Here is a 126,678-nt window from a genome sequence, read left to right on the forward strand (position 1 = left end):
CGTAGCTTTATTTTTAACAGGGGCTTTTATACCCTAAGTTACACATAGAGGATAATAGGGGATGCAAAGTCAGCAGTCTTTGATTCTTATCAAAAACCAGGGTTTCTTTCCTGCAAATTTATCGTATACAAATGGTTTAGGTGATTTACATCATCTTCTGGCCAGAAGGCCTACTAACATTTTATGACTTTTGACAAGAACTTATCAACAAAGACTTATTTTCTCTAAGAGGAATTATTTTAAGGTTTGGCGCCATCTTCCAAAGATAAAATTGCATTCCTATAGGGCGGATGTGTAATGGGTTTACAACAAAGGAAAGAATTTATTACCTTAAGTGTCTAAAGTTACTAACACCAAGGCCACTACTTATTTTTTCTATATACCAACTATTAATTAATACATATTCAAGGATACAATTCAGGGGATGTGAAAACTTGGCAACAAGCATTGACTCATCAATGAAATCCTTTACTAGTTTATTCTGACAGTTTTTAACTCTCTGAGAGGCTCTAAGCTATTTGAATATCTTAAGCTTCCCGTGCCTCTGGAGGCTAGGAGACTGTAAACAATCGTATGCATAGCTGCAGGAGTCCGGGTAAACTTGTCAGGCGAGTTAGAGAGCCATCTGAGGGGTTTGGATTTAAACACTCCTAATTGCCCAGGAACTTTATTAATTGGAGCTGTAAGTTAACTCTTTGACAGAGAGAGAGAGAGATGGTGGTAGGGGACAGCCCCCAGTAAAGTCAGAGGTGAGAGCACAAAGCAATAAAGTAGGCAGACTCTGGTTTTTGGGGGGAAAATGCTCGAGAATATCCGGGCGGACTCCTGAGGCTCGATCCCGCCTTTGCGTATGCCGAGCCTCCTTCCTCATGACCTTTGTCACGAGTGGAATGCCTCACCGACTCCCGGCATCTTATTTTCTCAGCAGATTGTAACCTGTCAGCTATGTCTAGGATGCTGCATCAGTATGTTCGCCAATTTAGTCAGAAGCTGGTCCACAGGCGGCCGCTGGAGGTCGGAGCAGAGTCTGAGAGTCCCGAAGCTCATCTGAACACCCTTGACCTGGTGGCCTTGGGTGTGGGCAGAACCCTGGGAGCTGGCGTGTACATCCTGGTTGGTGCAGTGGCCAAAGTGAGAGCTGGACCAGCGACTGTCATCTGCTTCCTGATGGCTGGCCTGTCCTGTGTGTTGTCTGGGCTCTGCTATGCAGAGTTTGGGGCCCGGGTACCAGGCTCCAGTTCTGCATATCTCTACAGCTACATTACCATGGGACAACTCTGTGCCTTCATCACTGGCTGGAACCTCATCCTGTCCTTGGTCATCGGTGAGTGGATGGATTGGAGGACAGTGTGGGGCTTAAGATCAGGTTCTAGGAGGTGGGGTTTAGGTCTTCACTCTTTCATGAGAATTTGATTATCCACCTTTAGGGGGAAGTGGATAATTGTGGCAGGAAAACTCCACAACTTCATTGTTCTCAGCTCTCCCCTGCTTTCCTTAACTGATGGACCAAGAGCCCACAAGGAAAGGGGACTCTAGGCAGTGGCCAAGAGGGAGGCATGACCCACGGGCTCATCCCCTCACCATACTGAAGTCTCTGCTCAACTGTTTCTTTCATGGAATTTTCCTTTACATCTGATTTAATATTTCAATCCACACCTTCCAGCCCTCCTGGTTCCAACTTCCTATTATGTTTTCTTACATAACATTAATCTCCTCCTAGCATATTAAATAGTTGATTTATTTTGTGAATCATCTGGGTCTTCCCATGCCAACTCATGAAAAGAAACTCTTTGAGGTCACGTATTTTGTTTGAGTTCCTCCAAAACAAAATATAGCCCATGGCCCATACTAGGAATTGGTTTATGTTTGTCAGTGAATGTTCCTTCTTCTGCCACTGCAGGCACCGCCTGTATAGCCCGGGGCTGGAGCTCCACCTTGGACAGCCTGACTGGGAACCACATCTCTCAGGGGTTACAGGGAACTCTCTCTCTGCATGTGCCTTACTTCCTGCCCACCTATGCAGACTTTGTCGCCCTGGGCCTGGTGTTGCTGCTCACAGGTGAGAGGGGATGATGGGATGGGAAAAGTCGGGTGCAGAGCAGAAGCTGAGGTGAGAAAGGCTTGGGGTGGCAAAATGATGGAGAATGAGGACTGGAAAATAGGGTCTGTGATATGAGAGACAAGAAGGCAAGACATTCCCATTGTTGGTACCTCTGACAGTTGGGGCTTGATCATTCATAGGTGTGGGGGTGTGCAATTTGGGTTTTTTAGAAAAACTCATCATTCATTGGATGTTGAGTAGCAACTCTGAACTTTACTCACTAGATACCAGTGACACACACCTCCTAAACTGTGAAAATCATGATGTCCCCAGACATTGTCAAATGTCACTTGGCATACAAAGTCAACCCCAGCTGAAAATCATTTATTGAGATCTTATTGAGAGTGGAACTATAAAGAAGGCTAAGTGCTGAAGAATTGATGCTTTTGAACTGTGGTGTTGGAGAAGACACTTGAGAGTCCCTTGGACTGCAAGGAGATCTAACCAGTCCATCCTAAAGGAGATAAGTCCTGGGTGTTCATTGGAAGGACTGATGTTGAAGCTGAAACTCCAATACTTTGGCCACCTGATGTGAAGAGCTGACTCATTTGAAAAGACCCTGATGCTGGGAAAGATTGAAGGTGGGAGGAGAAGGGGACGACAGAGGATGAGATGGTTGGATAGCATCACCGACTCAATGGACATGAGTTTGGGTAAACTCTGGGAGTTGGTGATGGACAGGGAGGCCTGGCATGCTGCGGTTCATGGGGTCGCAAAGAGTTGGACACGACTGAGTGACTGAACTGAACTGATTGAGACCTTACAAAGATGTATTTTTAATTGAGAAGACAATAACATAGCATAAATTAAACAAACTATTTTCCCCAGCTTTATTTAGCTATAAATGCAACACTGTACAAATTTAAGCTGATGTTTGGTAGATTTGGATTTAACATGACAATTTGGTAGAGGTATATGTTGTGAGATGATTGTCACAGTAAGAAATTAATGACCTTAAAATGTACAGGTCAGTGGGACTTAGTACACTCACAATGTTAGGTAACAGTCACCTTCACCTGGTTCCAAATATGTTTGTCACCCGGAAAGGAAACACCGTACCCACTGAGCAGTCACTGTCCATTCGCCCACCACCACCACTAACTCCATAACCCCTGACAACCACTAGTCTGCTTTCGGTGACTATGGATTTAGCTGTTTTGGATGTCTCGTATTCCATCTTTCCCACAGGAGTACTGGTCCTGGGAGCTCGTGAGTCGACCCTGGTTAACAAAGTGTTCACAGTCATCAACATTTTGGTTCTCAGCTTTATCATCCTCTCTGGCTTCATTAAAGGAGACCTGCACAATTGGGAGCTCACAGAACAGGACTACAAACTGAACGCATCTGGATCCACTGACATTTATAGTTTGGAACGGTGCTCTTGGCCATAGCAATGCTTGGGGGAGGTGGTGCAGAGCCAGAAATATGAAGACTAAAAGACCAGGGCTTCCCTGGCGGCTCAGTGGTAAAGAATCTGCCTGCCAAGGCCAGAGACCTGAGTTCGATCCCTGGGTTGGGAAGATCCCCTAGAGAAGGAAATGGCAACCCACTCTGGTATTCTGGCCTGGGATATCCTATGGACAGAAGAGCTTAGAGGGCTACAGTCCAGGAGGGTGCAAAAGAGTAGGACATGACTTAGTGACAAAACAACAGCAACAAAGAGACCTGGGCTGATGGATCCAAGTGATGAGGGTCCAGGATTCGTGGTATTAAGGGAGGAGTCCAGTAGAGATGGCTCAACACATCTCACCCATGTCCTTCCTCATTCCTTCTCTCATCACAGCTTGGACCCTCTGGGTTCTGGAGGGTTCATGCCCTTTGGCTTTGAAGGAATTCTCCATGGGGCAGCAACATGTTTCTACGCATTTCTTGGTTTTGATTCCATTGCCATGAGAGGTAACGTGGTCACGGTGTGTCCCATCAGAGGGTTGGGCACAGTTTGGGCTTCTCTTGGGTGTAGGGGTTGGTAGTAGGTTAGCCTGTTCTTGAAGATTCAAGAGGGAATTTGATTTTGTGCTTTCATCCCAGTATGTTTTCCTGACTCAGCATTTCCGCCCTTCCTGCAGGGGAAGAAGCCCTAAATCCTCAGCATTCCATCCCCTTCAGCATCATGATTTCTCTCTTCATCTGCTTTTTGGCATATTTTGGAGTCTCAGCGGCACTCACCCTCATGGTACCCTACTACCAGATTCAGCCCAAGAGTCCTTTGCCGCAGGCTTTTCTCCATGTAGGGTGGGGCCCTGCCAGATATGTGGTGGCTGTTGGCACCCTCTGTGCTCTTACATCCAGGTCAGTGTTGTGGTTTTCTACCCATCTACTGTCAGATGCTCAGGTATCCCAGCCCTTGGGATTGAGAGACAAGAGAGAAAGACATCTTACCCCATGTAGACCAGGGAGAGGATGCCCTGGCCTCTCCTGCTTCTCCATGTCCTCTCACATGTCCCCATTTCCTCTCCCAGCCTCCTGGGTACCATGTTCACCATGCCTCGGTTGATCTACGCAATGGCAAAGGATGGGCTCCTTTTCCAGGGACTTGCCTGGATCTATGATCGCACAGGCACCCCCGTCATGGCCATCATGGCTTCTGGAAACATTGCAGGTGAATAAAAAGAATCTACTCCTTCTCTGAATCAACTTCCCAAACTTGCAGCAGTTACTCACTCTCTCCCTTCCCCACTTTGTCTATGCCGTCACTCCAGGGGTCATGGCATTACTCTTCGAGTTCATGGATCTTGTGGATCTTGTATCTGTTGGGACCCTGCTTGCTTATTCCCTGGTGATTTTTTCTATGCTTGTCCTCAGGTGAGACCCCACTACACCTTGACTGGGGGCTTTGGGCTCTTGGAGATTGATGGGGAGGTAATTATCTTCTGCCTTCCTGCTGCTTTTTAAATGTCCTGGTCCACTTAGCTGGGAATAGATAGATTAGATTGTCCAATGTTGGATGAGTAGGAGCTGCTGTTATTATTGCTGTAATACCTCTAATTCAGATACCAGCCATATCAGATCTTAAGCAAGAAGGAGAAAACAGAAGACAAAATTGAGATGAAGTCTGAAATTGAAGGAAGTCCTTTGGACTCTGGACCTGAAGCAGGAACCTCAAACATTCTAAAGAGTCTGTGGTTCCCTCCCAGCACCATCCCCACCCGGAAATCTGGGCAGATTGTCTATGGATGTGCCTCCCTGATTGGTGAGCAGTGGGATTTCTTTATGATGGCATTCTCATATTGGCAGGGTAGGGTGGAAATGTATCTTTTTCATTGATGAGGACACTTATCATGGCCCTTCCTGCTGTGGGCAGCCGGGGGAGGGGTGTGACCCCAGGTCCTGACATCTTTGTCTTCTGAGTCCAGCCTGTTCTCCTCCTCCTTGACCCTTGCAGTTCTCCTGCTGACCATCCTGAGCCTGCTCCTGGCCCAGTGGTCCAGCCAGGTGTTCTCTGGAGACCCCGGGCTCACAACAGTGGCTGTGCTGCTGCTGCTGCTCATCACTGGGGTCACGGTCATCATCTGGAGGCAGCCCCAGGACCCCACTTATCTTTATTTTAAGGTAGGTGATCTTATGTGCCCAAAATGTCCACCTTTAGTTTATGAAGTCTGCATGCTTTGAGGTCTAAACATCCTTCGCTGGACCAGGGAAGAAGGGGAGTTACTGAAACCACTGGACTCTTCCCTGATCCACACTCAGTGCTTTACAAATCCAATCTAAGAGGCACTGAACACATCCCCAGTAATAATGGAATCTCCCATCCACATGGAGTAGTGTCTCCCTTTCAGATGTCTGGGGTGTGTTCAGGGATGAACTGACTCTGCCCCACAGGTCCCTGCTCTGCCTGTCCTCCCACTGGTCAGCATCTTCGTGAACATTTACCTGATGATGCAGATGACCTCTGGGACCTGGGCCTTATTTGGCATCTGGGCAGCAATTGGTAAGAGGCTTCCTTGGAAAATAGGACCCCTTGAGTGACTGAACCTAATCCTTTTCCTACCACCTCTCCCTAAACTGTCAGATGCTATGACAGGAGGCCTATTGGGCACTTATAAGGGGGGAGAGCACCTAAATTCCCTTCCTATCATCTCATTTCCCTACTAGGATCTGTCATATACTTTGGATATGGGATCCGACACAGCCTGGAGGAGAACAATGAGCAACAGCCACCAGCCTCCACCTCCCAGACTCTTGACAAAAACATCCTTGGTGCTGGGTCATCTTAACCGCAGGAAGTAGATGCTGTATGGAATCCCTCCATGCACTGAAGGATCTGCTGGTTCAAGGACACTCTGAGCCTCTACGGAGTATGAGTGTGGGATGCATTTACAGCCATGAATTTTTTGCCAACAGACAAAGCAACTTTAAATACTGCACATTTTTTGGCTGCAGAGCATAGCTTGTGGGCGCTTAGTTCCCCGACCAGAGAATGAACCCCAGGGCCACAGGACTGATATCACCAAGTCCTAACCACTAGACCTCTAGGGAATTCCTAAAGTCTTACAATTTTTATGTAAGTTTTTTAAAATATCATATGTATACAGAAAAATGCATGCTTCATAAGTGTGCAGCAAGATACATTTTCACCAGGAAATTATCACAATGTAATCAGCAACCAGAGGAAGAAATAAAAATACTAACCTGCACATAGGAAACAACTACTCAGCCGTTAAAAAAGACCTAAAGTCTCCACCACAGCGTAGGCCACTCCATTACATCTTGTGTGGTTGGCTTTAAAAAAATTTTTTTAAGTATTTTACATCAACTATTTCAATTTTTTATATGTTAATCTAACAGTCCACCACTTCATCTAAGCTCCATTATGAAGGTGTATGCCCAGTGTTTCAGCATGTGGGTCACTTGATGCAGGTCAGAATCTAGTCAGCCCTTCAGCAGTACCCCCATCCCTGCTTCACCCTCCACTTCCTGTTCCAGGTTTTCTTTCATGAGGAGCAGAGCTCCTGACCTCCTAGATCAAGTGTCATTTCTCTGCCTATGTCCTCAGCTCTCCCAGCAAACGGAGCTCCTTGAAGAAGGGGACCAAGTCATATCCCTTTTATCCTCTTTGTGCAAGGCTGGATGCAGGCATGACGCTTGTTAAATGCTTTTGTTGCTTGAATTCACATCGGAGATGGTAAGCTCCCCTTCCCCTTGTTGGGGTCCAGCTGGGGTTGGGGTCCCCCCACACTGGAGTGTCTCAGATCATGTGAAGACTGTGGGGAGTCAAGTAGTATAAAAGAGACTAGGTGAGATCAGGGTTTAAGTGGGTTCCCCAGATTTATAGCCCTATTTTCCCAGAGTCCCTGATGATCATATGAATTCAAGTGTTTGTGAAAATAATCAATATAACGGGAATAAGCAAGAGTTTTATTTGAGCCAAAATGAGGACTATAGTCTGGGAGACAGACTCTCAGATAGCTCTGGGGAATTGTTCCACTGAAGCACAGTTTCCAGCATCATCTTATACTTCATCCAAACAAAGAACACACATCAACCTGACAGGGTGTATTCCATCAAGATTTCCAAAGAGACAGACTGAGTACATAGACAGTGAGGCAACGAACTGTATGCTGATGGCTGGGAAGGGAACCTTATCTTCCAGGGAGTGTTAACGTGGACGCCATGAGAAGGGAGTTATTCATTCTTATCTTCAAAACAGATGTTCTTTACCTCAGTGGTTAAAGAAGATGAGCTGTGAGGGTCTGACAGGCTGTTTTAATTCACACAAAGTTCCAGCTGAACCATGCATAAGTCAAATTGACTTCCTCGTATTTCAATATGTCAAAATTTTCTCCATCACAAGCAGGTAAAAATCTTAGATCCACATGATCCAGCAATTCTACCTTGGAGGGTGTACTCAGAAAAATTGAAACCACACTCTGGAAGAGGCATTTGTGCATCCATGTTCATAGCAGCATTTCTCACAATAAAACATGGAAGAAAACAAAGTGCCCATTGATCAAAGCATGGCTAAGCCCATGTGGTACGTGCCCATAATAGAGTGTTATTAGCGTTAAAAAGGAAGGGGATTCTAACACATGCTACAACGTGGATCCTAGCGGACATTCTTCTAAGTAAAATAAGCCTGTCCAGAAAGGACATATACTGTCTCATTCCACTGAAATGAAGAACCTGGAGCTGTCAGAGTCATAGTGACAGAAAGTAGAAGAGTGACTGCCAGAAACTGGGAATGGAGAAAGGAGGGAATTTTGTTGAATCGGTACAGAGTTTCAATTTTGCTGAATGGAAAAAGTCCTGGAGTTCCGTTGCACAAAAAGTGAATGTATTTAATGTGACTGAACTGCACACTTAAAATGATTAAACTAGTCAGTTTTATGTTATGTGTATTTTACCACACACACAAAATTTTGGAACCTCCCCTGAGTGTAACCACAGAGGAGTCAAGCTGATAGCAACTCTGCAGATGCTCCCCACCCATCCAGCCCCATCTCCACCCCAACAACCCAGGGGTTCAGGACTGTCTTCTGTGCTCAGGACTCCCCATTTTGGTTCTTGGAGGTGCCTCAGCTCCTACCCTGCATGGCTAAACTCGGCCTCCCTGATTGACCCAGTGCTCCAGGCTCTGCTCCAAGGATCCAATAAGTCTTGGGTCATGCTCTCCTGGAGGAGACTGGACGCTGAGTTCACATCCTCCCAAAGAGACCTCTGCAACCCCAGAGTGCAGGGGGTCAGCCCGGCCCCTGACTGAGGGTGGAGAGACCCGTTTTCCAGATGAAAGCAGGAGCTGGGAGCTGTGTATGTTTGTGTTGAGGGGAAACAGGTTAGGTGTGGGAGATGGGATCAAATCTGGATGCTCTTTTTTTGTCTGGAGTTCAAACAATATCAAAGATTGCCCACATAGAGGATTTATGATATGCGGGCCACTTCATTTCAGTCTCCTGTCAGCACCCCATAATTGGAGGCTCCTCCTCCTTGAATATGGAAGAGACCATCAGGGACTTGAGAACCTGTGGGTTTTGGTACCCATGGAGGAGGCCGTCATGGTGATTTATATTAAACCACCTTGCAATACATTATACCCAGCAACTCTGTGAAGCTCGCTCTATTATTTATCATTGGCAGCAATTTTGTTAAATGGTTGTTAAAATACACATGACAAAATTTACTACCTTAACCGTTTCAGAGTTTTCAGTAAATCGTATTTACATTGTCGAGCAACCAACCTCTAGAAAACTTTTCATCTTATAAAACTGAAACTGTGTCCCCATTTGGCAATTACTTCCCATTCTCCTCTTCACCAAAGCCCCAGACCAACTACCACTCTACTTTCTGTCTCTACGAATTTGACTACTCTGGGTACTTCATAGAAGTGGTATCATATAATATTTGTGTGTGTGTGTGTGTGTGACTGTCTTATGTCACTTACCATAATGTTCTCAAGACTCCTCAGTGTTATAGCTTGAGTCAGAATTCCCAATCATTTCTTTTAAGGCTGCACAATATTCCGCTATACATACAGACCACACTCCTTCGTGGATGAACACTTGGTTTGCTTCCGTCTTTCAGCTATGGGGAACAATGCTGCTATGAACATATGTGTACAAATATTGTACACTGTTTTGAAATACTATTTCCATTTGTTTTGGGTATACATCCATAGAGGGAATGCTCGATAATTGCTGTGTCCAGCACAACGGGTGAGAAAGACTCGAGTAATGAAAAGACAGACACGTATAATTTGGCAAGCGGGGAGTCAGGGGCCCTGCTGCTCTCCATGGCAGGAAGACAAAATGACTCCTTTCAGCCCGCACTTTTATTGGCAGAAGTCCCGTGAGAGCACTTGGAAACAGCTATACTGGGGAGTTTGATCAGTGCACCATAAAGGGGGAGGCAAGTTAAGGCCCTGCTGTTGATCAGGAACATCTTGGTTTGTTTCCATGGAGACGGAGGCAGGGGCAGGCAGTGAAGCGGAGCAGAGAGTATGTCCCTTCGGCTCGCTCACTAGGACAATCACAGGGTGCGATATGCTGCACCCTCCAGTCATGGGGCAGGTTCTGGTCTCTGCTCCGCCAGGCTGCAACATCACCCCCTTTTTGTCTTGACTGCAGGGCCATCGTGGTCAATAACGATGAGTCTCAGGGGACTATCTCCTTGATCTGAGGCTGAATCTGCAGACTATGAGAAGGAGTAAAGCACAAGCATTAGTACTCAGGTTCCCCGTAGACCTCCTCCGAAGCCTTTGATTACATTTAGTGGGTTATGTTTTTGGAAAGAATCTTCAATTTTAGTCAGAACTTCTGAGGCTGGGGTGGCCTGAAGGTGGGCTTGACTGGTTATGGTAACCTGTTCCTGGAGATGGGCGATGTCTAGTGACACATTGCTCCAAGCTCCTTGGAGGTGATTTTTTTTTTTAACCAAATCCCAGGTATGTGTAGTCATTATATTTAACATTCCAGTGGGAAACAAACTGTTGCTGGTTAAGTGTAGGCTCCGTATCTGTTCTCCCATCCCATCTCCCATAGCAGTGTGTTCTTAGTAGCAGCTAACTCAGATTCAAATCGGGTGTCAATTCTTAACTGAGTATTCCATACGTGGGAAGCATTTTGTACCTAGTCATTGACAAGGTGCTGTGTCTGCACGGTCGATACCAGGGCAGTGGTTGCAACAGCAGTAGCAGTCACTAGAACGACAAGGATATAATTCCTGCAATCAACATCCCCAAAAAGCATTTAAATGCAATGCACCAGGGAATCAAGTGTCTGGATAATTAAATGCACGCCGGGTATTGCCTCCCAAGGTTCGGTTAAGTTAACCGGAAGCCAGGCAGCGGGCATGCATTGAAGGACAAGCACAGAATTGCGCTGTATTACAGCATGATTTATGCAGTGATACAGTCTGCAAGATGTACGTGCCACATTCCATATATTATTTTCATTTTTAATGTAAGGATTCCCTACTAAGAACACTTGTGTGAAAGCCACATACAGTGACTCCTAAGGTCGTAAGAGTGTAGTTATCCTTGTTTTTAGACTAATTGCTAGCAGAAATATGGACTGGATAGAAGGGGAGAGCTACCTTTCAAATATGCGTGTGTAAAGGACTCGATTTTTTTAGTAGGCTAATGCTAAGTCACTTCAGTCGTGTCCGACTCTGTGCGACCCCATAGACGGCAGCCCACCAGGCTCCCCTGTCCCTGGGATTCTCCAGGCAAGAACACTGGAGTGGGCTGCCATTTCCTTCTCCAATGCATGAAAGTGAAAAGGGAAAGTGAAGTCGCTCAGTCCTGTCCGACTCTTAGCGACCCCATGGATTGCAGCCTACCAGGCTCCTCCATCCATGGGATTTTCCAAGCAAGAGTACTGGAATGGGGTGCCATTGCCTTCTCCATTTTTAGTATCAATATATTATATCTTAGGAGCAGCCTTCATGCCGAACAATGGGACCGGAATTTTGAATAAATGCTTATGTTTTACTTTGCACAGGCACAGACTGCCGTTTCAGGGCTATGCAGTTGCGTCCAAGGGCTCGACTGTGAGGTCCTCAATCATAAAATGTAAGATTGGCAGCACGAATCTGATGAGGACGAGGGACCACACTGTCCTCCCAATGCAGCCCCTGTTCAGACGCATCCCATACTTTGTCTTCTAATGGGTGGATCCCAGGACAGAGGCTACAGGTCATGTGGTCCTGCCCTTTATAATACTTCCAGCCAATATCGTGTATATTTGAGCTGTTTGATTATCATGTGTGGGCACAATATTTATCCAAGTTTGAGTATGGATATTAAGGCAATTGGAGCCACTGCCTACACAAAGTGGCAAGGAGGAGGTCAATCCAGAATAATTATACAAGGCTCCTTCTTGTACTAAATCTGGAGGTGCCCCATTAGGATCAGGGAACCAGTGGGAATCATTGGCCCAAATTGGGGGGGAAGGGTAAATCCAGGTTAAGGGTCTAGCTGATGGAGGGTTTGGAACACAAGTCCAAAACAAATCAGCATCTGTCCTAGTTACTGCCCGGGAGACCAATGCCACCATAGCCAGCAGCACGGTCTCGGGGGTCTTAAGTGTTTGTGCAGGAGCATCTATTCGCTCTTCTGACTGAGTCTCTTCAGTTGTCCCCAGGTCACAGGAGGTGCCTGATGAGTGCGTAGCCTCTGGACTTTCTGGGTCACCCATTGCCATGCTCACTGTGGGATCCCACATCTCCTGTGGTGCAAATGGGGGGTTCGTGCACATGCTTGGTATCCAACAAGGGCCTTGATATGGTTGAGACACAAGCATATCCTCACCCCAGGTTGGTAGAGGGGGTCGGCCCTTCGCATGGACCACCTTCTGGCGCCTTCCACCAGACCTGTGGGTGTTGCACTGAAGGGGTATGTGAATGGTGTTTCTCACACAGGGTGGATTTTTGATCATCTGTTGTGAAAAATTTTAAGGTTAGGAGAGCCAGATGCAGACGTCCAGGTGGAGATTTCCCTGCTATTCCCCCTTTATGTTTTAAAAGTTGATTTTTAAGAAAATAATGTGCTCATTCAACAGTAGCCTGGTCAGTCAAGTTATATGGGATGCCTGTAGAGTAACTAATAGACTGCTGCTACTGCTGCTAAGTCGCTTCAGTCGTGTCCGACTCTGTGTGACCCCATAGACGGCAGCCCACCAGGCTCCCCCGTCCCTGGGATTCTCCAGGCAAGAACACTGGAGTGGGTTGCCATTTCCTTCTCCAATGCATGAAAGTGAAAAGGGAAAGTGAAGTCGCTCAGTCCTGTCCGACTCTTAGCAACCCCATGGATTTCAGCCTACCAGGCTCCTCAGTCCATGGGATTTTCCAGGCAAGAGTACTGGAGTGGGGTGCCTTTGCCTTCTCCGACTAATAGACTAGAGAGAGCAAAAGGTTTTAAGAGCTTTATTTATATAAGCAAGCCTGTTGTTGGTTTTAAGTTTCTTTGGAATGCCCATATGAGCAAAAGCGGCTAATAAATGGCATTGGGCATGAATGGTGGTTTCACCAGGATGAGCAGAAGCCCAAAGCATGTGAGAATAAGTATCGCTAGAAATATGGAGGTAGCTAAGGCATCCAAACTCAGGAAAATGGGTCACATCCATCTGCCAGATTTTATCTGGAGTAAGCCCTCCGGGGTGAACTCCAGGCGGTGGAGGTTGATAAGCACTGACTTGCTGACAGGAAGGATAGGCTTGAATAATTTGTGTTGCTTGGGGTTTAGTAATGTTAAACTGATGTCTAAGGGACCGGGCAGATTGCTGAAGAAGTTGATGAGACTGGTAAACCTGCTTAAAAATGGGCATTGTTAAAAGATCAGCCTGAGAATTGCCAAGGGAGGGGAGAGTGAGCTTGACTACGTGTAATAAAGAAAGAAAGGAAAGGAAAGAAATGGGAACTAATGGCTTTTTGAGGTTGGAGAAAAAGGAATAATTCCTCAGAATTAACTTGTTTAATTTTTGTAGTCTCAATAGACTTGGTCATTCCAACAACATAGGCAGAGTCACTAACAATATTAATAGGGGTCTTATCTTTAGATACTGCTGCTGCTGCTAAGTCACTTCAGTCATGTCCAACTCTGTGCGACCCCATAGACGGCAGCCCACCAGGCTCCCCCGTCCCTGGGATTCTCCAGGCAAGAACACTGGAGTGGGTTGCCATTTCCTTCTCCAATGCATGAAAGTGAAAAGTGAAAGTGAAGTCACTCAGTCGTGTCTGACTCTTCGAGACCCCATGGGCTGCAGCCCACCAGGCTCCTCCGTCCATGGGATTTTCCAGGCAAGAGTACTGGAGTGGGGTGCCATTGCCTTCTCCTCTTAAATACAAGTATTGTAATTACTGCTACTAGCTCCACCCGCTAAGCCGAGGTATGGGAAGTAACTAGAGTTTCTCGTTCGTCAGGACCAGTAATGTCTCCTTTGCCATTTTTGCCTGGAGAATCCCAGGGACGGGGAAGACTGGTGGGCTACCATCTATGGGGTCGCAGAGTTGGACATGACTGAAGTGACTTAGCAGCAGCCATTGTTAGAGCCATCTGTAGAGTAAGTAGGAGCACCTGGGATAGGTGTGGCCTTGGTGACTCTGGGCCACACAAAGGAAGTTAGGGAAATAAATTGTAATAATTTATGTGCAGGAGGGTGATTGTCTAAAATGCCCACAGAATCAGCAAGGGCAATCTGCCATGATAAGCAAGTTTACCCAAGTTGCTGTTGTTGAATTTTGTCAAATGGAACATGGAGAGTTTGAGGATTAAAGCCAGTCAACTGGTGAGTACATTTCCTTCCTTGCATAATTAAATTAGACCTGAGGGTAATGTATGTCAACAGGGTTTTGCCCTCCTGAGCATGTGGGAACAACCATTCTATGATGTCAAATGTGGGCTGTTCTTGGAATAGAACTCCTATAGGGGCTTCTGGAGAAGCTATAGCAATGAAGAGAATGGGATAATCATAGTGAATATGATTAAGATGAGCATTTTGAATGGCAATATTTACTATATCAAGTTCCTTTTTAGTTTGTGGAGTCACAGTTTGAAGGGAAGAAAGGGCTGAGTCCCCTTTAAGAGTCTCAAAGAGGTGTTCAAGTGAGGCTGGTAGAAATGTCCAAGGCAGGGCACAACCAATTAATATCTCCTAAAAGCTTTTGAAAATCATTTAATGTTTTGTACTTTCTGGGGTTTAATGGTGGCATTCTGAAACCCGATAACCTAAATAGCAAAAGGGAGCTGTTTTTTGAATTTTTTCAGGGGCTACATGTAGTCCCCATCATATAAGGTCATGTTGAACTTGGTGAAAAAGTGGGTTTAGGAGAGACTCCTCTGGGGCAGCTAAGAGTATGTCATCCACATAGTGAATGATGTTGGCTTGAGGATAGAGGGCTCAAGCTCACTCCAGAGTGCTAGCCACATACAGTTGGCAGAGCATAGAACTATTCATCACCCCGAGGCAACATTTTCCACTGGTACCATTTCATGGGAGCTTGTTGGTTAATACTGGGTACTGAAAATGCAAATTTCTCTCTGTCTTGTGGAGCTAAGGAGATTGTATAAAAACAATCTTTAAGATCCAGAATTACAGTGGGAATCTCAGATACACAGATGACACCACCCTTGTGGCAGAAAGTGAAAAAGAACTAAAGAGTAATGAAAGTGAAAGAGGAGAGTGAAAAAATTGGCTTAAAGCTCAACATTCAGAAAAATAAGATCATGGCATCTAGTCCCACCACTTCATGGCAAATAGGTGGGGAAACAGTGGCAGACTATATTTTTGGGGGCTCCAAAATCACTGCAGGTAGTGACTGCAGCCATGAAACTAAAAGACGCTTACTCCTTGGAAGGAAAGTTATGACCAACCTAGACAGCATATTAAAAAGCAGAGACATTACTTTGTCAACAAAGGTCCATCTAGTCAAGGCTATGGTTTTTCCAGTGGTCATGTATGGATGTGAGTTGGACTATAAAGAAAGCTGAGCACTGAAGAATTGATGCTTTTGAACTGTGGTGTTGGAGAGGACTCTTGAGAGTCCAGTGGACTGTGAGGAGCTCCAACCAGTCCATCCTAAAGGATATCAGTCCTGAAAGTTCATTGGAAGGACTGATGTTGAAGCTGAAACTCCAATACTTTGGCCACCTGATGCAAAGAGCTGACTCATTTGAAAAGACCCTGATGCTGGGAAAGATTGAAGGTGGGAGGAGAAGGGGACGACAGAGGATGAGATGGTTAGATGGCATCACCAACTCAATGGATGTGAGTTTGAGTAGACTCCAGGAGTTAGTGATGGTCAGGGAAGCCTGGCATGCTGCAGTCCATGGGGTCGAAAAGAGTTGGATACGACTGAGCAACTAAACTGAACTGAACTGATCCTGAGGTATGGCCGAAGGGGATGGGAGTCCAGGCTGCAAGGCCCCCATGGGTTTCATTTCTGCATGAATAGCTCAAAGATCATGAAGCAATCTCCATTTGCCTGATTTTTTAGGGATTGTGAATACTGGAGTATTCCAAAGACTAGTACTCTCCTCTATATGTCCTGCTTGAAACTGTTCTTCTACTAAGGCTTGTAAAAGCATAAGTTTCTCCTTTGTTAGAGGCCATTGATCCACCCAAACAGATTTAGATGTAAGCCACATTAGAGGTATGGTGTGTGGTGGCAGACAAACTTCAATGGCCCTCATTAAAAATTTTTATAGCCTAGCCCTTTTCTGTCCAATTTGGGCTGAATAGGTAAAAGAGAAGGGTGTCCCTGTAAATTCTTTCCTAGCCCTTTTCCTGCTTGATGCCCCATTCTCACTGCCATATGATTTGTCTTTCCCTTGTTGGAGAGAACTAGGTGCCATCGGGTAAGCAGATCTCTGCCCCATAAATTACAGGGAATGTCTGCAATAAAAGGTTGGAAATGAGCGAGTTGTTTATCCAGCCCTAGGCAAGAAAGAACTGCTGCACTTTGAGCAAGTTGTTGGGGTTCTCCCAAGCCTGAGATTTTTCCCTGGGGTTCAGTCAAGGACCAATCATCTGGCCATTAATGAGAAGTAATGATGCAAATATCAGCCTCCAGTATCTGAGAGGTTTTTCCTTGAATTTTAACCTTACAGGTGGGGCCCATCTGAGAGTATTTGTTGAGTAAAGCACACTACTTGATCATCTGTGATTCCCAATCCTTGTTCTCCTCTGGTGACAGGATTAGAATTGTTAGGGGCATGGCAAGGCAAGAGAAGGGAGTGAGCAATTCCCTGACCTTGAGGAATGACATGGAAGGAATGAGAGAGACCTTACTTTAATTTCTCCTCAATAGCCTGGGTCAATACGGCCAGGAAGGATTTGGAGGCCCTTAAGAGTAAGGCCGCTTCTGCCCAGAATGAGTCCTGCAGTCCCCGGTGGAAGGGGGCCTCTAATCCCAGTAGGGATTGCTACAGGGGCGATCCGATTCAATAATCTGAAGTTACTCGGATTGGGAGGTCCAGCCCAGCACTTCCTCTGGCAGTGGCTGAGAGGCTGGAGACGGGCGGAAGGGTGCGCTGGAGGTCCTCACCGCGTACGTCCCCATTGTTTGTGGGGCCTGGGGTGGCCCAGCTGGCTGGTTCCCGGCTGTAAAGAGGAACCGTTTCTATGGACTTTTGATCTGCATTGATTGGCCCAGTGATTGCCTTTCTGGCACCCAAGGACAGTCTTGGTGTTCTACTGTCACCGGTAGGCGGAGGCATTGTACACCCGTTTCGGGCCGGGAACCGCAATCGTTTTTCATATGTCCGGACTTCCCACCTTGAAAGCATTTGGCAGGGGAAGAGCTTAAATTATTTTTAAAGGCAGCACAGATTGCGTGAGCTAGCATGGTTTGTTTGTGAGCCTGTGTACCCATATTTGACACGCTCGGACAAAATCAGCAAGGCTGCCATTTTGACGAACAGGGTGAAAGGCGGCCTTGCAATCTTCACTGGCATTTTCATGGGCTAATTGTTTTAACAACTCGTCCTCTGCTGTAGGACTAGGAATTTGAAGGCGGAGAGCAGATGAGAGCCGGTCTACAAATTCAGTGACGTCTTCCCCGGGTCTCTGTAATATTTTAACAAATGAGCCGGTAGGCTCGCCGGGGTCTGATCCTGTCCGCCACGCCCTTCGGCAGCGTTTGGCAATCTGTTCATAAGCTCCCACCAGTGTACCGTCATAAGTCAACTGGGCTGCTGGACTGCTATATTGCCCTGTGCCTGTGAGCATTTCAAAAGGAAGATTACGTCCATTGGCCAAATTAATGCCGGCTTGCTCTTAACACAACTCAGTATAAGAGGCAAAAAATTGTAAATATCAGGGACCACTGAACGCAGCTCTGGCTAACATTTTAACATCCTAAGGAGAGCGTCTCCCACGCAAATTTCCAATAGTTTCTGTGTATGCGGGGAATTAGCCCCATTCAACCTAACACTAGATTTTAGTTTCTTTAAAACCTTGATGTCCAAAGTTTCGTCGGTTGCAGTAACCTGAGTGGGATTACTAGGGTCCGGCCTGTAATTGATAGGGAAAGCAAGATGGTCCTCATGACCAAAGCACCCATAGGAAGGGCAGAGGCCGTGGCCTGCTGAAACCGAGTCAGCGGCTAATGCTCCCGAGACATTTCTGGACCCAGTGGAGGCGGCGGTGGTGGAAAATCGCCCTCAGGCTTGGATGGTGAAGGGGCGGAAGGGTTAACGCGAGCCGCCGCCCGAGCACACTGCCTTTTCACGTGGTTTCTCAGTCTGTAAAGGGTATAGAGTCATTCGCACTAACCCCAGGTCGCAAATACCGTCACGGGTATGCGGTCCCCCCTCCTGTGTGCTGTTTTTAAATTTTCTCCCACTCGATCCCAATTTTCAATGTCTAGAGTGCCTTCTTCCGGAAACCAAAATTTATATTTAACTACCTCTCAGCAACTGTGTCAACTGCTCCTCTTGCACCTGCGCTCCAGCAGTCCGGAGGAGGTGCCTGAAAAGCTGGAGATAAGGTTTCTCAGCTTTAGTCAAATCCTTCCCCATTGTTACCCTGACTTTCTTAGACGGCAAGGGACTTCCCACCCTTAGGAGTCTGAGGGCCTGGTCGCAATCCAGGCATCTCACTTACCGCTCGCTGTCTTCACGTTCAGTGTTTCCCTCGGGAGGAATCCTTCCCGACTTCAAGTCCCTGTTCCAGCGCCACCTGCCGCGTCCAGCACAGCGGGTGGGAAAGACACGTCTAATTAAAGGACAGACACGTATAATTTGGCAAGCAGAAGTCAGGGGGCCCTCCTGCTCTCCATGCAGGAAGACAAAATAACTCCTTTCAGCCCGCACTGAATAATGCCAATGATGGCAGAAGTCCTGTGAGATCATAAGGGAATAGCTATACTGGGGGGAGAAGGCAATGGCACCCCACTCCAGTACTCTTGCCTGGAAAATCCCATGGACGGAGGAGCCTGGTGGGCTGCGGTCCATGGGGTCGCTAAGAGTCGGGCACGACTGAGCGACTTGACTTTCACTTTCCACTTTCATGCATTGGAGAAGGAAATGGCAACCCACTCCAGTGTTCTTGCCTGGAGAATCCCAGTGACGGGGGAGCCTGGTGGGCTGCCCTCTATGGGGTCGCACAGAGTCGGACACGACTGAAGTGACTTAGCAGCAGCAGCATACTGGGGAGTTTGATCAGCGGCACCATAAAGAGGGAGGCAAGTTAAGACTCTGCTGTTGATCAGGAACATCTTGTTTCCATGGAGACGGAGACAAGGGCAGGCAGTGAAGCGGAGCAGAGAGGTATCCTGCCCCCAAGAATGTCCCTTCAGCTTGCTTACTAGGATAATCAGGAGGGCGCAGTTTGCTGCAACCTCCAGTCATGGGGGCAGGTTCACAATATGATAGCTCTCGTTATCTTAGACCTAGTTTAATACAAACCTAACTGTTCTCTCTGCTTTTTCATCTTGTCATTTCTGTTTTTTTAAGCTTCTTATTTTATATAGGGGTATAGCCTGTTAACGATGTGGTGATAGTTTCAGGAAAATGGCAAAGGGACTCAGCCACACATATACACATATCTGTTCTCCCCAAAACTCCCCTTCACTGCCTGCCCCCGCCTCCATCTCCATGGAAACAAAACAAGATGTTCCTGATCAACAGCAGGGCCTTAACTTGCCTCCCTCTTTATGGTGCGCTGATCAAACTCCCCAGTATAGCTGTTTCCAAGTGATTTCTACCAATAAAAGTGCGGGCTGAAAGGAGTCAATTTAACCTCCTGCCATGGAGAGCAGCAGGGCCCCCTGACTCCCTCCCATCCAGGCTCCCACATAACATGGAGCAGAGTTCCCTGTGCTATACAGTAGGCCCCACTGGATATCCATTTTAAAATATAGCCGTGTGTACATGTCCAGCCCAAACTCCCTGGCCATCCCTTCTCCCCCTAAGTTCATTCTCTAAGTCTGGGAGTTTCTTTGTTTTGTGAGTTCATGTGCATCACCATTTCTTTTTAGATTTCACGTATATGGGATATTATCGGAGAAGGCAATGGCACCCCACTGCAGTACTCTTGCCTGGAAAATCCCATGGACTGAGGAGCCTGGTAGGCTGCAGTCCATGGGGTCACTAAGAGTCGGACACGACTGAGTGACTTCACTTTCACTTTTCACTTTCATGCATTGGAGGAGGAAATGGCAACCCACTCCAGTGTTCTTGCCTGGAGAATCCCAGGGACAGGGGAGCCTGGTGGGCTGCCGTCTATGGAGTCGCACAGAGTTGGACACGACTGAAGTGACTTAGCAGCAGCAGCAGCATATGGGATATTATATGGTATTTCTCCTTCTCTGTCTGACTTACTTCACTCAGTATGATCACCTCTAGGCCCATCTATGTTGCTGCAAATGACATTATTTCATTCTCTCTAATGGCTGAGTAGTATTCCATCGTATACATGTACCACAGCCTCTTTATCCATTCCTCTGTCGATGGACATGTCGGTTGCTTCCAGGCTTTGGCTTTTGCAAACAGTGCTGAAACAAACACTGAGGTGTATGTATCCTTTCAGACCACTTTTTTCTCTGGATGTACTCCCAGGAGTGGGATTGCTGGGTCATATGGTAGCTCTGATTTCAGTTGTTTAAGGAATTTCCATACTGTTCTCCATAGAGGCTGAACCTATTTACATTCCCACCAGCAGTGTAGGAGGGTTCCCTTCTCTCCACACCCTCTCCAGCATTTATTATTTCTGGGGTAAATCTATTTTTAATTTTTGGAAGAACACACAATACTTTATCCGCAGCAGCTGTAACAGTTCACATTCCTACTCACGATGCACAAAGCTTCATCAGCAGTACTTGAACAAGAAGGAAGCACAGGTGCAGAGAAGTAAATGACTTGTTCAAAGACACGGGGGTGTTTGAGGAGCCAAGATCCGAATCAGAGTTTCTTGGCTGTTTGAATGCTTGCTCTGAACAAAAATGTTAAACTTGGACTTTGGAGTATCATGGGTGGAAGCCCCCTGATGGTGACTTGTGGTCCCTGGGTCAGCCTAGCCCTGCAGAGCAGTGTAGTGAGGGGACATCTCATGCCCCACAGCAGCAAGAAAGAAAGTCTTGTCGTTTCTGATTCAGAGTAAAGGTTAGTCCCCCCTCCCTTCAGGCAGTTGGGAGGCCACTCTGGTTAGACTGAACTGGGCTTGAGTCTGTGCCTCCCTACAAATTCCATCTCCTTCTGCCCCAAAGCAGAGTTCCTATTCCATTTTCCTCTGCAAGCAATGAAACAGAAAGCTGGGAGATTGCAGGATCCTTGGTGAAGAAATACACGTAGTCTGAGCTCTCTGATCAGCAAGCTCCTATAAGAGTCACTTCACACATATCAAGGAAGGAAGGAAATCATGATGATAATAATTTCCCTCATTTTATACAGGAAAGGAGGACAAAGACTGTATGTAGTTTGTGCAAAACCAGACTGGCAGAACTGGATATGAACCAGCAGAGCTGGTCAATTTCAATTAAAAAATCAGCATTCTTCTCCACTCAAATCACCCTGTAAAATAAGCATGTAATTAACAGTGTGCCAGGCACCATTAGAAGCTTTTCATTCGCTAGGGGCACAAAGCTTTTCCCTCTAGGCTCTTTGCTCAGTCTAACAAGTTGACATAAGTCAGATGAACGAGTTTAATTTGCTATGTATTCGAGTCTGATAAAAACTCTAAGGCCCAAAGACATTCAAGCAATTGAAGCTCATATCTAAGGAGAAGGGGGTCAGGGCCTGGGGGTTCAAAGGGGAGGAAGACAAGTCACAGGATGATGGGAAGAGCAAGTGCTTGGTGAACAAATGTTGGCTGCTCCAGGTCTTTTTGAGATAAAAATTCTCTCTGGGAATAGCTCTCTTCCTGGCATAGGTCCCCTAATCTATACCTCTTTTGAGCAGTTGAGAGAGAGGCAAGGAGCTTCTCCTGAGTCTTCTGGGTCTAAATTGCCTTCAGTCCAAAACAATACCCATGTCAAAGTGGGACATTTTGGGGAGTCGTGTTCCCCTTGCCCTCACTTCTCTTGAAACATACTAAAGGTCTTCTTTACGTTTGACGAAACCAGAGCTCAGAGGCAGAGAACTTGTCTCCTATGTCCGATTACCACCAGCTCCCCATCACTCCATTGCTTCATAGAACTCAACTCCCAGGTCCAAGAGTGGATGGACATTCCTGACGGCTTCGTGTCTTGTTTCCTCAGCAGACCGGAGCCTCCTCAGCTGTGTCTAGATGCTGCGTCGGTACGTTCACCAGTTCGGTTGGAAGCTGGTCCGCAGGCGGCCACTGGAGCCCCAGGAGAAGTCTGAGAGCCGCAGAACTCCTCTGAACACCCTTGACCTGGTGATCTTGGATGTAGGCAAGATCCTGAGAGCTGCCATCTACATCCTGATTGGTAAAACGGTCAAGTACATAACTGGACCAGCGATCGTCATCTGCTTCTTGGTGGCCGCCTTGTTTTCTCTCCTGTCAGAGTTCTGCTATGCCAAGTTATGGGCCCGGGTACCACGGTCCGGTTCTGTGTATCTGTACTGCTATGTCACGTGGGTCAGCTGTATGCCTTTATCACTGGCTGGAACCTCATCCTGTCCTTAGTCCTTGGTGAGATAATGAGATAAGCATGGTGTGCGGCTTGAGATTAGGTAACTAGAAGTGGGGATTGGGGTGTTTGCTCATTCATGAGCACTTTTTTACTGACCTTGCAGGGGGAGGTAACAGTGGCAAGAAAACCCCACAGTTTCATTCTACTCAGCTCTCTCCTTCTTTCCTTAAACAATTGGACCAAGAATCCAGAAAGAAAGGGACCTGTAGGGAGCGCGTGAGGGGGAGGCATGGCCCGCAGGCTCATCCCTTCGCCATATTGAAGTCTTTGCTCTGTTGTTGCCTTCACAGGATGTTCTCTTACACCTCAATTTAAAAATTCAACCCTCATCTTCCAGCCCTCCGTTTCTTACTGCCCTGTTTTCTTTTCTAACATAACATTGATTTCCTCTTCACATAGTAAATAGTTGACCTAAATTGTGAATCATCTGGGTATTCTCTCCCTATCCCATGGGCAGGAGGGAGTGGAAAACATTTTCAGATTAGGTGTTTTGTCTGTTTCCCAAAAATTCATCTCATGGTGCATATTAGGAGTTCAATTAATGTCTGTTCCTTCTGCCACTGCAGGCACCACCATTTTGGCCAGGGCCTGGAGCTACATCTTTGACAGCCTCATTGGGAACCACATCTCTCAGGCGTTACAAGGAACTTTCTCTGTACACGTGCCCCACTTCCTGGCCAAGTACCCAGACTTTCTGGCCTTGGCCCTGGTGCTGCTGTTCATGGGTAAGACCGGGCCCAGTGACCAGAGGGGAAGATTGCAGGGTGGAGGGATGGGAAAGGGCAGGGGGCTGGGGAGCAAAATGGAAGGGGATTAGAACTGAAAAGCAGTGTCTAGGATTCGAGAGACAGGAAGGCAAGTCATCGGCCAGTGTTTCCCACCCTTGGTGACACTGACATTTTGGGCTGGATCATTCTTGGTGTGGGGAGATGTCCTGTACATTTTAGGCTTGTTTTAAATATCATCATCAGGTGTTGAGTAGCACCCCTGGCCTTTATTCTCGAGATACAGGTGATTCCCACCCTCCAGACTGTCTCCAGACATTGCCAAGAGTCCCCTGGGGAATTATTTCTTAGTGTGAATTATTATAAAGTCATCCCCTCGTGAGAATTATTTACTTAGACTGACATGTTTCTTCCTCTTTACTGAGACCAAAGACGTGTTTTTAACTGAAAGGAAATTCATATAACATAAAGTTATCCATCTATGATTCTTTACCAACTTTACTGAAACATAATTGATGTGCAACATTGATTAAGATGTGTACGGCGTCATGATTTGGTAGACCTGCGTATCATGAGATAATGGCCACAGTTAGAGATGAACCACCTTAAAGCGTACAAGTCAGGGGCAATTCAGTCTAGTATATTCACAGTGCTGTATGACAATCACCTCCATCTAGTTTCAAATATTTTCATCACAACGAAAAAGAAACCCGGTATCCACTGAGCAGTCACTGTCCATCTCCCCCGTCTCAATCCCCAGCTAGTCTGGCAACCCCTGGTCTACTTTCCATGTCTGTGGACTTAGTTACCTAGGATGTCTCATTTCCCATCTTTTCCACAGGACTACAGGTGCTGGGGGTTCGTGACTCAGCTCTGTTTAACAAAGTGCTCACAGGCATCAACATTTTGGTTCAAAGCCTCATCATCCTCTCGGGCTTCATTAAGGGAGGCCTGCACAATTGGCAGCTCATGTAACAGGACTACACACGGAACACGTCTGAATCCAGTGGCACCGCGAGGTTAGGAGGGTACCTTGGGCCATTCTAATGCTCGGTGTGGGGGATGGTTTATGCAGAGCTGCGACTCTGGTGGGGACTACAGAGATCTGCACTGACAGACTCAGTTAATGGCATGTTGGAGCCCAGGACTCATGATATTAACCAAGGAGCTCAGAGATGGCTGAACAACCTCCCCCACGTTCTTCCTCATTCCTTCTCTCACCATAGGTTGGGCCCTCTGGGTTCTGGAGGGTTTGTGCCTTTTGGCTTTGATGGGGTTCTCCACGGAGCGGTTCTATGCTTCTACGCATTTGTTGGCTTTGACGCCGTTGTCTCTAGAGGTAACCTGGGCCCTGTGTGTCCCCATCTGGGCCACAGCCTAGGCTGCCCTTGGACACAGGTATCACTTGGAGGTTACAGAGGAAAGGGGATTTTGCACTTTCACCCCAGTGCGTATCCCTGACCCAGTACTTCCTCCCAACCTGCAGGTGAAGAAGCCCTGAATCCTCAGTGGTCCATCCCCGTGGGCATCACGTTCTCCATCTTCGTCTGTTTTTTGGCCTATTTCGGTGTCTCAGCATCCCTCACCCTCATCCTGCCCTACTACCAGATTCAGCCTGACAACCCCTTATCACAGACATTTCTGCACGGTGGGCGGATTTCTGCCAGATACGTCCTGAGTGTCGGCATCATTTGTGCTGTTACGTACAGGTCAGTATCTTGGCTTTCTCCCCATCTCCTGTCAGATGCCAGTCCCATCCCTTGGGATTGAGAAACCAGATGGAAAGGCACCTTACCCCGTGTAGACCAAGGAGCAGACGCCCTGGTCTCTCCTGCTTCTGCACCATCTCACACACGCTCCCACTTTCTCTTCCAGACTCCACAGTGCCATGTTCCCCATGTCTCAGGTGATCTATGCGATGGCAGAGGACAGGCTCCTTTTCGGGGACTTGCCCAGGTCCGTGCCCGCACAGGCGCCCCCATCATGGCCATCATGTCTTCCAGAAACCTCGCAGGTGAATAAACAAAACCGACTCCTTCCTTGATTGACATTTTTAACTTGGATATTTCCAGTGGTTTCTCGCTCCCTCCTTCCATCTTGATTGTGCCCTCCATTCTAGGGGTCATGGCATTACTCTTCGAGCTCAGTGATCTTGTGGACTTCTTGTCGGTTGTGACCCTGCTTGCTTACACTCTCATGGCATTTTCCGTCCTTGTCCTCAGGTAAGACTCCACTACACCTTGACCGGGGGCCTTGGACTCATGGAGATGAATCACCTTCTGCCTTCATGCTGCTTTCTAAATGTCCTTCTAGATTTAAGACAAGAAAGTGGTGGCATAGGCTATGTAATGTTGGCTGAGTAGGGGCTGCTGTTAATATTACCTTGTTGTTGTTCAGTCCCTAAGTCTTGACCAACTCTTTGCCACCCCATGGACTGCATCATGCCAAGCTTATCTGTCCTTCACTATCTCCTGGAGCTTGCTCAGATTCATGTCCATCAAGTCAGGGATGCCATCCAACCGTCTCATCCTCTGTCACCCACTTCTCCTCCTGCCCTCAATCTTTCCCAGTATCATGGTCTTTTCCATTGAGTCAGCTCTTCACATCAGGTGACCAAAGTATTAGAGCTTCAACTTCAGCATCAGTCTCTCCAATGAATATTCAGGGTTAATTTCCTTTAGGATTGGCTGGTTGGATCTCCTTGCAGTCCAAGTGACTCTCAAAGTCTTCTCCAGCACCACAGTTCAAAAGCATCAGTTCTTCAGCACTCAGCCTTCTTTATGGTCCACCTATCACATCCATATGCAACTACTGGAAAAACCATAGCTTTGACTATATGTACCTTTGTCAGCAAAGTGATGTCTCTGCTTTTTAATATACTGTCTAGGTTTGTCATAGCTATTCTTCCAAGGAGCAAATGTCTTTTAATTTCATGGCTGCAGTCACTGGCCACATTGATTTTGGAGCCCAAGAAAATAAAATCTAACACTGTTTCCACATTTTCCCCATCTATTTGCCATGAAGTGATGGGACCAGATGCCACGATCTTAGTTTTTTGAATATTGAGCTTTAAGCCAAGTTTTTCACACTCCTCTTTCACTTTCATCAAGAAGCTCTTTATCTCCTCTTCACTTTCTGCCATTAAAATACTATCATCTGCATATCTGAGGTTGTTGATATTTCTCTGGGCAATCTTGATTCCAGCTTGTGATTCATCGAGCTCGTCATTTCTCATGATGTACTCTGCATAGAAGTTAAATAAGCAGGGTGACAATATACAGCCTTGACGTACTCCTTTCCCAATTTTGAACCAGTCCCTTGCTGCTGCTGCTGCTGCTAAGTCGCTTCAGTCGTGTCTGACTCTGTGCGACCCCATAGACGGCAGCGCACCAGGCTCCCCTGTCCCTGGGATTCTCCAGGCAAGAACACTGGAGTGGGTTGCCATTTCCTTCTCCAATGCATGAAAGTGAAAAGTGAAAGTGAAGTCAATCAGTTGTGTCTGACCCTCAGCAACCCCATGGATTGCAGCCTTCCAGGCTCCTCCATCCAAGGGATTTTCCAGGCAAGAGTACTGGAGTGGGGTGCCATTGTCCCTTGTTAATATTGCCTTAATATCTCATATTCAGGTACCAGTCACACCTGAAGGAGAATACAGAGGAGGAAATTGAGATGGAGCCTGAAGCTGAAGGAAGTCCTTTGGACTCTGTACCTGAAGCAGGAACCTCAAACATCCTGAAGAGTCTGTGGTTCCCTACCAGCACCACCCCCACACAGAAATATGGCCAGATTGTCTATGGGTGTGCCTTCGTGCTTGGTGAGCAGTGGAATTTCTCTTTGGTCATATTCTGATATTGACGGGATGGGTGGGAGTGTGTATTTTGTCAGTTGAGGAGTCTTGGAGATATAATGGCCCTTCCTTAGGTGGGCAGCCTGGGAAGGGATGTGACCCAAGGTCCTGACGTCTTTGTCTTCTGGGTCCAGCCTGTTCTCCTCCACCTTGGCCCTTGCAGTTCTCCTGCTGACCATCCTGAGCCTGATCCTGGCCCAGTGGCCCAGACGTGTGTTCTCTGGAGACCCCGTGCTCACAACAGTGGCTGTGCTGCTGCTGCTGCTCATCACTGGGGTCACGGCCATCATCTGGAGGCAGCCCCAGGACCCCTCTCCTCTTTATTTTAAGGTAGGTGACCTTGGGAGTTCCTTGGTGGTCCAGTGGTTAGGACTCTGCACCTTCATTGCCCTGGGCCCAGGCTCAATCCCTGGTCAGGGAACTAAGATCCCACAAGCCACATGACATGCCCCGCCCCAAAAAAAAGTAGGTTATTATATGTCCCCAGACTGTCCACCTTGAGTGAATGAAGTCTGCAGGCTTTGAGGTCTGAACACTCTATGCTGGACCAGGGAAGGGGGAGGGCTTGCTAAAACAGTGGACTCTTCCCTGATCCACACTCAGTGCTTTACAAACCCCCTCTCAGTAGACACTGAGCGCACAGCCTGAATAGGACTGTCTTCCTCCCCACTGGGGTAGGGTGTGCCTTTCAGACGTCTGGGCTGTGCTCAGGGATGAACTGACTCTGCCCACAGGTCCCTGCTCTGCCTGTCCTCCCACTGGTGAGCACCTTTGTGAACATTTACTCTATGATGAGGATAACCACTGTGACCTGGGCCCTATTTGGCATCTGGATGATGATTGGTAAGTGATTTTCTGGGATAAAGAGGCTCCTTGAGGGGTTAAACCCAGTCCTCTTCCTACTGCCTCTGCCTTAAACTGTCAGACACCATAACAGGAGGCCTACTGGGCATTTCTAAGTGGGGTGAGCACTTTCCTTCCCTTCTCATCGTCTCATTTCCCTGCTAGGATTTGTCATATACTTTGGGTACGGGATCCGACACAGCTTGGAGGAGAACAACAAGCCACAGCCACCAGCCTCCGCTCCCCAGACTTGAGAAAAACATCCCTGGTGCTGAGTCATCTTAACCACAGGAAACAGATGCTGTTGGAATCCCTCCATGCACTGGAGGGTCTGCTGGTTCAAGGGGCACTGTGAGCCTCAATGGAGCGTGAGGGTGAAATGCATTTGGAGCCACGTATTCATTGCCAGTGGACAAAATGACTTTTATGTTGTTTAAGTTTTAAGTAGACTTTTAAAACCATAACATACACACAGAAAAGTGTGTGCTTCATAAGTGTGCAGCAAGATAGATTTTCACAAAGTACAACAGTGTAACCAGCAACCAGGGGAAGAAATAAAATATTAACCTGGCACATGAGAAACAACTCCTTGTACCCATTTCCAGCAAGAACACAGAGATGGGCACAGGTGAAGGAAACACAGGTAACTGTGTATTGTGTCAAGAGTTGCCCTTTAAATATTAGGTCACCATTAAGTTGGAAAGGGCTGCTCTGGTGGCTCAGATGGTAAAGAATCTTCCTGCAATGCAGGAGACCCAGCTTCAATCCCTGGGTCAGGAACATCCCCTGAAGAAGGGCATGGCAATCCACTCCAGTGTTCTTGCCTGGAGAATTCCATGGACAGAGGAGCCTGGCGGGCTATGGTCCACAAGGTTGCAAAGAGTCAGACACTACTGAGCTACTAACACTAATTAACTAATAAGTTGAAAGTAAAAGGAAGGGAACAGATACATTGTAGAGAGTAACACAAAAAAGCTGCGGTAGCTATATTAATATCAAAGTAGATTTTGAGAAAAAGAATAAAAAGAGATAAATAAAGGAACATTTAATCAGGATAACAGAAAATGATCGTTTATCTTTTCCCCAGGTTTACTGAGATTTAGTTTAACATGGTTTAAATGATCATTTTTCTTTACTTTTCTGTCATCACAGACCCCTACAGTCACACAATAAAGTTGATGACAAAAAGTTCTTAATTGGGAAAAAAAAGAAGAGAAAACTCCTGCATTGCCAGAGGTGGGGGAAGGGAGTAGGAAGTAATGGTTTATAGATAAATGGTTACAGTTGGGTAGAACTAAAAGATATAAAGGGACTTTATATATAGATATATAGGACTTCCCTGTGGTGTTGGAGAAGACTCTTGAGAGTCCCTTGGACTGCAAGGAGATCCAACCAGTCCATCCTAAAGGAGATCAGTCCTGGGTGTTCATTGGTAGGACTGATGCTACAGCTGAAACTCCAATACTTTGGCCACCTCATGCGAAGAGTTGACTCATTGGAAAAGACCCTGATGCTGGGAGGGATTGGGGGCATGAGGAGAAAGAGACAACAGAGGATGAGATGGATGGATGGCATCACCGACTCTATGGACATGAGTTTGGGTAAAATCTGGGAGTTGGTGATGGACAGGGAGGCCTGGTGTGCTGCGATTCATGGGGGTCACAAAAAGTCACACACGACTGAGCGACTGAACTAACTGACTGAGGGCTTCCCTGGTGGCTCAGACGGTAAAGCATCTGCCTGCAATGCAGGAGACCCGGGTTCAATCCCTGTGTCGGGAAGATCCCCTGGAAAAGGAAATAGCAACCCATTCCAGTATTCTTGCCTGTAAAATCCCATGGACAGAGGAGCCTGGTAGGCTACATTTGTAGCCTGGAGCGACTTCACTTTGACTTTTCACTTTAATGCATTGGAGAAGGAAATGGCAACCCACTCCAGTGTTCTTGCCTGGAGAATCCCAGGGATGGGGAAGCCTGGTGGGCTGCCGTCTATGGGGTCGCACAGAGTCGGACACGACTGAAGCGACTTAGCAGCAGCAGCAGCAGCAGGCTCACAAAGAGTTGGACACGACTGGGCAACTTTACTTAGAGGCTTCCCTGGAGGTCCAGTGGTTAAGACTCTTTGCTTTCATTGCTGGGGGCATAGGTTTGATCCCTGGTTGGGGAACTAAGACCCCACATACTATACAATGTGGCCAAAATAAAGTTAAACTAGAAAGATAAAAAGTTGTTGCTGCAGAACAGAATGCACGGAATCAACATTATAGACACTGAAGATGTTGGTAATAATGAAGTATTGTTTGTGAGAATCAACAGCAGCACTAGAGTGAAGAGGGTATGGCAGTCAGGAAACAATATAGCAAAGCTATTAGATGAATTAAAAAGTAGATGGAGGAGGATTAACAGAATTAGTGGCAAGTTTTACTGAAATTACAGGGTTCAGTTCAGTCGCTCAGTCATGTCCGACTCTGCAACCATAGACTCCAGGCTTCCCTGTCCATCAACAACTCCTAGAACTTGCTCAAACTCATGTCCATCGACTCGGTGATGCCATCCAACCATTTCCTCCTCTGTCGTCCCCTTCTTCTCCTGCCTTCAATCTTTCCCAGCATCAGAGTCTTTTCCAATGAGTCATTTCTTCGCATCAGGTGGCCAAAGTATTGGAGCTTCAGCTTCAGCATCCCCAGTGGCTCAGACAGGAAAGAATCTGCCAGCAATGCAGCAGACCCAGGTTCAATCCCTGAGTTCGGAAGATTCCCCGGAGGAGGAAATGGCAACCCACTCCAGTATTCTTACCTGGAGAATTCCATGGACAGTCCAGAGGAGCCTGGTGGGCTACAGTTCATAGACTTGCAAAGAGTTGGACGAAATTACAGGGTTAGGACATAATGAATGGAAACTGGAACTGTTAGGTGAAACTTAGGAGGAACAGGTTGGCATCACCTGATTATCATTCCTCCGTTACTGATGTGAGACAACTGGATATCCTGGGCCGTTAATACCCAATGCGCTGTGATAGGCAGTGCAGAACACTGCCCATGAAAGAGACTTGATAAAAGCTGACCAGAATGTAGTCAAGTTTCTAGATCAACGATAGCTCATGACAGACACAAGAGATAGATTCAGATTTCAACTGAGAACGCAGTCAGCCAAAACCAGAGTGTGGGGAAAATGGTTCACTCTTTATAACAATTAAATAATATGACCCAAAGTGGAGAGTTAATACAGGCGTACCCTGGAGATATCGCTGGTTTGATTCCAGACCACCATGATAAATAGAATATGGCAATAAAGGGAGTCACATACAATTTTTGTGGTTTCACAGTGCACACAAAAGTACAAAGTACATAAAAGTACACTGCAGTCTATTCAGTGTACTAGGACATTCTGTTTTAAAAAACAATATACATCCCTTCATTTAAAAAGACTTGATTGCTGGGAAGTCCCTGGCAGTCCGCTGGTTAGGACTCAGTGCTGTCACAGCCAGGGCCAGGTTCGATCCCCGGACAGGGAACTAAGATCCCACAAGCTGAACAGCCAAAAACATATTTTATTGCTAAAAATGTTAACCATCATCTGACAACCCAGTGTTGCCTCGAAACTTCAATTTGCAAAAAAATGCAGCATGTGCAAAGCAGAAATACATGACATACGCCTGTAACGGTGTATTGTGTATACATATTAAAATATATGTGTAATTAATACACATAAAATCTGTACACCTATAAAATATTATGTATAAAAAATATATTTTAATGTTCATCATTAATCTGAAATTTGCTATATGTAGGTGTCTTTTCTTTTTCTTGGACAATGGCTTGAATTTTATTCTTGTCCCTATTTCAGCTCCAGCCAGCCAGATAGCTTTCCTGAAAACAACAGAAATTTCAGGGACTTCCCTGGTGGTCCAGTGGTTAAGACTCCACACTCCCAGTGCAGGGGGCCCAGGTTTAATCCCTGGTCAGAGAACCAGATCCCACCTGCTGCAACAAAGATTGCATGCTGAAACTAAAGAGCCCGTGTGCTGCAACTCAGACCCACTGCAGCCTATTAAGTTTAAAAATTTAAAAAAAAAGAAAATTTAAGTTTTTATATATAGACTGGATAAACAACAACGTCCTATTCTATAGTGCAGAGGACTACATTCAATATCCTATGACCGGACTTCCCTGGTGGCGCAGTGGTAAAGAATCTGCTTGCAATGCAGGAGACATGAGTTCGATCCCTGGTGCAGGAAGATCCCACATGCCACAGGGCAGCTAAGCCCCTGGGCCACAACTACTGAGCCTGCGCTCTAGAGCCCTGGAGCCGCAGCTACGGAGCCCTGTGCTGCAGCTGCTGAAGCCACGTGCCCTAGAGCCGGTGCTCCACAAGAGAAGCACCGCAGGGAAAAGCCCATGCCCCGCAACGAAGAGTACCCCCACTCACTGCAGCTAGAGAAAGCTTGGGCAGCAACAAAGACTCAGTGCTGTCAAAAATAAATACGTACATTTTTAGAATATCTATCCTATGACAAACCGTAGTGGGAAAGAACATTAAGAGACTATTTTGCTATAGCAGAAATTAACACATTGTAAATCAATTATACTTTCATAAAAAAAAAAGAAAAGAAAAGAAAAATTACAAAATATAATAAAGTTATTCTTTCATGGTTCTGGAGGCCAGCAGTCCAAAACCAGTGTCACCGGGCTGAAACCAAGGTGTCGGCGGGACCACACACCCCCCTGGAGCTTCTAGGAGAAAAACTGGTCCTTGGCTTTTCCAGCTGCTGGAAGCTACTGGCCAGTGGCCGCTTCCTCCATCCTCACGGCCAGCGGCGTAGCATCTTCCAGTCCGTCTCGGTCCCATTTTCTCAGGCGCCTTGTATTTACTGACTCTCGCACCCCTCGGAGTCTGTACGTACTCTGTGCATTCCAGCCTCCTCTTCTTGTGAGGGCCTGTTCATCGTGGGTTAGTACCACCGTGAAAATCACAAAATGTTGTAGGTGGGTGTCTCAAGGTAAGTTTCGAAGGATTTTTCAAAATGATTATTATTGGTCTGGATTGATTAGGGGGATAAAAGAGTTGCAAAAGCAGGAGAGAGAGCAAGTCATGAACCTGTTATCCACCGGAATTCCTAAAACGGGTGGTTGCCACAGGTAGCCAGGGGTCAGTGAATGTTTGTGAGCAGGGCGACAAGGTGAAGTAGGCGTCTGGGGAGGTGATTAAGCATCTTGTCTTCCCAGGGATAGTGATGCAAATGGAAAGGCAGTGATTTTTTACCTCTGTTTTCTTCCCCAGTACCTCCAGGGGGTTCCCTGTGTGTTGGGGGCCAGAGTGAGGTACTCCGCCCGTGACAAAGGTCACGAGGAAGGAGGCTCGACATACGCAAAAGGCGGGATCGGAGCCTCAGGAGTCCCCCTGGAAATCCTCGAGCATCTACCCCCATAACCAGAGCCTGCCTACTTTGCTACTTTGTGCTCTCACCTACACCTCTGACTTTATGGGGGGCTGTCCCCCACCACCTCATTCAGAGAAGGAGTTAACCTAGAGCTCCAGTTAATCAAAACTCCTGGGCGTGACAAGAGTGTTTTAACCTACAAACTCCTCTGAAGGTTCTCTGGCCTGCCTGACAGGCTTGTCCGGCCACATGTGATTGCTCACAGCCTCCCAACCGTGAGAGGCACGAGATGCTTTAAACCTTCTAAAAACAGGTTCCTTAGAAAAGTTAGAAAACTATTAGTATAAGTATAATGGGCTGATTAGAAATTGTGTTGGTGAAGGGTTTTTCATTTGTTGAGCCAATGTTTGTTGCTAAGTCTCCACATCCCCTGCCCTTACACACATTAATGAATATATAGAAGAAATAAGTATTAACCTTTGATATAAATCACGTTAGACCTTAGGCTAAGAAAGTTCTTTCCTTAACTAAAACCCACTACACCCTCACCCTATAGGAATGTAACTTTATTTGGGTGGCGTCTGTTTTAAGAATAATCACCCCTGGAGAAATAAGTGTCATGGTTGACTGACCGCTGTCACAGGAGAGGGTCATAAATTGTCAGCAGGCCCCCTGGCCAGAAGATGATGTAACACGCCTAAGATCTCTGTATACATGTGTATGAAGCACCTGACTTTGACAAAAGTCAGGACTGCTGACCCCACTTGACTTTTGCATAACATCTCAGTGTATAAAAGTAGACCATGGAAAATAAAGAATTGGGATCAGTTTCTCGAAATACTGGTCTCCCCATGTCTCTCTCTCTCTCACTCTGGCTGAGTCTCCATCTGGAGTGCGGAACCCGCCATGCTTACTAATTATGCCTGGGCTTCTAAGATCCGACCGGGGAGGCCTCAGTGTCTCCTCTCCTTCGGGAGAACGGAAGGACGCCTGTGGCCTACGTAAGTGGTGCAAGCTTCTTGTCTTGAAGTTTTATTGGTCTCCCGAGTAAACCAAGCCACTCAGCCTCTTTTCTCCACTGAATTTTCCTACTGAGCTATCCTTACTCTATTACTCTTTATATCTTTAATTAATATCTAATTGAAGCTATTGTACCCTGACCCTCGCCGACGCCGTCCCCGCTTCGAATACCCTGGATCAGCCGAGGCTGGACCCCGGCACCTGTGGGTCATGCCTCTGCTGCTGCTGCTGCTGCCAAGTCACTTCAGTCGTGTCTGACTCTGTGCGACCCCATAGACGGCAGCCCACCAGGCTCCCCCGTCCCTGGGATTCTCCAGGCAAGAACACTGGAGTGGGTTGCCATTTCCTTCTCCAGTGCATGAAAGTGAAGTCGCTCAGTCGTGTCCGACTCCCAGTGACCCCATGGACTGCAGCCTACCAGGCTCCTCCATCCATGGGATTTTCCAGGCAAGAGTACTGGAGTGGGGTGCCATTGCCTTTTCCCGGGTCATGCCTCAGGGACCCAGAAAACTTTGAAAACTTCTAATTATCCCTAAGGGACTGATTAACTCAATTTCCTTCAAACTCTGCTCGAGGGAATGCGTGTAGGGGCTAAAGTTGTGGGGAGAGTTGCCTTTTTCCCACCCTTGTCACTTCCCCCCAAAGAATGGAATATGGGGACTTCCCTGGTGGTCCGGAGGCTAAGACTCTGTGCATCCCGGTGCAGGAGGCCCTGGTTCAACCCCTGATCAGGGAACTAGGTCCTACACGCCACAGCGAAAGCTCTCCCGTGCCGTAACTAGGACCTGACAAAAAGAATGGAAAATGACCAGTCTCCATAATTTAATTTTCTATTCTCTCACTTGTTTTTCAGTAGAATGATGAGTCCAAAATAAACAAATAAACAAAAAAAATCACTGGACTTAGGGAATTGGTATTTGTTTATTCCTCTTGCATGTCCAAGTTTTAGCTCTGTAATAATCACCAGAGTGATAGTCTATGGATAGCATTAAAATCCCCTAGAGTGGGTGTGTGTAAATTTTCAGCCACCAGGCTACATCTCTTTTTTTCCAAAAATATCTCAATCAGGACTTACTTGGTGAAAAAACATTTTTAAGTGATCAGTGGTAGAATTTCCCTGGCAGTCCAGTGGTTAGGGCTCCACACTTAACGCGGAGGGCTCGGGTTCAACACTTGGTCAGGGAACTAAGATCCCACATGCCATAAGGCATGGCCAAAAAACTAAAAATTTTTTTAGAAAGGACTTCGTTGGTGATTCAGTAGTTAAGACCCTGGTCAGGGAAATTCCACTTGCCATGCAGTACAGCAAAATATGTATATGTATGTGAAAATATGTTAGTCATTCAGCTGTGTCCAACTCTTTGCAACCCCATGAACTGCAGCCCACCGGGCTCCTCTATCCATGGAATTCTCCAGGCGAGAATACTGGAGTGGGTTGCCATTCTCTTCTCCAGGAGATCTTTCCCACCAAGGGATCGAACCTGGGTCTCCTGCATTGCAGGCAAATACATATACATATACATATAAAATCTCAATCAATCATCATTTGGGGGAATTGATTCTTACCAATATATTACAGACAATGAGGGCTGTCCTCTACCTATTTGCTTCCTGAAAATGTTCTATCTTAGGTGGGTACCTGGCTACTCAGAATAAATACTACATTTCCCAGCATCCTTTGCAGGTGGGTATGGCCACTTGAACAGGTTCTAGCCAATCAGGTGTGGGCTGCAGTGTCTTGCCTGCTCCAAGTTCATCCCTTAAAAAGAAAGCTTCTTCCCTTGTTCCTATCTCTTCCACTTTGCTGATTGGAATATGGTCATATTTGGTGAGCCATCCTGAATCACACTGCCCACATTCTCTTCATCTCCCGTTTAGAACTCACTCTATGGTGTCTGGTAAGAAATCAAAAGTGTAAGCCTAAGGGAAAATATTCAAGAGTTTGAAATGGACTGAAAATATGACTGAGTGTCTTCAGTGAAAACAAGCACATCCATTTGGCTTATTGGATCCTTTGGGGTGTCTGGGACTTTCTAAATCTTTGAGCTACTTCCACCCTTTCTTTTTATTTATTTATTTACTGTTGATCGTGTCGGGTCAGGTCTTACTTGCCCAGTGGCACGTGGGACCTTAGTTCCCTGACCAGGGGTCAAACCTGCTCCCCCTGCATTACAAGGCTTGTTCTTCACCACTGAACCACGAGAGAAGTCCCACACTTTATCTATCCATCTACGAAGGACATTTCAGTTGCTTGCATGTCTTTATGGCCACTCATACTTGAACCCCATGCGTTGAGTAACAACACGCATCCCAATTTTAGAAATGCTGAAGTTGAAAAAAATTATGCCTGCAGAAAAACTTTCCATCCAGTTAGTGTTAGGAAAAATTTAACGATTCAGAGTGAGTACTTAAGACTCAGGATCAGTGCTAGCCCTCCTGATAACTCTGTAATGTCTCACACCTGAAGGTACTCAAGAGATTTGATGAAACACGAGGCAAGTTAGGAGTCAGCTTTTACAAAAGAGCAGATAGAGGCTTTAGTTACCTAGTGAATAGGACCTGCAAATCAGAAAGAATTTTACCTAATTGCCTAACAGTCGATTAGGGCAAGAGAATTTATTTAGTTTTGAGATTTCTAGGATGGGGGCAATCAAATTTTGAATTATTTTCCACGGGGACTATGAAGAGTGCCCCTGTTTTAATGTTATACAGGGACCTCTGACCTCTGTCTCAGGGCACCGAGCCACCACAGGCCCGAGACTGCAGAGGACTTCTGTCACCACGAGAGGGCGCTCCAACACAACAGGCGCGGACACAGCCGGGCTTGCATCATGAGGAAGGGAAATTAACCAGGTGTTTCCTGTAATTTTTTTAACTGAAGTATAGTTGATTTATAAGGCTTCCCTGGTGGCCTTTTTTGAGTTTTATAGGGGGACCTGTGACCGCTATCTCAGGGCGCCAAGCCTGGCCTGGCCTGAGACTGCAGAGAACTCCTGTTGCCACCAGAGGGCGCGCCAACACGACAGACGTCAGCAAAGCCCGCCTTAACGCCAAGAAGAGGGGAAACTAACGCCTGTTGCCAATACATTTCCTTTTTTAACTGAAATGTAGTTGATACACAATACTGTGGTATTTCAGGTGACAGCAGGTTAATTCACATTTACGTGTTTACATATATGTACTCTTTCATATTTTATTCTTTTTAATTATAGGATTATTAAAAGACATTAAATACAGGCCACTGTGCTATAGAGTAAACTCTTCATCTCCATGTTATGTACAGTATTGTGTGTCTGCTAATCCCAGATTCCTAATGTGTCCCTCCCTCCATTTCCACCTTTGGTAACCATATGTTGTTTTCTGTGTTTGTGACTCTGTTTTGTACAGAGATTATTTGCATTATTTTTTAGATCACACATATACGTGATACCAATATAATATTTGTCTTTCCATTTCTGCCTTACTTCGCTTACTATGAAAATCTCTAGGCTAAGTCGCTTCAGTCGTGTCCGACTCTGTGCGACCCCATAGACGGCAGCCCACCAGGCTCCGCCGACCCTGGGATTGTCCAGGCAAGAACACTGGAGTGGGTTGCCATTTCCTTCTCCAATGCATGAAAGTGAAAAGTGAAAGGGAAGCCGCTCAGTCGTGTCCGACTCTTCGCGGCCCCATGGACTGCAGCCCACCAGGCTCCTCCGTCCATGGGATTTTCCAGGCGAGAGTGCTGGAGTGGGGCGCCACTGCCTTCTCCACTAGGTCCATCCACGTGGCTGCAAACGGCAGTACTTCGTTCTTTTTAGTGGCTGAGGAATATGCCACTGGACATATATACCACTTATCTACTCATCCATGAAGGACATTTCAGTTGCTTCCATGTCTTTATGGCCAATTCTTGAACCCCAATAGTAAGGTGCCTTCTGTGACAACATGCAACCCAATTTTGGAAACGCTAAAGTTGAGAAAGAATGTGCATGTAGACAAACTGCCCATCCAGCTAGTTTTAGAAACTAAAACAATAAATAAAGCTTGAACAGTGACTACTCTGTTAATTAAAAAAAAAAAAAAAGGAATTCTACTGCTCAAAGTGAGTACTTAAGAGCCTTGGGACCCGTGCTAGCCCTCCTGATACCCCTCTAACGCCCCACACTTGAAAGCGCTCAAGAGATCTGATGAAACACGAGGGAATCTAAGGGTCAGCTTTTGCATATGAGCAGATGGAGGCTTAACTTACCTAGTTAAAGTACCTGCAAATCAGAAAGAATCATATCTTCGTTGCCCAGTTCTCCATTAAGCAAGGGAATTTTTTTTTCAATTTGGAGCTTCCATAGATGGTGCTAATAAAATTTTGAATTATTTTCCACGGGGACTATGAAGAGTGCCCCTGTTTTAATATTATACAGGGACCTCTGACCTCTGTCTCAGGGCACCGAGCCACCACAGGCCCGAGACTGCAGAGGACTTCTGTCACCACGAGAGGGCGCTCCAACACAACAGGCGCGGACACAGCCGGGCTTGCATCATGAGGAAGGGAAATTAACCAGGTGTTTCCTGTAATTTTTTTTAATTGAAGTCTAGTTGATTTATAGGGCTTCCCTGGTCTCAACTAGTAAAGAATCCGCCTGCAATGTGGGAGACCTGGGTTCGATCCCTGGATTGGGAAGACCCCTGGGTGCAAGGCTCCCCACTCCAGTATTCTGGCCTGGAGAATTCCAAGGACTGTATAGTTCATGGGGTTGCAAAGAGTCGGAAACGACTGAGAGACTGAGCGACTGCGTTGATTTACAACGTTATGTTAGTTTCTGGTATTCAGCAAAGTGATTCAAATATAAATATATCTATTCCTTTTTTCTGTTCTTTTTTCATTATGGGTTACTGTTATGCTATATAGTAAATCCCTATTTATTTATTTTATGTATGACTGTATCTGTTAATCCCAAGCAATGAATTTCTCCCTTCATCGTTTCCCTCTTTGGTAACCATATGTAATGTTTTCTGTGTTTGTGATTGTTTTGTAGAGATTTGCATTATTTTTAGATCACACATATATGTGATACCAATATAATATTCATCTTTCCATTTCTGCCTTACTTCGCTTACTATGAGCAAAAATCTCGAGGTCCAATCACGTTGCTGCAAACGACAGTCGTTCTTTTTAGTGGCTGAGGAATATTCCACTGGACATATATACCACTTATCTACTCATCCATGAAGGACATTTCAGTTGCTTCCATGTCTTTATGGCCACTTCTTGAACCCCAATAGTAAGGTGCCTTCTGTGACAACATGCAACCCAATTTTGGAAACGCTAAAGTTGAGAAAGAATGTGCATGTAGACAAACTGCCCATCCAGCTAGTTTTAGAAACTAAAACAATAAATAAAGCTTGAACAGTGACCACTCTGTTAATTAAAAAAAAAGAAAGAAAGGAATTCTACTGTTCAAAGTGAGTACTTAAGAGCCTTGGGACCCGTGCTAGCCCTCCTGATACCCCTCTAACGCCCCACACCTGAAAGTACTCAAAAGAGTTGATGAAACACGAGGGAATCTAAGCGTCAGCTTTTGCATATGAGCAGTGGAGGGTTAAGTTACCTCGTTAAAAGTACCTGCAAGTCTGAAAAAATTGTATCATCATTGCCCAGCAGCTGATTAAGACAAGAGAAAATTTTTTCAATTTGGATCTTCCATGGATGGTGGTAATCATATTTTGAATGATTTTCCAAGGAGACTATGAAGAGTGCCTCTGTAAAATTTTAATTTTATAGGAGGACCTCAGTCTCCGCGCGCCAAGCCAGGACTCATGGAAAACGGCAGAGGATGTGTTAGACCACCAGAGGGCGCTCCGGCACCGCAGGAGCGAGGAAAGCCAGTCTTGCAGCGGAAGTGAAACCGATCAAGTGTTGCCTGTAATCAGATGGTAAAGCGTCTGCGGGAGACCCGGGTTCAGTCCCTGGGTTGGGAAGCTCTCCTGGAGAAGGAAATTGCAACCCATTCCAGTACTCTTGCCTGGAAAATCCCATGGACGAAGGAGCCTGGTAGGCTACAGTCCATGGGGTCGCAAAGAGTCGGACATGACTGAGCGACTTCACTTTTCACTTTCTGAGTCGTTGAGTGAGAGCAAATAGAAACAATCTCAACGGACAGTGGCTTTTCCCCGCCAGGCCGCAGAGTAGAAAAGTTCGGATATCTTAGTAACACATTGAGAAATACAAGTGTAAGGATTGCATTGTTCTCTTAGCAGAAGGGAAAAAAAAAACCTCTGAATTGTGAAAACCCAGCCATTACCAGTTAGAGGGTAAAGCAAGTTCACAAGGTCGGGGGTCAGTTTGGAAATTAAGATGGTCAGGAGTCTAAGATCCTCCGCGGGGGTCCCATACATATTAGCCAGCTTTTTGTGTAGCGTTTTCAATGCTGATGAATACAATGTGTAAATTAAAGGCAAGGCAAGCAAATAGCGTCTTAGTTTGGAAGGAGGAAGGGGGAAACAGAAACACCAGCTAAAAAGTGTCCATTCTTCTTTTACGAGCTCATGGCCGTATCAAATAGTGCACTGTGCTACCTGGAGATCACCACCCAGGTGTGTGAGCCAGGGGCACGGTTTCCTCAGACAATCCCCATGGGAGTCAGTTAGGAAGAAAAGTCAGAGTTTTGCATCCGGCTAGGAGACAAAACCGGAGAAGGCAATGGCACCCCACCCCAGTACTCTTGCCTGAAAACTCCCATGGACAGAGGAGCCTGGTAGGCTGCGGTCCATGGGGTCGCTAAGAGTCGGTTATGACTGAGCGACTTCATTTTCACTTTTCACTTTCATGCATTGGAGAAGGAAATGGCAACCCACTCCAGTGTTCTTGCCTGGAGAATCCCAGGGACAGGGGAGCCTGGTGGGCTGCCGTCTCTGGGGTCGCACAGAGTAGGACACGACTGAAGCGACTTAGCAGCAGCAGCAGCAGCAGGAGACAAAACGCATTGTGGCAGCGTTGCCACCAACCTGACCACAGCATTCTCTTCCATTCCAGCTCACTGTGTTATCGCCTGTGCCTGAAAGAATGCCTTAAAAACTGTAGATAGGCTTAGGACATTTGCAAATGCACGTGCTGAGTCACTTAAAACTGAGTTCCTTTTACGGTGTGTTGTTCAGTCGCTCAGTTGTGTCCGACTCTTTGCGACCCCATGGACTGCAGCACGCCAGGCCTCCCTGTCCATCACCAACTCCCAGAGCTTGCTCAAACTCATGTCAATCGAGTCAGTGATGCCATCCAGCCATCTCATACTCTGTCTTCCCCTTCTCCTCCCACCTTCAACCTTTCCCAGCATCAGGGTCTTTTCCAATGACTCAGCTCTTCGCATCAGGGGGCCAAAGTATTAGAACTCCGTGGTACTTGGAGCAGTCTCAAGGCAGGTGAGTGAGATCTCATTAGATTTCCACAAAATGGAAAATGTGTTTTTCTGTGGTATGTAGCGATGAAGATAGTGGGCATTCTTGTCTTGTCCTTGATTTAAATTTAGACTCTAGTGTTGTTTGTATTACAGCTTCTGATATTTGCTCACTGGGATCCCAAATTGGGGGTTACCTATCAGTATTCTAAAGAACTATCACTTCGTATTTGGTTATGTGTTAAAATGAATAAATATTAAATTGTGTCAAGAGTATCTGGGAATGATCATGTGATTTTTTTTTTTCCTTAGCTCTGTTAAAATGATAAGTTTCATTCATGATTTCCTCATTTTGGCCATCTTTGCATTCCTAGGATAAACCCCAGTTGGTCAAGATTTTTTTTTTTTTAACTTTTGGCTGCTCCACATGACATGTGAGATCTTAATTCCTCAGCCAAGCATCAAACCCGCAGATTTTTGGCCACTCGATGAGGTGTATGAAGTTTTTTTAATACACTGATAAGTATCATACAATTTTTAAGCACTTCCTCCTAAAACACAGTACTGTGGTAAAAAATGTGATGCTAATCTGACTTCCTTTCCCTTCTAAATTAACTCGATCTGTTGCTTGGATGTGCAAATAATTATTTTCCCCTAAAAACACAGATGAATAGTTTTCCTAGACTGTGTATTACTGACGAGTCTTCTTGGCCAATTTCCTACTTACATACTTGGCTCTTCAATTTCAAATTCTTTCTTTCAGGAAAGTTGGTTAGATTATGGTTTGTATTACTTGTTCTGTTCCATTGTTTGGGTTTTCTTCTTCAGCTATTTCTATTGTGGTATTTCAGGTCTTCTCTGTGTCTCACTCATCCCTATAACTTTTCATCTCCATTCAAACCAGATTTTTTTTCTTCTTTCCATCATCAATTTCACTTGCTCTGTTTTCTGTGAGTCTGTTCATTCTTAAGCTTAACTGGCATTTTGTAAATGCCTTTTTTTTTTTTTTTAAGTTTCTAATCCTTTTTTGACCCTTGTTGGCTCTTTACATGTCATGTTTTCCCTCATTCATCTCTTTTCTGAGATTTCCTAACTTTAGATGTTGGTTGGTTGGTTGGTTTTTCTTTTTTTTGGCTGTATGCAGCCTGTGGGGATCTTAGTTCCCCAACTAGGGATCAAACCTGCGCCCCCTGCATCAGAATTGCAGAGTCCTAGCCACTGGACCCCCAGAGAAGTCCCTGTTTGTTGTTTGTTCATAACAGCTTTTGTTTTATTACTGTGATTTAGAATAAGAAATATATGTTTGGTTGATCCCATCTGGTTGTATTCTAGGGTTCCCTGGGATTCCCTTAGTTTTACCAAGAGTATTGTCTGTAGGTATTTTTCGTTGCTGTATTTGCTGGGTGGGCTCTTTTGTGGGGAGAGTGGGGGTGTTTAGTTTGTGTTTGGTTTTAAATAAAGGAATTAAGGAGATTCTAAAACAAGTCATCCTTTTAAATATTTTAAAATTATCGAAATATGGTTCATGTATAATATTGTATTAATTTTTGCTCTACAGCAAAGTGATTGAGTTATACATTCTTTTTCATTATTGTCCGTTATAGTTTATCACGGGATATTGAATGTGGTCCCCTGTGCTGTACAGTAAGACCTTACTGTTTATCCTTCCTGCACATAATAGCTTACGTTTACTCATCCCAAGCTCCCCATCCGCCCCACCTCTTGGCACCACCGAGTCTATGTCTGTGAGTGTGTTTACGTTTCATAGATAAGCTCATTTGTGTCGTATTTTAGATTCCACCTATACGTGATATCATATAATATTTGTCTTTGACTTACTTCACTGAGTATTATCTCTAAGGGGACTTCCCTGGTGAGAGACTCTCGCTCTCAATGCAGGGGCGACCAGGTTCAATCCCAGGTCAGGGAACTAGATCCCACAGGCCATAACTAAGACCCGGAGCAGTCATGACAATGTTACAGAAATGAATATTTTTAAAGTAATAACCTCTATGTCCATCCATGTTGCTGCGAGTGTCGTTTTTAAAAAGTCGCTCTTACCTCTCTCTAAATGTACTCATTATTCCTTGAAAATGTACTCATGATTTCCATTCATCCGTTCAATTGTTTAATCATCAAATGCCCGTGAACCTACCACATGCACAGACGTTCATATAGACACATACGATTCGATCGACAGGCATTCATGTAGACACGTGTGATTTGATCAACAAGTCTGTATCAGATGCTAACAAGACCGAGCAAGGAGCTCGGAACATACAGCAGATGCTGCCTATACATTGCAGAGCAAAACAATTACTCATGTTTTCTCATCAAATCAAAGGCCCGGGAAGAGGAGTATAAACAGTTGGCACGTGGTTCCGCTCTTTCTAGAGCTTTTCTCACAGTGCATTTTGAACATCTGGGTGCTGAGTCAGCCAGTTATATCAGATTATATGGCTCCCTCCGAAGTCCATCCCATTTGTGTCCACCCCCGTCTTCCGTTGCAAGGTCTGGAACAAGAAAATCTACTGAACCAGGAAACTGTTTAATTAATCCACTGTTAACTGGGGGAAATAAGGCTTTGCATTTTGCTCTGAACCAGGGTTTCTTGGCTTCCCAGGTGGCTCAGTGGTGAAGAATCCGCCTGCCAATGCAGGAGACATGGGTTTGATCCCTGGATCGGAAAGATCCCCTGGAGGAGGAAATGGCATCCCATTCCAGTATTCCGGCCTGGAGAATCCCATGGACAGAGAACCCTGGTGGGCTACAGTCCATGGGGTCAAAAAGAGTCGGACACAACTTAGAGACTAAACAGCAACAAAATCTCCTTAGGCTGCCTCACCTGTCCCCTCCCACGGAAACCACAGTAAGGACTCTGCCCCCTCATCATGTCCTCACTCCTGTCTGCCTCCTGGCTGAGCTGGTGCTGCCCTGGGGCATGGTGGGCTCCCCCTTCTTGGGATCTGAGAATGGAACCCTGCTGTTTTCACTGCTCGCATTTCTGACACCAAACATGTGTTGCTGTTTTCCCACACCAACCACCAGTTCTCCGATCCTCCAGACCCCTAATGAGTGCCCCCAGGCACCCATCATCTTACCATCATTAACATACAGAAAGGCATTCTCAGGACTCGAGATTCCAGGGTTTTCTGAGCTATCTTGGATGAAGACCAAATATTGAAACAAATGATGCTCTTCTCACTTCCGTCACTCAGGAAATGACAAGGGTTTCAGAAACTCTGTCAGGAACTGGGGACAAAGATCAAATACATATTTCTTACTGCATAATAAACATACTATAATAATAAACTATGTTTTCAATGGCGGTGGTCCCCTGATTTGGTGGCTTCACCATACCTGCTGCTGCTGCTGCTGCTGCTGCTAAGTCGCTTCAGTCGTGTCCAACTCTGTGTGATCCCATAGACAGCAGCCCACCAGGCTCCCCCGTCCCTGGGATTCTCCAGGCAAGAACACTGGAGTGGGTTGCCATTTCCTTCTCCAATACATGAAAGTGAAAAGGGAAAGTGAAGTCGCTCAGTCGTGTCCAACTCTTAGCAACCCCATGTACTGCAGCCTACCAGGCTCCTCCATCCATGGGATTTTCCAGGCAAGAGTACTGGAGTGGGGTGCCATTGCCTTCTCCTCACCATACCTGGATAATAGCAAAGCCTCTATTTTTAAAACAAGGAGCAAGGACTTCCCTGGTGGAGCAGTGGATAGGAATCCACCTGCCAATGCAGGGGACACAGGTTCGATTCCTGGTCTGGGAAGATCCCACATGCCGCAGAGGAACTAAACCCATGCACCACAGCAACTGAGCCCACACGCCTAGAGCCCGTGGTCCGCAACAAGAGAAGCACCGCAATGAGAAGCCCACAAATCGCAAAGAAGAGTAGCCCCACTTGCTGCAACTAGAGAAAGCCCAGGCAAAGCAGCAAAGACTCAGCACAGCCAAAAATAAAGTAATTGAAGGAAGTTGCTAAGAGAGCAGATATTTAAAAAAAAGGGCGGGGGGACAAAATTATCCTCAGTTGAAAAACCATTGTTCTAAATTTGCCTGTCAAAGTCATTTACTTATTTTAAACACAGAATAACTTTGCAAGGAAGAATGACATTATATATGTTCCAAATTCTAAAATAATCTATGCAGGCTTCCATCCTGATACCTGTTAGAGTCATTTATTTATTTTATGCACAAGGTAACTTAGCAGGGAAGTGTGACTTTATATTTGTTCCAAATTCTAAGATAATCTATGCAGTCTTCTATACCAGTTAAGATACTTACAACTACATCAGCAGGGTTATATAACAATCAGTGGTTCATTATCACAAGCTTGTTTAGGAAACTTTTCTCCATTTCAAAAACATGGTTTGCAGCTTTCCATCAGCAGAATTTTTCACCACAAACATACTCACATAGTTGCCTGTTACTAACCACTCCAGTGTTCTTGCCTGGAGAATCCCAGGGACGGGAGAGCCTGGTGGGCTTCCATCTATGGGGTCGCACAGAGTCGGACACGACTGAAGCGACTTAGCAGCAGCAGCAGCAACAGTCATCATTTCAAGTTTATAAACCTCCAAACTATTTAAAATGATTTAAAGATGTTGTAAAAGTGTAATCTTTTGTGATGGCGGTTTATGGAGGAAATGTGTTTGGACTCTAAGACACTGAGTGTGTAAATATCTGCTGGCTTTTTTTCTTTGCTGTCTACGCAGATGACTATCCCAGTGTTCACATGGATCAGCCGTTTCTGTACTTGGAAATTGTCTGCCAAATGGGGAAAGAATCTGGAAAACAGTGGATGTTTTACTCTGGGTGTGGCCATGAAGGTGTTTCTGGGGGAGATGAACATTTGAACCAGTAGTCTGAGAAAAGCAGATTGCCCTCTGTAGGGTGGGCCTCGTCCAATCGGGTGAGGGCCTGGCTAGACCAAGGCTAAGTAAGAAAGTATTCCTTCTGCCTGACTGCCTTTGAGCCAGGACATTGGTGTTTTTTTCCCTGCCTCTGGACTCAGATTAAAATATGGCTCTTCCTTGGTCTTGAGCCTGCCAGCCTTTGAACAGCCTCTGGGGGCTTCCCTGGTGGCTCAGATGGTAAAGAATCTGCCTGCAGTGCTGGAGACCCAGGTTCAATCCCTGGGTTGGGAAGATCCCCTAGAGAAGAAAATGGCAACCCACTCTGATATTCTTGCCTGGGAAATCCCAAGGATAGAGGAGCCTGGAGGGCTACAGGCTATGGGATCGAAACAGTGGACACAACTGAGTGACTAAACAACACACCATGTTATCGTCATCCTAAGAGCTATGCCCACCGGATGAGCAACCTTTCAAGCGTAACAGCACAAACTCCCAAATGAGTTCGTCTGCTTCCCAGAACACCTCTAGCCCAGATACCCTAGCTGTGTTCACTGGCTCTCCAGAAGATCCACAGATGAGCCCGTCTTCCTTTAAAGTATATATTTGCATGCCTCCACAACGACGGTTTAATAACCCTAAGAAGAAGAATGCCTTTCCTCTAACCTTTTTCCTATGTTCCAGGCATTCTTCCAAACCTTTCAGAGGCTGAGTTCCGACCTCTGAACGGGAACTATGACTCTATCACTCCCAGTCTGGAATGTAGAGCGTCTGAGTCCACGCCCACGGGGAAAACCTCTCTGAGATTGTAGCGATCCATTTCTCAAGAGCATATTGACCAGACCCAGGATTTTACGATAGTATAAATGAGTAAGTCAACCTGTTCCTGTTTCATGGACGCTGATGAGAGATAAGAGACTCCTGGGTCAGAGACAAAAAGACGTATCGCTCACATCACAGCAGGCAGCAGGCACACCGTGTTCACATCTGTTCTTCTTGTCCCCAAATCCCACCTGGGCGACACAGAGGGGCCCACCTGGATTCCACGCATGGAGTCGTTTGTGTCATAGCTGAAGGACACTGAGCTCGGGGGACTCCGCCTCTGTTCAAGCAACCCTGCTCTTTGTTTGAGAAGGAGACGTTCCCTCATCCTCTGAGGTTGCTTGCGGCAAATGCCAGCCTAAGAAATGGCCAGGTAACGAGAGGCAAGTCCTTGGATTCCTGACATACCCAAAGGCAACACATGGGGATGTTCAGGTTCACAACGGATTGCTCTTGGGAGAGCAGTGGAACAACACTGTCTTCCGTGTGTGTGTGTGTGTGTGTGTGTGTGTACGTGTGTGTGTGTGTGTACGTGCGCACTCAGTCGTGTTGTTGCAGAAACCAAACTCAGGTTTCTTACGCTGGCGGGCCCGGAGGAGTTAACACTCCAAGCTCTGAGCCCCAAACAAAGGGATTACAGAGTTTTTATAGACAAGACTGTAGTGGGCAACACTAGCTGATAATAGGCTGGTTTAAACTAAGGGGTTTCGTGCGCGAGAACAGCAGTCAAGATGGTGAGGGGGATGTCTGACCTGGACAGGTATGATTAGGCAGGTTTGCAGGGGCCAGGTGATTGCAAAGAGCAGGACAAGGGTGCGTAAGATAAACTCCAGTTCCTACACTTTTTGAGACTACGTAACCTATGTGATCTAGACTTTGCAAAGGGCAGGCTGAGTTACAGAGGCAGAAGGAGAAGGAGGTTATGTAAAATTTTAACTTTTCAGTGTCTGACTCTTTGCAATCCCATGGACTCTAGTCCACCAGGCTCCTCTGTCCATGGGACTGGAGTGGGCTGTCATTTCCTCCTCGAAGGGATCTTCCCGACCCAGGGGTTGAACCCGCATCTCCTGCATCTCCTGCATTGGCAGGCGGGTTCTTTATGAGTGTGCCACCTGAGAAGATTGTTTTATCTTTCCTCGTTGCATCATGTCTTTGCTGATTGTCCCAGGCTATCATTTCCTTTGTGGTTTTATGTGCAGAGCCCATCACAGGGCACAACAGACTCTATAAATATGGGGGGAGTAAAAGAATCTTCTGTCAGCTCTCCATCCCCTGCAACCATCCACTGACATCTTTCCCCAAGACCCCAAAGCCTTCCCCCCACGTCTACTCTGACTCCTCACCTGGCTTCCAGGCTTCAGCATCACCACTGTCTCTTCTCCACCCAGAAAGACTCTCAGAGCACAGAGATCTGATGATTTCATTTCCAGTTTTAAAAGCATCTAATCGCTTCCCCTTCCGCTCTGAACAAAAGCCAGAGTCTTCATCTTGTTCTAAAAAGGCCTCGGGTCATCTGGCTCCTGCCAGCCCGGGATGCTTCATTTCCTGCATCCTGGTCCATTGTCCCTCCAAATCCATGACCCTAGCCTTGGGGCTGTTTTTCTTATACTTAGATCGCCTGCCTTTTAATTTGGGTTGTGGCTGTTGTTTAGTCATCCATCAGGTCCGGCTCTTTGCAACCCCATGGACTGTAGCCCACCAGGCTCCTCTGTCCATGGGATTCCCCAGGTAAGAGTACTGGAGTGGGTTGTCATTTCCTCCTCTGGGGGATCTTCCCAACCCAGGGGTTGAAGCTGCATCTCCTGAGTCTCCTGCATTGGCGGGCGGGTCCTTTACCACTAACCACCATGGAAGCCCTCTTATGTAGGGTCCTCATGCTGATTCTCCCTGTGTTTTAAATGTCCAGACTCGCTTAGGATCTGTGGGGGGGCTGGCTCCTCCTCCTCCTTCAGTTCTCAGCTCAGATTCACTGTCTCAGACGGGGCTGGTGCCTAACCTGGTCAGTCTAAAGAGGGGCTTCCCCCACCCCGCAGCTCCCCAGACCCACATGCATCCTTACATTTATTGAACTTTTAATATTTGAGAACATTTTATTCATATCTTTGCTTATGTATTGTCTGTCTCCTTGGAATGCAGCCCCTGATGGACTGTGTCTTTTTTTTTTTTTTGTCCTTCTAGTTCTATTGAGATATAATTAACACACAGCACTGTGTAAGTTCAAGGTGAACAGTATCATGATTTGACTTCCATACACTGTGAAGTGATTATCACAACAAGCTTAGTGAACATCCACCATCTCCCATAAATGCAAAATTAAAGAAAAAATAATTTTTCCCCTTTAGTGAGAACCCTTAAGATTTGCTCTCTTAACAACTTTCTTTTTATTTATTTATTTACTTTTTGGGGCACCTGGTGCAAAGACTTGACTCATTGGAAAAGACTGATGCTGGGAGGGATTGGGGGCAGGAGAAGAAGGGGACGACAGAGGATGAGATGGCTGGATGGCATCACCGACTCGAGGGACATGAGTTTGAGTGAACTCTGGGAGTTGGTGATGGACAGGGAGGCCTGACATGCTGCAATTCATGGGGTCGCAAAGAGTCGCACACGACTGAGCGACTGAACTGAACTGAACTAAACTGGGCTGTGATGGGTCTTAGACTTTGCCATTTATATGTTCTCTCTTTATTTGAAAGTGAAAGTCTCTCAGTCGTGTCCCATGGACTATACAGTCCATGGAATTCTCCAGGCCAGAATACTGGAGTTGGTAGTGATTCCCTTCTCCAGGGAATCTTCCCAACCCAGGGATGGAACCCAGGTCTCCCGCATTGCAGGCAGATTCTTTACCAGCTGAGCCACCAGGGAAGCCCAAGTTAATATCCACCATCTCCTATAAATACAAAATGAAAGAAATAGAAAATATTATCTTTTCCCTTTAGTGAGGACCCTTGGGGTTGACTCTTGACAACTTTTTTATTTATTTACTTCTCTTTGGCTATGATGGGTCTTAGTTTTGGCACTCGACGTCTCTGTTGTGTCAGGTGGGATCTCTCCTTGTGACACATGGACTCTCTAGTTGGGGCTCACGGGCCCAGTAATTGCAGAGCCGGGGCCCAGCTGCTCCATGGCGCGTGGGGTCTTAGTTCTCCGACCAGGGATCGAACCCAAGTCCCTCGCATTGGAACGTAAAGTCTTAACCACTGGACCACCAGTGAAGTGCCTCCTAATGACTGACACATAGTATATAGAGCAGGGTTGATCATATCTATCATGTTGTACATGACACCCTACTACTTACTTAGGAATGGAAATTTGTGCTTTTTGAGGCTCCTCACCCCACCCCTACCTCTGGTGACCACAAACCTGATCGCTTTTCCTCTGAGTTTGTTTTGAAGTATAACTGACCTACAACACTATGTGAGTTCCTGTTACTCAACATAGTGATTCAATATTTCTATATACATCAAAATGATCACAGTCTAGTCACAATATGTTACCGTACAAAGATATCACATAGTTACAAATTATATTCCCCACACCATACATTCCATAGCCATGATTCATTTCTTTCTGGCCAAGCCACGCAGCATATGAGATCTTAGTTCCCCAACCAAGGATCAAACCCTTGCCCCCTACAGTGGAAGCTCAGTGTCTTAGCCGCTGGACCACCGTGTAATTCAAAGAAGATTGCTGTTGTTCAGTTGCTAAGTCACGTCCAACTTTTGTGACTCCATGGACTACAGAACACCAGGCTTCCCTGTCCTTCAGGATCTCCCTGAGTTTGCTCAAACTCATGTGCATTGACTTGGTGATGCCATTCAACCTTCTCATCCTCTGTCTCCCCCTTCTCCTCCTGCCCTCAGTCTTTCCCAGCATCGGGGTCTTTTCCAGTGAGTCAGTTCTTTGCATCAGGTGGCCAAAGTATTAGAATTTCAGCTTCAGCATCAGTCCTTCCAGAGAATATTCAGGGTTGACTTCCTTTAGGATGGACTGGTTGCATGTCCTTGCAGTCCAAGGGACTCTCAAAAGTCTTCTCCAGTACCACAGTTTGAATGCATCAATTATTCAGTGCTCAGCCTTTTTATGGTCCAACTCTCACATCCACACATGACTACTGGAAAAACCATAGCTTTGACTAGATGAACCTTTCATCAGCAAAGTGATCTCTCTGCTCTTTAATGTGCTGTCTAGGTTGGTCACAGCTTTCCTTCCAAGGAGCAAACGTCTTTTAATTTCATAGTCGCCGTCACTGTCTGCAGTGATTTTGGAGCCCAAGGAAATAAAATCTGCACAGTTTCCATTTCCCCCCATCTATTTCCACTTTTTCTCCATCTGTCCATGCCTCGTCATCGCCCCCATCTGCTGCTTTCCACCATAGCCCTTTTCCTCTGGCGACCACTTGGTGGTTCTCTGTATCTATAATTCTGTTTCTGTGTTTGTATTTGTTCATTTGTTCTGTCTTTCTTTTTAGATTCCACACATATGTGAAATTATAACCGTTTGTCTTTCTCTGTCTGACTTATTTCACTTAGTGCAATACCCTTGAGGTTCATCCATGTTGTCACAAATGGCATTATTTCACTCTTTTTTATGGCCGAGTGATATTTCATGAGACCGTGTCTGTCCGATCCCCTGCGGTCTCCCCTGTACCTATGACCCTTATGCACAGTCAACAAATCACTGCTGGAGGAAAGAATTGTTATCATCTTTATCAGCACTTGGTTGCCTCAGTCATGTCTGACTCTCTGCGACCCCATGGACTGTAGCCCACCAGGCTCCTCTGTCCATGGGATTCTCCAGGCAAGAAGACAGGAGTGGGTTGCCATTTCCTCCTCCAGGGGATCTTCCCAACCCAGGGATCAAACTCACATGCTCTTAGGTCTCCTGCATGGCAGGTGGGTTCTTTACTACTAAATGCATTTTTCCATCACTAGAGGGAGATCTCGGCATGCAAGAGCCCGCACAGGTCTCAGATTTGCATAGAAAACTTGGCAAGATCCTGTAAGTTTCTGTCCTGAAACTGCCTCCCCCAGACTCCCACCCAGGAACAGACTGAGAGCGACCCCAGGGTGAGAGCCCCCGGGGCCAGCACAGACTCTCACTCTCCAGTTCATCTGGGAAATGACGCATCATTCTGGAAACCTCCAAGGATCCTCATTCCAGGAGAGGAACTGGGCCTGGTGGCAGCCCCGCAGCAGCTCCTGACCCGCCGGGGTGGATGCAGCCTGACTCAGATGCCAAATCCCAGAGAGAGATGCCGGAGGACCCATGTCTGGAGATAAGGACCCTTGGCTCCAAGCTCTGGCCTTCCTTCCTGCTGCCTGTTTGGCAGGTCAGCAATCACTGATTGATTGTTATCGCTAACTCTATCTTTGCAGCGAGGCTCATGTTTCCTCTCCAGGGACAAGCTCGCTAAGTCTCCTTCCAGATTCCAGGTTACACAGTACATCTGCCTTCATTTCCAGTCATAAGGCTCCCTGCTGTGTGGTGCGCTCAGTCGTGTCCGATTCTCCGTGACCCCATGGACCCCAGGCTTCTCTGTCCATGGGATGCTCCAAGCAAGAATACTGGAGTGGGTTGTCATTTCCTCCTCCAGGACATCTTCCCAACCCAGGGATCGAGCCTGCATCTCCTTCATCTCCTAAATTACAGGTGGATTCTTTACCATTGAGCCACCTGGGAAGCCCAAGGCTCCCTGCTAGCCAGATGAAATTATATACCCAGCTTCTGACTTGGTAATAATTTACATGGTAGATTGCAAAGGAAAAAGGACAAAATGGTGGCCATTTCAGAAAAAAAGGTTGCAAATTGGTACCAACTTCTAGTTATAAAATAAGTCAGTCCTATAAAATATTACATCTGTGTAAGGAGATATGGGGCTTCCCTGGTGGCTCAGTGGCAAAGAACCCGCCTGCCAATGCAGGAGATGGCTGGTTTGAGCCCTGGGTGGAAAAGATCCCTGGAGAAGGCAATGGCAACCCACTCCAGTGCTCTTGCCCAGGAAATCCCATGGACAGAGGAGCCTGGTGGACTATGGTCCATGGGGTCGCAAAGAGTCAGACTCGACTTAGAGACTAAATAACAACAAAAAGTGACCCATGGTAACCATAGTCAATGACACCACATTATATATTTGAAAGTTGCTAGCAGAGTAGATCTTAAAAGTTCTCATCACAAGAAAGAAAGAACAAAACTGTAACGAGTTCACCGATAGTCCAGCGATTAGGACTTGGCGCTTTCACAGCCGTGGCCTGGGTTCAATCCTAGCTGCGGAGCTAAGATTCCCCCAAGGCACCCAGTGTGGCCAAAAATAGATAATTTTTTTAATAAATTTTTTAAAAATTGTAATGATACGGTGATGAACGCTGACTAGACTTATTATAGTGATCATTTTGCAATATATACAACTATGAAATCATTACATCATACACCTGAAACTAACATAATGTAATATGTCAATTATACCTGAGTTTTAAAAAAAAGAGAGAGAAGGAATTCCCTGGTCGTCCAGTGGTTAGGCTTCCATGTTTTCACTCCCAAGGACCCAGGTTCAATCCCTGATCAGAGAACTAAGATCCCACAGGTCCCTCAGGGTGCCCCACCCCCTCGCCAGGAAAATAAAAGAAAAAAGATTTCAACAACGGGGGTAGCCCCTGAGGGCATTATGCTAAGTGAGATGAATCAGACGGAGAAGTACTGTAGACCATCACTCAAATGTGGAATCTAAGAAGCTGAAGTCATGAAAACCAAGCAGAAGGATGGCTCCCAGGGCAGAAGGGTGGGGAACACCACCACCACCACAACAAAAAACATCCCAAGAATATGAAAGGAACACCTTTTCAAAAGTCTCGTCTCTGCTGCTACCCCTAAATACTCGGTCTCTCTTTCTTCCTTAGACGCCACCATTGGATAGGCTTCTTGGGCACGCTTCCAGTGTTTATGCAAAAACCCAGAAAATAGGAACATCTATTCCTCTCATCCAGCCTTTCCTCAGACAAAGGATGGCGCAGTTCCTCAGCTGCTCTGCATCTCGTGGTTTTATTGAACAATAGATCCTGGATGTTTTCCTAGGCTCTGGTCACACCTCTGTAAACAGACTCTCCTCCAGTTACCCACTGGAGCTGGCTTGTCTCCTGATTCGAAGGGAGACTAGTGGGCCTCCCTGGTGGCTCAGTGGGAAAGAATCCACCCTCAACACAGGAGACTCGGGTGCAAGCCCTGGTCCAGGAAGGTCCCACGTGCCTCAGGGCAGTAAGCCCATGGGCCACCACTACTGAGCCTGTGCTCTAGAGCCCAGGAGCCAAAACCACTGAGTCCACGGGCTGCAGTTACAGAAACCCCGGGTGCCCTAGAGCCGGTGCTCCGCAACAAGAGCATCCATCGCAGTGAGAAGTCCAGGCATCATAACTAGAGAGTGGCCCCTGCTAACTGCATCAAGAGAGAGCCAGGGCGCAGCAACAAAGACCCAGCCCAGCCAAAAATAAGTAAATTTAAAAGGAATTTTTTTAATGGCTGATTGGTACATTGGGACATCTGGAAGCCGCACAGCCTGGGTGGGCTACACACACCCTGGAAGCCAGACGCTTGGTGTTTCCTCGGGGATGATAAGCCCAAGAGGCTGTGCAGAGGGTCTGGACGTGAGAGGTCATTTTTAACTCACAGTTGCCACACCCAGATTCCTGTCAGCACAGTCTCAGTCCCTACACTCCCCTGAGGTCCTCCAGATGTGCCCAGGGTCCCCTAACAGATGCTCCACATTTTCTTTTGGGAGAGACTAAATTTCCAGCACCCACTTCACTGTCATGGGAACCTGGGGGTGAATTCCAATTCATGAGCAGGTTCCAGAGAGAAAGTGGGTTCTTCTCTCCTTGTATCTTTCCCACTTCTTCAGAGACTCTTTTGTGCCACAGCTCAATTCAGTCGCTCAGTTGTGTCTGACTCTTTGTGACCCCGTGGACTGCAGCATGCCAGGCTCCCCTGTCCATCACCAACTCCCGGAATTTACGCAAACTCATGTCCACTGAGTTGGTGATGCCATCCAGCCATCTCATCCTCTGTCGTCCCCTTCTCCTCCTGCCTTCAATTTTTCCCAGTGAAAGGTTGTTGCTCAGCTGTGAAAGATAACAAGAATCTTGGCCTCTAGAGGACAAGAATTCAACCCGGGGCCAGTGACAAGGCTTGATCACTCAGAGCTTTTGTGTGATAAAGATTTATTAAAGTATAAAAGAGATAGAGAGAGCTTCTGACATAGACATCAGAAGGGGGCAGAAAGAGTGTCCCCCTGCTAGTCTTTAGCCAGATGTTTCATGTCTGTTAGAAAGCTATTAATTAGATAAGAGAGACACCTCAAGGCTGAGGGAGTTTCACCAGCTCCCCCTCCCCCGACAATGTGCATTTTTGAGATAGGATGGAACGAGGTGTGTCATCCCCCAGCCATACAACAAGTGATACAAATACTGGTTTGTTGAGCTGTTATCAGCCCAAGGTTTGAGGAAAGGAAAAATGTTAGTCTTAGGTGGAACCATTTTGAAGAAAGCCAAATTCCAAAGCAAATGCATAGTTTCATTAACATAGCTTAAGAAAAGCATTTCCATAAGAAAAGCACATTGGTGAGCTCAAGGCTGAAGAAAAGTTTTAAGTTCAGGTGGAACCCGGTGTCATCATGGCAACACAGACTCTTAAGAGGAACCTCCTCGTAACTTTGTATAGAGAAGGAAAAAAAAATCTGACACTTGTAGTTTGTTTCCTCCTGCCACTTAAGGGAGAGGTAAAAAAGGTCTGACCCTTGTAGCCTGTTTCCTCTGTGTGGAGATCCCTGGCCTTCCTGCCTGTTACCCTCTCACCAGTATCAGGGTCTTTTCAAATGAGTCAGTTCTTTGCATCAGGCGCCAAAGTATCGGAGCTTCAGCTTCAGCATCAGTCCTTCCAGTGAATATTCAGGACTGATTTCCTTTAGGATGGACTGGTTGGATCTCCTTGCAGTCCAAGGGACTCTCAGGAGTCTTCTCCAACACCACGGTTCAAAAGCATTTGAACTGTGACTTTGTGCCACAGTGATCATCGAACGTGACATGACTCAGCCAGAGGAAGGAATGAAATTGGCTCATTTGTAGACATGTAGATGGACCTAGAGACTGTGAAACAGAGTGAAGTAAATCAGAAAGAGGAAAAGAAATATTGTGGATTAACACATATATGTGGACTCTAGAAAAAATGGTAAAGATGGTCTTATTTGTAAAACAGAAACAGACACACAGAGGTAGAGAGCAAACATATGGACACCAAGGGAGGAAGGAGGTAGTGGGGGGTGAACTGGGAGATTGGGACTGATACGATGTCGGGGAGTTTGTTATTTCCTCAGTTCTATCGCGTCACAACAAAAATTTGAAGCGACGGATGGACCAACATTACAGCCCTTGGACAGACCAGTGTTACAGCTCCGGATTACAGCTGTTTTATTTAGAAAGTAAAGGAAAATACATCCTTGGGCATGAGGGAATGCCGTGATGAGAAGAGGTCCCCAGCCCAATTTTGGTTCCTCTTTTTACATGTTTTTTCTCCTCCCCCTGGGCCTGCCCTATGTAAATTGAGCCAGTCAGGACTGTTTGTTTTAGATCTCAGACGTTCTTTTGTTCTATTTACTCGGCTTTTCCCTTCCTTGTCTTTTAGCCACTGACATTCTGGATTCCTTTTCCCTATTCTAACTACCTAATATATATCAGATCATATCAGTCGTTCAGTCGTGTCCGACTCTTTGCGACCCCATGAATCGCAGCACGCCAGGCCTCCCTGTCCATCACCAACTCCCGGAGTTCACTGAGACTCACGTAAGTCGCTTCAGTCGTGTCCGACTCCGTGCGGCCCCATAGACGGCAGCCCACCAGGCTTCCCCATCCCTGGGATTCTCCAGGCAAGAACACTGGAGTGGGTTGCCATTTCCTTCTCCAATGCATGAAAGTGAAAAGTGAAAGTGAAGTCCCTCAGTCGTGTCCGACTCTTAGGGACCCCATGGACTGCAGCCTACCAGGCTCCTCCATGCATGGGGTTTTCCAGGCAAGAGTACTGGAGTGGGGTGCCATTGCCTTCTCCGATATATACTATTGACATTGATATTATGTGTGAAATAGATGACTAGTGAGAACCTACTGTATAGTTCAGGGAACTCTCTGTACTTAATGCTCTGTGGTGACCTCACTGGGAAGGAAATCCAAAAAAAAGAGGGGGCTGGCTGTATGTATATATATAGCTGGTTCACTTTGCTGTACAGCAGAAAGTAACACAACATTGTAAAGCAATTATATGCCAACAAAAATTAACTTAAAAAAAACAAGAACGTGGCTTGGGGTGAACAGATGTCTTATGTCTTATTTCATTTGTGCTACTGCAATTGAATACCACCGAGCAGATAACTTACAAACAAGACATTTATTTCTTACGGTTCTAGAGGCTGGAAGACCAAGATCAAGGCAGCAGCAGTGGTGACTGGCAAGGGTTTGCTTACTGGCTCACAGATGACTCTTTTCCCACTGTGTTCTCACATGGTGTAGGGTCTAGAGGATGCGCTGATGGGTCTTTTTTTTTTAATTGGAGAATAGTTGATACACAATGTTGTGTTAGGTGTACAGCCAAGTGAATCAGTTATACATACACATAGAGTAGTAGTGTAGTGAGTCGCTCAGTCATACCCAACTCTTTGCAACCCCATGGACTGTAGCCTGCCAGACTCCTCTATCCAGGAAATTCTCCAGGCCAGAATACAGGAGTGCGTTGTCATTCCCTTCTTCAGAGGATCTTCCCAAACGAGGGATCAAATCTAGGTCTCCTGCATTGCAGGCAGACTCTACCATCTGAGCCACCAGGTAAGAGCCACCAGGTAAGTAATACATACATACATATATATATATATATATATATATATATATATATATATATATATATATCGCCACTCTTTTTAAGATTCTTTTCCCATAGAGCTCATTGCAGAGTACTGAATAGAGTTCCCTGTGCTAGTTGTAGCTTCTTATTAGTTATCTATTTTATACATAGTAATGTGAAGGGATCCTTTATAATGACAACCACCCCATTTACAAGGGCTCCACTTCTATGACCTAGTGACCTCCCCAAAGCCCCCACTTCCAAATACTTATGTTAGGAGTCAGGATTTCAAAACAGGAATTTCAAAGGCCATAGACATTCAACCTATAGCGACAGAAGTTCCAGTTCAGTTTCTCACTTTTCACTTGTACACGATGATTCTGTGTCCTGTTCAAGAAGTTGTTGCCAATTTCAATATCACAAAGACGTCTTCTTCTTGAATATGCTCTATTTTATCTTCCTCAGTTAGACCTAAGAACCCTCTGGAAATTTATTTGGGGATATGGTAAGAGGGGGCTTCCCAGATGGCATTAGTGGTAAAGAACCCCACCTGCCAATGCAGGAGACGTAAGAGATGGGAATTCGATCTCTAGGTCAGGAAGATCCCCTGGAGAAGGAAATGACAACCCACTCCAGTATTCTGGCCTGGAGAATCCCAGGGACAAAGGACCCTGGTAGGCTACAGTCCACAGGGTGGCAAAGAATCAGACAGGGCTGAGTGATTGACAACAACAGCATGGTGTGGGGTAGGGTCACTGGCTGAGCGATACAACAAAACAACAAAAAACAACTTCATCCTTTCTCCCCTGCAGTGCTGCGTGCGTGTGTTCACGTATCGGTGGCTTTCAATGTGTGTGCATGTGTCTGAAATCTGTGTTCTGTTTCCTCCGCCTGTATATCTGTCTTTGTGACAATACCATGTTACCTGCCCCATTCCCCTCTGCAGTCCCGGGTTCATCCACGTGGGCTTTTCTGCTCTTTCAGAAACACGTCGACGGGGGTGGGGGTGAGGACAGTCCCCTGATGGGAGGGGGGCAAGGGGTTCCCTCTCCCTCAGGCACTTGCTCTTTCCCGCGCCCGGAACGTCCAGCCTTCCTTGGCCTCTGGCTCATCTTCGTCCTTCAGCTCTGAGCTCAAAGGTCACACCCTCCAAAGGCCCTTTCACTCAGCCTAAAAGAGACTTGCGCGGATCCTCCATACCCTTTGATTTCCTGCGCAAAAAGGACAACTAGTCTAGGGGTTTGGTTCCTCCCCGTCTCTCCTCCAAAGTGCGGAGCGGAGCAGCGAGCTTCTTGGCGATCTTGCGCACTCGCCCCTGACACCCAGCCCTGAAAGGAAGACCGACGCCCTTGTACCATTTCCAGGCTGAACGTGCTTTACCCTCGCCGTCCGCTAGAGGGCGACCCACACGGATGCGCCCTCCCCGCCCCCGCGCCCGCCGCCCTCACTGCAGGGCCCAGACCGTCTTGAGTTGTTTTCGTGTGTTTTGGCCTGGCTCAACGCCTTTTCGCTACAGATTTAGAAAGACAGACCGCAAGTGAAAACTTGGGTTCAGCCCCAAGATGACCTGAAACGAGGTCTTTCTATGGAAGCTGCCTCTGTTCTGAGGTCCCAGAGGGTATGAAGAGGTTACCTGGCCCAGGTAACTCGTCGGGCAGGTGACCCCAGTCTCCAAGCCACAGAAACCCCCCCACCTCAAATCCCCAATAGGTATGGGATAAATCCCATGCTGTGGACCATGGTTTAATCAGTCTTGGCCTTCAAGCCTTCACAATTTTGTATGTTAGATTCCCCACTATTTTTTTTTTTTTTTTTTTGATCTCCACTTATTTTTATCTGTGAAGGCGAACTGCGACATTCTCTAGTCTCCTCGTAGAAGCTCAAGAGAAAAAGTCATCTGTATTCATTTGTCATCGTAAGGCTCCTTGCCTGGCTGATTATAAATAGCTCGTTAAAATGCATGCATCCTTCTGTGGTTGGACTTGGTAATGCATTTACCAGGAGAGAGGACTCAGAAAATGCACCAAAAAGGGTAGATAAAGTTCCAGTTGCCCAATCCTCCTTTCCCTTTGGTCTGAGCCCATTTCTTGTGTAGCTTTCCAGAACTTTCCATGGCATATTTTATATCATATTAATATGCACTATGCATCATATAATAATTAGCATATACTGACGTGGAGTCATTGTCCTAAGTATTTTCTGTGCCTTGAGTCATATAATCTATATATAGGTATGATTTTAAGTGAGTAATGTGTTCATGTGTTTAGAATTTAAAATTCATACACACACAGGAAGAAGTTTCAGTCCCACATCTCAGTTTTCTGTTGTTGTTGGTTTGTGTTGTTTCTGCTTTGGGTTTGTTTTTTGTTTTTGTTTTGTTTTGTTTTGTCTGCTACACAGCAGGAGGCATGTGGGATCTTAGTTGCCCACCCAGGGATGGAACCTGAGCCCCCTGCAGAGGAAGTGTGGGGTCATAACCACTGGACCATCAGGGAAGTCCCTACTTGTTTTGTGGGGGTTTTTGCCTGCTCTTGGGGAGGTCACCACTTTCCTGAGTCTCCTGTGGACTGCTGCAGTGTTTATACAAACAAACACAATAAAATAGAAACACATCTTCTTATTTTTATATTTTCTCACGCAGAAGGTTCAATCCTTGTAACAGGGTTCCGCATCTTGCCTTTTTCGCTCAAGACTGTTGTCCTGGGAAATCTTACATTTAGGTAACTAGAGCTTCCTAATTCTTTTTTTTTTTTTTTAAGATCTACATCTTGTCGCATTATCTGGAGGTGCCAGAGCTTATTTATCCAGGACCTTATAAACAGAGACTTGATTTATTTCCATCTGATAAGTACATTTAGCAGGGGAGTTTTACAAACCAAATAAGATTTCCTTCCTTCCTTCCCCACCCCCCAGCCCCTCCATCAAAGGCAGCCTACGTCTTCCAAACAGAAGACTTCAGTCTATTTTGCTGAAGAGATTACGATGAAAATCACCATCTGTTAATCCAATCTGCATCTCGAGGAGAAAAAATCATCTCATGGGGGTGAAACCTCCTCTCAGAAAGGTGGGGGGAGGTTTCCTGGGGGTCTTCAGCAACGGTGAGAGTTGCTACCTGGGTTCTGATTTGCAAATGAAAGGCGTTGCTTCTGCATGTGGGAAGCAAAGGAGGGGCTTAAGGGCAGGACACAGAAGGAGTAAATGGCAGAGCTCAGGGGATGGCTGGAGAATGTAAATTGGCCGAAAGCCAAGAATACACAGTGGAGAGAATGCTCTTAAGTCATGTGCACCCAGCCACCCAGGCCAAGAAGCTGCCTGACCACCGGCCCCCCGGTCACTCCCTCCACTCAGCACTCAGCACCTCATACCTTCGTCCTTGAAGCTGCGCTCTTAATTTCCAATGCCCTTGCTTCTTTCCTGCCCAATTCAAAGCCCCAGAAGGAAGCATTCAGCTAAGAGAGGGAGAAGAAGGCAGGTCTTGGTCCCTTCAGTCTTCCTAATAAGTCGGACAATAGTGGGACTTCCTGGTGGTCCAGTGATTAAGCCTCTGCCTCCCAATGCAAGGGGCATGGGTTCAATCCCTGGTGGGGGAACTAGATCCTAACCAAAAAAAAACAAGTCAGACAACAGCTCCCACCTGTGTGTTTACAAGAGGTTTGAAAGTAAAAGTGAAGTTGCTCAGTCATGTCCAACTCTTTGTGACCCCATGGACTATAGCCTACCAGGCTTCTCCGTCCATGGGATTCTCCAGGCAAGAATACTGGAGTGGGTTACCATTTCCTTCTCAAGGGATCAAACCCGGGTCTCCCACATTGGAGGCAGACGCTTTAACCTCTGAGCCACAAGAGGTTTACTGCTGCTGCTAAGTCGCTTCAGTCGTGTCTGACTCTGTGCCCCATAGATAGCAGCCCACCAGGCTCCTCCGTCTATGGGATTTTCCAGGCAAGAGTACTGGAGTGGGTTGCCATTGCCTTCTCCGACAAGAGGTTTAACTAACCCCAGTAGAGGATCCTGTGCTGGGAAGTTCCCATGGCACCAAACCTGGTCTGTTGTATTTATACATGCTGAAGCCTGGAGAGGAAATTCTAGAAGCAGTAGCTTTCCACAGCCACCCTGACCCCAAAGACCAGAAAAATTCCTTCACAGAGCAGGAACCCTGAAGAGCCACAGATGTCTAACAGCTTTAGGAACCCTGACTTCCTGTTTATTCAATTTTTTTTAATTGCATTTTGTCAGATATTCTTTTAGTGCATATGGGATAGTCACATGGTTTTTTTCTACTTGGCTCTGTTCATGGGATAAATCTCATTAATGGTTTCTGGATATTAGCCATACTTCCATCTCTAGAATAAACCCCACTTAGTCACAAAGTTGTTGTTGTTGTTTTTTAATACTGCTGGGATCTGTATCTAGCACAGGCTGAAAGTCAAAGTGTGAAAGTGTTAGTGGCTCAGTTGTGTCCAACTCTCTTGCAACCCCATGGACTATGGCCCACCAGGCTCCTCTGTCCATGGGATTCTCCAGGCAAGAATACTGGAGTGGGTTGCCATTTCCTCCTGCAGGGGATGTTCCCGACTCAGGGATCGAACCCCGGTCTCCTGCATTGCAGGCAGAGTCTACTGTCTGAGCCACCAGGGGAGCCCAGTACAGGCTTCCACACTCCAAAAAACTGAGAGTTTAGGATTTCTGAGTTTAAGAAACATACACACTTCAGTCCAATATGATGACCCCGCTGTGTGCTTGATATGTGGCCAGTGGAACTACAGAACTGAATTTTACATTTTATTTATGTATTTTTACATAATTTTTTTCTATTTCTTTCTTTTTTTTTTTTTCCTTGACTGAGCCATTAGGCATGTGAGGATCTTAGTTTCCTGACCAGGAATCTACCCTGCACCCCACCCCCCGACATTCACACCCACCGCCCTGGAGGTGCAGAGCCTAACCACTGACTGCCTGGGAAGTCCCATCTTCTTTCTTTTAACTTTTGTGGTAAAACACACATAACACAAAATTTACCTAAAATTTTCCATTTTTGAGCATCCAGTCTGGTGGCCTTCATTCAGTGTGGTACAACCATCACCACTCTACACGTTCCAGAACTTTTTTTTCCATCATCCCAAACTAAAACTTTGGGCCCCTTAAATATTAACTCCCATTCCCCCTGCCCCCAGCCTTGGGTAAATACTATTCTACTTTCTGTCTCTAAGGATTTGGCTACTTTAAGTAGTGGAATCCTATAGTATTTGTTACTTGGTGTCTGGCTTATTTTACTAAATGTAATGTCCTCAAGGTTCATCCATGCTGTAGAATTGCATTCCTTTGGGGAAATGTATTACCCAGCAACCTGTGACTAATACAGAGATGTATAGAAGTTGAAGGATTTGAAAGAGAATATAGGGGACTTTCCTGGTGGTCCAGCAGTTAAGACTGTGCTTCCACTGCAGGGGGCATGGGTTAACATGACTGAATTAAGGGGGCTGCAAAAAAAAAATTTTTTTTTTCAAAGTGATAGGTTAGTTTCCATGGGGCTGCCATAAAAAAGTACCACAGGCTGTATGGCTTAGACAGACATTCATATTCTCACAATTCTGGAAGTTAGAAATCCTAGATCAAGTTGGAGGTTGGTTTCTTCTGAGTTCTCTCTCCCTGGCTTGTTGACAACCATCCTTCCTTCGTGTCTTCATGTGGTCACGGCGTGAACGTTCTTATCACCACTGAACAGTACATTTCCCCAAAAGGCAAGCTTAAAAGGTGTTTTCTGTTATGCGTATTTGACCACAATTGAAAACAACGATTATTTCTGAAAAAGCCAGTCAGTGAAAGGTTCTGTGAGCAGGAGAGGCTGAGTATTAGCTGCAGAGTGTCCGTTGTTAAGAGCGATAGTAAGTTGATGGGAAGAAGAATGTATTTAAGGGTCAAAAAGACAAGTAGAAATTTTGTGAGTCAAAAAACTAAAACCAGAACTACCATATGATCCAGCAGTTCCGCTCCTGGGTCTGTATCCAGAAGCAACGCGAGCATTAATCTGAAAAGAGACATGCACCCCAGTGTTCACGGTGTCCTTACTGCAACTGTCAAGGTACGGGAGCAATCTAAGTGCCCGTCGCCAGATGAACGAAGACAGATCACACACACACATCCAGTGGAGTACTAGTCAGCCATGAAAAGAAAGGAAAGGCTGCCGTTTGCAACAACATGCTAAGTGAAATAAGTCAGGCAGAGAAACACAAATACTGTATTTTATCACTTACATGTGGAATCTAAAAAAATACAAGAAAATAGTTAATATAACAACAGTGAAAAAGAAACAGAGTCGCAGATGTAGAGAACAAACCGGTGGGCAGAGGGAAGAGGGGAGGGGAAGCACAGGGGTAAGGGGTTAAGAGGTACAAACCATTATGTATATAATAAGCTACAAGGATATATAATACAACACGAGAATATAGCCAGTGTTCTAGAATAACTGTAAACGGAGTATAAGCTTTAAGAAGTGTGAAGCACCATATTGTACACCTGTAAACTTATATAATATTATACATCAGATCTACTACAATTTAAAAGACAAGAAATGCAAAAACAAAAGGACAAGAAGGATTAGCGTGAGATAGAAAGAACTTCACTACTGTTTAAGAACAGTTCTGGAGATAGTGTCACATTCTGGTTTCAGTTTAGGGAAGTTGAGGAACTGACAAGCCAACGACTTCTGTTCTCTCTCTAAATACAGAAGGTAGGTCATAGACTGAGAATGCAGGCTGAGGGCAGAGATCAAAGAGCTTAAAAATAGTGTGCTTGTCACCATGACAATGAGAAGGAGCCGACCAGAGGATTGCAACAGGGCTGTAGGTAACACTGTTCGAGCGCGGTACTGTTTGGTCGCCACGTCTTTGTGGCTTCCCTGGTGGCTCAGATGGTGAAGAATCATCTGCAATACAGGAGACCTGGCTTCCATTCCTGGGTCGGGAAGATCCCCTGGAGAAGGGAACAGCTACCCACTCCAGTATTCTTGCCTGGAGAATTCCATGGACAGAGGAGCCTGGCAGGCTGCAGTCCATGAGGTCACAGAGTCGGACATGACTAATACTTTCACTTTTTCATTTTCACCATATCTTTTGCCTTGTAATATGACTTTCTCCAGTGATGTTCAATTGCTTAGGGATAAACACATGCGAGGGAGAAACCCTGATAGATGGGCTTTTTCTTTAAAAAAAAAAAAATTTATTTTATATTGGCTTATGCTCAGATGCTCAGTTGTGTCCAATTGTTTGCGACTCCATGGACTGCAGCCCACTAGTCTCCTCTTTCCACGGGATTTTCCAGGCAAGAATACTACAGTGCGCTGCCGTTTCCTCCTCCAGGGGAACTTCCCTACCCAGGAATCAAACCTGGGTCTCCTGCACGGCAGGCAGATTCTTTACCAACTGAGCCAGCAGGAAACCCAATTTTATACTGGAGTACAGTTGATTTACAATGTTGTGTGGGTTTCTGGAGTACAGCAGAGTGATTTAGTTACATATACATGTAGGCTGCAGTCCATGGGGTCGCTAAGAGTCGGACACGACTGAGCGACTTCCCTTTCACTTTTCACTTTCATGCATTGGAGAAGGAAATGGCAACCCACTCCAGCGTTCTTGCCTGGAGAATCCCAGGGATGGAGGAGCCTGGTAGGCTGCTGTCTATGGGGTCGCACAGAGTCGGACATGACTGAAGCGACTTAGCAGCAGCAGCAGCAGCATACATGTATTGGAGGAGCAAATAGCAAAGCACTCCAGTATTCTTGCCTGGGAAATCCCATGGATAGAGGAGCCTGGTGGGCTGCAGTCCACGGGGTCACAGAGAGTCAGGCATGACTGAACAACTAACACTTTCATACATTATCTTTTTTTTTTTTCAGATTCTCTTCCCATATAGGTTATTATAGAGGATTGAGTAGAGTTCCCTGTGCTCTATGGTAGGACCTCGTGGTTTATCTATTTTATATTTAGTAGCATGTTTATGTTAATCCCAAACTCCCAATTTATCCCTCCACCCTCAACCTTTCCCCTTTGGTAGCCACAAATTCGTTTTCACAGTCTGTGAGTCTCTTTCTGTTTCATGAATAAGCTCCTTTGTGTCCTTTTTTGAGATTCACACGATCGTTGTCTTTGCCCCACTTAACTTCGCTTTATATGTTCATCTCTAGGCCCATCCACGTTGCTGCCCGTGTGCACACTGAGTTGCTTCAGTCGTGTCCAACTGTTTGCGATTCCATGGACTATAGCCCACCAGGCTCCTCTGTCCAGGGATTCTCCAGGCAAGAATACTAGGGTGGGTTGCCATGCCCTCCTCCAGGGGATATTCCCGACCCAGGGATCAAACTCACGTCTCCTGCGTTGGCACATGGATTCTTTGCCACAGCATCTCCTGGGAAGCGCCGTGTCGCTTCATGCCGTCTCTCTATGGCCGAGTAACATTCCATTGTATATATGGACCACATCTGCCTCATCCATTCATCTGCCAGTGGGACATCTAGCTGGTTTCCACGTCCTGTCCTTTGTGAACAGTGCTGCTGTGAGCGTAGGGGTGCACACACCTTTTCAAAGTATGGCTTTCTCTGGATGTGTGCCCAGGAGTAGGATTGCCGGATCATATGGCAGCTCTGTCTTTAGTTTTTAAGGAACTCCACGCTGTTCTCCATACTGGCTGCACCAATTTACATTCCCACCTACAGGGTAGGAGGGCTCTCGTTTCTCCTTATGCTTTCCAGCATTTGTTATTTGTAGACTTTTTTGACCATGGCCATTCTGACCAGTGTGAGGGATTCCTCACTGTAGTTTTTTTCCCAAGTGTAGGCATTTTTTTTTTAAATAATCACATTCGGTGTCTAACACTCTCCCCTTTAAGAAGCTATCTGAGCCTAAACTCTATTTGTTCATGTATTTTATTTTAAAATTTTGGCTGCACTGGGTCTTCATCTTGACATGTGGGTTTTCACTAGTTGTGGTGCATGGGCGGGGTGGGGAGGGGATTTCTCTTATCGAACCCATGTCCCCTGCGTTGGATGGGAGATTCTTAACCACTGGACCACCAGGAAGGTCCCCTCATTGCAGTTTTGATTTGCACTTCTCTAACAATTAGCAATGTTTAACATCTTTTCCTGTATTTTTTGGCCATCTGTATGTCTTCTTTGGAGAAATGTCTTTAGATATTCTGTAGGTAGGCTTTTCTTTTTCAAGACTGGGGTAATAAAAAGACAGAATGGCAAAGGAGTGTTAAATATCCTAGTGTGAAAAGAGGGTCATTGAAATGATAGACTGTGGAAGCATATCTGAAGAGGAAAGCAAGGAACGAGCATGCCGATGGACTGGGGGCTCCTATCAAGTTAAGGCAAGATCACAAGTGGCTATTACTAAGGAAGCAGGATGGAAGAAGAAATCGTTGATGTTTGAGAGGCATGGAGAACCCAGTGGAGAGGTGGATGCTATGGTATGGAGGGTAATGTTCGCATAGGTCTTCTAAGTCAGTGCCTCCCAAACATTGTCACATTGTGGGGCAAATAGAAACATGACAAGATTCTCTGCAGCTCATGGAGATGAACAAGAGGAGCCTGGCAAGAGCCAGGGCCAACCAGACCACTCTGAGGGTGGGGGGATCCATGCAACCTGTTCATGGTGTATCTATCTAGAAGGATGCTCTTTAGAGAATTTCAGGACACTATGTGGGAAATGAGCACAAGGGACCGGGAAGTCCATAGACACCAAAAAGGGGATAGTTACGGCCAGAGAATGGACTAGGGAGAGATATCCATCTCAGTAAAGGGAAGAAAGAATACAGACGCTCCCGCACTTATGATGGCTTGACTAACTTGTTCAGTTTTATGATGGTGCAAAAGCGATTTGCACGCAGTAGACACTGTACTTCAAATTTCGATCTTTTCCCAAGCTAGAGATATGCTGTATCTCTAGATACTATCTCTAGATACTGCTCCAGAATCACCAAATTTTCCACCAACTTCTGCTTTCAGTACTCTATAGACTCTGTCCTGGCCAATCGCAACGCTGATAAGACCTCAAAAGCAGGAGACAGCAGATAACGTACTACATATGTCTTTCTAAAATACACATGCCAGAGCATGGGAGATAAAACCCCATAAAAACTGGTAAGTTTGTTACTCAGGAACTTTCCTGAGAATCCAATAGTCTGAGAACAGTGGGAATATCCCTTCCAAGTAAAGGAGTTATTACTCCTTGAACCCTTTCTGATGGTTTAGTTGCTCAGTCATGTCCAACCAACTCTTTGCAATCCCATGGACTGCAGCCCACCAAGCTCCTCTGTCCCTGGGATTGTCCTGGCAAGAATACTGGAGTGGGTTGCCATTTCCTTCTTCAGGGGATCTTCCCAACCCTGGGATCGAACTGGCATCTCTTACATCTCCTACATTGACAGGCGGGTTCTTTACCACTCGCACCATCTGGGAAGCCCTGGTTAGCTCTGAATGGGGGCTGGTTGCCCAAGGAACCAACTGTGTGATTGGCGGTTGAAACTCTCAGCCTCACTCCCTGACCTCCAGACAGGCTTAGGAGATGGAGATTGTGCACTGATGGCCAGTGATTTCACCAACCATGCTTCCATAATGGAGCTTCCATAAATACCCTGAATAGCGGGATTCAGAGGGCTTCCAGGCGGGTAAATGCATCACAGTGCTGGGCGATGACATGCCCAGAGAGGGCCTGGGAGCCCTGCATCCCTTCCCCATATCCTCCCCTGCGTATCTCTCCTGTTTGGCTGTTCCCAAGTTGCATCCTTTACAATAAATCAGTAATACCCTGGTGGCTCAGATGGTAAAGAATCTGCCTGCAATGCAGGAGACCCAGGTTCAAAAGATCTCGGGGTTGGGAAGATCCCCTGGAGAACGGCATGGCAACCCACTCCAATATACTTGCCTGGAGAATTCCAAGGACAGAAGAGCCTGGTGGCTACAGTTCATGGGGTCACAAAGAGTCAGACATGACTGAGTCTGACTTACACTTTCAATACTAAGTGCCTCCTTGAGTTCTGCAAGCCATTCTAGCAAATGATGGAAGCCAAGTCCTGGGAACACCCCAATATCTAGCCAGTCGGTCAGAAGCAGGGGAGGCCTGGGACTTGTGGCTGGAGTTTGAAATGGGGGGCGGTCTTGTAGGACTGAGTCTATTACTTGTGGGGTCTGACGATAGTTGCAAGAGGTTAGTGTGCCCACATTCAGAGAAGGCAATGGCAACCCACTCCAATACTCTTGCCTGGAAAATCCCATGGACAGAGGAGCCTGGAAGGCTGCAGTCCATTGGGTCGATAAGAATCAGACATGACTGAGCCACTGCACTTTCACTTTTCACTTTCATGCATTGGAGAAGGAAATGGCAACTCACTCCAGTGTTCTTGCCTGGAGACTCCCAGGGATGGGGGAGCCTGGTGGGCTGCCGTCTATGGGGTCGCACATAGTCAGACACGACTGAAGCAACTTAGCAGCAGCAGCAGTGTGTCCAGATTCAGACACTCATCACTCAGTTGCTGTCTGAAATTAGAGATTTAGTGTCTGATGTGGGAAACAAACACACAGGCACTTGTCAGAGGGGTCAGGAGCAAAAACCAGCTCATAATCTGTCCCCAAGGGTTTCCCTGGTGGCTCAGTGGTAAAGAATCTGTGTGCCAATGCAGGAGACACGGGTTCCATCCCTGATCCGGGAAGATGCCACATGCTGCACAGCAAGTAGGCCCGTGTGCCACAACTATCGAGCTGGTGCTCTAAAGCCCAGGAGCTGAAACTACTGAGCCCACGAGCCTCCCTACAACCAGAGAAAAGCCTGAGCAGCAACGAAGACCCAACACAGCCTAAATAAAGTTTGTTTGTTTTTTAAACCTGTGCTCAGGTCTACTCTCCCCCAAAACCCTCCATTACAGACAGTGCTAGTAAGACTTAAGTAGACCAGATGACCACCCTGTGGCTCTCGGTTAGTTTCTTCCCCTGCTAGTCTCCCCAGTGCCTGCTTAATGTTCACCAGTACCTGCTGATGAACAAAGCGGCCATGGTGGGCTACGCATGGATCTGCCTCGTCACAGCTACGGAGCTTTGTCACCGATGGAGGCCCACCTTGCTGTCGTCAGCAAGCAGTGCTATGGTTCTCTAGGGAGATCAGCCAAACACCTGGTCACCCGAGGAGCACCTTGGACCTCTTCCATCGTGGACTGGGTGCTGACCTTTTCCTGCCTGGAATAATGAACTCTGGGTTCTGTTTGCTTTCCCAGCCAACAGCAGCATCTGTGTACAAACTGAATGGCCCCATTCACCGTCAGGTTAACCCACACAAGACTGCTTCTGATCAAAGGGCCAGGTTTGTTAGGAAGTTAGGGGGCGGGTCCACATACCCCAGCAGCAGAAAGCAGCTGCTCTCACTAACAGAGGAACGGTCTGCTGGAGGCTGGGTTTCAGTGCCCGGTGGCAGACGGCATCTCTGGGCTGTGGGTGCTGTCCTGGCAGGACGTGGGTAAACACTCTGAACCAGTGGCACATTCCTTTTACCAGCTTACACAAGACCCAGGAGCCCTCCGAGGTCACGTCTCAGGATCACACCTGATGACTCACTCTTTAAATGTTTGCTTCCTGTTCCTGCTACCCTGCACTCTGCTGTTTTGAGGTTTCAGTGCCTTAAAGGGGGGTACAGTGCTGCCGGAGAGCACACCTGCAGTAAACTGTGAGCGGTGACGGCCTCTTTACTACTCGGCGGCGCATCTCAGGAGTTCCCTTGGGGCTCAGACGGTAAAAGAATCCGCCTGCAATACAAGAGACCCGGGTTCGATCCCTGGGTGGGGAAGATCCCCTGGAGTAGGAAATGGCAACCCACTCCAGTATTCTTGCCTGGAGAATCCCCACGGACAGAGGAGCAGAGTTGGACACGACTGAGCGACTGACTTCATGGCTTCAGGAGTGCCACTTTGGGGTCAGGCAAAGATCTGGGCAAGAAGGGAGTAAGAGATGCTTCTTTACCGGGGGTCAAGGAGGTGCGTCCCTGGAGATCCTCCAACGAATACCTTGTCCTGGCTTCCTAGACATCCCCACGCGGGGCTCCTAGAGACCGTTCCCCTATGCAGGGCACATAAAGACAGACAAGGTCTTCCGCCTTTGCAGGACACAAAAGGGGGCGTACAGGCTCCACAGCCCTTCAGCCCCCACCTCTACCCTCCCCAACTGCAGAGTGCACAGCGTTCAGGTGTCCCCCAACCCCTCCCACCTCCGTAGAGCACGCAGCCCCGGGCTCCGAGCTCCAGCATCCTCTCGGACCCCTCCCTTCGCGACGCTCTCGGCTCCCACCCTGGGGCTCGGCCTCAAAGCCTCCTTCCTCAGTCGTCGGCCTGGAAGACACCCGACGGCGGCGGCGGCGGCGCGGGCAGCGCCCGGGGTAGCGCGGCGTCGCGGAGCAGCCGCATTTCCGCCGGGCCCCGCCCAGCGGCAGCCGCGAGCCAGGCCGCGCCGGGGACCAGTGCAGAGCGCGGTGAGTGAGCCGGGCCAGCAGGGAGGGACCCGGGCGTCCCGGTTTCCGTTCCGCCTCAGCCGCCCCAGGCCGAGCATCCCGACCTTCAGCTCCTGCTTGCTTCTGGGCTCTGTCCATTCGTTTCAGGTCCCCGGAGCGGACCCTAAAAAAAGACCCCGCGGCCCCTCCCTACTCTGGGCCCCGGGCTGAGCAGTCCCTTGGCCCCCTCCCTCCCTGCAGCAATCAGGAATCTGGCACCCCCAGCCCCTAGCCTCGCCCTCGTTAAGCTTCTGAGCCCCTCCCTTTTTCCAGGAGCCAGGAATGCAGGCCAAAAATATCTCTCGCTTCCAGACCCAAGAGGCCCGGCTTGCAACCCCATCTGCTCCGAAAACCCGGGAGTCTGAGCCGTAATTGCTCCTAAGAGCCAAGAATCTGGGCCCACAGCCTGGGACTCCATGTCCCCGTCTCCCACCACCCTGATCCCAGAAATCTTGCTACCAACAACCCCCACCGACACATGGGACTTTGGGGTCCGGCCCATCCGTCCCTTACACCGCGAACCGCATTATAGATAGAGGATTAGGAGGGCCCACTTTACTCCTCCCCAAAATTCCTTAAACACTGCAATCCAACCACTGTTCTTTTGGGGACCCAGGAACCCCCTAAAGTCTAGAGATTGGCACATTTCCCATTTCAGGGACCCTGGAGACAGAGACCCTAGCAAACAGACCCCGGTAAAGAGAGGCCCGCTCTCCCCAGCCGCTTTGCGACCCAGATATCCAAGATTTCATCCATCCTGGCAGAGGAGGGAGACGAGGAGGGAGGGGGCTGGAAGGGGAGAGGGAGAACAGACCGAGGTGAGACTGGGGTGAGGACCCGAGCTGGGCGGTGGGGGGACAGCTTCGTCCTAAACAAAGGCCAAACAGACGGGTTGCCATGGCAACGGCCTTCCCGGGCCGGCCCTGGAGAGTTCTCCATCCAGCGCTGGGGCGAGGAGGGCAGCCCTCCTGAGCCCAGACCCCGCCAGCTGTTGTGTCTTCCTGTTTTGTCACCACGGAAACAGTGACCTCAGCCCTCCACCCCACCGCTGGTGGGGCGGGACCACTGCGGCGTTATTCGCCGGAGGGGGTGCGGCCTTGCCTCTGGCCCCGCCCTCGGGGCGGGACTGGGATAGCCCTGGCCAGGGAGTCCCTTATCCGGCTCGAGCCCGGAGTTCCGGCCCCGCCCACCCTCACTCCCGGGCCGGCTAACCCCACCCAGACCGCAGACCCTTCTAATCTGCAGCTGTCGCCTCTGCTTCAGCCGCAGCGGTTGCTGACCTGTAAGGTGAGGCTGCGGGAATCCCCAAGGGTGGGCGCAGCGTCCAGGATTCTGGGTGCGGAGGGATTCCAATTGTCTCAGTCCCGAGAAAGGTGGTCTGGCTCAGGACTCGGGTCCTGGAGAGGAGACGGCTGGGGGACTGAACTCACACAGGTCGTACATCTGAAAAAGGAGGTGGGGTGGGGCCTGGACTCCTGGATCTGATGGAGGAAGGGCTGGGGGCCTGGACCTCTGGGTCTGGGGGAGAAGGGACTGGGGGCCTGGACCCCTAGGTCTGAGGGAGGAGGGGCTGCGGGTCTGGACCCCTGGATCTGAGGCAGGAGGGGCTGGAGTCCTGAACTCATACAGGTCTTACATCTTTAAAAGGAGGTGGAGTGGGGCCTGGACTCCTGGATCTGATAGGGCAGGGGGCTGGGGAGCTGGGAGGCTGGACTCCTGGGTTTGATGGGAGGGGGACCTGGATTCCTGAGTTTGAAGGAAGAAGGGCTGAGGACCTGGACCCCCGGGTCTGAGGAGGAGGGGCTGGGGACCTGGACCCCCGGATCTGAGGAGGAGGGGCTGGGGACCTGGAACCCTGGGTCTGAGGGAGGAGGGGCTGGGGGCCTGGAACCCTGGGTCTGAGGGAGGAGGGGCTGTGCTCCTGGAGGAGCTCGGAGTTGGGAGTCCTGGGTTTGACAAGGAGAGTGGCTGGGGTCCAGAATTACGGACCTCCTCTCCAGCCAGGGTGCAGAATCCGAACTTTGGACGCAAAAGGCCAGAGAGTGCGCTTCAGTACCCATGCTGCCAAAGTGAAGATGGAGCTGGGTCCCAGGGCGTTGAGAGGCCAGGCTGGGGTTTCAGGGCGCGATTCTGAGTTTTGGAGTGATGTGGTGTGGTGTTCGGCGCGGAGGTGGGGACAGGACTGGGGCGTGGCCGGGGACGTCCTGAGCTGTGTTCGGAAGCCAACTGGGTGTTTCCTCTCCCTGCTTGGGTCTCCGGCGGCTCATTCCTGAGCTCTGACCTCAGGCCACGGCTGGGGGCTCGGAGAGTGGGGACGGACCCCACCCCTCCAGGTGGTCCGCGCGCTAACTCACCTTCCCGGGGAGCCTCACCGAGGCCCCGCCCTCTGCCTCCTGGGCGCGCCCCACTTCCTCCTAACGGGTCAGGGGGACGGGAGGTGGCAGACTCCTGCGGGGCACCTCCCTGGTGGCCCAGGAGGCCCAGCTCCGGCCGGGGAAGACCAGCTCTCCGGGAGGTGGCAGGAGGTGTGGCCACTGTCTCCGAATTGGATTCCAGTACTGTGCAGTTTCCCGCCCCCATCCATACCCCGAGATGCGAGGCGTGCACAAGACGAACCCAGGGGTTCAGATACCCAGCCCCTCCTCCTGGGGCTCCGGGCTCCCGGCCCTCTTTTTAGGGACCCAGAATTCACATTTAGAAGGACCCCGGCATTCGACCTAGCAGCTTCTCCTCCCGGGACCTGGAGTCCGGGCTCCACACTCCCCCCCGCCCCCAGCATCCCTCCTTCCCTTCACCCTTCCCCTCCCCCGCCAGAATCCCAGGAGCTGGGCGCGGGTCGCGGCGCCGCCTCCCGGTCCTCGCCACATTCCAAATGGCTGGGCCGACTTGCAGCCCTTATAAGGACGGAGACGCGGCGCTGCCCGGGCGGCCCGCCCCGGCAGCCGCCGCCCAGGGCCCCCCCTCCGCCGGCGGCCTCCCCTAGCCCTCCCCTCCCCCGGCTCTCGGGCCGGGGCAGGGTTAAGATCACAGCCCGCCCTCGCCGCCCTGCGGGGCGTGCACTTTTCCCCACTTCCCTCCATTCCCGCCCGCGCAGATTTTTTTTGGGGGGGTGGGGTGGGAGGAAGGAAGGGGCGGGGCTTCCCTCGAGGTCACCGTCCGGGGTTCCCGGGCCAAGTCCCTGCCCTGGCTGGGAGGCGCGCCCGGGGTCCACTACACCGCCTCGTCGCGTGCTCTGGGCCAGCCCGGGCGGCGGGCGGCGGGGGCAGGGTCTGAGCTGGACGCTGACGTCTTCTCACTCCTCTCCGCGATCAGCCCTTTTCCAGGTGTCTGACCCAGTCCGCCTCCAGGGCCGGATCTCTTTCTGGTGGGGGTTTTCCGCCAAGACCTCTGGTGAGTGGGGCTGGGGGGCATAGACTTTTGGGTCCGAGCCGGGGAGGGGTTCTGGGGTCTGGACTCCTGGATCTGAAGGAGGAGGGGCTGGGAATTTGGCCGCCTAGATCCTGAGACCTGAGGAAGAAGTATGTTCAGGAACTGGTCTCCTGTGTCCCCAGGAAGCTATTGTGAGGGACAGCTGAGGTGTGACCCTGTCCTCCTACAATGGAAAGAGGAAGTTTTATTGCCCGGGAGTTAAGAGAGGCCTTTTGAGCTTTCAGGGGGTGCTTCCCTGGAGGCTCAGTGGCAAAGAATCTGCCTGCAATGCAGGAGACATAAGAGACTGAGGTTCTATCCCTTAATCACAAAGATCCCTTGGAGGAGGGCACGGCAACCCACTCCAGTATTCTTGCCTGGAGAATCCCATGGACAGAGGAGCCTGGCGGGCTACAGTCCATGGGGTCGCAAAGAGTCAGACATGACTGAAGTGGCTGAGCAGAAGTAGCCGAGAGATTAACTATTTTAGGGCCTGAGTGAGGATCTGGACACCTGGTCAGGAGATTGAGGCCGGGCCTTCATTCCTGAATCTTTGGGACAAGGACGCTGTCTTTCTGAACGAGAGAGACCCAGAACTTTCAGTGGCCTGGGACAGGGGAGGGAGCTGAGGTTCCCAGAAGTTGGGGACTAGCTGGCTTGGTTCCTGAAGGGGCCTGGACCTCATGTTGGGGAAAGGGGAGAGGCAGGAGGAAACCTGACTTCCTTTGGGTTGAACTTCCCCAGGCTTCACAGGTGGGTGCAAGTTCCCCAGGCTTCTCAGGTGGCGCTAGTGGTTAAGAACACACCTGCCAGCGGAGGAGACTCCAGTTGGATCCCTGGGTTGGAAAGATCCCCTGGAGAAGGGCATGGCAACCCACTCCATTGTTCTTGCCTGGAGAGTCCCGTGGACAGAGGAGCCTGGCGGGCTACAGTCCATAGGGTCACAAAGAGTTGGACACCACCAAAAGGACTTAGCACACAGGCACCCCAGACCTAAATTCCTGTGGCCACAGGAGGGGTGCTGCTGAAGCTGGTAATACCCAGTTCCAACTGGGGACAGACTACCCTTCAGTAAGAGGCGACAGGCTGGAAGATTGGGAGCTCTGATCAGATGTGGGTCCCTGAGAGGGTTCCCGAGTGATGGCTAGACTCTTAAATGTGTCTGGAGGCTGGAAATGTTTGTTAGATCAAAGAAAGTCCTGGCTGCAGATCCCTGGGTACCCAAAGGGAGGAAGTTGCAGCGGTGGGGTTTTTAAGAGATCACAGAAGACAGGGTCTCTTCTTCTGATGGGGGGTGGTGGGAAGGGCACAAGACCAGGACACTTTAGAGCAAAATCTTTTTATTTTTGGCTGTAACCCAAGGCATGTAGGATCTTAGTTCCCCAACCAGGGATTGCCCCCTGCATTGAAAGTGCGGAAAGTCTTAACCACGGATCCACCAGGGAGGTCCCTAGAGTAGAATCTTGAGTGGGTGGGTTGCTGAGTCCCAGGGGGAAGGAGAGTAGCTTTGTGTGTCTGGAATGGAGGGGGAAAAAAGAGACATGATTTTATAAGAGTTGGCTTTCGGGGCAAAGAAAGAATGGTCCTGGGGAAAAGAGAGACAGGGTACCTACCCTCCTGAGCTCTGACATGAGGCTGGAGGTGGGGAGGGGCTAACACCTGGACCACTGGCATCCCGGTAGGCCTGGGACTGGCCCGGTTTGAAAACTCAAAGGCCCAAATCCTGGGTACCCCTCCAGCTAGAGTCCAGATTACACCGTCCACAACAGCCCCTCCAGGGAGGCAAGTGCCCCAGGGTAGGGGGGACCCTGGATCCTCCAGTTTGGAATGTTCTTAGGATCTTCTCTCCCCTCCCCCCAGCCATGCCAGTGACGGTAACCCGCACCACCGTGACAACCACAATGTCGTCATCCTCCGGCCTGGGCTCCCCGACCATCGTGGGGTCCCCTCGGCTGCTGACCCAGCCGCTGGGCCTCCTCCGCCTGCTGCAGCTGGTCTCCACCTGCGTGGCCTTCTCGCTGGTGGCCAGCGTGGGCGCTTGGACGGGGCCCATGGGCAACTGGTCCATGTTCACCTGGTGCTTCTGCTTCTCCGTGACGCTCATCATCCTCATCGTGGAGCTGTGCGGGCTCCAGGTGCGCTTCCCGCTGTCCTGGCGCAACTTCCCCATCACATACGCCTGCTACGCCGCCCTTTTCTGCCTCTCCTCCTCCATCATCTACCCCACCACCTACGTGCAGTTCTTGTCTCACGGGCGCTCCCGGGACCACGCCATCGCCGCCACTGCTTTCTCCTGCATCGCCTGCGTCGCCTACGCCACCGAGGTGGCCTGGACCCGGGCCCGGCCCGGCGAGATCACCGGCTACATGGCCACTGTGCCCGGACTGCTCAAGGTGCTGGAGACCTTCGTGGCCTGCATCATCTTCGCCTTCATTAGCGACCCGGGGCTGTACCAGCACCAGTCGGCCCTGGAGTGGTGCGTGGCCGTGTATTCCATCTGCTTCATCCTGGCGGCCGTGGCCATCCTGCTGAACCTCGGTGACTGCACCAACGTCCTGCCCATCGCCTTCCCCACTTTCCTGTCGGGCCTGGCCCTGATCTCCGTCCTCTTATACGCCACGGCCCTGGTCCTCTGGCCACTCTACCAGTTCGACCAGAAGCATGGCGGTGAGCCGCGGCGGCAGATGGATCCCGGTTGCAGTAGAAGGCACGTGCACTACGTGTGTTCCTGGGACCGCCGGCTGGCCGTGGCCATCCTGACAGGCATCAACCTGCTGGCTTACCTGGCCGACCTGGTATACTCAGCCCGCCTGGTTTTTGTCAGGGTCTGAGCCTCGTCCCCGGGGTGGGGCTCTCCCTAATCCCCGCTTCTCCCCAGAGGCCCTTCGCAGAGCTCTGGGCCCCCCTGGTGTGCTCTTCCCAGCCTGCTCCCACCTACTTTTCTCACGTCCTTCCCAACCTTTCCTCCCTTGTCTGTGTCCCTCACGCCACCTCCTGCATTGCCTCCCTTCCTGTTCTGTTTGGTTGCACATCCTGTTTTACTTCTGCCTGCTCTCTTCTCCGACCTTCTCTGCTTTGAGGCTCTCTTCTCTTTTTATCCTGTGTGTTTCCGCCTCTGCCTCCTTTCCTGACCCCTTGGGAGCTCTGAGCCTTCTTCCTTCTCAGCCCCACCAACCCCCCATCCCACCTCCAAAGGTGCTGAGCTCCACATCACACACCCCCTTTTGCAGCTGTTCATACCCTGGGCCTCTGGAGGGGCCTCCTTGCCAAAGCATGCCTGCCCGCCCTGGCTGTGCCTTAGTTGATGTATGTGTGTTATGTGTATGTGTGTGTTTGGGGGGGGTGGGGGTGGGTAGTTAGGAATCGAGCCCCCTTTCTCCCAGTGGGGTTGGGGGTGTGTGTACAGTGTTCCTCCCCTTTAAGTTAAAAAAAAAAAAAACTCTGGCGGTCAATAATTTCCAGTGGGCTGGAGGTTTAAAGCATAGACCCTGGGTCCCTAGGCTCCGCCTGGTGCTCAGCCTCACCTGAGATTGGCTCCAGAATTTTTGCCAGGCTTATTAAAAACCCACTGCCTAAATGCCATCTTAAAGGAAACAAGGGATGGAATACGTCCATCCCAAAGACTCTTTGCAGAGTCTTTGCGGCAAAGAACCACAGGGTCTTGAAGACAACTGTCTCAAGTATTTGTGAGGGACAAGGATATGGCCCTCCAGCTTCAATGTTAAAAAATAGTATCTCCTGCCTTTGCTGGGAAGAAAAGAAAATGGCCACTGCCAGCCTTCAAGGTGATGTTAGCCTGGGTTTGTTCTTTTTTTCCTGGTCACTAGGGCAACAATCATTGGCTGGCCCTGTTCTTAAAAGGGAAGTTTCTTTAAAATTTTTTTTCCTGGAGTGTGGGGTCGGGGGATGGAAATTGCTACTATGCCATAGTCAAAGGAATCGCCTTGCATTGCTTCAGTGTGTGTGGTGCACACACAGGTGTGTTTCTGTGTGCTTGTTGCTTCCTGCTGCAGTTTCCTGCTTCTCTGGGACTCACGTGTATAACATGATCTATATAAATGTACAAATATATTTTTTATTTTTTTTTTAATTCCCTGGAGCTTCTGATTCGATCAGCCCCTGCTGTCAGTCAGTCACAGGAGAGAAGCCTTGTCCCTTCTCCCACATCCATAATGTTCATTCTTTTTTTTTTAAACCTCAATATAAAGATAAAAGAAAGACTTGTGCCTGCTTTATTCATGGGGAGGGCTCCAGGAGAGAGGGCAAGGCCCAGATTTCTGGGTCTGGGAAGAGAAAGAGGCTGGGATCAAAACAGCCTTGGCCTCATCAGAAAAGAAGTGAGTCCGGATCTTCCAAATTTCTCCCTCAAATGAAGGGAGCTAACTAGGATAGACATGAACAAGATTTCTCCCTCTTTAGGACTTAGCTGATGGTTCAGTGGTTGGGAATCCACCTGCCAATTCGGGGGAAACAGGTTCTATCCCTGGTCCGGGAAGATTCCACATGCCACGGAGCAACTAAGTCCCTCTGCCATGACTACTGAGCCCGTGCTCTGCAGGGAGAGCAGCCCCTGCAATGAGAAGCCCACGCACTGCAGCAAAGGGTAGCCCCTGCTCCCCACAAATAGAGAAACTGAGTGCAGCAACAAAGACCCAGCACAGCCAAAAGTAATTTGTAAAAAAGAATAAAGATCCCTCTTCGGAGTCCCACAAGCATCTGAGAAATACCATGTCTCATTCTGAGAGCGGCAGAACCCAGGCACCACTTCTTACCATCTCCCCTTTCAGTCATCAAACACTGTATTCTTCCTAAATCCGACAGAGGATGAGACGGTTGGATGGCATCACTGACTCAAAGAACAGAGTTTGAGCCAACTCCTGGAAATGGTGAAGGACAGAAGCCCGGCATGCTGCAGTTCAACAACAACAAAATGCTGTTTATATCTGTCTCATTCTCCAAGGTCCTTTAGTTTTGCTTCACCCAAGCTGTTCCAGCCTCCTCCTTGGACTACCTTACCTGCAGCCCACCTTGCCCCAGGAGGGTGCCTTGCTTTCAACATCCGGATCTGGTCCTGTTCTCTTCTGCTCAAATCCTTCCATATCACGCTCCACATTGCCCAAAGGTAACACCAAACCCCCTCCGTCAAGGCCTTCAGGATCTGACCCTGCCTGAATTCCCACTCTCAGCTCCATTTTACCCTCAGTGCTAAGCTCCCTGACACACATGGTCAACAGAACACTTCCAAGAAGATGAAATGAATTACTCCTGCCACGAATCTCTGTCCCACAGAAGGTCATCTTGTCAGGTTTCTCCAGGACGATCACAAATACATAAGTAGCATGATTTGGGGGCAAATTCAAGGATCGTGCAACCCATTTTCTCCACCTACAGCCGCAAAAGCAATTGGGAAGAGATACTGCAAAAAGAGGAAGGGTCCTGCTGGAGGCGGGGGAGGGCTATCTAGAGCAGGCTTACGCCCTTTTGGGGAGGAAAAGTCTCCACTGTCCACCCCGGAATTCGGACCTAAATCAATCCCCACCTTTTCGAACGGCGTCTCCCTCCCCACCCCACGCTTGACCCTCTTCTGGAATGCACCAGGACAGCTGTCGGATCAAGGGTGATATGCTGGCAATTCGAGAAGAACCCAAGCCGAACTAGAACAGAGCGTGGTGGGGTTCCTAGGTCCGTTTTCGGGGCCACCCCCCGCCCCCTGTCCTCTGATCCTGGGGGACGGCGGACGCCTGGAAGGGGCTGGAAAGCCAGTGACCCCCACGTTGGGGGTTTAGTACTCGGATTCGCTGACTCCCCGACCCCCACGAGTCCCAAGGAACGTGCAGTAGACGTCTAGCGCCCCAGGCTCGCCGCAGCGCCACGCCCCATTTCGCGGATCATGCCGGGAGAGAAAGTTCTCAGCCGCGATGCCAGAACAGCCGATCCGCAGGCCCAGACTACAAGTCCCAGAGTGCATTGCGCCTCGCAACCCCGGCCCGGCCGTGGTTGCCCTTGGCAACAGAACCTGTCCCTCCTCCCTTCCCACCCCCAAGGAGCCGGAACTGGGAAGCGCTCTGGAGCCGGGGGAGGGACATACTGCCACCAGAGAGAGGCAGACTCTGGTAGGGAGACGGAGGGGAAGACAGGAGGAAACCTGACCGGGCCAAACGTTCGGAGAGACCCTCCCAACCCCCGGACGGAAATGCCCAGGGTATTTCAGAGCCGGTGGGGGGCGACAGACTCAATCAGTGAGAGACGTGGAGCGAAGGAAAGACCTTCCACCACCCCCCACCCCCCCCCACCCCCCCCTGTCCCCAAGCTGAGAGGGATTCACAGAGACAGAGAGACATACGGAGTGGGTGAAGAAGGGACAAAAAGATAGAGCTGGAGAGGGGAGAAGGAAAAGGAGAGAGATCAGCTTAAATATTCAGAGAGAGACCCCCAGCGATGGATAGAGATTCAGAGTCAGAGAGTGGTCAGAGAGGAACAAGCACAGAGGAACGGAGAGGGACAGAGAGAAAGCATCTGCAAAGACCAGGGGAGAGAAATGCAAAGAACCAGAAAGAAGAGAACATAGAGAATGAGACAGGGAGAGAGACACCGATTGACTCTCAAAGAGAAAGACACGGAGGAAAGGGGAAACAAAGCTCCATAGAGACAGAGACAGGGAGGAAGAAGAAGAGATTCAGGGAGACAGACTTGGGAGTGAGAGGGAGAGACACCCCAAGACCCAGGAGCGGGGGGTGGTGGTCCACAGGAGGAGTGACAAACGTAGATGGAGACACACAGCGAAGAAGAAAGAGAAGTAAAAACAGAAATTCTCAGAGACAAGGAAAGGAACCCAGACCCAACCAGAGAAACAGAGAGAAAGCTATAGGGATACAGGGAGAGGAACAGAGGCCGAGGGAAAGGGACACTCCCGGAGGGAGACACAGACGTACAAAAATCACAAGAAGCCCAGAGGGAGAACTCGAGACTTGGGTGACATCCGAAAAAGTGAGACGCCAAGACTCCCTCCTGCTCACCGTTGGATCTCAGCACCAATACAAAGTTTGTACAATGAAACGGAGACAGTCAGACGGAGATCCTAGCGGAGCTGCGGTGGGCTCACAGGAGTCGCCGCGGCACCCTGGAGGGGGTCCGGACTGGGCTTGCGGCAGATTGGGGAGGGGGCAGGGCACAGCTCAGAGGATGCCCTCCCCCTCCCCCCCTCACCCGGCCTCCGGAGTGGGTGTGCGCACGTGTGTGTGTGTGTTGGAGACGGAGGGAATAGTCCCTGGGCTCTCCAGGAAGGGGGTTGGGGGACGCCTTTAAGCCGAAACCCCGCCCCTCGGTCGTCATGGCAACACCTCCCCCCGCCCGGGGCTCCCACATTTCAGCAGGTGCCGGAGCCGGAGCTCCCACCACCGCCGCCGCCCGTGCCTCCGGCTCCTCCGCGCCCGTGCTCTCGGCTCTCGCTCCCCCTGGCGGAGCCGGCGCGCCCCGGGGCTCCGCTCCCGGCCCCGCGCGCTCGGCTCCTGGAGGTGCCTCGCCCCTCTCACTCCCACCGCGGCATCTCCCGCCGGCTCTTCTGTCCTGCCGAGCCTCCGGCTAGTCGCCCTTCCACCTGTTTCCCCAGACAGGCAGGATCCCGGTCCCTGCTACGTTCCGGGGGCCATGTCCGGCCTGGGCCCCGGCGGAGGCGATTCAGAGGGCGGACCCCGGCCCCTGTTCTGCAGAAAGGGGGCTCTGAGGCAGAAGGTGGTCCATGAGGTCAAGAGCCACAAGTTCACCGCTCGCTTCTTCAAGCAGCCGACCTTCTGCAGCCACTGCACTGACTTCATATGGTGAGGGAGGGGGCTGAGGCCCCGGGGGATGGGGGCCCTTAATGAGCAGGAAAGAGGGGGTTGCGGCCCTGGCTCCTGGCTCCAGGCTGGGCACGGGTTAGGGGCCGGCACTCCTGGGTCAGAGAGAGCGAGGCGGGGGTCCTGGCCTTCCGGGTCCGAAGGAACAGGCTGGGGGCCTGGGCTCCTGAGTCTGAAAGAAGAGGGACACGGACGAAGGGGACAGGATTTCGGGGTCCTGAGAAGAGGAGGCTAGCTGGGGTTCAGACTCCTGGGTCCGACGGGAGGGGGTGGGAGTACTCGGGCCTCCCACGACCTGCAGAGGAGAGGGGGTCCAGCACCCTTTTCTGCACTGACTTCAGATCCTTGACTCTCACAGGGGGATTGGAAAACAGGGTCTGCAATGTCAAGGTAAGAGCAGGGGACCTGGACTCCTGGGACCCTCGGGAGGGTGGAGGCTGGGGACCCGCAGCCTAGGCTGCTTGACACACGTGTTCGCTGGTCCCCAGAGAGGCGCGGGGGAGCGCGGGGCGGGGGGTGTGGCAGAGACATTGCCTGCAGTGGTGGGGGGAGCTCTGACGGCGGGGCCACCGCGGAGGTGGCACTGGGGGCCCCTCCCTCGGCCGGCTCCAGGTGGGGACAGATATTTGGAGAATCTGTTGCCATGGGAACAGGGAGATTTGGAAAAGGGGAGCTGAAGGGGGGGCTGGAGATGCAAAGTCAGAGCCCCCCCACCCCCTACCCCAGGCTGCCATTGCCATGACAACACCACCCGTCCTAGGAAGGGGCAGGCCGGGTGGGGTCACCGATGGGCGGGTGGGGGCTGGGTGGGGCAGGCAGATATGGGGGCCGGGGGAGGGGGGGGCGAGTCCTAAAGTACCAGCTGCTACTGCTGAGAGCAGAGTGAGTCAGGGAGGGGGGGCGGGCCGTCGGCGTCGCCCCCAGACTCACTTCTGCCCAAGTTGATGCTCTTTCTCCGTTCTGTTGAAGGACCTCTCTGTGTCTCCCCCCTTCTAGTCTGCCTGCCTCTCTCTTCACTTTTTAATCTCTGTCCGTGGATCCTGCTTTCTCTCTCTGTCTCCATTTCTGCCCTCTCTGTGTCTCCCTCTCTCTCTCTCTGTCTCTGCCTCTGTGTCTCTGTCTCGTCTTTGGCTGTGTGTAGGCACTGGGCGCTCTGTGTTTCTCTGTTTCTGTGATTCTCTGCATCTCTGTTTCTCTGTCTGGGTCCACCTTTAGAATCTCTGTCTCTCAGTGTCTATCTGTCTCTCTCTGCCTGTCAAGGTCTCTGATTTTCTCTGTATTGAACCCTATGGAGATCCCTCTCACCTGGGTTTCTTTCTGTCTGGGTCTCCCCTCTTTCTGATTTTCTGTCCACTGGGGTCTCTCTCTGCTCTGGATTTCTATGATTTTCACCTTCAGTCTGCAGTTTTGTGGTTCATCGACGATGCCACGAGTTTGTGACCTTCGAGTGTCCAGGCGCTGGGAAGGGCCCCCAGACGGACGTGAGTGCCCGGACACCCGGTTCTCCCTCCTCGGGCCGCGCCCCCGCCCTCACCCCCTCGGCGTCCGTCCCAATTTCTCCTGCTATTTTTAAGGCTGGGAGGGAAGGGGGGCTGGAGAGATAGGGAGAGCTAGTCTGGCCCAGATTCCCTGCCCTTGGCCTGGAAAGGGGGAATGAGAGGGGACCGAGACTGGCTGGGGACCCAGGTGGGGGACAGAGAGGAGGCCTGGTGAGGGGACCTCGGCACTGGAGAAGGTTGGCTGTGATCCAGGAGTCAAGAGATTTAGAAAGCAGAAGGATGAGGGGCAGAGAGAGAGACAGAGAGGGAAATTGATGCAAGCACTGAGATCCTGAGATAAGACAGAGAGAGAACGCCCAGAGATGCAGAAAAAAAAGAGACCCAGGCAGATTGGGGGAGGGGGGAGAAAGCAAGAGCAGTGGAACAGAGTCAGCAGCATGGGAGGAAGGAAAAGGGAACCCAGAAAGACTGGGAGAGACAAACTCAGAGACGGAGGGGCAGACACTCAGAAAGGTTCACTAGGGTAGAAAATGGTAGATACGGGAAACTGCTTAGCAGGTACCGAGAAGGAAACCCAAGAGATCTTGTCATGTACACGCACACACATATATGCACTTATAGATGCCCCCTGTGTGTGCGCCGTGCACACAGACACCCATGTGCACACACACGGATGCATATTAGACCCCTGTGTGCACACACACACACAAATTCCCCCATGTTGCACACACATTTGTGCATGCACACGTCCCCCATGTACACACACACAGAAACAGACAACCATTCCCTCCCTCCTCTCCGCCCCCAACATCAAGGGGCTAACAAGAACTGTCCACCCTCCATGCCCACCCCTGATCCCTCCTGCACTCTCTGTCTGGCCCTGGGGCTCCTCTCTGTGAGCCTCAGTTTCACCCTCTATAAAGTGGGGTGACCATCTGGTGCTGACCTGGAGAACTTTCCGGCATGATGGAAGCATTCTGTATCTTTGTTGTCCAGCTGCCGACCACCGTAGCTAGCCGCCGAGGGATGGAAGTTTAAAATCCTGCTTGGTTTAGTCGCTAAGTCGTGTCGGGCTCTTTGCGACCCCCTTGTACTGTAACCCACCAGGCTCCTCTGTCCATGGGATTCTCCAGGCAAGAATACTGGAGTGGGTTGCCATTTTCTTCTCCAAAAAATCCTGCTTAATTTGAATTAATAAATAGCCACCTGTAGGATTTCCCTGATCCAATGGTTGACTCCACACTCCCACTGGAGATGGCAGAGGTTCAATCCCTGGTCAGGGAACTAAGATCCCACATGCCACGCAGAGCAGCCAAAAAAAAAGAAACAGCCACCTATAGTTAGGGCTCCTGTGTGGGATAGGCATCAATCTAGACGCCCCCAGGCTTGTTTTGACAGTTTAGTGAAGTCAGGCAGCATGAGACTAGCCCAGGGTTTGACACAGAGTTGGAGACGGTTTTATGGTTAGCAGATGGAGAAAGAGGCGGATTGAGAAAGAGAGAGAGCACACCACGGAAGTCCACGAGGCATTTTGCCAGCTTGTCAGGTCAAGAAAACTGAAGTTTAGAGGATATGACTTCCGAGAACAAGGTTGAGCTCCACTGTCTCCCAGCACCTATATGTATTATTTGCTGCCTTCACCTGTCCAGCTCCAGCACCACCAAACACTCGCATCTGATTTACCCAGGGCTCATTGCGTGCACTTAACAGGGATCTTGTATCTAGCGTAAGAATGAATCTTCTCAACAGCTTATAAAGTTAGGTATTGTTCCTGTCCCCATCTAACGGAGGCTCTTGGGCCAGGACACCTGGGCTTGAGTCCCACCTGCACCGCGTTTTGGTTCTGTGACCTTCCAGAAGTTAATTTCCCTCTCTGTCAATTTACAGACAGTTCCTTGTCTGTAAAATGGGGTTTAATAACCACACCCTTATCTGATAGGATTGTTTTAAGGACTGAATGAGCCAACTCCTTGGGTATGAATACCTGGTATGTAGCAAAAGGCAAAATACTAATTTTTATCATTGTAAAATTGTTACTATTCTTGGTGAGGAAACAAAGGGAAATAGTGTGGACAAGGCCTTTCCTCTGTATCTGGCTTTCTTTTTTCTCTGTGAAGCATTAAGCTTTTATTCTTGTCAGCAACACAGATCAAGGGCTTAAGAAGTGCTCAGGGCTCAAGATGCATGATTGCATTCCGTTTGCACAAGAACTCTTTCAGGGAGGGCTCATGGTCCCATTTTATGGGGAGGCTCCCTGAATTTCTCAAAAGGGTGGTGTGAGGGAAGATCACACAGCTGGGTCGTGGGCAGAGTCAAAATCTGAACCCTAATCTTCCTAATCGGAACGCCAGTACTGTCTCCTTTTTTAATAGCTACTTTCACCCTGAGAATAACCACAGCAGCTCCCATGTCAGGTACCCTGCTGGGAATTTTCAGCCACAGCAGCTCATTTCATGTGGCAGGAACACTGGGAGCTCGGGTCAGCTGAAGGTCTTTAGAGGTTCAGAGCATGCAACTGCCAACACCTTTCCCCACCCAAGTACAATTCAATCCCCACTAAACTTCAAAATAAAATCCTAAGAAGATCTTGAATGTTCACCCTATAAAACTCTTGCAATGCACTCATAGAAAATCGAATCTGGGTCTCCTGCATTGCAGGCAGATTCTTTACCATCTGAGCCACCAGGGAAGCTCCAAAGTGTTCGTCACTCATTTGTGTCTGACTCTTTCCGACCCCATGCACTGTAGCCCACCAGGCTCCTCTGTCCATGGAACTCTCCAGACAAAAATACTGGAGTGGATACCCATTCCTGTCTCCAAGGGATCTCTCCCACCCCTAAATCAAACCCAGGTTTGATTTGCACTGCAGGCAGATTCTTTACTATTGGAGCCACCAAGGAAGCCTGCTTAGAAAAATGCAAATATCAAATTATTTCATACTTAGACATTGCTGAGGGTGGAAGGAGAAATGCTTTTCCTGGTGTCTTAAATTCATGCTTAATTGGAATTGAGCTATAAGCACTGCTTCAAGAGATAGATTGTTTATTTCCATTGGGCAGATCAAGACACTGAGGCTCAAAATGGGGCATGTACCTGAAATCACACAAATGGGAAATGGCCCAGCTCTTGATTAAACCCAGGGCTACGTGGGGACTGCAATCAAATCGCTAGTAATAACCATGGCCATGATGATAGTAGTAACACTACCAAGCACATTTAACCAGACCCTGCTGTGTGGTTTACACTTAATCTTTGGGATACCTGGGTCCCTAAAACTGAAAGGGCACAGTCTGCATCCCACAAGGGGCTCAGAGAAGGCTGGTCATCATTGAGCAGACATTGAAAGAAGCTGACCATGAATAATCCGGGGTTCATGGTGGCCCACACGTCCTCAGAGAACAGCTTGTGGAAGACCATGGGGTAGGGACTGTGGGATCTTGGAAGCCTCCACTTCCTTCAGATTCTTCCCATATTCCACCTTGTTGGTACAACCTTCCTTGATCACTCTATTTCACATTTCAATCCCCCCTGCATCCCTAATAATGTGCATTCTCTGCTCCATCTTTGTCCAGAGCACCTATATCCATACCTCATACTATATATTCTAAGATTTTTTAATGGGGACTATTTGTTAAAGTCTTTATGGAATTTTGTCACAATATTGCTTCTGTCTTGTGTTTTGATTTTTTGGCCCCAAGGCATGTGGGTCTTAGCTCCCTCACCAGGGATGGAACAGGTACCCCCTGCACTGGAAGGCAGAGTCTTAACCACTGCACCACCAGGGAAGGCCCTATATATTTTATTTGTCGTGTTCATTTTGTCTCCCTCCACTAGAAAGTAAAGTCCACACGGACTGCAGTTTTTATTGGCTTTGCTCAGGGGCTGGGTCGTCGCACCAAGAAAGTGCCAGGCACACAGTAGGTGCTCCATAAATACTGGAGAGTGAATGATGAGGCGGAAGAGCAGGAAGCCTGGGAGAGCAGGGCTGAAGAGGAAGAGCGGTGGGGGCGGGGGAGTGGGTGGGGGCGGTGCTTGTTCAGGACCCCCTCTGGCCCGCCTTCTGACCGGCTCCTTCCGACCGCCCCCCACGCCAGGATCCCCGGAACAAGCACAAGTTCCGTCTGCACAGCTACAGCAGCCCCACCTTCTGCGACCACTGTGGCTCCCTGCTCTACGGGCTGGTGCACCAGGGCATGAAGTGTTCTTGTGAGTCTGCGAACCCAGCGCTTCGCGGCCCCTGCAAAGGCGCAGAGTCTGGGTCTCGAGTAACGCGCGTGGTGGTGGGGGGAGCGTGGAGGAGGGGAAGTGGGGTCTGGAGTTAAAGGCGGGACCCACAGTCCCACCTCCCAGTTCTGTCCCCCCGCCACCAGGCTGCGAGATGAACGTGCACCGGCGCTGTGTGCGCAGCGTGCCCTCTCTGTGCGGCGTGGACCACACGGAGCGCCGGGGCCGCCTGCAGCTGGAGATCCGGGCGCCCACTTCCGATGAGATCCACGTTACGGGTGAGACCCCGCCTCCTCGCCTGGCCCCGCCCCTTTCATCCCAGGGACTGGGTCGAGTCCACCCGAGCTGCCCACCCACTCTCACCGACCCAGGAAAGCCACGCCCCCTCACAAAGGTCACGCCCACACTGCTGACCCCGCCTGCACAGGCTGAGCCACCCGGCCATGCCCCTTTCTGCTCGAGGCCCCTGGTCTCCAGCCTTGCCTCTCATGATGGCTGTTGTAGGCATCAAGGTCCTGGGGGTGGAGGCGGGTGCGGACGAGAGAACAACTGGTCCCAAGTGAGGTTCCGATTTACTACATGGCTTCCCAAGTGGCACAAGAGACATAAGAGCCCTGGGTTCCATCCCTGGGTTGAGAAGATTTCCTGGAGGAGGGCATGGGAACCCACTCCAGTATTCTTGTCTGGAGAAACTCATGGATAGAGGAGCCTGGCGGGCTACAGTCCATGGGGTCGCAGAGTCGGACATGACTGAAGTGATTTAGCATGCATGCATTGGTGATATGGCCAGGATCCTAAGGGAGCCAGGGGCTTTGGATTTGATTTCTGGGTCACTGGCTAAGGAGAGGGCTTCATGCCCCATCTTCTGGGTACTGGAGAAGTAAGAGATTTTTTAAAAAAAGAAAGAAAAGGAAACAAAAAACATGGGTCATAGAAGAGGAAGTTGAAAGATTGGAAGTCATGACTGCTGGCTGGGGGAAGGCTCCAGGGCCTCTCCCTGGATCTTAACCCCATCTGCCCTCCTTCACCTACCCCCTCAGTTGGCGAGGCCCGGAACCTCATCCCAATGGACCCCAACGGTCTCTCCGATCCCTATGTGAAGCTGAAGCTCATCCCAGACCCTCGGAATTTGACCAAGCAGAAGACCCGCACGGTGAAAGCTACGCTAAACCCTGTGTGGAACGAGACCTTTGTGTTGTGAGTCTCGGCTGCAGGGGAGGCCCAGTGATGACTAACAGAGAACGGTCTGAGAGTCCTAGTGGCCCACAAGACTACAGAGAGCAGGTGTTAGGATAGGAGGAGCCCCGCAAAGGGAGAAGAAGGCGGTGGGAGGAGAAAATGAAGTGACTGAGGAAGAGGGATGGAGACACAGAAGGTGACCGTTTTAGAGCTAAGACAGAGATCAGAGAGATTAGACAGACCCTGAGACTCAGAGGAAGAAACATCAACCCAGGGAGAGACACAGACGGCATGGGGCGGGGTGTGATAGGTGGGCGGCAGGAAGAGAAAGAGAAGCCAACTGAGAGAAAGACAGAAGGACGGTTCTGGAGGGAGAATAGGAGAGATCCGGAGAGAAAAGCCCAGAGGCAGAGATGCGAAAGACCAGGGAGGGGGGCTGCGAGAGCCGTCTAGGTTGACTTCGGGCCAAGGCAGGGACAGGGACCCTCTTCGGGAGGACTAGGGTTGGGAAGACACTCCGCAGAGCAGGAAAGAGGCCCCAGCTCAGGAGGTTTGCCGGCTCCTCCAGCATCGAGGATACGGAGGTCGGGGAGCCACGAGCTGGCCCCTCACTGCGCCCCGCTCTCCCCGCAGCAACCTGAAGCCGGGGGACGTGGAGCGCCGGCTCAGCGTGGAGGTGTGGGACTGGGACCGGACCTCCCGAAACGACTTCATGGGCGCCATGTCCTTCGGCGTCTCGGAGCTGCTCAAGGCGCCGGTGGACGGCTGGTGAGGGGCGGGCGGGGGCGGGGCTCGGCGCCGACACCCGCGCCTCCATCCCCGGGGCTGTGGTCTCTCTCCGCCCGGACGCCATCGTCTCGGCCTCCCTGGGCTGTTTTAACCTTTTCCCCCCGTCCCTCTCTTCTTATCTCACTCTTTCTTTCGCTATTTCCGTCTCTCCATCTCTTACCCCCTTTTGATGTCTCTGCCTCTCCCTTGGGTGCCCGCCCCCCGTGCCCCATCCGTCTTCCCAACCTCCCCCCTCCCTCCCGCTCTGGTCTCCGTCTGTATGTCAGGTACAAGTTACTGAACCAGGAGGAGGGCGAGTATTACAATGTGCCGGTGGCTGACGCCGACAACTGCAACCTCCTCCAGAAGTTCGAGGTACCCAGACCCCGACTTCTCCAGCCCCCAACCCCCCGGGGAGCGCAACCTCCCACAGTTCAGAGCTGGCCTTCCCCAGACTCCATCACTGCTTGCCAACTGATCCGGGGACGAAAATTCCCAGAAGACCCTGGAGTTCTTTCTGCTTTTCTAAGGGAGTGCTGGGAATTAGAATTCCCATCCATCCCCAGGACTTCCCAGGTGGCGCTAGTGGTAAAGAATCCTCCTGCCAATGCAGGAAACACAGGAGAGGCGGGTTCAATTCTGGGTCGGGAAGATCCCCTGGAGGACATGGCAACCGACTCCAGTACTCTTGCCTGGAAAACCCCATGGACAGAAGAGCCGGGTGGGCTACAGTCCATTGGGTCGCTAAGAGTCGGACACGACTGAGCAACTAACACACACACACATCCATCCCCATGGCTTGGGGATCGGGGGGTCCCTCTCCCCTGCTTTAGGGCCATCGCCTACCCCTCCCAGAAGGCTCTGACTCTGACTTTCTTCTCTCTCAGGCCTGTAACTACCCCCTGGAACTATACGAGGTGAGAAAAGCCAGAGGCTTGGGTTGGAGGCAGCTTCAGTCCTGTGGTCTGTATCTCATCCCTCTCATATCTGTCTGCATTTCCACATGTGTGGGTGGAACTCATACCATTCCTAGGTCTTGTATTTGCTGAGTAATTGGAGTGCTCTGGAGGTCAGTCTGACCCTCAGGCAACCCCTAAAGGTAGGGACAGCATCACAGATTCCTTAGATCCAAGGGCCCACAGTCCTGAGGCTCTAGGACCCTGTAGCTATCAATTCTGGGTCCCGTGTTTCTGGCATTCCATGGGCTGTGGGGCCTGGCTCTGGAATTCTGTGGTCTGTCATTCTGGGCCTGTGGTTCTCGGATTCTGTGGCGACACTTCTGTTTCTTCCTGGCACTGAAGGAGGAGCAGAGCTCTAGGGGATGTAGGTCCAAAACAGGGTTCTCTCTGCCACCTCCACCTCCCAAGGCAAGTGTATTTATGCCCATCGCGTTGCAGTCTTCAGCGTTACTGTTGTTGGGGAATGGTAGGAGGACCACAGCCGATGGGAGGATCCTGGTAACCCTGCTGCTACTGGTACCCTTGGGGAGCTTCCATCGTGCCCTGACTCCCCTCTGGGCTGAATCAACCTTGGGGAGCAAAGGTCAGGATCTTACCAAGGCCTTACCCAGCCTCCCCACCCCCCCCCAGCTCCCCACCCCACTGCGCGCCTCTCCATGAGGCGGCCAGTAGCATCTGTCATTCCACCCTGTAAAGGTTCAGGAAAGGGGCTCTCGCAGACCCAGGCCCTTCTCTGTTCCTGACTTTGTGGGTGTGTCCCCCCTCGAGTGGCCCCTAAGGACCCTCTCTTGTTGGGTGAGGACCGTGCAGGGCCACCCCCAGAACAGCGTCAGCCTGTGAACTGGAAAAGCCAAAGGCGTCTGAGGAATTCCCAAGGGCGAGCTGTGTGTGTGTCTGGGGTACTTTCGGTTTCACAGGTTTCCTGCCCAGGACAATCCCTGGGTCGGGAAGAGAAGATCCCCTGGAGGAGGAAACAGCAACCCACTCCAGTATTCTTGCCTGGAGAATCCCATGGACAGAGAAGGCCTGGCGGGCTACAGTCCCTGGGGTCACAAGAGTCGGACACAACTTAGCGACTAAGCTACAGGCACCCAGGAAGCACAAGGTTAACCCAGTCTGGCAGGGGCTGGGGGAGGTGATCAGGGAGGACTTTCCTGAGGAAGGGACACCTGAATTGCTCCTTGAGTTTTTCTGTCCATTTCTCACTGTGGCCTTTCTCTCCTCCATTGGTTTTTGGTGTGTTTTTTTTTGTTTTTTCACTTCCTGAACACCTATTTCCTGAACTTTTACGTAAGTCATGCCCTATTCTGGGAGTAGAATCAGGCCATTCCCTGGGGAGCTCCACTTTCAATGAAAGTTACAGATAGAGAAGGAATGTATTTGATCATGGAGATGGCCTCCGGCACTGGGGAGTCCTAAACCTCTGGCAAGACCTGAGCAAGTCAGAGAAAAACTTCATCAACAGGAAGTACAGGATTCCCTGGGTAAAGGAGAAGGAGGACAGATTTCCAGGCCAAGGAAAGAACAGGTGCCCTCTCTCTCTCTTCCCTGGTCGCTCAGACAGTAGAGAATCTGCCTTGCAGCGCAGGGGACGTAGGTTGACCCCTGGGTGGGAAAGATTCCCTGGAGAAGAGAAGGGCAAACCCACTCCAGTATTCTTGCCTGCAGAATTCCATGGACAGAGAAATCTGGCAGGCTACAGTCCATGGGGTCCCAAAGAATCGGCTATGACTGAGCGACTAACACTTTCACTCTGGCATTGCTTCTTTCAAAACAACATATTTTTACTTGAGCCCTCTGTGTGCCAGGCATGGTTCTAATCACTGGGGATATAGCAGCAAACAAGAAGAGAGAAGGAAAAAAGTACACTCCTGCTCTCCTGGGAGGAAGACATTAAACAAAATAAAGGCGCTGATGATCCTGTTAGAGAAAAAGAAGCGCTAAAGATAGGGAGTGCTGTTCGGTGAGATTTTACAATAAGCGGGGAAGGCTTCACCGAGAAAGTAACCACTGGGCAAAGACGGAAAGGAGATGAAATAGTGAGCCATAAGGATGGCGGAGAGCCTTCCCCGTGGAGGGAAGGTCACATGCAAAGGCCCTGAGGTGGGAGCAAGCCAGCAATGTCTGGGTTCAATCCCCAGTCAGGGAACTAGATCCCATGTGCCGCAGCTAAGACCTAGTGAACCTAAATAAGTTCATTTTTTAAGTAATTAAATAGACCAAGTGAGATGGGAGGCCACTAAAGGTGGCCCGAGATGGTTTTGATTTGGACAAGAGGACTGCCTCTGTGTCGAGAGCTGACGGTAGGAGGAGGAAGAAGGCATCGGGGAGGCTGGCCCAGGGAGGCAATTATGGTAAGCGTGTTCAGGTTCTGGATGTGCTCTGAAGTTAGAAGCACTGGACCTGCATTCAGCACTCAACTCCAGACCCAAGCCACCTGCTGGGTGATGGTGGAGAGGCACAAAGGAGGGAGACACAGTCTCTGGCATTAATGAGTTTTGATTTCTGGCTCTGCTTTTTACCTGCTGTGTGACTGTGTGACTTTTTACCTGCTGTGTGACTTACCTTCTCTAAGATGGGAGATCGGGTGGTGGTGCTGATGGGGAGGATTGATGGCATATAGTAAGCTGTCTAAGTGCTAGCTGAATACCAAACTCCCCAGGCAAGCATGCTGAGTCTCTTCAGTTGTGTCCGACACTTGAGACTGAAGCCTGCCAGGCTCTTATGTCCATGGGATTTCCCAGGCAAGAATCCTGGAGTGGGTTGCCATGCCCTCCTCCAGGGGATCTTCCCGACCCAGGGATTGAACTCACATCTCTGATGGATGTCTCCTGCATCGTCAGGCAGGTTCTTTACCAGTAGTGCCACCTGGGAAGTCCAGTGTTAACCGTTCAGTCATGTCCAACTCTTTGTGAACCCAAGGACTGTAGCTTGCCAGCCCCTTCTGACCATGAGATTCTCCAGGCAAGAATACTGGAGTGGGTTGCCATTTCCTTCTTCAGGGGATCTTCCTGACCCAGGGATCAAACCCAGGTCTCCTACATTGTAGGCAGAGTCTTTACTGTCTGAGCCACAAAGAAAGCCCAATAAAACCTGCAGGCTATGGGTGAAGTCAGAAAAAGTCCTAAACCAAAGATGGGTGTGGAAACAGCGTTTCTTCTCTCTCCATCTTTCCGTTTCTGTCTCTCTCCCCTTCTCTGTTTTCCCTGGATACTGTCTCTCTGAGGGGCACCCCCTTACCCCCTTCCGGGGTCTGACTAGCTCTGCATGTCTTCCCTTTCTCACAGAGGGTGCGGACGGGTCCCTCTTCATCTCCCATCCCCTCCCCATCCCCCAGTCCCACCGACTCCAAGCGCTGTTTCTTCGGGGCCAGCCCTGGACGACTGCACATCTCCGACTTCAGCTTCCTCATGGTTCTAGGAAAAGGCAGTTTTGGGAAGGTTGGATTCTTGGGGCTCTGGGGGAGGGGTCGGGTTTCTTAGAGATGAAATCAGGGTTGGGGCGGGGGAAACTAGGCTTCTGAGCCCCAAAGATGGTTTGATGGTGCCTCTGAGTTCCTGGAGAAGAGAGGCCTAAAGATATGGATACTTGTCCTGAAGGAGTAGCTGGCCACGTCAGGGCACCTGGTCCCCCGTGAGTGAGAGGGGGGACCCGGGATTCTGTTTCTTTGTCTCCTTGAAAGGGAAGGCTAGGGACCAGCGCTCTGGGTTCCCAAGATGGACTAGGCTTCTGTCCCTAGGTGATGCTGGCCGAGCGCCGGGGCTCCGATGAGCTCTACGCCATCAAGATCCTGAAGAAAGACGTGATCGTCCAGGATGACGACGTGGACTGCACCCTGGTGGAGAAACGCGTGCTGGCTCTGGGGGGCCGAGGCCCGGGAGGCCGGCCGCACTTCCTCACCCAGCTTCACTCCACCTTCCAGACCCCGGTGCGAAAGGATGGGGCCTCAGGCTGGCTCAGGGGCCCTGCCTCATCTCCACCACCGCCCCCCACCGCCCCCCCCCGCCCCGCCCCGCAACCCCCCCCCCCCCGCCCCGCCCCGCAACCCCCTAGATACACTCAGCACTGGATTTGAGAGTCTGAGTTTGGGGGAGGGCAGAAGACCTCAGTGGACTCTGAAGGGGCGTGGCCGGCTCCTCAGTGGGTGTGGCCAGCACCCAGGGGGCTTGGAGGGCGTGGCCAGAGCACCTGGAGCCTGAGTGGGCGTGGTCTGAACTCCCTAGGGGTTGAGTGGGTGTTTCTGGAGTACTGGGTTCTGGAGTAAAGGAGTGCGTGGAGAACGTCTCCTGAGTGAGCTTGCCTACAACTGGGCTCTGCGTGATGAGGCTGTCACTCGTGGGTTCTTAGTTAAGGAGTCATCAGAAATAAGGCGTTTCCGAAGACTGAAATGGGACAACAAGTCAGAACTGTCAGAGGTTAGAGAGGGCGTGACTCTACTTTGAAGAGCTCTGAGTGGGCGTAGCCAGCTTCCTGGATTTTTTTTTTTTTTTTTTAATTGGGAATTCCCTTCTGGTCTAGAGGTTAGTACTCCATACTTGCACTGCAGGGGGCCTGGTTCGATCCCTGGTTGGGGAATTAAGATCCCCGCAAGCCGGCAAGGTGCAGCCAAAAATTAAAAAGTAATTTAAAAATTAGTATCATTCACAAGTGAAGTCTGAACAGCTTTGGTCCCTAGCAGGTGGCCAAGACTGGATGTGTGAGTGAGTGGATATGGAAAGAGGTTTCAGTTTTCCTGAGATTTCAAGCAAATGGTGGACCTCAATCTTAAATCCTGGGAAGGGAGGAGGGGAACACCCAACAGTTCAGAGTAACAGAGGATGGAGTGGGTAGAGATTCTGTGATGGCAGGTAGGCGTGGACAGTTGCTCTGGATTTCTGATTGCATGGGCCCAGAGCCTTCTGCGTTGGTCTGGAGTGGGCAGGAATGGACGTTTCCCTCCCCTGGTGGGCGTGCCCTTGCCTCTAAGCCCCCGTCCACCCCCTCCCCAGGATCGCCTGTATTTTGTGATGGAGTATGTCACCGGGGGCGACTTGATGTACCACATTCAACAGCTGGGCAAGTTTAAGGAACCCCACGCAGCGTAAGTCTTGGCCAAGAGAGGAGGGTGGGGGGGAAGCGAAAGGGAGCGGTGTCCCGCCTCTGGCTTCCTGACCCCGCCCCCCGTCCCCTCCTCCAGGTTCTACGCTGCAGAAATCGCCATCGGCCTCTTCTTCCTCCATAACCAGGGCATTATCTATCGGTGAGCAGCCCTGGGCTTTCAGTGGAGAGAATCGGACCCCCTAGAAGGGAAGGGATTCAAATTTCACGGCTCCAGGCTGTTGAACTCTCTCCCCTTCCTGCAATTCCTACCCACTGCACCCCAACCCACCCACAGGGACCTGAAACTGGACAACGTGATGCTGGATGCCGAAGGACACATCAAAATCACCGACTTCGGCATGTGTAAGGAGAACGTCTTTCCCGGGAGTACCACTCGCACCTTCTGCGGGACCCCGGACTACATAGCCCCCGAGGTAACCCCACCTCCGCCGCTCTTAGTGCTCTCCATGCTCGCTGCGTGGATATGCCTGGGAGGCTAGTGTTCGTAATGTGGGGAACTGACCCCGGGGTCTTCACGGGAGTCATGGACTGTTCCAACCGTGTTGAGTATTGTAAGTGTGCAGGGCTGGGTCTCTAAATAGGCAAAGTGGGCAGGACTTGTGGGTGAATGTTCCGAAAGAGCAGGACCCCCTTTAGGGATTCTGGAGAACAGGACCTGTTATTGGACCATTCTAAGAAGCTGGGGGAAGAGTCCCGGTGTACTCTGAGGGGGTGGGGCCCATCCCACTAGAACATTAGGCTTGTGGAGGCTGTCCCCTGAATATTTCAAGTGGGCAAGAATCTGCTCTTTGTTGGGGAGGTGGGGCTAATGATCTGACTGAACATAAGCAGACTAAGAGCAGGTCCCGACTTTTCTCCTTGGGAGAGGTGGGGTTGATGCTGCTGTCCTTGACCTTTCCTGGTGACTCCGTGCTACTGCCTGAGTAACCAGTGCCAATGGTTTCAAAACATAGCTGCTGATCAGCATCACCTGGGAAGATGTTGAAAAATACACACACTTCCTGCCTCTGACTCTGGTCTGTTGTGGCTGGAATTCTTCAGGGCTGGCAGCAACTATCTTTAAGCAATCAAGAATCTGGTATGTGTCCAGATTTAAGACTCTCTGGTCTCTGAAGTTCTGTGCTGTGCACCTGACATTGTAAGGAGAGAGTTCAGTTATCTAGATATTCTAGAGGGTGGGCGGAACTTGCAACTTAGTGCTTAGCTCGACTTTATATTGGAACCAAAGGAATGTTCTGAGTAGGTAGAATCTGCTTCTCAAATGTTCCAAAGGATGGAGCCAAAGCGTTCTGAGTGGGAAAAGTTTGTGCTGAAAGCATTTAAAGTTGGGTAGGGTTTCCAGGTGGTGAAGCTAGAGGGGCCCACGTTTTCTTAAAACACAATGACCGTTGCTCACCTTCCTCCCTCTCTTGCTAGATCATTGCCTACCAACCCTATGGGAAGTCTGTGGATTGGTGGTCCTTTGGGGTTCTGCTCTACGAGATGTTGGCAGGACAGGTAAGGGATGCTGGGGAGAGGCTGGTTTGGCTAATGGCAACACAGAAGGGGTGCCACCTGTTACATGGCCTGTCTCAGGAGGAGCAGGTCAGGAAGGGTTGTCTTTAGGCTGAGTGTAGGAAGCTGTGGGGACGTCAGTCAAATAGAAGAGAGCTCTCCATGGTTCTGAAACATTAACTTCCCACAGGCTGGGGGGTTCTTCCCCCTTTTTGTGTCTTGGACCCCTTTCTCAGAACAATGCTTTTAAATACATCAAATAAGACAATAGCATTACGGAAGAAGTCAATCATATTGAAATCTGGCTATCAAAATGTTAAAGGCTTAATTGAATATAATTTAACCAAGTAAATAAATTTAACTGTGTATGGTTGTCTAAGGGTATTAGAATATGGACTTATATGTGACTTCCTACTAATGAATTAAATGGCATTAAATAGTAATATCTCACAGGAATAGGAAGTAAGTAGGAAGGCCTGTCAGTAATTTTAAAGTAGAGATGACTGGGGGTTTTTTGGTGTTTTATTTTTATTTTTTTTTTTTTGAGATATCTGCAACTCTTATATGATAAGAAAATATCGGTGATTTCCATCAGTGATAAAGTCACAACTACTACTGCTGGGGTTTCTTTCCTACATTTATAAGGCTGAATTTCAATTTTAGATTTCAAAAAATAAGGATGCATGTTTTTTTCCCATCCAAATTCAAGGACGCCCCACTCAGTTGTAGAAACAGACTCCCTAGACCCCACATTAGAATCTTTGTCTGGATACTGCTTTTCCAAATCTGAGAAGACTGGAGGCCACTCATCCAGCCAAGAAAGTGCTTTTATAGTTTTTTCCTGCAGTTTTTCTCTCTTCTATTTAAATGACACATTGCCTAATTAACACCTTGCTGATTTACATAGCAGATAAAGAGAGACAGAGCAGCAAAGAGGTGCAGAGAGCTGAAGCATCTGAGATAGAAAACAAGAGCCTCTGAGAGTGGGAAAGACATAGCTTTAGCGGTCTGGTCACGTTTTTCTCTAGCAATTCGGGACCGCCCCCACCCCGGGGCGGGCTCTGCTTGTGGTGGGCAGTGAGGGCAGGAAGGTGGGGCCAGGTAGTCAGGCCTCTGACTCTTTAACGCCTCTACTTTCTTAGCCCCCCTTTGATGGAGAAGATGAGGAGGAGCTGTTTCAAGCCATCATGGAACAAACTGTCACCTACCCCAAGTCGCTTTCCCGGGAAGCTGTGGCCATCTGCAAGGGGGTGAGAGCCCCCTGACTTCCAGATTCTCCAGGCCCAGCACCTACACGCCCCACGGCTGCCATCCAGGACTGCCCACGCAGTGTCTCTGCACATTAGGAAAAGGCTCCCACTCCTCAAGTCGGTTTACTTCCATCTGCTGAAAAAGTTTATATAGCACACTGATCTTGTTAGAACAATCACATCCTGCCTTGCTGCCCCAGGCAGTCCACGGGCGGCCTCTACCCTGTCCTGTGTTTCCCCCCCACCCCCCAGCTCCGGGCAGGCAGCGCTGAGCCGAGCGGGTCAGTCGAACCTAACTCCTGCCACTTTTCCTCCAGTGGGATCTGGGGCAAGTCACCAAAACTCTGGGAGCCACCGTCTCCTCCTCCGGGGTTGTGGTATTAAGGCAGGAGAAGGAGCCTAGCCTACAGCAGTTGTTAGCAGGCTTCTGCTTCGAGCTCCTGTCTCCACGTCTCTCTGACCACATCTCTCTCTCTCGGCTTTTGTCCCATTCCTCTGCCTCCATCTGCACATGATGGGGCTTTCTGTGTCATTGCCTTGTTTTTTTTTTTCTTTTTCTGTGTCCTTCGGGATCTCTGTTCACCTTTTCCATCTTCGTCCTCCTCTTTCTGGGTCTCTATTACCTTCTCACCAACCCCTCTTCACACACACACACGCAATCCTCCTTCTGGGTCTCTCTCATCTTCTTTTTCTGGGTCTCCATCTTCCCCTTTCTCTGAGTCCCCTCCTTCATATGGGGTCTTCATCCCTCTCTCTGGGTGCTTGTTTCCTGGGTCTCCACCCTCCTCTCTTTGTGGGCTTCCGTCTCTCCCACCCCTTCCCATCTTCTCCCTTCTCTCTTCTCCTACCTCCTCCTCCCTTCTCTGTTCTCCCCACTGAGTCTTTCCCTCTTTCTGGGTCTCTGTTCCCCCTTTTCTCTGGGTCTTCTCTCTTCCGCCTTCTCCTTCTCTGCCACTTTCCCTCTGGGATGTTTTCCCCGATCGTCTTCCTCTCTTTCTGGGTTCTCTGCCGCTCACACCTTCACATCCTGATCTTGCTCCTTTCTTTGTCTGTCCCTGGGTCTCTGGGTTTGAGTTTCATTTACCCCATCTCATTTATCCCCCCTTCTCCTTTATCCCCCCTTCTCCTCTTTCTCTCTTCCTCTCTTCACCCCCTCATCTCTGCACCGCGCCCTCCCCCCACTGTTGGTTCTTCTCTTTCTGGATCTCCGTGCTTGTCTCTCTCTATTCCTCCTTCCTCGTCTTCCCCTCCACCCCCGTCTTTCTCTGGGCTTCCTTGTCTGGGACTCTGTCTGTCTGTCCGTCTCTCTCTGTGTTCCCTGCAGTTCCTCACCAAGCACCCGGCCAAGCGCCTGGGCTCAGGCCCCGATGGAGAGCCCACCATCCGCGCTCACGGCTTTTTCCGCTGGATCGACTGGGACAGGCTGGAACGATTAGAGATCGCGCCTCCGTTCAGACCCCGCCCGGTCAGTCCCCTCCCGGGAACACCATGCTGGCCCCTAAGAGGGTGGACCAGCCACGCGTTCCGACGCTTCACGTTTCCCTCCCGGTGTTTTCCACAGTGTGGCCGCAGCGGCGAGAACTTCGACAAGTTCTTCACTCGGGCGGCGCCGGCGCTGACACCCCCTGACCGCCTGGTTCTGGCCAGCATCGACCAGGCTGAGTTCCAGGGCTTCACCTATGTCAACCCGGATTTCGTGCACCCGGATGCCCGCAGCCCCATCAGCCCAACGCCTGTGCCAGTCATGTAATCCCACCTGCCGCCACCAGGCGTCCCCACGGCTCCCTCCTCCGCCCCGGCTTTGGCCCTCGCCTCACCATGCCACCCGCCTTTCCAATTCTAGATATGGCTCCCCAGCGTTCTGGCCTCTGCCCCGCCCCCCCGGGTTCTAGCCGCCCCGCCCAAGCGTTCCTGGCTTTCCGCACTCCCAATACAATCTCTAGAGTCTTACCGTGTGCTAGATTCTGCTGCTGTTGAGCCCTAGATTCTGACCTGCCTGAGCGTCCTGGACTCTGTTCCATCAACTTACAGAACTGCCAACACCATCCCAATTCTCCTTTTTTTGTTTTGTTTTGTTTTTCCTTCTTCTTCTTCCTGGGAAACAGTCTCATGGGATGGGCTGTTCTAGACTAGGATTCCAGAACATCCCCCCACCTCCGAGGCCCCTCCCACCTCCGCTCCAGTTCCAGAGTAAGTGGGAGGCTGTGCCCCCTTGCTCCAGTGCCCCTGTTCTGCGCTCTAGGGATTCCTGGGACATACGGAAGATATTCCCCGCCCCTGTTCTCTGTCAGCTTTTGTCCTAGGCTCCCCCACCCCTAGACCTATCACCGCATGGCTCCTCCAGTCCTGCTCGGAACCCCACCTCTACCCAAATGCCTGCCACTCTCGGGACTCTCCGTGCCCCCTCTTCCGCCCAGCCACAACTGCTGGAGAATAAATTTGGGATGCTTATGTTCAAGTGTTTGGATGTTTTTCTTCTAAACTTGGAGAATGAAGGGGGATGGAGGTGGGACAATGACTGTACATAGAAACACACACACACACACATACAGAGGCTGAGTAGAGGCTGCAGAGAGAGAGGAGGGAAACGCAGAGACCCATAAAGTGAGAGAAGATACCCACAGCATGACAGCAAACAGCAGAGACCCAGAGAAAGCAGAGACACAAAGAGAGGACCAAAGTGGACATGTGAGGGAAGAGGCAGTTGTACGCACAGACAACTGAGCGTGTCAGGCAGAGATCGGGAGCACAGAGACACAAGCACGCACCCATTTGCCCAGAGCAAGGTAAAGCTCCCAGGCACACACAGGACACGCTGAGACCCGGAGGCCGGGAAGTCGGAAGAGGGAGGAGGAAAGGCAGCCCTGCCATTAAGAGACCTTACGACAGAGAAACCTGTGAGCTTAAGGATCCGCGACGTGAGGCGAAGGGCGGACGGACGCACCCTGCGGGCGTCTTTCCCTTGACCCACTTGCGAGTGAGGGGCGTGGAGAGGACAGTCCCAATAGACTACACTTCCCAGCAGACCCTGTGGCAGACCCTCCCCCCAGGCGCGGCCCCCGCCGCCGCCAGGACTGATGGGAAGTGTAGTTCCTGGATATGGGGACAGGCCCGCGGAACGGTGTGCTTCTGTCTGCGTTTGGAGGGGACTGAGCCCCAAAGCTTCACAGGCTCCCTCGGGGAGCTCCGGTGTCTCCTCGTCCCCGCAGACTCCTGGGTTCCCGAGACTCGGTCTAGCTGGATGCTGGGGCTCCCCCTGTCTCCCCCCCAGCACAGCCGCGGGGCCCCCATCCGTGCCCGCGGCCCCCAACCCTTGCTCCGACCCTCGGCGGGCGGCCTGCCCCTTTAAGAGTGGCCCCGCTGACATCACGGCGGGGGTGGGGGGGTGCTGGCCCGGCTCCCGGCTCCGCGGCGGCTGCAGGACGCGGCTCCGCTCTGCGCCCGCCCGCTGCTCAGGGGACCCCCGGCCCGGGACGCCCCCTCCCGTCTCCTCCAGCCGCCCAGACCCCAGGCTGCGCCCCCACGCCTGGCCAGAGCCCCAGTCTTCTCAAGGGACCCCCAGGACCACCCCTGCTGTCTATCCGTCTCAGGGTCTCTCCTCTCTTTTTCTGCCCCTCTCTCTTTCTCTCCCTCCCTGTCTCTCTCTCTCTCTCTACCTCAAGGTCTCTGGGTCTCAGCATCTCTCCGCCCAAAGGCCTTTGACAGTCTACCTGTCTCTCTCTCTCTGTGACCTCTCCACTTGCTGGAGCCCAGAATCTCTGAGCCTGGGGGAAGAGGGGGCCTGCCTAGATCCGATTTCTGCCTCTCCATCTCTCTGTCTCTTCCAGGCCATCTCTGTGTCTCTTCTAGTCTCCAGACCCGGGAGTCTCAGAATTTCACAGCCTCCGGGTCTCAGTTCTGGGCAGACTCTCTGCCTCCCCGTGTGCCCCTGCCCCTCTCGGGCTCCCCTGCCTCTGTTTCTATTCTCTCTCGCTCCCTGCCTCCCCCATTCTCAAGGCCCATCTCCCTCCCTCCCCGCATCCAATCCCCCCTCCTCCTTTCCTGCCCCTCCCCTCCTCCGCAGTAGCCAATGAGCGACCGCCGGTCCCAGCTCCCGGCGTCGTCCGCCGAGTGAGGCCGCTGGCGCGGGGGGTGGGGGGTGGGAGGCCGGGAGGGGGCCGGGACGCCGGGCTCCGGGGCGGGGGCGGGGGGCGCGGGCACCGGCGACCCCGGTGGCGGCGGCGGCGGCGGCGGCCGGGGGAAGCCGCGGGGCCGGTCATGCGGCTGCGGGGCCCGCGGCCCGGAGCGTCCGCCAAGCCCTGAGCGAGGTGAGCGCGAAGGGAGAGTCCGGGAACCAGGTTGGGGGCGGGGGTGGTCCTCCTGAGGCGACCGGGGGTCTGGACTAAACGGGGCTGAGTGGCTCCTGGGGGTGAGATGCCCGCAATCGGACGCCCGAGTTTGGGGGGCAATGGGCGATGGAGGGACGTTTAGGCCTGAGGAATCCGGGGGTACGGGGTCCGAGGGTCCCAGAACGGGGCAATCATACTCTCAGTGTCCGAACCTCGGAGGCCGTGGGCACGGGAGAGGGTGCGGGCTGGATCCTCGAGGGAGGCGGTCCTGGATGAGGGGGGAGGGCCCGGGCCCGGTAAGGGCCGGCCGTGAGTCTGAGAAGGGGTCCCCGGAAAGAGGTCTCCCCAGGATTGAGGGCCTATGGAGTTTGGACTTGGGGCTTGGAGAATGGGGACCCCCGGGGATCCAAAAGCCTATATCCAGGAAAGGCGGGGATAAAGAAGGATAAGAAGGAGGCTTTGGGCCTGGGGAAGGAGGGGGGGTCCCAAAGGAGGAAGGGTTGGCGGTTGGAGGAGAATGAGGAGATCTGGGCGGGCCGCTGAGAGTGTGGAGGAACCGAGTGATGAGGGAGGGGCGCCCCAAAACGGGAGTGAGAAGGGTGCCGGTGGGCCACGTCCCAGCCGTCTGGATCGGAGGAGCCAGTGGGGGGAGCTGAGGTCAGCTACCTGGGACGGAGGCAGCCCGGGAGACAGGGGTTCTGACGCTGGTTTCTGAGATGAGCGGACAGGAAGGCAAACAGGCAGCTGGCAGTCAAGCCCTGGAGCCATGGGCCGGGGGATGGGAGCAAGCAGGGGTCCGGAGCTCTGCCAGTCTCAGACTCCTGAATCCCTCAGGAGGTGGGGAGCCGGGCAGGTGGGGTGGAGGCCCTAGAGGCTGGGGTTGAGGGGCGGGGGCGCCCAGGCAGGGATGAAGGTCGTCTCAAGCTCCAGAGTTCTTATTGAGGTGGTGTCAAGTTTCCAGAATTTCAATTTCAAGGCTCCAAGAATTCTGGTCAAAGAGAGTGGGGACTCAAGTCCTGGCCGCTTGTTGGTGGAGAGGGGGAGTGCTGGTTAGGGGTCTTAACAGTCACTGTTAAAAAGGTGATGGAGATTGTGGTATTCAGGTAGGTTGAGGGCTCCGGTTGAGAAAAGATGGGGATCACAGTTTGAGTCCCCCAAACCATGAGACTGTGTGGTTTAGGGAGAAGTTCTCAGGAAAGGGTGAGCGTGGTGGCTAAGGGATTAGGAGCACCCTGGAACGAAATCTCCAGATTTAAGATTGGAATTTTGGAGGCCACAGCCATGAACTTGGGAGCACTTTTGTTTTGAAGGTCCAGGGTTAGGGAAAATCTGGGTTCCAGATTGGAGGTTGAAGAGGGTCTATAATTGGAGGTCTTAGTCTGGGGGAGCTGGAGTCCAGACTCTCCGGGAGGGGATTTGGGGATCTTGTAACGAGAATGGGGATTGCAGACTTCCTGATGTGGGTTTTAGAGTTCAGAGCCCTGATTCCTATTGAATGATGGTCACTTGCTCTGAATAGGATACTGAGAGGTGGGGGGTGGGATTCCCAGATCATGGTTTGGACATTCTGAAGTCTCTAGCCAAAACCCTGCTCCAGGTCTCTAGGCCCCAATATCCTGTGGGATATTGGAGAACCAGCGGCCTGTGATGGAGTTCTAGCACCCCAGGTTCAGAGGCTTGCAGGGATTTGGGATTGGGGAGGAGGGGCAGTTAATGTTCTGGAATCTTGAATCTGGGTTGTGGTCCACGATTTCAGATTAGGATGCCAAACTGAGGTCAAGGCACCATACCAGGGTTAGAAAGTCAAGGTCTTGGTGTTAGAATTGGACATTAAGGGTCAAGAGAAGAGTCCAGGGACTTCTCTGGTGGTCCAGTGGCTAAGACTCTGTGCTCCCAGTGCAGGGGGCCCGGGTTCAATCCCTGGTCAGAGAACTAGATCCCACGTGCCACAACTAAGTAGTTTGCAAGCTGCAACTAAGACCTAGCTCAGCCAAATATATATATATATATATATATTTTTTTTTTTTTTTTTTTTTAAAGAGTCCAACTAAAGAGTCCAACTAGATATGGGAGGCTTAAGGTCAAGGCCAAGGTACAGGGTTAGGGTCCCTGGTTAACGACCCACTTGGGGCATTTCTGGTTCCCATTAAGAGCCCAAAAGAAAGGGGTCAGGGTGTCAGGTCTGGGCATGGAGTGGGGATTGGTGGCCTAGGTTAGGATTTCTAGACAAGTTACTGGTCCAAATCCAGGCTGGAGTCACGGGTCAGGACCCAGGGGGCAGATAGGAGAGAGTTCCTTTCGGGGGGTTGCTGGTTCTGGCCCAGGGCTGGTGTCCCCCGTGGCTGCATGCAGTCTGGGGGACCCCAGTGGCCCCAGCGGGGCTCTCCACTGGAGCTCCCGGTCCCTCAGGCCCCGCAGGGCGCCCCCCGCCGCTGAGGATGAGTCACTGCAGCAGCCGCGCCCTGACCCTGCTGAGCAGCGTGTTTGGTGCGTGCGGCCTGCTGCTCGTGGGCATCGCCGTCAGCACAGACTACTGGCTGTACATGGAGGAGGGAACCGTGCTGCCGCAGAACCAGACCACCGAGGTCAAGATGGCGCTGCACGCTGGCCTGTGGCGCGTCTGCTTCTTTGCAGGTACAGGCCTCACCTGCCCACCAGTCAACTGTCCCTGCCTTTGCGTGGCACCCGAGAGTCCTCATCCATAGTTCCCTCCCATGGGTGCCCAAAACCCAGAAATCAACCCCGTGTCTCTCCTGGACAGTCACATGTCTACCTGGAGATTCCATTTCTAAGGTTTGCCAGGTGGCCGCATTGCAGAAAGAATCCGCCCGCCAGTGCAGGGAGACGCAAGAGACGCGCGCGGGTTTGATCCCTGGGTCGGGAAGGTCCCCTGGAGAAGGAAATGACAACCCACTCCAGGATTCTTGCCTGGAGAATCCCATGGACAGAGGAACCTGGAGGGCTACAGTCCACAGTGTTGCAAAGAGTCAGACACGACTAAGCAGTGGAGCGCGCGCGCGCACACACACACACACACACACACACACACACACACACACTCAATTTCTAGCACTTTAGTCCTTGGATCTAAGAACCCCAACGATCATACAATCTCCAGGTCCCTAATCCCCAGCAACCCCCTGGAGCCCCCAGACCCAGAGAAACAGTAATCCTAGTTCAGAACTTGTCTCCTGGACAGTTCCAGTGTTGAATGGGAAGGATAAACAATATCTGTGCCTCCCAGCTACTATGGACATCGCTCCTTCTAGGAATCCTTTCCCACCTCAACCCCCAGACCTTTCCCTCTTTAGGGATCCAAGAGACCTGGCCCATAACCCCTTCTTACTTGAGACTCTGGCTTCCGGCTTATCTTCCTCCATCCAACAGTCTCTAGGGCAGCTTGCAATAGGAGCTGACAGACTCCTGCCCACACCCTTCTGTAACCCCCTAAGAGGAGCACAAACGTAGTACAGAGTAACACAGAGTAGCCAGACACTAATCCCCAGGTCGTTCCCATCCTGGGGTCTTTTGACTGTGCGTCCTGCCCCTGACCGTCCTGCCTTCTTATCTTCCCCCCAGGCCGGGAAAAGGGTCGCTGCGTGGCCTCAGAATATTTCCTTGAACCGGAGATCAACTTGGTGACGGAAAACACGGAGAATATTCTGAGTGAGGGGAAGCACGGGGCTGGGAGGGTTAGGCAACCAAGGGGCAGGGTGACAGGGCGGGTCCTGGGGAAAAGGGCAGGCCAGTTGGCGCTAGTGGTAAAGAACCCACCTGCCAATGCAGGAGACTTAGAGATGTGGGTTCATTCCCTGGGTTGGGAAGATCCCCTGGAGGAGGAAATGGCAACCCGCTCCAGTATTCTTGCCTGGGAAATCCTTTGGACAGAGAAGCCTGGCAGGCTACAGCCCATGGGGTCGCATAGAGTTGCGCACACAAGAGAAGGGATGGAGTGGAAGGGAAGGCGTGCAGGCTTGAAAGCAGGCAGAGTAGGTGCGTGAGGAGGTGGGGCCAGGTCGAAGGGGCGGAGCCCGGGAGTGGGTGGAGTCAGGAGCTAAGGGGTGGGGTCAAGCCAAGGAGGTGTGGTCTGGGTGAGGGGGCGGGGCCAACAGTGGAAGTTTCAGAAAAGGGCGTGGGGGTGCAGAGATGAGGAGGATTCAGAGGCAACCCCCAGAGAGTCCCCCCTCACTTCTGTCTTTCTTCCTACCCCTCCCCCAGAGACAGTGCGCACAGCCACCCCCTTCCCTATGGTCAGCCTCTTCCTTGTGTTCACCGCCTTCGTCATCAGCAACATTGGCCACATCCGCCCCCAGAGGACCATTCTGGCCTTCGTTTCCGGCATCTTCTTCATCCTCTCGGGTAAGCCAAAGGAAAGGACTGACAGGCTGCAGGACCATTTCAGGTACCAGGAACCTGGGGCTCCTCTTCCAATAAGACCACCACTTCCTTGCTGGGTAACCCTGAAGGAATTGCAGAACCTCTCCAAGCCCCACTTTGCTGCTCTGTGGAATGGAGCATTTCTCAGCGAGCGCTTCTTGGGTGCTAACTGGGTGCCAGGCTCTGTTCTGATACAACCACCTTGTGAGGCAAATGCTATTAATAACCCCATTTTACAGTTATGGAAACAAACACTCAGCAGAATGAAGTCAGGGCCATACAACCAGTGAGAGGCAGAGATGGGACTCAACCACACACATTTCGCCTCCAGAGGCTGTATTTTTAACCACTCCTGATATTTTAGCAATTAACAGTTTGCAAGGCTCTTTATGTTCTGTGCAACGTATTACTGGAACATTTTTCAAACAGAAAAGTCGAAAGAACCCTGTAGCCACCACTTAGAGTTGATCATTACCATGTCACGGGATTTGCTTTATCCTGTATCTGTCCATCTATCTATCTTTCTACCCATCCATTCGTCTATTTTATTATCATTTAAAAATGAATTTCAGGGACTTCCCTGGTGGTCCAGTGGCTATAACTCCATGCTTCCAATGCAGAGGGCCCCAGGTTCAATCCTGGTCAGGGAACTAGATCCCACATGCTGCAATTAAGATCTTATGCAGACAAATAAATAAACATTAAAAAAAATGAATTTCAGAGCAAGCTGCAGGCGTCAGTACACTTGACTCCAGATTCTTTACCATGCCTGTCATTAGCTAGAGTTCAATGTTTCTTTATAGTTATCTTTTCTTTTGAGATCTAAGTCTCTTTAGCATGAGCAATCTCATAAACTTCTCATAACATCTCTGTCCGGGAGTTATTATTAGAACTAGTTTGATAAAATAGGGATACCGGGTCTCGAAATTGTGCAGGGAGTTGCCTGAGATCCCAGTGTAAGCTGGTTCCCCAGGGACTCAAGTGTCCTGAGCTCCAGAGGAGAGCTCTTTCTGAAGTGTTCCCCTCCTCCAAATTTTAGTTCAGTCCAGTCCAATTCAGTCTAACTCAGCTCAGGTCAGGTCACTTCTGCTCTGACATACTTAACTCCATCAATCTGGCCCAACTGACCCCAATCTATTCTGACTCAGTTCTTTAGTTCAATTCGAATTACTTCAACATGATTTAATTAAACTCCGTTGGGGCCCTTTTAATTCAGTTGATATTTTATGAACAAAGCCTGCTGTACGTCTCACTCCCATTACATCCCCTGGGGCCTGCACTCGGCCACCTCTCTGGAGTCGGCTCTGCAGATGATTGGAGATGGGTCTTCAAAAATCCCCTCCCCCAGTCTCCTCCCTGCTCCTCACCCAGCTTTCTCTGGGCTAAACTTCCCCCATGCCTCCAACCTAACCTGACAAGACCTCTTCCCCAGGAAAGCAGGGTGCAACCTCCGTGCAAACTTGAATCACAGCATGCGGAGCCAGACACCAAGCTAAAATAAGACATGTATCATATCACCATTTCAGAGTGTCAGATGGAAAAATTGTAGCCTAGAGAGACAGAAAGTGGGGCAAGGGTAGGGAGCATGGGGACTTTGATTCAACCCACCTGAAATGCTCGAAGGAAAATCCTATTGTTTGTGATTTACAGAAGTGGAAACCAAAGAGGCGATAAAGCTGATAAATGACAGTGCTGGCACTAGAATCAAGGGTGTTCTCCTCCCCAAAGCCATGCTTATGCCAATGCATCAGGACCTGACTCCCCAAGGTCAAGTTAAGGATCAGTTGGTGCCGTCACGGCTGGAAATCAGGCCTCTGATGTAACAATAGAGTAATTTAGGGGGATCGAACCCCACTTCCTGAACTTCATTTCATAGACTATGATCTATGCACCCTACCCAAGGTAGCCAAGGTTGCAGCCTATAGCAGCTGAAGGTTCATGCTGCTATGAACCTAGAAAGACCTGGGTTAAAATCCTGACACTTACTGTGTGAGCTGCAGCCTTCCTTTCTGGAGCTGTTGACTGGGCAACCTTGGTCAGGGGTGGGAAAACTTTTTGCTCAGGGCCAGACAGTAAATAGTCTAGGCTTTGTTGGCGTGCCAAAGCAACCAGAGGGGAAGCAGTGGGCCTAGCTGTGTTCCAGTAATCCTATTTAAAGAGCCTGAAATTTGAATTCAATATAGTTTTCAGGGACCATGAGATTTTATTCTTCTTTTGTCTTTTTTTTTTTTTTCCTGACCATTAAAAAAAAATGTAAAAACCACACTTCGTTTGCAAACTGTACACAAACAGGCAGTGGGACCAACAGTTGTTTTCTGACCCCTGGTCTAGATCACGGATGTGAAGGCCCAACCCAGGGCCTGGTTTATAGCAGTAAGTGCTCAGCACGTGGTAGTTTTAAATAAATAAACGCACGCTCACATATGTACATGAATAGTAGTAGTAGCAACAGCAACCATAATAGAAAACAGTTAATTGAGTGCCACGGTTTGGGGAAGTTTTAAGTGCTTTGTGCAAATTATTCCTTTTTCTTCACCTCCTAAGGCAGATGCTATTTTTATTCCCATTTTCCATTTGAGGAAACGGAAAGCACTCAGAAGTTGAGCTGCTCCACAGTAGAAGCAGGATTCCAGACCGGTCTTTCACTCTGGCATTCTACTGCCCCACCACAATTACAAGTCATAAAGACAAAGGGGATTAAAAGAGAGGAAAGGCTGGGGACTTGCCTGGTTGTCCAGTGGCTAAGACTCTACAGTCCCAGTGCTGGGGGCCCAGGGTTCCATCCCTGGTCAGGGAATTAGATCCCACATGTACATCTGAGACCCAGCTAGCAAAAGAAAGAAAGAAAGGAAAGGGTGGAAATAGTACCAGTATTTTAGGTCTTGGAGTGGAATGTAGTAGTGCAACCATCTCATGTTCCCAATGAGGAAACTCAGACTTAGAAAGAGGCAAGGGTTGACCAAGGTCTGGTAAATGGTGAGGTAACATTCAGTTTTGGAGAAAGTGGCGGGAGGGCTTGGGAAGGAAAGGGATAGGGTGTCGATGATCCCTCAGGGACCTGTTTTGGGAATGGACTAAAAGGAAAGAGATTGGAAAGGGAGGAGGCTTATGCAGTAGTCCAGGCAGGAGCGGATAAGGTTCTAGCTGGGGAGGGAGATGGGAGGGTAAAGGTGACTGGATGGCTTTGAGAAAGAAGGATGTTGACAGAAGAATCAATAGAACCAGATGACTGACTGGGTGTGATTGGTGAGAGTAGGGGGAGGAGGCTGGAGTGACATTGGCTTTCTTTTTCCAGGTCAGATGAGGCAAGCTTCCCGCGCCTGGCTCACATTAACCCCTGCTCCTCAAACATGTTCCATGTGTCTGCTCTTTCATTCACTCACTCATCAAACAGTTGCAGAAACATCTTCTACGCCATGCCCTTACTGAGCACTGGTGACATGCTGAATCTTAAATGGCAATCTTCATGCAGTCAGCCACAAAACAGCTCCCAGCTACATGCCCTTCGATGCTGGTCACACAACACTTAAATCCCTTCAGGGTCTTGATGCATTTCCATTGCACTTAGAATACATCCCAACTCCTCACGCTGATTTACAAGGTCTTACATGATTTGGCTACTGCTCAGACTTCTGGTCTCATTTTTCCTAACTCACTAACACTCTCTCCGTTGCTGCATCGCCCTTGAAAATGCTAATCTCAACCTCACTTTTACAATCATTAACCCTCCACGCTTGGAAGTCTCTTTCTCCTAATTCCCCAACTTTTCCTCTTCAGATTTTCTTTCTCTAACAATGGTATCCAAGGTTGCTTTGCCCCCACTACACTACCCATCACCTTCCCTATTTGATATTTGCTTCATAGCACTTATTGCTAGCATCATCTTATTCCTTTTCTGCCTCCTTCTTCCAGAATGTAAACTCCAAAAGACAGGAAGGGACTTCCCTGGTGATCCAGTGGCTAAGACATTACACTCCCGGTGCAGGGGGCCTGGGTTTGATCCTTGTCCAGGGAATTAGATCTCACACGCTGCAACTAAGGAAAGAGCCCCAGTGCCACAACTAAGACCCAGCGCAGCCAAATGAATAGATAAATAAAAGGCAGAGACGTGCTCATGCTTATATCTTCAGAGCCTAGATGAGTTGCTGGTACAAAGTTCCACAATGAAGTATTGGTAGAAGAGATCCCTCATAAAGAAAGTTCAAGGCATTCTGAGAAAAGGGAAGCTGCTTTAAGCAGACAGAGTAGGATGCTGGAAAGGGTGGGAGTGACCAGAATTTCAAGAGCAGGTGACATCTAAATTGATGCAGAAAGGGCGAGGGGGAGCTTTTCAAGTAAAGAAAGAAAAGTGCCTGGTACAGACATGCATTTCACAGCGTGTGTTAAGACTCCAGAAAGCGGTAAGACTGAGGTAGCCGCCCATGTAGCTCTCCATGGTCCTGAAATTCTTTGTTCTAAATCCAGGTTGTTCCTATTCAGCTTGGAATGTAGGTGATTCTTGCCTTCTGTGCTCTAAGAATTCTGAAGCAGATGTAGTGGAGTGGGGGGAGAGAAGACTGTATTACAGAGAAAGGGCGAGGGATGGGAGAGAGAGAAAAGGGGAGGAGAAAAAAGAGAAAAGAAGGTTATTTTTAGAGAACCAGAGTCGCCATAAAATGCCCAGGAAGGAGAAAGAATGACAAGAACAGCTTCTGACATTGTGTTTAGATAACTTTCAATCACTAAAAACAAAAACAAGAGCAAAAGCAATAACAAAAAGCTCCTTCTCTTGAGAAACATTTGTTCCCTTCTCATCAACCCGGCTCCTGACTCTCTGTAGGGAGAATGTCTTTTAGAACTGAAATAAGAAACAGGGACTTGAGTGAGGCAGGAGTGGTTGGCAGGTTTTCAGATCAAAAAGAGCTTGGGTAATCAGACTGAGGAATGAATACTTTCTCCCATGGATCCTAGAGCGCCGAGAAAGTATTTTGACAAGAGAAGGACAGAGTCTGATATGGGTTTTATTTAATTATTTAGGCCAGGGATGGAACCCAGGCAACTTGCAGTGGTAGGGCAGAATCCTAACCACTGGACTGCTAGGGACCTCCCTGGTATGGGTTTTTAGAAAGAGCCAGTATCTGAAACCAAACAAAAACATACAGGACTTCCCTGGTGGTCCAGAGGTTAAGACTCCACCTCCCAATGCAAGGCATGTGGGATCCATCCCTAGTTGGGGAACTAAGATCCCACATGCCTCCAAGTGTGGCAAAAATAAGAAAAGAAAGAAACAACAGTATCTAAAATAGGGAGACAGGTTTGAAGGCAACGGGACAGGCACAGGGAATAAGCCTCAGCTGGATTAGAGGACTTGGGGGCGTAAAAGGGATTTTAGATTTATGAGAGATTTAGGAAGGAAAATAGACATGACTTGATGACTGACCATCCTTCTTGGATGAGGGGGGTGGGATTAAAAGGACTCCCCTGGGCTTCCCGGGTGGCACTAGTGGTAAAGAACCCGCCTGCCGATGCAGGTAGATGGAAGAGACGCATGTTCAATCCATGGGTCGGGAAGATCCCCTGGAGAAGGAAATGGCAACCCAGTCCAGTATCCTTGCCTGGAGAATCCCAGGGACAGAGGAACCCGGTGGGCTACAGTCCACGGGGTCTCACCGAGTTGGACACGACTGTAGCAACTGAGCACACAAGCACTCTGTTTTAACTTTACCACTTGAAAGTCAGTTGCAGGCATCACTAAGCATTTTAATATGCATCTCTTAACAGTGATGGCATTTTTCTACATAACTACAAGACCATTATTAAACCTAGAAATTTTACAAAAGTCCATACCATAATCCATTCCATTTTCAAACTGTCCTAGACATTCTAAGAATGCCTTTTATAGCTTTTCCCCCAGAAGCAGGATTCAATCTAAGTTTATGCACTGCATTTAGTTAATTTCTCTTTTAGTCTAGACTAGTTCCCGTACTATATTTTTTACAACACTGACTTTTAAAATATATTTCATTATGAAAATATAGAAAGGATAGTATAGTGTGCCATGTACCCTTCACTCAGTTTCAACAATTATCAACATATGGTGAGTCTTTTTTTAGTCAAACTTGCCATATCTCCCTTCTGCACTTCACTACAGAATTTTAAAGTCAGTCTCCAGCATTAAATCATCTTATCCACTAATATTTCAGCATATGTCTGAGAAATTAGTACTTTGTTATTTAATATAGCCACAGTGCCATTATCTGCCCAAATAATGAAGAATAGCTGCTTAATATAAATTAATATCTAGCCAGAGTTCAACTTCCCCACTTGTCTCATAAATGCCTTTTTAAAATTTTTACAATTAGTGTGTTGGAAACCAGGATCCAAATTCCACTGTGCATTTAGTTGATAGATCTCTGAAGCCTCTTTTAATCTCTAATAGTCCCTCTCCTTCTGTTTTTTTCTTGCCATTCATTTGAAGACATCTAGTCATTTGCCTCATATAATCTCCACACTTTTGATCTTTCTGTTGTGTCTTTGTGTTGTGATTTTAATATATCCATCCACTCTGTGTTTTCCTGTAAAATTGTAGATCAGATCCAGGCTTGACTTTGGGAGTGGGGGGGCAAAAATACCTCATAGATAGGTGGTGTTATTAAGTCCTATTGCATTGCATCAGGAGACATAATACTACGTGTTTGCCTCTCTTTTTGAGATGTTAAGATTAATCACCAGCTTAAGTATTATAACTTGGGTCGTACCATTGTCCTTTTGAAATCTACAAGACAGGATGTCCTGTAGAACACCCCACATCCTGCATCTGTTGGATTGTTTCCTCGTGGCATCATTTGGCTTCTTCCTCTTCCTTTGTATTTTCTGTAACCGGCAGTTATGTCCAAGGTAGAGACTTGATTAGATTCTAGTTAAATAGGTTTGGTAAGACTTAGAAGTGGTGCCATATTCTTTATAGCCCATCACTTCAGGTAGCAAATGTCAAGTTGTTCCCACCAGGAGTGGGAAAGTGTTTAACCCCTTGGTAAAGGGGGTGATCATTAGAGCTCTCCATTGGAAAGGCACATTTTTCTCTTTATGATGAGTAAACCATTTGCAGGGTAACACTTTTGAATCTTCAGGGGGTGGAATTCCTGTTTGGTGATGCCTATTTTATTTAAAATTTGTTGTTTTGGCAAATTTTTAAACGTACAGAAAAGTTGCAAGAACAGCACAAAGAATTCTCATGTTTTTCACCTGGACCAATTTTTAACACTTTGCCACCTTTGTCTTTTTCTCTATCTTATGTGTATATAAGTCAGTTCAGTTCAGTCACTTAGTCATGTCCTGACTCTTTTTGACCCCATGGACTGCAGCACGCCAGGCTTCCCTGTCCATCACCAACTCCCAGAGTTTACTCAAACTCATGTCCATGGAGTCTGTGATGCCATCCAGCCATCTCATCCTCTGTCGTCCCCTTCTCCTCCTGCTCTCAATCTTTTCCCAGCATCAGGGTCTTTTCCAGTGAGTCAGTTCTTTGCATCACGTGGCCAAAGTATTAGAGTATATGTGTGTATATGGGTATATATCTATATATTATTAATACATTATATTATCATAGATAACCACTTGAACATAAATTGCAAACACCTCACCCTTTTAAATATTTTTTAATTTTTACAATGTTGTGTTGGTTTCTGCCATACAGCAACGACAATCAGCCATAATTATACATATATCCCCTCCCTTCTGAGCTTCCCTCCTCTCCTCTCATCCCATCCCTCTAGGTCATCCCAGAGCACCCAGGGCCCCCTGTGCCACACAGCATCTTCTCACCAACTATCCATTTGACACAACTAGAAACACTTCACTCTTAAATAAATCAGATCAGATATCTCCTAAGGTCAAGTATATTTCCTTTCCTAAGCATAGCACCATCATCCAATTCAGGAAGTTGAACATTAATACAATTTTACAGCTAATACACAATCCGTATTCAAATTTCATCAATTGTCTGCACTCTGCCCTTTTTGATATTTTAAACATTTTTGGCCGCTCTCAGTCTTGGCTGCCGCTGGCAGGCTTTCTCTAGCTATGGCAAGCCAGGGCTCCTCACTAGATGCGGTGCACAGACCTCTCATCGCGGGGGCTTCCCCTGTTTCAGAGCATGCGCTCTAGGCTCTCAGGCTTCTGTAGTTGTGATGCACGGGCTTAGTTGCCCCACAGCACCCACACTCCTTTTTTTCCCCCATTGGCTGCACCCCGGGGCCTGTGGGATCCCAGTCCCCTGACCAGGGATCGAACCCAAACTCCCTGCAGTGGAAGCGCAGAGTCTTAACCACTGGACCATCAGGGAAGTCCCCACACTGCCTTTTATAGTCCGTTTTTCCCCTGATTTGGGATCCAGGCTAGGATTCCCCTCTGCATTTCCTTGATGTGTCTCTTTCGTCTCCTTTCATCTTTTATATAGTTCCTATGCCTTAAAAAAAATCTTTCATGTTGACGTTTATTTTTGAAGAACGCAGCCGGTGTTTGTAAAACGCCCCACATTTTCTCCTGGAGTGGATCCAGGTTACACATTTCCAGCAGGGACACTGCATAAATGAAATAGTGGCGCGATCCCATCAGGAGGTCGGGGTGTCCGTTTGTCCCACTGTTGGTGATGTTAGCTTCAGGTACTTGGTTCAAAGGGTATCTTTCAGGCTCCTTTATGATATTTCCAAAGTATCTTTGTAATGCATAGATATTCCACGAGAAGATTATGTCATTCAGTGTTTTAACGACCACTGATGATGCTTGCCTGCATCCTAATATCATTGTGTGCGTGCGTGCTAAGTCGCTTCAGTCATGTCTGACTCTTGGTGACCCTATGGGCTGTAGCTGTTGCTGGGCACAGGCTTTCACTAGTTGCAATGAGTGGGTGCTCCACTCTAGTTGTGCTGCTCAGGCTTGTCACAGTGGTGGTTCTCTTGTGCAGAGCACGCACTCTGGGGCCTGGACTCAGTAGTCATGGCGCACAGGCTTAGTTGCCCCATGGCATGTGGAATCTTCCCAGGTCAGGGACCAAACCTGTGTCACCTGCATGGGCAGGCAGAGTCTTCACCACTAAGCCCCCAGGGAAGTCCTGATCTACTTTCTCTGTCTATGGATTTGCCTGTTTTGGACATTTCCTATAAATGGAAGCGTACAATATGTGGTCTTCTGCATCTAGCTTCTTTCACTTAGCATATTTTCTAGGTTCCACCATGTGGCAGTATAAATCAGCACTTCATTCCTTTTTTTGGCTGAATACTATTCCTTTATATGGCTATACCACATTTTGTTTATCCATGCAGTTGATAGACGTTTGGGCTGTTTCCACGTTTTGGCTATTATGAATAATGCTGCTGCAAACATTCCTGCACAAGTTTTTGTGTGAGCATATGTTTCCAGTTCTCTCAGCTAAATACCTAGGAGTGGAATCGCTGGGTCATATGGTAATTCTATCTAATGCTTTGAGGAACTGCCAAATGAAATTCCGATACTTTTTACATGCCATAAAATACTCTTCTTTTGATTTTTTTTCAACCACTTAATCATGTAAAAGTCATTCTTAGCTAGTAGACCATACAGAAACAGGAGGTGGGCTGGATTTAGCCCTGGGTCAGGGTCGGGGTGGGGGGTCATTTTTTGCTAACCCCTTTTGTAAGTAATGGAAGGAATTCAGATTTATTCTGGGTGATGGGCACACAGATATTTGTTTGTGTAATAGGATTCTAGGGGAAGGTGATAATGAGGATTATGGAGATTGATTTAGGGCTGGGGATTTTACTGATTCCTTAAGCCACCTTTAACGGATTCCTATGTAGCACAGCAGTAGAGAATCCACCTGCCAAGGCAGGAGACACAGGAGACACGAGTTCAATCCCTGGGTCAGGAAGATCCCCTGGTAATGGCAACCCATTCCAGCATTCTTGCCTGGAAAATCCCATGGACAGAGGAGTCTGGTGGGCTACATGGTTGCCAAGAGTGAGACACAACTGAGCACACACCCATTGCAAGCCACCCTTGTGCTGCTGTTTAAAAGAAAGTTCACCTTGGGGCTTCCCTGGTGGTCAAATGGTTGACTCCGAGTTCCAATGTACAGGGCATGGGTTCAATCCCTGGTCAGGGAACTAAGATCCCCCATGCTGCTCATATAAAATATATATGTTTATTTTATATACATATATATGTTAGAAAAAGAAAGTTCAGCTTGAGGAAGTGAGACTTGCCTCTTAAAAATTCTCAAATGAGACTTCTTCTCTCCATTTTCTCCCTGTACCTCGGTATCCTCAACTCTAAACAGAGATAAAAGTGGTACCTACTTGAAAGTGTTATTGTGAAGTTTGAATGAGTTAATGCATATAAGACACTCAGAATGGTGCCTGGCACAGAGCAAGACCTACACAAGCAGCTGCTATTATTGTTGTTGATGTTATTATCTATACAGCCTTAGTTCTGCTTCATCCTCCCCAGCCTTGGGCCTATCACAGCTCCAGCATTTCTCCCCTCCAGTCCCTTCCCACAACCCATCAGCCCCCAAAGGATCTTCTAACACTGCAGTCTGGCCCTGTCCTCCCTCTGTTCCCAACATTCCATGGCTCCCTAGTGCCCTTGCCATCAATGCCAAGCTCCTCAGACTGGCACTTGAGGCTCATCATGGCAATGCCCCTGCCCAACCTTCTCTGGCTTCCTTTCTGGTGGCTGTGGGCCATGTTTTTGAGCTGCATGGATGGATCAGTTCAGCATTCCCCCTCTAATTCTGGTTGGAACAATGCCAGTCCCTCTGCCGTGCATGGCGTGGTATTCCTGCATTCTTCCCTGGGCCTCATCCTTAGAGATTTAGGACAAAATGCAGCTTCCGGGAAACTTTTCTTGACTCCCTCCACCCCTGCCCCCAGGTGGCTTTGGTGCCTTTTCTGGACCCATGGAACTTTATGCTACTATTTCATCTGCAAATTTTTTTAAATGAATTTTTCTGGTGCACCACACAGTATGTGAGATCTTTGTTCTCTGACCAGGGATCAAACCAGCACCCCCTGCAACGGAAGTTTGGAGTCTTCACCACTGGACCGCTAGGGTAGTCCCTGTGCTACCATTTCCCTTACAGTACTGTCACCATGGATGTGACTGCTGACCAGTGTCCATATTTGCCTTCCCCAACTGCACTGTGAGCCCCTGGATGGCAGATTAGGGATGCAGGGGTGGGGGGAAGGAGGAGGAGGCTGTTGATTTACCTCTAGACTCCCTGCACCCAGCCCAGGACGAGCCCCCAAGGGACTTCAATTGATGGGAGCTTCCCAGGTAGCTCAGAGTGTAAAGAATCCACCTGCAATGCAGCAGACCCCGGCTCAAGAAATTCCCCTGGAGAAGGGATAGGCTACCCACTCCAGTAGTCTTGGGCTTCCCTGGTGGTTCAGACAGTAAAGAATCCACCTGCAATGTGGAAGACCTGGGTTCCATCCCTGAGTTGGGATGATCCTCTGGAGGGGGGCATGGCAACCTACTCCAGGATTCTTGTCTGGAGAATCCCCACGGACAGAGGAGCCTGGCGGGAAAGAGTCCATGGGGTCGCAAAGAGTCGGACACAACTGAGTGACTAAGCACAGCACAGTCCAGGATAGAATGGGATGGGGGGTGGGAGGAGAAGATGGCAGCGGGAGGCAGGGGCCTGGGGCTGGGGAAAGGGGTCCGCTGCTAGTGGACCAAGGGCATCCCTCTACTCCCCCAGGCCTCTCCTTGGTGGTGGGCTTGGTTCTTTACATTTCCAGCATCAACGACGAGGTCATGAACAGGCCCAGCAGCTCGGAGCAGTATTTCCACTATCGCTACGGGTGGTCTTTTGCCTTCGCTGCATCCTCCTTCCTACTCAAAGAGGTGATGTCTGTGGGGCCCAGACTTCAGAGTTTTGAATGGGGACCGGTGGCAGGGGCGTGTGTGATTCCTGGGTCCACGGGGAAGAGGAGGCTGCGGGTTAGACTGTGGATTAAAAGGAGGTGGTGGCTGAGGTCCTAGCCCCCAGGTCCTGGAGGAGGAGGGTCTGGGAGCTCCAACTCCTGGGGTCCCAGGGGAGAAGGGGGGGCCCTGGACTCCCAGATCTCTGGAGGATGAAGCCGGGGACTCTAACTCCTGGGATGGGGGAGTGGGGGGAGGGGCTGTGGGAAGGGAGGAGGAGGCCAGGCCCCTAATCCCCGGCTTTTGGGAAAGGAGGAAGCTGGAGGCCTGGAATCCCGGGTCCTGGGAGAGCGGGGCCGGCGGGCCTGGCCTTGGGGCGGCGCGCCCGGGCCCAGCCGCGGGGACTCTGGTCTTGCCTTGGCGCAGGGAGCCGGCGTGATGTCCGTGTACTTGTTCACCAAACGCTACGCGGAGGAGGAGATGTACCGCCCGCACCCGGCCTTCTACCGCCCGCGTCTCAGCGACTGCTCCGACTACTCGGGCCAGTTTCTGCAGCCCGAGGCGTGGCGCCGTGGCCGCAGCCCCTCCGACATCTCCAGCGACGTGTCTATACAGATGACGCAGAACTACCCTCCCGCCATCAAGTACCCCGACCACCTCCACATCTCCACCTCGCCCTGCTGAGGCCCCGCCCCCGGAGCGCCCTGCCTCTTCTTCCTCTTCCTCCTCCTCCTCCTCCTCACGGGTCTCGTCGCCACCGCGGCTCCAGAGCAAGTCCCGGGGACACCTTGTCCCCCGGGGAAGAAACAGCGCGCGTTAGCCCTGCCCCGCCCCCGCCGTAGCCCCGCCCTCTTTCCACTTCCAGACTCCTCCTCCTCCTGAGGGGCCCTTTCCCTTAGGCCCCGCCCCCCAGCCAAAAGACTCCCAGGTCCCGGGTTCTTCGCGTGCAGCGGCCGAGCGCGTCCACCTCCGTGCAAACCGCACCAGTTACCTTTCGCCGCGGCCGGGGGCTCTGGGCTGGAGAGTAGGTTCCGGCAGCCGCCAGGAATGCCAAACATCCTCTTCTCTCTGCCTCGGCTAGCCTCTTACTTGGCCCAGTCTCACCTCCAGACCTTCATGGTCCTTGCGTGCAATGAGTGCAGAGGGGGACGCCCTTCTTACTCTACCCCACACCCCTACCCCATCTCTAGTATGGGGATGGTTAACCATAACCGGGTATGGTTAACCTGGCCTCCCCCGCCCCCCTCCCCACACACGGGAGACCCCGTTCTGTCTCACCTGCTGGACACGTCTCAGCCTTCTGAAGGCTACCTGCCTTTTCAAGGGCGCTCTTTAACGAATTTTCTCGCTCTCTCTCAGCTGACCTTGGCTTCTTTTTTCTTCCTCTTCCTGCCCTGTCTCCTGGCCTCCTCACCACCCGCTCATCCAAAGCCCCCCTAGGTGTATCCAGCCCCCACACACCACGCGACAAGAATGGAGACCCTAGGGTGGAGGAAAGTCCTCCACGCCAATTCCACGCCTGTGCTCGCCTCTCCCCCCTCGAGGCCCCGTCGTGGGAGGGAGAGGCAGTAGCGGGGGTCGACACCCCCCCAAACCTCGAAGTCTTCCATTTTCTGGCACCTCCCCCTTCATTGAAGTCCCCCTCCCCATCTCAGATCCCCCAACTCTGGCCTCTTTCAAGGGTCCGTCTGCCTCCTAGGACAGATTGGGGTGGGGGTGAGGGTTCACCAGAAACTCACCCACTCTCTTATTAGGGGAGGAGGGGCGAGGTAGCACAGTGTTGTACACGGAACCAGAAAGGCCCCCTGGGTGGGGGGAGGGGGGCAGGGGAGGGATGGGGGGTTTTTAGTTTGCATCTTAGGTGGGAGGGGGGAGGGGGGACCGCAGCAGTTAACCTGTCTTTACGCAGCGATTTTTAACGAGGCTGGGGGGAGGGGGGCTTTGGAGATGGGGGAGGGGTGGGTGGGGGGCCTGGCTCTGTTATTTACCGTGTATCATATGTAAATACCGACAGAAACTTCAATAAACTTTATTTCAAACACGTCTCTGCCTATCCGGGGGTGGGGGCATTGGATACAGAGGACGAATCTAGGTCTCTAGAGGGTATGTGTGTGTGTGTGGTGCGGGGGGCGGGGGGTGCTACAGAATAAAGTTAGTTGTTTCTTAAACTGCTTAATCATCACAGGTATTAACAGTCGCACTTTATAATTCAGTCCATGTAAAGCGTGTAGGACAGCAAATGACACAGGTCAGTATCAGTAAAAGTTAACACTTGGTGTCACTGACCCGGGCTTCCCAGGTGGCTAAGTGGTAAAGAATTCACCTGCCAATGCAGGAGCTGCAGGAGACATGGATTTGATCCCTGGATTGAGAAGATCCCCTGGAGGAGGGCATGGCAACCCACTTCAGTATTCTTGCCTGGAGATTCTCATGGACAGAGGAATCTGGTGGGCTATAGTCCACGGGTTGCACAGAGTCAGACACGACTGGGCACACAGTATGCGTGATAATGACCACTTACAGAACTGTTACTATTACTCAGTTTCCTTGCTTCGTTTTAAAAAAGTTGTTCTTTTCTTTTGGTTGTGCCCCATGGGGGCATCTTAGTTCTCCACCAGGACATGCTCTCTGCAGTGCCCTAACCAGCGGATGGTCAGCCAGAGCATTCCCTGCTTCATTTAATTTCCTCCCCAAGCTTGCACATTGAATTTACTGGATTCCTTTTGCAGCCGGGTCCATAGAGGTGAAATGATTCACCCAGGTCACACAGGTGGAAACTGGCAGAGCCGTGAGTTGAAACTAGGTTCATCTGGTTCCAAAAGTTAAGCTTCCTTCCTTTTGCACCAAGGAGCAGGGGCTTTTCCTAATGCTTGGTGACGCTATTGAGAGATAACCACTATCATCTGTTGTATCTACTCCGTATGGAAAGCCACACACTTTGCTGCCATCCCTGATCTCAGGAGACGTTCCCAGCAGCCCTTTAGGTAGGGCACAGACACACACACACACCCACATTTTACAGGTGATGGAGGGAGGCTCAAAGTGGGCTCCAAGGTCTATGATCCCACCTACTACACTGAGGGATTGAAAATAGCCTAAATGCTTGATAAGCTTATTCTTGAAATACACTGAAAAGGAAACACAGTTCTAGCACTTGGATTCCTCAGTGCACCTAGATTTAGCCTCTAGGGGATAATCAGAAAAACTTCTGCAGCCTCTAACACATCCTATAATAGCCATGATCCCATTGATCAAGCTGCCATTAGGTGTCAGATGCTGTGCAGAGCCCTTTTCATTTATCAGCTCATTGGTTTCTCCCAGACATCCTCTAAGCGAGGCATTCCAAGGAGCCCCATTTTGAGGATGGGGAAACTGAGACTCTGGGAGGTAAGGTCACCCAGCTAGAAGGATGCGAGGCAGCATTCACAACCAGTTTTGCCAAATTCTAGCATCTACTCTCAAAGCTGCTATATTTTACTTCAAATTTGATGCAAACTCATTCTGTGACCTTGAGCGAGTCTTTTAATCTCTGGGGCTTCGGTTTCTTTTTCTGTTTAAAAAAAAAAGAAAGAAACGAGGAGGGGGGTGGGGTAGCAAAACTCCAAATCCCGAAATCCCTCGGGAACAGAGACAGTGGTGGGGGTAGGTTAGCAGGAGAGAATTAAGAGTCAGCAGGATCAGACTCCCTGAGGGAAATACTCTGAGTCATTTTCAATGATTTCAGGAATTTCTGGAGGTCATGCTCAAGAATTGGGAACGGCAAATGAGTTTTGGCTTCTTCATCAAGATGAATTGATTCCTAATGGCCACTTGGAAGCACAGCGTTGAGAAGGATTTGCTCAGTGGGAAAGACTGTCCGCCATCGATTGGTGCTGTCTGCCATCCTGTTCGTTTCGTGCTGTCTGTCTTGCGTGCAGGATTAGCAGTCGTGGTGCAAGCGCTGAGATTATCTGCTGAGTTTTGTCTGGAACTTAACAACAACAAGTCCGTGTTCGTTAAAATAAAAAATTAAGCTAATGTTTTTGATGGTTCAAATTTTACATTTGAAAAATACAATAGGATTCCATAAAGATTTATTTTTTTGAAAGGAATACTGTGAAAAGTCTGTCTTACTTCTGACTTCTTGACATCCAGAAATACCCTTCGCCCTAAGGTATTATCATCTTTTACTGTGTAATTTCTAGAATACTATATGCATATTTAAGCATATATATTGTTGTTGTTGTTTAGTTGCTCAGTCATGTCTGACTCTTTTGTGACACCATGAGCTGCAGGCTGCCAGCTTCACCTATCCATAGGATTTCCCAGGCAAGAATACCAGAGCAGGTTGCCATTTCCTTCTCCAGGAGAATCTTCCTGAGCCATGGATTGAACTGGCATCTCCTGCTTTGCAGGCAGATTCTTTACCACTGAGCCATCAGGCAGTGTTTGAGTCCTCATACAGCTGAATCTGTGGGCCAGTGGTAAAGAGCCCACCTGCCAATGCAGGAGACCCAAGAGACATGGGCTCAATCCCTGGGTTGGGAAGATTCCCTGGAGTTGGAAATGGCAACCCACTCCAGTATTCTTGCCTGGAAAATTACACGGACAGAGGAGCCTGGTGGGCTACAGTCCATGTGGTTGCAAAGGGTCGGATACAGCTGGGCTGAGTGAACGCAAGTATTCATGAGAGTTATTTTTCACTAAAATAAGTTTGTTTATGCTAGCATGCAATGAATTTATTATTTTACTTAAACAATACATACTTTAAAATCTTTTGAACTTGAATTTTGAATATGCTAAATGTTGATAGACACAAACAAAATTTTTCAGTGTCTGCTACAATTTTTAAGTGTAGAGAGGGGTTTTGAGGGCAAAAGTTTTCATCATTGCTACTGTATGCCATGGAGGCAATATATCAGATGCAGAGACTGGCCTGTTTTTTTTCCAAAGGCTGTGCAGTGGTTCCTTGAATGGAGGTAATTTACTTTAACAATAAACTCATTTTTATTACAAATGTAATACTTAGTCATGATTTTCAAATTTAAAGAGCCAGAGAAGGATAGAAAGAAAAAAGAATAACTTTCTTCTCATTTTTCTCAATCCCAGTTTTGATCCCCAGGGGGAACAATTTTTATCAGTTTCTTCTAGATCAGCGGTTCCCTGCTCAGGGTGATTTTGCCTCCAGGGAGCATCCAGCAATGTCTGGAGACATTTTTGGATGTCACAACTGGGGAGCGGGTGTTATTGGCATATGGTGGGACCAAGGATGCTGGTAAATGGCCTACAATCACAGGACAGTCCCCTACCAACAAAGAATGATCTGGTCCGAGAAGTGACTAGTGCTGGGGTGGATAAAAGCCTTCTTTTGACATTATTTGTTTGTTTATATGTTCTCTCCTGCTTTTTTTTCCTAACCTTTATTTTTATTAACACAAATGATATTTTGCTAAATCAATTTTAAAAAGTGACTCAACTCATAGGGGATTAGGGATCCCTTTGAACACCAGATAAACCCCCCAGAAAGCAATATCCATATTTACAAAGTTTTGTACATAATTTCAGGAGCTTCACAGTCACTAAATGAGCCCTGCCAGAATCCCTTGGGTGTGGGATTTTTGTTTGCTTCTTTGTTTTTTACAGATTTACTTGTTCATGTATTTTTGGCTGCCCTGGGTCTTTGTTGCTATGTTTGGGCTTTCCCTAGTGGTGGCAAGCAGGGGCTACTCTCTGCTTGCGATCCTCGGGCTTCTCACTGCGGTGGCTTCTCTTGTTGCAGAGCACAGACTCTAGGGCATGTGAGCTTCAGCAGTTGCAGTGTGTAGGCTCAGTAGTTTTGGTTCCTCGGCTCAAGAGCAGAGGCTCAGTGATTGTGGTACATGGGCTTAGTTGCTCCATGGCATGTGGGATCTTCCTGGACCAGGGATCAAACCCATGTCCCCTGCATTCGACTCTTAACCTCTAGACTACCAGAGAAGCCCCAGCTTTTATTTTCTGGCCATGCCACTCGGTATGTGGGATCTGAGTTTCCCCACCAGGGATGGAGTCCTGCACCCCCTGCAGTGGAAAGGCAGAGTCTTAGGCACTGGACCACCGAGGAGGTCCCCAAGGATGTGTGATTTTCGAATCACAGCCCTAGAGCACCCCATCCAGAGAGAGAGATCACTAACTTTGCACCCCTCGATCCCTTCTTAGACAAGAGGATGAAGGGGCAGAGAGAGAGCAATAGTTTGGTTCTGGGTCCTTTAGGGAGGCAAGGCAAAGCAAAGATTGGAACTCGGGCCACCTGACTCCCCAGCGCTGGAATATTTCCACTTCACCCTGAATGAGGACGTTTTAGAAACGCTGATCTTCTCTTCCTGGTACAGCGGGAAAACACGCCACCAGCACTCTGTTCCTCTTGAGAAAACACAAAAGGCCCAGCTGTTGTTGATGAGAAACACTCAGGCACCTGGGAAAAAGCACATTCAGGATGTGAGGCGGGGGAGAGGGCTTGGGCAGGGACTGCTA

General features: G+C 49.5%; 6 protein-coding genes, 1 long non-coding RNA gene and 1 other non-coding gene across 11 annotated transcripts; 5 read left to right on the plus strand and 3 right to left on the minus strand.

Moving 5' to 3' along the window:
- The first annotated feature begins 3,217 nt into the window (after window positions 1–3,217).
- Window positions 3,218–6,315, plus strand: LOC789418 (cationic amino acid transporter 3). The gene is made up of 10 exons (XM_059877334.1): window positions 3,218–3,430; window positions 3,568–3,613; window positions 3,885–3,997; window positions 4,168–4,390; window positions 4,561–4,700; window positions 4,801–4,903; window positions 5,092–5,291; window positions 5,484–5,650; window positions 5,921–6,029; window positions 6,194–6,315. Exons 1-10 carry the CDS (start codon window positions 3,244–3,246, stop codon window positions 6,313–6,315), a joined length of 1,410 nt encoding a protein of 469 aa, XP_059733317.1. The 5' UTR covers window positions 3,218–3,243.
- A 3,467-nt stretch (window positions 6,316–9,782) lies between these two features.
- On the minus strand, window positions 9,783–20,240 carry LOC104974943 (uncharacterized). The gene is made up of 2 exons (XR_001494237.3): window positions 18,634–20,240; window positions 9,783–10,225 (listed from the first exon to the last, which is right to left on the minus strand). It is a non-coding gene; the product is annotated as an uncharacterized lncRNA (long non-coding RNA).
- Window positions 20,241–22,214: 1,974 nt separating this feature from the next.
- LOC101904722 (cationic amino acid transporter 3-like) lies at window positions 22,215–28,293 on the plus strand. Its single transcript, XM_024979483.2, is given in 12 exon segments — window positions 22,215–22,561; window positions 22,564–22,623; window positions 23,191–23,349; window positions 24,191–24,320; window positions 24,576–24,688; window positions 24,836–25,058; window positions 25,225–25,305; window positions 25,422–25,571; window positions 26,976–27,163; window positions 27,360–27,526; window positions 27,931–28,039; window positions 28,205–28,293. Coding segments are annotated over 12 exon segments (1,776 nt in total). The 5' UTR covers window positions 22,215–22,254.
- A 37,430-nt stretch (window positions 28,294–65,723) lies between these two features.
- On the minus strand, window positions 65,724–65,795 carry TRNAG-GCC (transfer RNA glycine (anticodon GCC)). Its single transcript has one exon. It is a non-coding gene; the product is annotated as a tRNA-Gly (tRNA).
- Window positions 65,796–71,820: 6,025 nt separating this feature from the next.
- On the plus strand, window positions 71,821–79,513 carry MYADM (myeloid associated differentiation marker). Of its 2 annotated transcripts, none has more exons than XM_005219677.5 (3): window positions 71,821–71,867; window positions 75,198–75,275; window positions 77,154–79,513. In XM_005219677.5, exon 3 carries the CDS (start codon window positions 77,156–77,158, stop codon window positions 78,122–78,124), a length of 969 nt encoding a protein of 322 aa, XP_005219734.1. In that variant the 5' UTR covers window positions 71,821–71,867; window positions 75,198–75,275; window positions 77,154–77,155; the 3' UTR covers window positions 78,125–79,513.
- PRKCG (protein kinase C gamma) lies at window positions 78,115–102,059 on the plus strand. Of its 3 annotated transcripts, none has more exons than XM_059876512.1 (19): window positions 78,115–81,406; window positions 82,903–83,110; window positions 83,487–83,518; window positions 84,527–84,609; window positions 88,722–88,833; window positions 88,998–89,129; window positions 89,892–90,048; window positions 90,664–90,798; window positions 91,086–91,173; window positions 91,686–91,715; window positions 95,045–95,197; window positions 95,497–95,685; window positions 96,746–96,837; window positions 96,934–96,996; window positions 97,132–97,270; window positions 98,274–98,354; window positions 99,494–99,601; window positions 100,926–101,066; window positions 101,163–102,059. In XM_059876512.1, exons 1-19 carry the CDS (start codon window positions 81,184–81,186, stop codon window positions 101,349–101,351), a joined length of 2,355 nt encoding a protein of 784 aa, XP_059732495.1. In that variant the 5' UTR covers window positions 78,115–81,183; the 3' UTR covers window positions 101,352–102,059.
- Window positions 101,926–103,860, minus strand: LOC132342756 (arf-GAP with GTPase, ANK repeat and PH domain-containing protein 2-like). Its single transcript, XM_059877335.1, has 3 exons — window positions 103,680–103,860; window positions 102,486–103,144; window positions 101,926–102,024 (listed from the first exon to the last, which is right to left on the minus strand). Exons 1-3 carry the CDS (start codon window positions 103,858–103,860, stop codon window positions 101,926–101,928), a joined length of 939 nt encoding a protein of 312 aa, XP_059733318.1.
- On the plus strand, window positions 103,820–121,365 carry CACNG7 (calcium voltage-gated channel auxiliary subunit gamma 7). The gene is made up of 6 exons (XM_024979360.2): window positions 103,820–103,908; window positions 106,339–106,563; window positions 107,509–107,595; window positions 108,148–108,288; window positions 120,026–120,171; window positions 120,616–121,365. Exons 2-6 carry the CDS (start codon window positions 106,368–106,370, stop codon window positions 120,871–120,873), a joined length of 828 nt encoding a protein of 275 aa, XP_024835128.1. The 5' UTR covers window positions 103,820–103,908; window positions 106,339–106,367; the 3' UTR covers window positions 120,874–121,365.
- Window positions 121,366–126,678: the final 5,313 nt, after the last annotated feature.

The sequence above is a fragment of the Bos taurus genome, chromosome 18 (genome assembly GCF_002263795.3).
Source record: "Bos taurus isolate L1 Dominette 01449 registration number 42190680 breed Hereford chromosome 18, ARS-UCD2.0, whole genome shotgun sequence".
Classification (NCBI taxonomy): Eukaryota; Metazoa; Chordata; class Mammalia; order Artiodactyla; family Bovidae; genus Bos; species Bos taurus.

Coding starts and splice junctions, on each gene's coding strand:
- LOC789418 (XM_059877334.1), top strand. CDS start 3,244: ATGGATTTAGCTGTTTTGGATGTCTCGTATTCCATCTTTCCCACAGGA. Junction 3,614..3,884: donor GACCTGAGTTCGATCCCTGG/GTTGGGAAGATC, acceptor CTCTCATCACAG/CTTGGACCCTCTGGGTTCTG. Junction 6,030..6,193: donor TGGCATCTGGGCAGCAATTG/GTAAGAGGCTTC, acceptor TTTCCCTACTAG/GATCTGTCATATACTTTGGA.
- MYADM (XM_005219677.5), top strand. CDS start 77,156: ATGCCAGTGACGGTAACCCGCACCACCGTGACAACCACAATGTCGTCA.
- PRKCG (XM_059876512.1), top strand. CDS start 81,184: ATGCCGGGAGAGAAAGTTCTCAGCCGCGATGCCAGAACAGCCGATCCG. Junction 83,111..83,486: donor CACTGCACTGACTTCATATG/GTGAGGGAGGGG, acceptor TGACTCTCACAG/GGGGATTGGAAAACAGGGTC. Junction 95,686..96,745: donor ACTCCACCTTCCAGACCCCG/GTGCGAAAGGAT, acceptor CCCCCTCCCCAG/GATCGCCTGTATTTTGTGAT.
- LOC132342756 (XM_059877335.1), bottom strand. CDS start 103,860: ATGACCGGCCCCGCGGCTTCCCCCGGCCGCCGCCGCCGCCGCCGCCAC. Junction 103,145..103,679: donor GCCGGGAGCTGGGACCGGCG/GTCGCTCATTGG, acceptor TCCCTTGAGAAG/ACTGGGGCTCTGGCCAGGCG. Junction 102,025..102,485: donor AGCTCACAGGTTTCTCTGTC/GTAAGGTCTCTT, acceptor ATTCTCCAGCAG/TTGTGGCTGGGCGGAAGAGG.
- CACNG7 (XM_024979360.2), top strand. CDS start 106,368: ATGAGTCACTGCAGCAGCCGCGCCCTGACCCTGCTGAGCAGCGTGTTT. Junction 108,289..120,025: donor CATCTTCTTCATCCTCTCGG/GTAAGCCAAAGG, acceptor CTACTCCCCCAG/GCCTCTCCTTGGTGGTGGGC. Junction 120,172..120,615: donor CCTCCTTCCTACTCAAAGAG/GTGATGTCTGTG, acceptor GCCTTGGCGCAG/GGAGCCGGCGTGATGTCCGT.